The 107,500-nt window shown below is 40.1% G+C and overlaps 1 protein-coding gene and 1 pseudogene across 3 annotated transcripts; one reads left to right on the top strand and one right to left on the bottom strand.

The window, feature by feature from the left end:
- The first annotated feature begins 3,925 nt into the window (after positions 1-3,925).
- LOC133655898 (ras/Rap GTPase-activating protein SynGAP-like) lies at positions 3,926-76,845 on the top strand. 3 transcript variants are annotated; one of them, XM_062056503.1, is made up of 20 exons: positions 3,926-4,602; positions 10,767-10,870; positions 27,547-27,635; positions 30,978-31,099; positions 38,836-38,989; positions 39,083-39,181; positions 39,622-39,861; positions 42,574-42,909; positions 42,992-43,136; positions 43,211-43,355; positions 43,428-43,664; positions 43,783-43,984; positions 46,164-46,354; positions 47,167-47,371; positions 49,277-49,846; positions 65,250-65,744; positions 65,828-65,974; positions 68,540-68,751; positions 75,699-75,771; positions 76,243-76,845. In XM_062056503.1, the coding sequence occupies exons 2-20, from the start codon at positions 10,771-10,773 to the stop codon at positions 76,267-76,269; spliced, it is 3,789 nt and encodes a 1,262-aa protein (XP_061912487.1). In that variant the 5' UTR covers positions 3,926-4,602; positions 10,767-10,770; the 3' UTR covers positions 76,270-76,845. The 3 variants fall into 3 exon arrangements, with proteins under 3 accessions (XP_061912487.1, XP_061912490.1, XP_061912491.1); XM_062056506.1 differs by lacking the exon at positions 75,699-75,771; XM_062056507.1 differs by lacking the exon at positions 10,767-10,870.
- Positions 76,846-98,337: 21,492 nt separating this feature from the next.
- Positions 98,338-107,500, bottom strand: part of LOC133655900 (relaxin-3 receptor 1-like) — a 79,026-nt pseudogene continuing 69,863 nt past the window's right edge.

Raw genomic sequence — 107,500 nt, forward strand, 5'->3', positions numbered from 1 at the left:
ATAGAGTCGGTTTATGAGCAGCAAACGTTAGAAAAATCTATCATCTGCTTTTGATTTTTGTGACGCCATGAAGAAAAATCCTCCCCCCTAGCTCGATGGAGGATAGCTTTGAGAAACAAAAGCAGGCTTAGCTACACATCTTAAAATAAAGCCTTCATTGGGCTCTGCTAACTATCGTCAGCTACAAAAGTGTGAGTTGATGTTTTTCTTAAGCAAATAGGCTAACCAAGCATGATGTGCAGATATAATGTGTAATGTTAGCACTATAGTTCACATAGCTATGCTAGTGTTGCTAACATTTGCATCCGCAGCTACCCCATCCGATGTCACCCCCACTTGACCTGGCGAAAAGAAGAGAAACGCGACACAGGGTGAGTTACATACCTTAAAGGCCTACTGAAACCCACTACTACCGACCACGCAGTCTGATAGTTTATATATCAATGATGAAATCTTAACATTGCAACACATGCCAATACGGCCAGGTTAACTTATAAAGTGCAATTTTAAATTTCCTGCTAAACTTCCGGTTGAAAACTTATTTGGATGATGACGTATGCGCGTGACATAGCCAGTGAAACAGAGGTATGGCTCCCCCATTGAAGCCAATACAAAATAGCTCTGTTTTCATCTCATTATTCCACAGTATTCTGGACATCTGTGTAGGTGAATCTGTTGCAATTTGTTCATTGCATTATGGAGAAAGAAGCTGACCAAGCAAAGAAGAAAGTTGTCGGTGCGAAGCGGAGTATTTTGCGAGGGAAGTCAGTAACACAACACAGCCGGCGTTTCATTGTTTACATTCCCGAAAGATGCAGTCAAGATCGAAGAACTCGGACAACAGAGACTCTTACCAGGATTACTTTGATTTGGATACACAGACGCAGACGCGGTACCGTGAGTACGCAGCTGCGCTTCCAAACATTTGATCGCTTGCCCGTACGTGCGTGTCACGTACGTAACTTTGGTTAAATATATAAGCTTTATGAACCTTGGGTTAGGTGAACGGTCCTTTGGGCTGAGTGATTGTGTGTGTTGTGCAGGTGTTTGAATTGTATTGGCGGGTTATATGGACGGGAGCTAGGAGCTAGGAGCTAGCATAACAAACACCTAGGTGTTTTTATGCGGGATTCATTTGTGGCATATTAAATATAAGCCTGGTTGTGTTGTGGCTAATAGAGTATATATATGTCTCGTGTTTATTTACTGTTGTAGTCATTCCCAGCTGAATATCAGGTCACCCCCGGCTCTCACAGCATCTTCCCTATCTGAATCGCTTCCACTCCCCACTAGTCCTTCACTTGCACTTTCCTCATCCACAAATCTTTCATCCTCGCTCAAATTAATGGGGAAATCGTCGCTTTCTCGGTCCGAATCGCTCTCACTTCTGGCTGCCATCACTGTAAACAATAGGGAACTTTGCGGAAATGTTCAACTGACTACGTCACGCTACTTCCGGTAGGGGCAAGGCTTTTTTTTTTATCAGAGACCAAAAGTTTAAATACATTTTTTTTTTTAAATTTAAATGGGGATAGCAGATCTATTCTATGTGTCATACTTGGTCATTTCGCGATATTGCCATATTTTTGCTGAAAGGATTTAGTATAGAACAACGACGATAAAGTTTGCAACTTTTGGTCTCTGATAAAAAAAAAGCCTTGCCCCTACCGGAAGTAGCGTGACGACACCGGAGGAAGGGCTGCTCACATCTGCATATTGTTTACACCAGCAGCGAGAGAGTTTCGGACCGAGAAAGCGACGATTACCCCATTAATTTGAGCGAGGATGAAAGATTCGTGGATGAGGAACGTGAAAGTGAAGGACTAGCGTGCAGTGCAGAACATATCTTTTTTCGCTCTGACCGTAACTTAGGTACAAGGGTTCATTGGATTCCACACTCTCTCCTTTTTCTATTGTGGATCACGGATTTGTATTTTAAACCACCTCGGATACTATATCCTCTTGAAAATGAGAGTCGAGAACGCGAAATGGACATTCACAGTGACTTTTATCTCCACGACAATACATCGGCGAAGCTCTTTAGCTACTGAGCTAACGTGATAGCATCGGGCTTTACTGCATATAGAAACAAAACAAATAAGTCCCTGACTGGAAGGATAGACAGAAGATCAACAATACTCTGGACATGTTACTACACGGTTAATGCTTTCCAGCTTGGCGAAGCCTAGCAATGCTGTTGCTAACGACGCCATTGAAGCTAACTTAGCTACGGAACCTCGACAGAGCTATGCTAACAACATTAGCTCTGCACCTACGCCAGCTCTCATCTGCTGATCACGACCTGTGCTCACTTGCGTTCCAGCGATCGACGATACGACGAAGGACTTCACCCGACCACCGATGCGGTTGGTGGCCCGGAGACGGAGGAAGTCAAGGTGAGGTGTTCGGCTAGCGCGTCTGCTATCCTCAAAGTCCTCCTGGTTGTGTTGCTGTAGTCCGCCGCTAATACACCGATCCCACCTACAACTTTCTTCTTTGCAGTCTCCATTGTTCATTAAACAAATTGCAAAAGATTCACCAACACAGATGTCCAGAATACTGTAGAATTTTGAGATGAAAACAGAGCTTTTTTGTATTGGATTCAATGGGCTCCGAATACTTCCGCTTCAACCGTTGACGTCACGCGCAAACGTCATCATATCGAAACGTTTTCAGCCGGAAGTTTGCCGGGAAATTTAAAATTGCACTTTATAAGTTAACCAGGCCGTATTGGCATGTGTTGCAATGTTAAGATTTCATCATTGATATATAAACTATCAGACTGCGTGGTCGGTAGTAGTGGGTTTCAGTAGGCCTTTAAGGGGTCAAAATTAAGCTGACAAAATTGGCACTTCATTGTTCTGCACCGAAAAACAATGTCTACACATATAATTCCCTACATTATAGATGCAGTAGTAATTTTGGGATTGTTTACTGGTGAGTTGCAGCACATTTTTTATCTCCAAAATGGGGGCGGATCTGCATGAAAAAAGGTAAGGTAATTTTGTAATATGCGTCCTCTTCTATTGATGTTTTATTTAATTGTGCCTAAGAAAATGCTGAAAGAACATAAATATTATTAAGGTATTTATTTATTAAATACATACCTTATTTGCCTTCAAGATGAATTCAGCTTTACAAGGGCGGGGACACAGCGGTGTGCAAGGTTTAAAAATTATAATGAAAATTATTAAAATGTTATAGTAAGCTTATGCAAATAATCATGACAGGCATACACTGACGATAAGAAAACACAGACTTTGGTGTCAATACATTGTCATATTTATATTTTGCTCAAAATGTTGACCACAAACAAAGTCCTGCTTTCAGACCAATGTCATATACTTAAACAAAGCAGAAGTAAACCAAATAAAAATATTAGCCTGGCATTGTTTCTTTAAAAGCAAAGCTCGACTTTTATTTTGGTAAAATTAGTATTTTCGCACAAGCACGACCTGAAATTACGACAATCTGGTAAACTTAAACAATTTTTGATGGTTAATTACTTGTTAATACAATTAAATATTTCATAAAATGTTAAACAAAAGTCAAAAAGTTGTTGGTCAAATTTGCAATTTGCAATAGTTTTGACCTTTCTCGGCCACCGTAGCGCATACAGGAAAAACTGCATACAAAAAAATTCTGGATTTTCCAGAGAGCGTGAAAACATTTCTCTCTCACACAAATATTCGTCAGTAATACGTTCTACGTGCTTGTTGGAATCATCGTGGGGGATTAAACACACTCGGTGTGTAATTTGAGTTTTATCACGCCGTCCAATCTCCTTCCAATTAAGCGGCGCAGTGGGGTTCCTGCAGCAGGAATATAGCACTCGCGGAGGCGGTGCTTGCTCCCTCCCCACTTCCGTGCCATCTATCGCCCTTTCTCCGCCCTCCGGGGAGAAGCGCATCCATTCAGCGAGCGCCTCTTCCTCCTGCCTCCGCCGCCGCTGTGTTCAATCACAATTAGGTGTGACTGATACTGCTCATGCCGCACGGACGCCGGCTCGTTTTGCTTAGACGTCGGACTTTACTGGACGTGCTTGTGGATTTTTAGTCGACTGGCTGCTTTTTAAGGACGGGGCGGAACTGAGCGAGTGAAAGGAAGTGGAAAAAATGTACAGGCGGCACACTGGCTTGCGATGTGGACCGACTGGACTCAACCTCGATGTTTACTTTTGGATGTCCCTCTGAATGAATGAATGAGTGTGTGTGTGTGTGTGTGTGAGTGGGTGTGTGTGTGGTTTTAGGGTCACCTGCTCTGGATGTGGCGCCGGTCCACCAACCATCTCATCTCGGTGGGGGGAAAAGTGCTTGGGTTTGCTGATTCCAGGTGCCTTGAACGCATCATGAGCAAAGATAGTTAAAGAAGAGTGATGGAAGTGATGCTGCTTGTATAGGGACATTTTAAAACACACGCACGCACACACACACACACACACACCTGCTATAGAGGAGAAGGTGAGGGGTCACAGAAGGGAGACATCAACGACACTGGCCTGGACTTGTTGGAAGCCATCGTCGTGGCAACCCACTGAGAGGCTACAGACATTAATGCCACTGAGCTCTTTTCATCACCAAGAAGCACCCCCATTTTTACAGGGTGAGTACTGTACGCACACACACACTCACACACACACACACACACACACATGTCAAAACACTAGGCACCTCTTCAAAGATGACAAAGTTCAGTTGATTGACAGCTATCAATTCAACAAGCTAAGAGTGCAAGCAAAGTATTCATATCTCTTCCTGTGTATTATTAATTGTGATTGTATCGCATGGTCGGGAGACTTTTTCTTTTTCTTTAAAATACATTTCACAAATGAAGTTGTACAGCAGGCCTATACTCACCTGGCAGTACAGCGCTCCTGTCCTATAGAGCAGGGTCCCCAACCACCGGTCCGGGCACCGGTACCGGTCCGTGACTCATTTGCTACCGGGCCGCACAGAGACATTTAATAATTTATAACCGACCGCATTTTCTCCTACTTAGTTTTCGCCAGTCCCACCAGACACACCAATAAGCTTGTTCATAGATGTTTTATAAAACTCCTGATAGGAAGTCGCCATTTGCTATATTTGTACATCTTCGTTACATGGGACAATGCACATTAACAAACATATACAATGTAAACGTGGCGAATTGTAGCCAAAAGCTTGGTTCTATCTGCAGTCTGCGGCAGGTTGATGACCTAAGATCAGGGCGGATCAGGAACAAAGTGACCATAGTAGTTAAAGTGCATAAGGCAGATGGAGAAGTGTTAAATTGTTGCATATAATACTTGTGCTGAAGGAAGGAAATACACATCTCCTTTGGCCTAGTAAGTTACAGTGCTGGTAGTATTGCACATAGTATTACACAAGTAGTTAGCAGTAACAGATGTATTTACACGTGGAAAATTGGACCAAAAAAAGCTAACAGTGTATCTACGTATGTCATATTGCACAAAATAAAAATAAAGTAACTTTTAGAATGGAAATAGAAATCCACAGAAATCTATTGGATCAAATGGCAAGTATTTCTAGCTTTATTATATATATCCATGCTCTTGTCCTTAAATGTGATGTATCACCTATAACCCATTAGATACTAAAGCCAAAAAAAACTACTACTACTACTACTAGCAAAAATGAGTGGAGAGCTTTTTTGCAAAGGGAAAAGGCCAGGGGCTCCCACTAATTCAACGTTATGGTGAATTTTTTTATGTATTAATTTTTCATGCACTTATTTGCTATACTTATCTGGCACACGTGGAAGGCCGGTCCGTGAAAATAATGCCTACATTAAACCGGTCCCCGGTGCAAAAAAGGTTGGGAACCCCTGCTATAGAGCACATTTGTCAAACTCAAGGCCCAGGGACCAAATCTGGCCCGGCACATTGTTTTTTGCGGCCCGCAAAAGCCTGGAAATGATGTGCAATAATGAAGCACTTCATCTTTCTTACTTAAACTTATTTGTTCTTTCAATTTAGACCAAAAAAGTGCATGTATTTTAAATTTGAGAACCTTCTGACCATGCAAAAAACATTACATTAACACAGGGGTGTTCAAAATGCGGCCCGCAGCTCCAGTGTTGTTGGTTCGAAGCATATCGTTGAATAAAAAAATTAACAGTAAAAATGTAAAAAAAAAAAAAACAGCAAAAATTAGTGATGGAAAAAAAAGCAAAATTAAAAAGAATGGTAAACTGAGGCGTGTCCAAACTTCTTCCACCAATATTGAAAAGTGAAAATTTGCGGGATCCATTTATAGGATGTTTGTTTTGGTTTTTTTCATAAAAGAGAAAAAGGACATTGTATATCCAGTAGAGATGTCCGATAATATCGTCAGTCCGATATTATAGGCTGATAAATGCTTTAAAATGTAATATCGGAAATTATCGGTATCGGTTTCAGAAAGTAAAATGTATAACTTTTTAAAACGGCGCTGTGTACATGGACGTAGGGAGAAGTACAGAGGGCCAATAAACCTTAAAGGCACTGCCTTTGCATGCTGGCCCAATCACATAATATATACAGCTTTTCACACACACAAGTGAATGCAAGGCATACTTGGTCAACAGCCAGACAGTTCACACTGAGGGTGTCCGTATAAACAACTTTAACACTGTTACAAATATGAGCCACACTGTGAACCCACACCAAACAAGAATGACAAACACCTTTCGGGAGAACATCCGCACCGTAACACAACATAAACACAACAGAACAAATACCCAGAACCCCTTGCAGCACTAACTCTTCCGGGACGCTACAATATACACCCCCCGGCTACCACCTACCCTCCCCCCAACTCAACCCCGCCCACCTCAACCTCCTCATGCTCTCTCGGTGAGATCATGTCCCAAATTCCAAGCTGCTGTTTTGAGGCATGTTAAAAAAAATAATGCACTTTGTGACTTCAATAATAAATATGGCAGTGCCATGTTGGCATTTTTTTCCATGACTTGAGTTGATTTATTTTGGAAAACCTTGTGACATGGTTTAATGCATCCAGCGGGGCATCACAACAAAACTAGGCATAATGTGTTAATTCCACGACTGTATATATCGGTATCGGTTGATATCAGAATCGGTAATTAAGAGTGATATCGGATATCGGCAAAAAAGCCATTATCGGACATCTCTAATATCCAGTATTTAAAGAAAACAGTTAGGGTCAGCTTTGATGTATTTGACAGTGTATTTTTAGTTATTAATATCAAAATGTCAGCGTTTTCTCATAAGGTTTTTTTTCTTTTTCACGTTTTAACTGTAGTTTTATTTTTCCTGTGTAATAATTGATAATAGTACACTTCGTGTGGTTTTTAAATATATGTAATGTCTGTTTTCAACATTTTCTTTACAAAATACAAAAATATATCAAAATGGCCCCCGTATACTTTGACTTTTTAGCATGTTGGAAAAAGTTGCAGCACCCCTACATTAACATATATTCCAAACAGTTTTTGTTACAATAAAATGTTTGTTACTCTGACTTATGATTTCAAAAGCAAGTATGTTATCCATCAATTGTACGTACGAAAAAAAAAATCTAATCCATTGGGAATTTTGCAATAACATAGTGAGGCGATTATACACTATAATTCTTATATATTCACTGTAACAAGCGGCCCTCTGAGGGCAGCCATAACTGCAATGTGGCTCCTAATGAACACGAGTTTGACACCCCTGCTATAGAGGATCTTTGACTAGCTTCAACATATCCCTAATGTTTTAATTTACATCTTTATATTTTCCAATTTCACAAGGGAAAACATGTAGATGGCTACATTAAACACGCGGATAAGGAAAACACATGCTTTAGCCACTAAATGTATTTTCCTCTCTTAAAATATCTCTAACAGGTTTTACTTTACAGTGATTAAAAATTTGAAGACCACACTCTTATTTAGTTTTCTGTAAATGTCCTGTCTTTGAACTTTCATAAAAACATAACATTTTTTTCCTGTATTGTAGGAACAGGTGTTTTTTTTTTTATTGCGTTGGATAGTGTACTGGTGGAAAGAACAGAAAGCCTATCCTAAGTTAGTTGCACTTTACTGTACTGACTTCAAAGCTTAAAGCTTCTGTAAAAAGTCACTATTGCAGGTATTTTGTGATAGAGGGTGTTTGGAAAAAAAACGTTCTCTTGTGGAAAAACTTGAGTAATAATTTCAGTTTCCTACAACCAAATTGTTTGTGTAATCACAAATGTCAGTGTTCATTAGGGGGAAAACATCTCACAATTAGAAGTTGCACTTTTTAAGCTATTTCTTGCCATGCCAATTTCCGCATGTGCGTTTTAAATTGTTACCCAAGCCAAACGTGAGTCAAATAGTTCTCTTTGATACCCTGAGTTTCATTTTGCTCAATTAATAATTCATGCAAGGAAATGCCATGTTTGGTGAGAGATGAGAGCGTTCAAAATACTTTGGAATATTTAAATCCCCCCTCCTTACAAATATGAATAACAAAACAGAAAGGCTCCTTTAGGATTACTCTGGCATTTCCACATGAACTTGAATGTCTCACTATTAAAATACATCATTATTATTAGTTAGTGGCGCTAAAATATGAGTTAGGTATTCACGTTCTTTCACATCACAATTATTGAGAGATAAATGCTCCTGCATGAACAAGATAAACCACATGAACCTTATTGCTCCTCATCAATATCTTCTGTCTTTCAAACTGTCAAGTGCATGCCAAAGCAACAGATGGCGCTGTGACCTCTTACCATAAAAACGTTTGAAGCCAACCACCAGCCGGAATAAATCTATTCATCCATCCCAAAATATTTGGACAATTTGATTAGTTTGTACAACGTAGAACTAATACAAGTTAAAGCTAGCATGATACTGCCTGGTTTGTTAGAAATGGACTTGTGGTGGCATTCTTGTAAATTAAGTTTTTATTGTAAAATTTTAACTTTTTTGCTCATGAATTATGACCTTTTTGGTATTCAAATGTTGTTAAATTATGCCTTATTTTTCTTTTAAAATTGGGACATCGTCATGTAAAAGTTTGACTTTTTTCATTGTAAAAATTGACTTTCATCGTGAAATTGCAGCATTTTTCTTGTAGAATAGCAGCATTTCTTCTTGTAAAATTGCAGATTTTTTCTTGTAAAATTATGATTTTTTTCTGTAAAACCGCACATTTATTTTCAAAAATAATTATTTTTTTAAAATTTTCAATTAGGCCTTTTTTTCTTATAAAATATATTTGTTTTCTGGTAAAATTATGACCTTCAGTATCAAAATTGCTAATTAGTTTTCCAATTACAATTCTTTTCTTGTAAGATTACGACTTTTCTTTATATAGTTGCGACTTTTTTGTCATAAAGTTGAACCTTTTTTTTTTTTTCTTGTAAGTTAATTCTATTGTAAAAATTCAAAAATGTTCTACGTCTACTTCTTTTCATAATTTTTTACCTGTGTCATTGTTACCTTTGTCTATTTTGGTTCCCAAAATTCCGTTTTTAGTGATCTAAAACTAATTTTACATGTCGACTAAAGAGTAAAGCCCATAAAAGAATGAACAGTAATGAAAAAAGAAGTCAATTCTACTCAGGCACTGTAATTGGATGCTAGATTGTGCCGCTCCTCGTGTAGTCAGCTTACGTTCTCCGACAAAAACATTTTTCAGCCTTTGAGAATGTTCTAAAACAAAAGAAAGATGTTATAGTATATCGTCAGTGAGCCATGATTTATTATGCCACCATTGCTTAATGTTTTTACCACGGGAAAACAATATATTTTATGTGCCCAAACTGTAATTGACGGCAACACAATCTGACCTCTTGCCGTCCCCAGTTGACTTCCAACTTGAATGCACTCCAATCAGGAAATAACACGTGGGATCTAAAATATTATATGCAAAAAAAAGTCCCATCAATTAATCATTGTAACAGCTTGTGGCTGAGCAGCATCCATGCTGACATTTAGGGCAGCAAAGGGCAACCGTGATGAGATGTGCGCTTTTCATTTGTCACATAGGATGATGGCATTAAAAATATGAGATGTTTGACGCAGAAAATTGCTTTAAAGTCCCCCCAAAAAGTCAAGTATAAATAAAATTATCATTAATCAATTAGTGCACCAATGATTTATAGTGTAAAATCGATTTTACAGTTCAAAATATAATATATGATCTAAAGCTAATACTTAAGAATGAAACAAAAACTAAAGAGTATAAGAACATATAATACATTGATTGCATCTAGACATAGGCATTAGTAAAAAATTATATTTTTATGTATTTTATATATTTTAACATGTTTTATATGTTCATGCATTGAATTTATTATATTCAATTTATAACCTAAAAAATAAAATATCATTAAACATCATAACCAAAACTTTATTTTTTCAATTACATTAATGTATCAAAAAGAGTTTGACAAAGTTTAATTACTGTATTTTCTTTTTGATTTATCAGAAAAAATTTGAGATATTTTTTAACTTTTTCTTCAAAATAATTTTCTTAAAAAATGGTGTGCATGTGGAAATGAGTGAATGAAGTTGGATTTTCATTTGATCAACATTAATTATTTTTTACATGAAGTATTGTAGTATTTTGTCACAATGGTTTCCTTCAATTGTGGAGTTTAGTTGTTACTCACAATGCAACTAATACCAGGGTTTTCTTTGAGCTAATGATTGCTAGCAAGCAGCTTTGTGTTACATTGCATTAAAACCATAGACCTACAGCATAAATGATATTGTAATATATTAATATAGTATAATAGTGTACTTGTATGACTTTGTGTGCCTCGTAGCTGCATGGACACATCGTCAAAGTCGTGGCTCCCACATCAGGGTCAGTTTGGGTTGGGTGGTCAAGTGGAGGTGTGCTGTAGTGGACCTGGCGTTTTGACCCCAAGTGAGTGTGTTCCAGCCAGCACACACACACACACACACACACATCGATACTCACACAGCTCCACGTGGACCTGACCTCCCTTCTCTGTTCAGTCTTGTACCTCGGCCAATATACAATATACATCTATATATATTTTAGTGTGGGCTTGTCTGTGTTTTCGTGTGTTTGTGTGTGTGCTGCTACTTGTCTACAGTTTTTGCTTCATCAGGATTTTTGTATGCAATGTTTGTTTTAGATTTTGGTGAGCATCCCCACACTAACGAATCCATAGAAATAATATCCACATTAAATTTATCATAATAAAGAAAATAATGTTTCAGTTTCAGTGCATCCAGAAAGTACTTGCAGCGCTTTACTCTTTCCACATTTTATGTTATAGCCTTATTCCAAAATGTAATAAATTCAACAGAATCAACCCACCCACTAATTTAATCAGAAAAGGCATTTTTTTATATCAATATTTTTAATCAGACTTTTTTTTGTCTGCAAAGATTTCACTCCTCTGATATAGCCTGTACTAAAAAAATGTGCTCCAGCTGTTTGAGTAACCAGCACAATAGTACCAGTATACCGATATTAAAAAGAAAAACTCTACAGACTGACACTTTGTTCTTTTTGTTTGTGTCTAAAAAAACATGTTGTTCCTGACATAATCATTAAACTTCTTTTGTGTTGGTACACATCATTTAACAGTACTTCAAATTCAAACTGCACATTAATGTATTTTCCTTCAATATAAGAAACAAAATTAGTGTTTTAAAACTCCACAATGTGGGTTGCCGTTTGCCAAAGCACAGGTGAGAAGCACTGATGTACACAATTAAAGAATACAAATAATTTACCATTTGAAAGTGTTGCTAAATTACTAAATGTTAACTTGAAATAAAAGTCTTACAGTATTCACTACACCAATTATACTTTGTTTACTGCAGAATGTTTGTGACGACAAGCAAATAAACAAAATAGCTTTGAGAGGAAAACAAACCTACTGAAAAAGAAGCAAAATCGTGGGCCTAAAACCATGTACAAACCATAGCGTGGGTTACCTGTACGTCTAGTAAAACACACACACATTATTAATTAGGGCTGGGCGATATGGACGAAAAAGTATATCTGGATATATTTTTAATTAAACTCTATATTCGATATATATCTCGATATATTTTTTGGTGTAAGTATACATATAAAGATATTCATTTTTGAGTGATATTCACTGGAATTTAACTGAATGACAACTGTACTTTAAACAGTCAGTGGCACTTATATTTACTCAGTCAAGATGGGTAGTAACAGCAGAGAAAAGAAACTGTTTAAGTAGTACAGAATTACATAACATAAATACAATTGAAAAATATTATTTCTACATAAAATAACATAGCTGTGCAAATAATACAACATGTATCAAACTCAGATAAAAAATACATTTGCAGACAGGCACTTTGTGATTTCCCTTCCTCGTTCAATGACCCGCCCTATCTTGCCTCTGATTGGCCTGTCCCTAACCAATCGTGACTCATCATAGTAAACAACCAACCAATCATGGATGTTCTTATACATGCAAGCACGTCTTGGAAGTAGGAAGGGGAGGGGTTCAGTAGCCCATGGAGGGGGAGCGGGGGAGAACAAGGAAAAAAAAAAAAAGTGGCGTTAGGTAATTTTAACGTGAAATAAATTATATCGATATTCCGATATTTTCTTAATTCATATCTTTTTTAAAAATATATCGATATCTCTTACAAACTCTATTTATCGCCCAGCCCTAATATAATATATATATATATATATATATATATATATATATATATATATATATATATATATATATAATCAACAAAATAAGAGTTGTCAGCTGTTAGCACATATTACCTTGATCAAACATGGTGGAAATGTCTGTTACAAGATGCTGAAGTTGTAAACAGTAGGAATGTGGTACTCTGGATAATCCTGCGTGGGACAATCTGCTTCAATAAAAAAAAGTGATATTAATCGAGGTTGGATGATCTGATAAAAATAATAGTGATCTTTTTTTTCTTTTTTTACCATATAGTCCAGCCCTCATTTTGTACAATACATTTTTGATGTGCCTTAGGTAGTAATTACAGCCTCAAGTCTTTTTGAATATGATGACACAAGCTTGGCACACCTATCTTTGGGCAGTTTCGCCTATTCCTCTTTGGCCATTCCTTTTTGCAGAACCTCTCAAGCTTCATCAGGTTGGATGAAAAGCATTGGTTTTCATCCAGGATGTCTGCACATTGCTGCATTCATCTTTCCCTCTATCCTGACTAGTCTCCCAGTTCCTGCCGCTGAAAAACATCCCCACAGCATGATGCTGCCACCACCATGCTTCACTGTAGGGATGGTATTGACCTGGTGATGAGCGGTGCCTGGTTTCTGACAAACATGACGGCTGCCATTCACGCCATAGAGTTCAATCTTTGTCTAATCAGACCAGAGAATTTTGTTTCTCATGGTCTGAAAGTATTTCAGGTGCATTTTGGCAAACCTTTTACGAATAAATGGCTTCTGTGTGGCCACTATACCATACAGGTCTGATTGATGGATTGCTGCAAATATGATTGTTCTTCCTGAAGGTTCTCCTCTCTCCACAGAGAAATGCTGGAGCTCTGACAGAGTGACCATCGGGTTCTTGGTCAATTCCCTGGCTAGACTAAGATGAATGTAGCAATGTACAGACAGCCTAGATAAAAACCAACACTTCCCATCCAATCTGATGAAGCTTAAAGGCCTACTGAAATGAAATTTTCTTATTTAAACGGGGATAGCAGATCCATTCTATGTGTCATACTTGATCATTTCGCGATATTGCCATATTTTTGCTGAAAGGATTTAGTAGAGAACATCGACGATAAAGTTCGCAACTTTTGGTCGCTGATAAAAAAAGCCTTGCCTGTACCGGAAGTAGCGTGACGTCGCAGGTTGAAGGGCTCCTCACATTCCCCCATTGTTTACACCAGCAGCGAGAGCGATTCGGATAGAGAAAGCGACGATTACCCCATTAATTTGAGCGAGGATGAAAGATTTGTGGATGAGGAACGTAAGAGTGAAGGACTACAGTGCAGTGCAGGACTTTCTTTTTTCGCTCTGACCGTAACTTAGGTAAAAGGGCTCATTGGATTCCACACTTTCTCCTTTTCCTATTGTGGATCACGGATTTGTATTTTAAACCACCTCGGATACTATATCCTCTTGAAAATGAGAGTCGAGAACGCAAAATGGACATTCACAGTGACTTTTATCTCCACGACAATACATCGGTGAAGCACTTTAGCTACGGAGCTAACATGATAGCATCGGGCTTAACTGCAGATAGAAACAAAAGAAATAAGCCCCTGACTGGAAGGATAGACAGAAGATCAACAATACTATTAAACCCTGGACCTGTAACTACACGGTTAAAGGCCTACTGAAACCCACTACTACCGACCACGCAGTCTGATAGTTTATATATCAATGATGAAATCTTAACATTGCAACACATGCCAATACGGCCGGGTTAACTTATAAAGTGCAATTTTAAATTTCCCGCTAAACTTCCGGTTCAAAGCGCCTTTGGAGGATGACGTATGCGCGTGACGTCGAGAGATCCACGGAAGTGTTTGGACCATATTGGACACAATACACAGAGCTCTGTTTTCTTCGACAAAATTCCACAGTATTCTGGACATCTGTGTTGGTGAATCTTTTGCAATGGAGGCTGCATAGAAGAACGTTGTTGGTGGGATCGCATAGAAGAACGTTGTAGGTGGGATCGGTGTATGCGGCTGGCTGTAGCAACACAACAAGGAGGACTTTGACTTGGATAGCAGACGCGCTAGCGGCAAACTCACCTTGACTTCCTACGTCTCCGGGCCGCCCACCGCATCGTCAAACGCTGGAACGCAGGTGAGCACGGGTGTTGATGAGCTGAAGAGGGCTGGCTGGCGTAGGTGGAGCGCTAATATTTTTATCATAGCTCTGACGAGGTCCCGTTAAGTTAGCGTCGTTAGCAACAGCATTGCTAGGCTTCGACAGGCGTCGAATACACATTAACCGTGTATTTACATGTCCAGTGTTTGGTTCGGTGTCTCCTGATAGTAGTAGTATTGATCTTCTGTCTATCCTTCCAGTCAGGGGTTTATTTCTTTTGTTTCTATCTGCATTTGAGAACGATGCTATCACGTTAGCTCAGTAGCTAAGTGTGTCACCGATGTATTGTCGTGGAGATAAAAGTCACTCTGAATGTCCATTTCGCGTGCTCGACTCATTTTCAAGAGGATATAGTATCCGAGGTGGTTTAAAATACAAATCCGTGATCCACAATAGAAAAAGGAGAGAGTGTGGAATCCAATGAGCCAGCTTGTACCTATGTTACGGTCAGAGCGAAAAAAGATACGTCCGGCACTGCCTCTAGTTCTTCACTCTAACGTGCCTCATCCACGAATCGTTCATCCTCGCTCAAATTAATGGGGTAATCGTCACTTTCTCGCTCCTAATATCTCTCGCTCCATTGTAAACAACGGGGAATTGTGAGCAGCACTACCGCTTGTGACGTCATGCTACTTCCGGTAGGGGCAAGGTTTTTTTTATCAGTGAGCAAAAGTTGCAAACTTTATTGTCGATTTTCTCTACTAAATCCTTTCAGCAAAAATATGGCAATATCGCAAAATGAACAAATATGACACATAGAATGGATCTGATATTCCCGTTTAAACAAAAAAAAATCATTTCAGTAGGCCTTTAATGCTTTCCAGCCTGGCGAAGCTTAACAATGCTGTTGCTAACGACGCCATTGAAGCTAACTTAGCTACGGGACCTCACAGAGCTATGCTAAAAACATTAGCTATCCACCTACGCCAGCCCTCATCTGCTCATCAACACCCGTGCTCACCTGCGTTCCAGCGATCGACGGCGCGACGAAGGACTTCACCCGATCATCGATGCGGTCGGCGGCTAGCGTCGGATAGCGCGTCTGCTATCCAACTCAGTCCTCCTGGTTGTGTTGCTGCAGCCAGCCGCTAATACACTGATCCCATCCATCCATCCATCCATTTTCTACCGCTTGTCCCTTTTTGGGGTCGCGGGGGGTCGCTGGAGCCTATCTCAGCTGCATTCGAGCGGAAGGCGGGGTACACCCTGGACAAGTCGCCACCTCATCACAGGGCCAACACAGATAGACAGACAACATTCACACTCACATTCACACACTAGGGCCAATTTAGTGTTGCCAATCAACCTATCCCCAGGTGCATGTCTTTGGATCACACCGATCTCACCTACAGCTTTCTTCTTTGCAGTCTCCATTGTTCATTAAACAAATTGCAAAAGATTCACCAACACAGATGTCCAGAATACTGTGGAATTTTGCGATGAAAACAGAGCTGTTTGTATTGAGATACGATGTGTCCCAATACTTCCGCTTCAACCATTGACGTCACGCGCAAACGTCATCATATCTATACGTTTTCAACTGGAAGTTTCCCGGGAAATTTAAAATTGCACTTTATAAGTTAACCCGGCCGTAATGGCATGTGTTGCAATGTTAAGATGTCATCATTGATATATAAACTATCAGACTGCATGGACGGTAGTAGTGGGTTTCAGTAGGCCTTTAAAGGAACTGCACTTTTTTAAAATTGTATTTTACATTTCATTCACAATCCTTATGGGAGACAAGAAGACAAAAGTTAGGTTTTTTTGCATTCTAACTTGTATGAATCAGCTTGTTCTATAGCAATGCAGCTAATTAGAGCAATTCATCGTGCTTTTAAATCACTTTAAAAATGCATCCAAATACCGCCAACAATACTTAATTTATGTTCCGTAACCTGTGTAATAACAATAGGCAACATTGTTATTGTAAGAGCGAACACTGAGGAACTGTTCTGCTAGCATAGAAACACATCACCGTGCTACGGCATTAGTCGTAAGCTAGCTTCTGCGTCAACAGCTGAATGGCTTTTGAAATTATAATGGACAACACACTGCGATAGGACAACAATCTGTACTGACTGAAAAACATGAACAATCATATTACAGTATTATATATAAGTATTAGCCCACATTTCATATTTTGTTTGTACACAGCTAGCCCTGACAGTGGATGAACTGTAGTTGTACGGTAATGTGCTGCATGTATCAAGATCAATAATATAGTGACTTACTTGATGGACAATTGTCTGTTTGGTCAAGCTGGCTGGGTATGTTTCCAGTTGATTTGGGTAAGCAAAACTAATTTATTTCAAATGTGGAACTTTGCCAAAGTTCCACATTTGCAGCATGACCAAGTCAAGCCGACCTTACTCTCTCAGGCATGTGATTTTTCCGTCTAAAGTCGGAATTCCGTCTTTTTTAATCTCGGGGAAAAAAAAAAAAAAGATCTCCCGTTTTTCCGTTTTTTTTTCCGACCCTAAATCAAGATTCGAGACATTTATATTACGCCGTAGTTTATTGGTCGATATGTTCCTTGTGACCAATCAGGACATCTGTTATGAATGATGACGTTAACAACATCATTCATAATGGTTATTACCGCCATTTTCCATATGTAAACGATGTCGGTTCTCGAGAGAAAGGACGCTTTACGAGTAAAAGAAATTGATAAACATGTCAAAAATAATTTTCGATGGGACTTGATGGAAAGGGAAATCATTGATATTGTTGGGAAGAAGGAAGTTACGACTTTGTTCGGTGATTTTATTCGGAAAATCGATCGTCCCGGAAAGGTTTTGTGCATGTGGTGTCATGATAATATTGACTATGGATCACGAGGTTTCAAAGCTTTGGAAGTACATGCGAAACGCCAAAAACATATGAAACAACTTGAAGCAAGGAAAACAAACTTTTCACTAGCTGGTACTTTTGGATGTCAACCGAAAGTGAGCAAACCTTACGGACTTCATCCTTTGTTTACATCGACAACTGCCGTAGACAGGAAAGATCCACCCAAACAACCCACTTCCGTTGCAGACAGGGTTGTTAATAATGAGGTAAGCTAAAAAATATTTGCTTGCGAAATACGCATGTTTGTTTTAAATATTAACCAATTATTGCTTTGCGAAATATAAATGGGTTTTTCTAAAAATAAAAAGCCGTGTGAAAATATATTATGAAATTACAGAAATTCAAAGAGTCACATTATTGATTCCAGTTAACAATTTATTTGAAATAAATTTGCATATAATACTATTTTGTAATATTAAGTTCTAATGTAGTCTCTTGAAACTATTGTCAGTGGTGTAACAATCTTGAAGGTAAATATTTTCACACTTGTTTCATGCAATATGTCTGTCCTCACATTATTATTATTTCCTATTTTCAAATATGAGTAAACAATATACATTATACATTGACAATATTTTGTAATGTTAAAGGACCACTGCTTTTTGGGGGGAAATTTTGTCTATCATTCACAATTCTTACGTAATACAAGGACACTTATGCCTTTCTTTTCTTTATGCATTCTAACTCGAAGAAAATGCTAGCAAAGGTCAGCCCACAATGGAGGAAATGGGATTCGCTCTATTACGCCTATACAGTGCTCAAAAAAACACCCAAAATACTTTTTTTTAATACATGTAAGTACATACTGTGCGTCCGGAAAGTTTTCACAGCGCTTCACTTTTTCCACATTTTGTTATTCCAAAATGGAATAAATTCATTTTGAAAATTAATTTTCTTCTCAACGTTCTACGCACAAAACCCCATAAAGACAGTGTGAAAAAAATATTTTTTGAGATTTGTGCACATTTGTTAAAAATAAAAAACTAAGAAATCCCATCTACATAAGTATTCACAGCCTTTGCCATGAAGCTCCAAAGTGAGATCAGGTGCATCCTGTTTTGACAGATCATCCACAGTTTAATTGGAGTCCACCTGTGGTAAATTCAGTTGATTGGACATGATTTTGAAAGGCATACACCTGTCTATAAATAAGGTCCCGCATTTGCATGGCAGAGCACAAACCAAGAATGAAGTCAAAGTTGTTTGTAGACGTCCGAGACAGGCTTGTCTCGAGGCACACATCTGGAGAAAGATGCATAAACATATCTGCTGCCATTAAGGTCCCAATGAGCACAGTGGCCTCCATCATCTGTAATTGGAAGAAGTTTGGAACCCCCACCAGGACTTTTCCTAGTGGTGGCTGGCCATCTAAACTGAGCAATGGGGGAGAAGGGCCCAAGCCAGGGAGGTGACCAAGAACCCGATGGTCACTTTGTCAGAGCTACAGCATTCCTCTGTGGAGAGAGGAGAACCTTACAGAAGGACAACCATCTCTGCAGCAATCCACCAGTCAAGCCTGTATGGTGAAGTGGCCAGATGGGAGTCATTTTTTAGTATAAAGTTTGCCAAAATGCACCTGAAGAACTCTCAGACCATGAACAACAAAATTATATGGTCTGATGAACTTTTTGGCGTAAAGGCCAGGCATCATGTTTGTAGGAAACCAGGCACCGCTCATCACCAGGCCAATACCATCCCTACAGTGAAGCATGGTGGTGGCAGCATCATGCTGTGGGGATGTTTTTCAGTGACAGAAACTGGGAGACTCATCAGGATAGGGGGAAAGATGGATGCAGCAATGTACAGAAACATCCTGCATGAAAACCTGCTCCAGAGCGCTCTTGAACTCAGACTGGGGCGACGGTTCATTTTTGAGCAGGACAACAACCCTAAGCACTCAGCCAAGATATCAAAGGAATGACTTCATGATAACTAAATGTAAATGTCCTGGAGTGGCTCAGTTGGAGCACAGATTTTAATCCCATTAAACATATCTGGGGAGATCTGAAAATGGCTGTGTACCTACGTTTCCTATTCAAGCTGATGGAGCTAGAGAGGTGAAAAGGAAAGAGTGAAACTGCCCAAAGATAGCTGTGCATTGTATTAAAAAAGACTTGAGGCTGTAATTGCTGCCAAAGGTGCATCAACAAACTATTGAGCAAAAGGTGTGAATACTTGTGTACATATAATTTCTTAGTTTTTTGTTTTTAAAATAAAATACTGTCATCATAGGGTATTGTGTGTAGAACCTTCAGGACAAAAATGTATTTATTCAATTTTGGAATAAGATGACAAAATGTGGAAAATGTGAAGCACTGTGAATACTTTCCGGATGCACTGTATGTAATATAGTAACAGGCACATTCATAATACCATGTAATATTTAAATATTTTGCTCATTTTAAGCATACAGCGGCACAAGCCTGAGATTGGTAGGTTGTGAGTTCAAACCCCGGTCAAGTCTTACCAAAGACTGTAAAAATGGGACCTATTACCTCCCTGCTTGGCACTTAGCATCAAGGGTTGTAATTGGGGGTTAAATCGCCAAAAATAATTTGCGGGTGCTGCCACCACTGCTGCTCACTGCTCCCCTCACCTCCCAGGGGGTGATCACGGGTGATGGGTCAAATGCAGAGAATAATTTCGCCACACCTAGTGTGTGTGACAATCATTGGTACGTTAACTTAATTAATTTCATTGATGCATCACGTTTGCTCTTCCCTTCAACAATAACGACATTTGCTAATCATGGCGTGCTTCATGAGCGATGACGACTACTTTGGGACAAATTATGATCCAGCACCTTACATTTTTCAGCCTACATATACGGAGGATGAGCTACAAGTTTTAGAAGCCAAGTGACAAGCAGATTGCGCCAGTAGCAGTATTGCTAAGTGCTAACATGCTATAACCTAATTTAGAGTGTCCGCCCTGAGATCGGTAGGTCATATCAAAGACTATAAAATGGGACCCATTACCTCCCTGCTTGGCACTCAGCATCAAGGGTTGGGATTGGGGGTTAAATGGCCAAAATGATTCCCGAGCGTGGCCACCGCTGCTGCTCACTGCTCCCCTCACCTCCCAGGGGGTGATCAAGGGTGATGGGTCAAATGCAGAGGGTAATTTCACCACACCTAGTGTGTGTGTGAGACTATCAGTGGTACTTAAACTTTAACTTTAAAGAAGAAATATAAACTACGAACATAATAAACCAATCTCTTACTGTACAAATTCGGCTCTCACTGGAATGCTAACTGATGGGATGTTTGTATCTTCCTCTTTAGTAATAGAATGAACCATAATCCTCACACAGGTAAAAAACAAAAAAACAAACAAGCGCCTTTTCGAGTTTTTCTCGACTTCTCCGTGTCTAAGTTGAATGTTAAAGTTGACCAAGTTGTCAGTATACATTCTACTATACAAATCAGTCATTTATGATCTAGAATTAACTTTCACCAACTTAGAGGCGATTCATCAGCTCACCGACTCAATAGCTGTGTCAATAGCTGCATAAGCTAGTTATCGCTAAAATAGTTTGTCTGCTATAGTGCTTATAATAACCATATCGCTAATACTTGATTAATATCCAGGTCACGACATGTAAATGGAGTATTGTTGGCATTTTTTTGGATGTTTTTTTAGAGAGCTTTATGGGCGAAATAGATGACTCCCATCAGCTTCATTGTTAGCCACCTTGTACTTGCTGTACATTACAAATTATAATGCATATACATACAAATAAAAACACGTTTTCAATGTGTTCTTGTCTTACATATAGGGATTGTGAATGATAGGCAAAAAATAAAAAAGTGCAGTTCCCCTATAAAATCCACAGGCGTGGTGTATAACATTCTAAAAACTATCACTTCATGACATTTGTTGGCTCTTATTTGATAGTTTGGAGGAAACTTGAGCTCCTTTTTTGCTCGTTAAGGTTCTAGAAGGTAGACATAGATTTCACTTCACTCCTTCATGCTTTATTTCTAACGTGTCTTCCTGGAGTTGTCACTCTCTCTCAACTTGCTGTCAAAGCCTTCAGTTGAAGGAAGCTTTATTTAACAAGCTCTGCTGCTCTTGTTCCGCCGCTCAGCTTTGCAGTTATTTTATTTCAAGTGCTTTCGTGTTTTATTGGCTGCTCTGAAGATTTACACGAGTGCTTCAGACTTTCTTGAAGCTTTTTCCCTTCGGCTTCCGGGGAAGCGAGGAGGGAAGGAATCGTCTGCTTGCCTTTTTAGTCATGGGACTATATTAGGAAAAAGGAAAGAAACCCGCCGTTAAACGGATGCTGTCATCAGTCTGCTTATTTGCAAGCTTGCCTCTCAGTCAGTTGTTTAAAACTGTGGTAGGAGTGAGCCATGATGAGAATGTTCCCATGGCAACCATGCCACAGTCCTCTTGGCTATAGCGATGGCTGCTGGAACGCACACAAGGACACATGATTGTTGGTATAGATCATGTTAGAATCACATTTTTTGCTATTTTGGCATTTCACAGCCAATGAGATCTTGTCTTTGACGCTTCCTCACACCCACACTGGACTTTTGCTACCTCCACCCCTACACCCACCTCCGCTGTTCAAACCCTGCAGCTCTTCCTCATCCTTTTTCTTCTTTTTCTTCTTCCGTGCGTTGTATATTTACGTGATTGCAGCCTCCGGGCTAAAAATAGCTGCAGCACAGTCAGAAGTGTCACTTGTCTTTCTTAACATAAAAAAAGGAGCCTGCGAGCATCATTTTCTTTAAACGTCCGTGTTTTATTTTGCATTTCTTTTGCATACAATAGCAGAGGTCGTCAAGGGAGCGCTTTTCTTTATGCGGCGCATACATTACTGCCACACTGACCAAGAAAGGAAAAAGATAAGTTCTAATATGACAATAAAGTAATATGTGTGCATATGTTTTGATAGTCACCCCTTAGTTCTCATAATGCAGCTTTATTCTCATAGAATTACAACTTTTGGCAGTACTGCGTTATTCTTATATAGGAATAAAAAAATAAATACATCTTAAAACGGCAAGAATAACAAAAAAAATAAGATAAATGAGTCTTAATAGTCACCAACGATTAAGTTAGTCGTTCCTCGCCACATCGCGCTTCAAAGTTTGCGGCTTCACTACGTCGCAAATTTTCTTTTTCTTTTTTCTTTTAACATACTCTGTATTTTTGGCCTAAACTAAGCATTTCCAAGCATAAAAATGGCAAAGAACTAATAAAATCAAATCAATACAACAGTAGTATTGGCCAAAAGATGAGACCAAACCAATCAGAATCCTTAATTTGCCTTTACGAGTGTGAAGGTGAACATGTGGGTGTTATTTCGTGTCTAGAGGGCTTTCTTAATGTTAAATCGATTTAGATTTTTTTTGCTGGAGCTTTGAAAATATTTCATTTGTAATTGATAATTCCTACTTTGCAGAAATCATTTAACATGGTCAGGCCCGCAACTAATTACCTGATAAACAAAGGTGTCTGTATCTGTGTAAAATTATGTTTCTTCTAATAAGACAAAAATGGAAAATAAACTGTACGATAATAAAGTGCTACTTTTTTCACAGGAATTTAGCTTTTTTTTTTTTTTCAAAGCACTTATTGTTAAGATGCAACATTATCCTTCTAATATTAGCAATTGGCTGTTATAATATAAAAATCTGAATTGAAAGTCTAATAATGATGATAATAATAATAAATTACTGTTTTTCAGATAATTATTTTGACTTAAAATTGCTATTATAAAAAAAACATTATACATTAGCGTTCTTGTAAAAAGTATTGTCTCATACAATTTCAACTTTTTCCTTGTGATTTCGAATTCAGTCTCGTAGTTATTGTCGTAGCAGGCAAAGCAGGTTAATTTATTGAGCACATTTCGTATGCAAGGCAGTTCAAAGTCAAAAATCACAACAATGCAAAATAAAATCATAGATAAAAGTAAAGTCATTATTAAATAATACTGCATTTATTTAAATTAGAAGCAAAGAGTATAAATACAATAGTTTCACTTGTCATATGCAGCGCTAAATAGAAGTGTTTTCAGCCAGAAATTTTAACATTGTCAAAGTTAATACAGTAGTAGTGTTATCCCACTGTGGTCCTAATGTGTACAGTACAGTACAGTATTTTTAAAGTACTAGAAAGTAACATTTGTTTTGGCTTCAGGGCTCCCTCGGCTGTTATGACATGTAATTTACTTTCTAAAATTCCAAAGTTTATCCGAGTAAGTAGGACTGGGCGATACATCAAATATACTCGACATATCGCGGGTTTGTCTCTGTGCGATGTAGAAAATGACTATATCGTGAGTATTCGAGTATACATTCTCACGCAGTTGCTTTTAGCTGCGGGCATTACACTGCAGGCTTTTCTCAGTCTTTCTTGTCTCTTTCTCACAGAGACATAAAACAAGCGCACATTCTTACATACGTCATATACTGTCGCGCGTGTAACGTCATGCGCTCTCGCGGAGCAGAGAGGTAGCGGCATGGGTAAGGTTAGCTGTGGCAGGTGGTGCAAGCGGAGCCGTGCGAGTAGTAATACGAGAGAGAGAAGGTGCCAATCCGGTAACAAATGGAGGAAGAAGAATTAATTCCCAAGAAAAACAGCACGGGGTCCATCGTCTGGCGGTGGTTTGGCTTCAAGCGGGAATATGTTGAACAAAGAACCATAATATGTCAAGTATAAGGCAAAAGCGTTGCTACAAAAAATAGTCGCACTACTAATTTGTAGCATCATTTGAAAAGTCACCCGCTAGAGAATGAAGAGTGCTTGAAACTCCGCATGTCAATCAATCAATCAATCAATCAATGTTTATTTATATAGCCCTAAATCACAAAAGTCTCAAAGGGCTGCACAGCCACAACGACATCCTCGGTACAGAGCCCACATAAGGGACGTCGATGTGAATGACTATGAGAAACCTTGGAGAGGACCGCATATGTGGGTAACCCCTCCTCTAAGTACAGTCCTTAGTGGATCTAACACAATAGTGAGAGTCCAGTCCATAGTGGGGCCAGCAGGAGACCATCCCGAGCGGAGACAGGTCAGCAGTGCAGAGACGTCCCCAACCGATGCACAGGCGAGCGGTCCACCCCGGGTCCCAACTCTGGACAGCCAGCACTTCATCCATGGTCACCGGAACCGGAATAACCCGGCGAGGGGGCAGAGGAGAAAAGAAAACGGCAGATCAACTGGTCTAGAAAAAGGGGGTCTATTTAAAGGCTAGAGTATACAAATGACTTTTAAGATGGGACTTAAATGCTTCTACTGAGGTAGCATCTCTAACTGTTACTGGGAGGGCATTCCATAGTACTGGAGCCCGAATAGAAAACGCTTTATAGCCCGCAGACTTTTTTTGGGCTCTGGGAATCACTAATAAGCCGGAGTTCTTTGAACGCAGATTTCTTGTCGGGACATATGGTACAATACAGTCAGCAAGATAGGATGGAGCTAGACCGTGTAGTATTTTATACGTAAGTAGTAAAACCTTAAAGTCGCATCTTAAGTGCACAGGAAGCCAGTTTAGGTGAGCCAGTATAGGCGTAATATGATCAAACTTTCTTGTTCTTGTCAAGAGTCTAGCAGCCGCATTTTGTACCAACTGTAATCTTTTAATGCTAGACATAGGGTGACCCGGAAATAATATGAACGCATGAATAATAATCTCAGCGTCGCTAGTGGAAAAAATGGAACGCATTTTAGCGATATTACGGAGATGAAAGAAGGCCGTTTTAGTAACACCCTTAATGTGTGACTCAAACGAGAGAGTTGGGTCGAAGATAATACCCAGATTCTTTACCGAGTCGGCTTGTGTAATTGTTTGGTTGTCAAATGTTAAGGTGGTATTATTAAATAGGTGTCGGTGTTGAGCAGGACCGATAATCAGCATTTCCGTTTTCTTAGTGTTGAGTTGCAAAAAGTTAGCGGACATCCATTGTTTAATTTCATTAAGACACGCCTCCAGCTGACTACAATCCGGCGTGTTGGTCAGCTTTAGGGGCATGTAGAGTTGGGTGTCATCAGCATAACAGTGAAAGCTAACACCGTATATGTCAACATCTCGGCCAGTGCCACACCAACAAAATGCCCCTCTTCTCCGGGCATATCAGCACAACAGAGTCCAATAAGCACTCCTTAATAAACACTCCATCAGAAAACGCCTTACTTTTTTTGGTGATTTTGTGAGAAATGACGAAACTTGTCCTGACTGCTGAATCTCTGGGGCTGTCAAATATGGCAAAAAGTCCTTGTTGGGTTTGCAGTTTTACCATCAACGCATCAGCCTCCCTTGCGCACTCTTCATCAGACAGATTACGGTATTTTTCCTCGTGCTTCGTCGTGTAGTGGCGATTCAAATGATATTCTTTAAACACAGCAACCTGTGTACCACAAATTAAGCACACGGCTTTACCTTTAAATTCTGTAAAGAAATACTTGGCAGTCCATGGCTTGTTGAAAACACGGCATTCGTCATCAACTTTTCTTTTTTTAGCGTGAGCTAACATCTCGGGGGTAACTGGGCATCACTTGTCGCTGTGCACCTTCACTCACAGGTTACACACGGACATACGTCCATAAATAACAATTTTCAAAATAAAAGCAGCACAGTTGTATTGCACGCACGACATCGATGTTTTTTTAAATTTATTTTGTAATTTGTGATTGCCGCTGTTCACATTCACCCACAATCACACATGCGGATGCGTCCACACGGAAGTAATACAAATAACGCTTTTCAAAACAAAAGCAGCACCGTTGTATTGCACACTCGACATAGATACTTTTTAAAATGTATTTTGTAATTTATGATTGGCCTCACGCGGGCCGGACAGGGAAGCACAAAGGGCCGGATGTGGCCCGCGGGCCGCCAAATGCCCAGGTCTGGTTTAGGGGGAAAACGTTGTAATTTCATTCACAGTGTATGCATGCTAAGAGTCAAACATGGCTCTCCAACGCCCACTCCACAGTTTTCTTCCTCAGCATCACAGCTAGCTAGAGGCTGTAGCCGCCCACACGCACGCACGCACGCACGCACGCACGCACGCACGCACGCACGCACACATTCCTCTCTTCTGATAGCAATTTACATCCACAATGGAGCAAGTCAACGCACACACACACACACACGTTGTACATCACGTTTGCTTTGCAGCGTTCTTTAGCAGGAAAATGTCTCAAGAAAGGACGCTTCCTGATTTCTTTGCAGAGTCGTGCACCGCTTGTCGATGCCGGCACCTTGAACAGTTCAAATAGTACCCCTCTGAGTTGTTGCCATGGATACCAAACAATTAGCCGGGGTTTGAGAATAGAAACTGGAGAGCAGCCCGTGCAGGCTTTGGGAGGAAATCAGATGATGCTTTTCTCACGTTAGTCATTAAAGTCGAGGGCAAAGAAAGACCAAAATAGACGAAAGAGGAGGGAATTTGGATTGTTTTAGCTTTGGGGCAACCCTGCACAGAATTGTGTTAAAATAAATCTATACCACAATGAGCAGTTTGTAGAAAAGACCACAAATGATTGTTGTACAGTATATGATCATAAAAAAATAAGTGTTGTGTCAGCGCTGAACCACTTTTTATGTCATATTTTCATTTTACTGCCTCAAATCTAAGTGTTAAGTAACATTTAAAATATTGTTGACAATCCCCGAGCACTCTAGTACACGCCTTTCTAAAGGCAAAATAAATAATATTTTTCACCCAAAAAATGTCTGTCGCTTTAAATGCAGCATTACAATTGTGCTGTTCTGTTGTCTGTCCTCGTTCTTATTGCGAATGTTGTCCAACGCTGACTTGTCAACGACTTGCCTGTGCTCTCAACTTCTAACAACACCAACAATTGACCATGACTCTTAATATTGTGTTTTTAAAACTTGTCTTTTTGATGCATTTTCCGCTCAGACCAATCACGCAGGGCAAGTTTTGCCTCTGTGAGACAGTCAAGCATGGAAACTCCCCCAAATGCCACGCCGCAGTCCTTCAGGCAACCGGTGAGTACAGTAAACGTGCTGAAGTCGATATCAATGTGTTTTTTCTTTTCTTTTAACAGAATTCTAGTAATTAGACTTCCAAATTGCATGTGCATATGAGGGGTGTCACTATCCGATACTGATATCGGATAGCAGTCTAATATCGGCAAATACAAGTATCAGATGATAACTGCTTGGATCTAAGACAGGGGTTTCAAATGTACGGCCGGCCCGCGAACAGGTTTTATCCGGCCTGCATGATGAGTTTGCCAAGTATATAAATGAGCTGCTTTTTTTTCTTCTTTCGAACGAAAGAAACTGCTGTTCTAAATGTGTCCACTGGATGTCACAACAGCAATCTGTTAAGCAAGCAAACAGTTTATACCGGGGCCAAGCAAGAGCTACACAGTAAAGGGGGACTGTGGCTCTTCCTCCTCGACCCACATGAAACTTTAAAACCCTGCTGTTTTATGTCTTCTGCTTCGAACACATCGTCATTTGGCACCCTCGTTGCCCAAACACGAAAAGTGAACTTAAACCTTTTGAATAGTTTTTACCTCCGTTTCTTACAGTTTGTTGAGTTAGTTCTGGATTGGTACGTGGACATGACAAAAGAGGTATTTGATACATAGAAGAGTTTACATGTTGTGTTTTTGTTCAATCCCAGAAAGACTGTGATTTAAAGTTTGATCCTGGCTTTGTAGATACACTGAGACGAAGTCTAAGCTCATTGTGTTTTTGAAACTGCACCAATTTCCTCAGAATTTGAACAATTCTGAAGTGTTTTGTCCAGAGGATTATTTGTGATTTGTACGTTTTCAGAATGTGCTTGTTCTATTTTTGGCCAAAGTAAAACGAAGAAAACAACCTGAAGTTGTCTTTATTTTTAAGTTATCATGCCATGATTTTACCATTCCGACCCATTTGGGAATAGATTTTTCGCCATCATTATTCAGCAATTGAAAAATAAATGCTTAATTTCAGGTAAAAAAACGAACATTAATGTTAGTGTGAAATTTACTTATTGATATATTCATGGAGTGCTGGTCTTGTTGTGAATTTAGTTTTTGAGATGCTCTGTAATAACCTTAATAAACGACAACTACAAATAGGAGTTATACTTTATACTTTAGTCAACAAAATTTACTGTAATTTTAGTTGACTAAAACTAAATAAATTTAGATCACTAAAATATGAATAAAACTATAATACATTTTCGTCAAGACTCGTATGTGTACGTTGCAGCGTTTTTGCTTACATGTTACGTACATGGCGTAAGTTATTTACGTAAGTGAGTTGAAAAATAAAGCTAACGTAGATCCAGGCTGATGGCCGTGTCTCTACTTCACAGCCATTAAAAGATTAGAACCTTCTTAAATATATTACACTATATACATTCATTCATACATTATATTACTTTTATTTACTTTCACGTAAAAGAATCCCTACTATTTTTTTTCCAAGGTGTTGCAAATTATATATTATTTTGTAGTAGTAGTAGCGACTTCCGGTCAACTTCCTTTGTTTGCACTTTATAAAACTGCGCATGCAAGTGACGTCGAGGCCTCATTGGGGCCACATTGGGGCTTGTGCGCGTTTATACTGGAGACTGATGAATATCACATTTTACTTGCAGTGTAAACATTCAGCTGAAAAAATCTGATTTAATCCGCTTTGGCCTGCAGTGTAAACACAGTCTTAGAGCCATATGCTTAATGTAATTAATTATTGTGACCCTTACTAAAAAACAAATGACCACTTCAATTTAATTAAAGACTTTAGTCCATTCCAGACAGATAATAATAAATAGGTTAGTGTTTTTCACACCTACCAGTTGTTCTGAGTAATTACACTTGGTCTAGCCTTTTCTAACATTCCACACTACAAAATAGTACAAGTATGTATGATTTGTGCTGATATTGTATCGGAATAATATTGGTATCCGCCAATACTCAAGGCTCCAATATTAGTTTCATATCAGAAGTGAACAAGTTGTATCGGGTCACCCCTAATGCTTATAGCCGTCAAGATCTAAGCGTGCTATCTTTTATTTTATTTTAGTCACCTAGATGAAGTGTGTAAGGTCTATTTTAATCATTTTAGACTAGCAAGGTAGTTAAGACCTTAATATCGCTTTCCATCAAATTGGGCATACTTGCTCTTTTGTCCGGGTTTGTCTGTGTTGATGGGCTCATCTTGCTCACTCGTTTGAAGCCGGAATATTCTAACACTGGATATTTGGCTTTGCAATGATAATTTTTCCCTTCCTAATTTGTGTTACCTTGCGGTGCTTCACACCAGCGACTAGCGAGGCTCCTATGTCAGTGCGTCCTTAGTTAGTGGTGCCGCACCGATCCACCAAGACAAAGATTGTGGACGAATGACAAATAAATTCACTCCATTAATTTAATTCTGCTATTGAATAAACGCGTTCAGGTGCTGAGTGAACCCTCTTGCACCCTGTTTGAAAGCAAGAGATGAAGAAAACACACACACACGAACATGGCAATTTATCGATACCATTAAAGTTATCAAGTTAATTTACATTTATCGTTTGATTAATTGATTTATTGATCAGGCCTAGTTAGTTCAAACCCCGGCCGAGGCATGCCAAAGACTATGAAATTGGGACCCATTTCCACCCTGCTTGGCACTCAGCATCAAGGGTTGGAATTGGGGGTTAAATCACCAAAAATAATTCCCGGGCACGGCCACCGCTGCTGCTCACTGCTCCCCTCACCTCCTAGGGGGTGAACAAGGGGATGGGTCAAATGTAGAGGACACATTTCACCACACCTAGTGTGTGTATGACAATCCTTGGTACTTTAACTTTAACTTTACAGCATTGAAACATGCACACAGCAACTTCCTGTTCAGTGCAAAGTAAGCTTCAAAATAAAAGCATGTCCGTATTACCCCGGATTCTACCTCAGAAATACATTTTTAAAAAAGCATTAATTTATAAAAAAATTTTTTTTTTATTGCAAGCCATACAATATTTTTTGTCATTTAAAAAAATAAATAAAATAAAAAATACACAAATGGAAGAAAATGGTGTCAATGAACACTTCCTTTACGCTTATCACCCATTATTCTTGCGTCTTTGGGCAAAGTCACAAGTTAATGTGCAATAATAGCTGGTATCCATTTCAGCTTTGATTATGTTAACTGCTTATGTCGACAGCACAGAGTTTTATGTGTTACTGTGTGTCATTAGAGAGAATTGTACTCTTCTATGTGCATGCTACAATATGTGCAACAATCCACACAGACCATCTCTTTTTGATCCAGTTCCTCGTCGCAGTTATCAGTGTACCCTGTTTGTCAGCCAATAACTCATTGTTGTGTGGACTTTTTCTTCAGAGTTTTCTCAATCGGAAGCTAAAGGGCTCCATCAAAAGGGCCAAAAGTCAGCCCAAACTGGACCGGACCAGCAGCTTCAGACAAATGATCTTGCCTCGGTTTCGTAGCGCCGACCAAGAAAGGTTAGTTTTCCAGAATCTCTTCAAAATGTCTGAATTGGGGACGACGTGGCTCGGTTGGTAGAGCGACTTCAGTGTTCCTGGTTCAATCCCCACCTTCCGCCATCCGAGTCACGTCCATTGTGTCCTTGAGCAAGACACTTCACCTTTGCTCCTAATGGGTTGTGGTTAGGGCCTTGCATGGCAGCTCCCGCCACCAGTGTGTGAATGTGTGTGTGAATGGGTGATTTTGAAAATAATGTCAAAGTTCTTTGAGTACCTTGAAGGTAGAAAAACGCTATAAGAGTATAACTCATTTACCATTGTTTTGTGTTATTGTGGAATGCTGTGTGTTGTTACTGAGGGCCAATTGAGCACACAGCAATTTTCACTTCCCTGGATCATTTTGTGCGACAAGTGTTAAAATTTCAGCAATTGTTTCTTACTAAAACTGCTCACATATTATGTTTAATAGCATTCACTTCCTTTGGCTGTGATTGTTGTTGTTTTGCATTGGAAGGCAAGGTCATCTCTCAGAGGAATTTGTCCTTGCATTGTTGTCAGAATTTTATGCAGAACCATCAGAATCCAGTCACGGAGTGAAGACAACGAAAGCACAAAGAGGGGAGAAAAATTCTGCTGACGCTCCACTTCTCTCGCAGTCTCGGGAGAAGTACATACTAGACATTTTGGAGGCAGGTGTGGGTGTCCGGCATTGTTAAATGATAATTACAATGCAAGGGTATGGAGATGTTTAAAGAAAACACACGTTTAAACAGTTGCTGGTGTTGAAATGTGGAGGTGGTCAGGTCAAGAAGGGGTCCTGCTTACTTCCTGCCACAGTTTGTTACAGCCGCTCCTGACACACCACTGCCCCGACAGCTGCCTTCACAGCCGGCTTTCCGTGTCTGCCCACACAGGCGCGTTAATTTTCTCTGTGGAATTAAGTTGACAATGCCGTGTCCGACTTCACACTCTCGCTTTCCATCGCAGCTGTTGCAACGCGGCTGCCAAGCGCGCTTCATCTCCTGCCTCGACGTCGTCCAACTGACAGCATTAAATCTAGTGCCGAGTTACTGATCCTTAATTCCTGCATAATTAATTTCTCTTCAAAGCTGCTGCTTTAATTTGTCTATTCACTCCTTTTTCTATTCCCTTGTTTATGTTCAAAGACGACAACAAACGTATCAGGTTGTCAGCGTGGCACAACATCACATTCAGTTGAACACCGTATTATACGAACAATGTTGCTAGGCTATAGTTTGCGTGTCACTGTAAAAAAAACAATGCTCCCCATTTAAAATAGTCAATATATAACGTTATCTCCTAAAACCTTTTTATAAAGTTACATGGTCCATGTCATAAAATGTAACCTAATCATATATAGTGGTACCTCGGGATACAAGTTAAATTGGCTCTATGGAATGGATTTAAATACATTGATAACAGTACAATTTTGACATGTGACATGCCTTTTAAAAATTAAACCCTTTTTGATAAGAAATAGTGTCCAAAACAATACAATTTAATGTACTGCAAATTACTACAATAGTTTTATGAAGTAATGTAATGATAATGTACAGCAGTTACCTTGGAGAGTGGACTTTGTGTGTGTATGTGTACATGTGTATGTTTATGTGTATGTATATATATATGTATGTATATTTCTGGGGGTACGTTCTGGGCCTGCCTGTCGGGTGGGGGTCGGCGCCTTAGGCTACTGCATCCGGACTGCGTGTCTGGAGCTCCTGGGTCCCACCGTCCATCCCTTCCGGGTGCCCGTCTTGGTTGGGGCCTGCTGGGTCTGGTCCCTGCGTCTACTGTGGTAGCTTGGTGCTGCAGGGTATTCCGAGGTGCTGCAAGTCGGCCAGTTATTGGGGTAGCGACCTTGTGTGTCAGCATGTCTGTGATCTTCTTTTTTTTAATTTTTTTATAAATAGATTTAATTATTTATTTATTCTTATTTTTCAATATATTTTATTAATATTATTATTATTATGTATTTATTTATTTTATTTATTTATTTCCCCTACCTCGGGGGGGGACTCGGCGGGGCGGTTGCTGGTTGTTCCATCTCCATCGTTGGGGTCCCTGCGGGTGGGGTGGGTGGTTCCCGTGGCCCCGTGGCCCCGTGCTGGGTGGTCCTGTGGCGGCCGGCTTGGGTGGGGTGGCCGTGGGCTGGCCTCGCCGCGCTCTCCGGGGGTGGGTGGGGGGGGGCGGTCTTCCCGTCCAGTTGCGGGGGGTCTCCGGGCCCCTCGGGCGGGGCGTCCCGCCTTTCTGTCTGTGTGGGGTGTGGTCTCTCGCTGGCTTGGGGTCTGGCTTCCCCCTGCTTTTCTCGTGCCTTGTCCTCTGCCGGGTGCGTCTGTCTGCGGCCTGCTGCTGGCCCTTGTGGGCGGCGCGGTGGGCCAGGCTCTGGGGTTCCTGTCGCTGTCCGGCGTGGCTGCGTGGGGGCGGTGGCCCCTGGTTCCCTGGGCACCACACCTACTGTTTGTGGGATGGGCTTTCGGGGAGGCTGGGGCCGTACTCTGGCTCCCGCACACACTGGGAGTCAAATGTATTCCACATGCAAATTCACATATACTCACACACATACATACAGACATACATAGGTACCTACGCTCCCACATACATATACAAATAAATACAGTACATATTTACACACTCAAAGTTCGTACATCCACACGCACATTCATTATACAAACATACTGTATACACATACTGTACATATACCTGTACATTCACTGTAAAAACATACATATACACATACTGTACATCAGGGGTCACCAACGCGGTGCCCGCGGGCACCAGGTCGCCCGTAAGGACCAGATGAGTCGCCCGCGGGCCTGTTCTAAAAAAAAAAAAAAACATTATTTTTTTTTTTTTTTTAAATTACATCTACATAGAAAAAACACAAGATACAATTTCAATCAGTGCATCAACCCAAACAACCTCCCCCATACACACTCATCCACACCCACTCACACAAAAGGGGTTATTTCTTTCTGCTACCAATATTCTGGTTCCCACAACATAGACAACACATCTGCAAGGGACACAGTCCCTGAACACAACATAGACAACACATCTGCAAGGGACACAGTCCCTGAAGCACACATGATTGTATAGGCTGCTGGTCCACTAACATTTTCATTAATTACTATTTTTTATGTAATTATTTTTATATTGTTTTACTTTCTTTTTTATCCAAGAAAATGTTTTTTATTTATTTATCTTATTTTATTTAAATTTTTTTTTAAAAAGGGCCTTATCTTCAACAGACCAGGTTGTCAATGAAATTCGATTTGTTTAAAGGGTTTTTTAAACCAGGCCCAGTCCAGATAATGTCCAAGTCGGACTCAGCAACACACACCTTCATTCATGTACACAGAAAAAAATTAGGGAACACAACAGATTGCATATAATTTATAAACAAAATTACATTTTCAAAATAAGCATTTATGTACAGTCCAGATTATGTCCAGGTCACTCAAATGAGTGAACACAACAACAGATATCATATAATCTATAAACATAATTATACTTTCAAAATAAGCCTTCGAGGACTTCTCATCTTTTTTTTAAATGTTTTTTGGCATCATTATCGTTTCAACCATGTAACTTTCTAAAGTTAGAAAATACTGAATAAATGTTTTAAAGAAAGTAATACTAAGTGAATATCTGTTTTTGGCCTTAAAAATAAACATTTTACCGAGTACTATAATTAAATTGACTAAATCATGATTGTCAATGAACTGTCCTAAAATAACAGAAACCACATTAAGCTTCATAAACAAACCAATCCTTAAACACATTTTTTCAACTTCCACCCAAAACAAAGACACAATATGACAATACCAAAAAAAATGCAGGGTGGATTCAGGCTCCTGACAACAAAATCGGCAATCATCTGACTCTCTCATATTCCATCATTTTAACATTTTCCCTGTGGGTAAGAAGTTATAAATAATTTTAATTTGAAAATAACGATTTTGCACATCGATAGTGGTTTTATAGATTAGTTTGAATATGGCATCCCATGGCAACGGGCAGTCAAACAAGTCCTCCCATTTTCCATTTGTGTTGTATGAGGCAGCCTTCAAAGATTTCTTTATTAAATAAAAATTATATATTTTTCTATTTATTTTAGTTCCTTTTTGCCAACTAGAATTTCTTATTAGAGGTTTACAAACTAATAATTTAGTAGTTCCATAATTAATTACTTGTTTCCATCTTTTCCCAATTACTCCAGTTAGTTGATAAAATGAAAAGCTTGAGCAAGCATCACCATACATAGCTCTAAATTCATCATACTTCATAATTTGACCATTCTCATTGATAATATCATTGACAAAAATGATTCCTCTTTCAAACATATTTTTCCAAAAGAAAGGCTTTCCATCTATTACAATATTAGAGTTCATCCATATTAACTGCTGCAAAATATCGTCTCTTTTTTCTGGCACATAAAATTGAAAACACCACTATGAGTGGATTGTTTCCTTTGTTTCCCAGCAGACTCTCTGGGAGGGGATCACTTGTAAAAAAGGATACAATTTCTTTTGATACAGTACATGTTTTTTGTCCAACAGGACATTTGTGTACCACTCAATGTTTAAATACATCTTTGGAACAATGGATGCTTTTAAAGACAGACACATAGCTTCAAGGTTGAGAAGTTTCAGGCCTCCATATTCATACTCTTTGTACAAAACCTTTCTTTTAATCTTTTCTGGTTTGCCGTTCCAGACAAAATCGAAGACCCTCCGCTCATAAATCTTAAAAAAGTTTTGTGATGGAGCTGGTAATAACAAAAACAAATAAATAAATTGAGGAATAATTAACGAGTTGGCAATAGACATTTTACCATATAAGGTTAGGGATTTCCCTTTCTATATTTGCATAATTTTGTCCAGCTTTCTTAGTCGATTATCATAATTTACTGAGCCTAGATCTTCCAGATTTTCTGGGACAACAACACCAAGTAAGTTAACTGGTCCATCTGTCCACAAAACAGGCACTTTGCATTCCATTCGAAAGGACGTTCCCTTTAGATTTCCGATCCTTAACATTTTACGTTTATCATAATTAAGCTTAAGGCCAGATTGCTGTGAAAATATGTCCAAAAGATTAAGAAGGTTCCGCAAACAATGAGGAAAATTCTTATCTTTGTGAATCAGCCTTTTCTGACATGAACTTCATCAAGAACAAACACAGAACACGCCTCACTGATGCACATCTGCAAGACTCACTCAGAGTTGCAGTGTCAAGTTACACACCAGAGTACAACACACTAGTTAACAGCATGCAATGCCAGGCTTCCCACTAACTGACAAAGAAACAGATAACAGATTTGGTGTCCAGTTCAAAGTGTGACATGATTTAAAAATTTGAGAGTTTACTTTTGTATTTTACATGAGTTATTATTTGTACAAACATGGTGCAAAGTAATTCATGATTTGTTCAAAAATGTTGGTGGCTAGCTAGTTAAAATGGGATATTGTGATTTCACAAGACTGTCTTAGAAGTGATCATTTGAAAATGTTCAATTTGAAAAATGTGCACTTAGAGAAAATATAAAAATAAAGTGTTGCATATTGATATGTATCTGTTTCTATATATATTTATTGTGAGAAATCATTAAGATGATCAGTGTTTCCACAAAGATAAATATCATTAATTATTAATAATAACAGAGTTAAAGGTAAATTGAGCAAATTGGCTACTTCTGGCAATTTATTTAAGTGTGTATCTAACTGGTAGCCCTTCGCATTAATCAGTACCCAAGAAGTAGCCCTTGGTTTCAAAAAGGTTGGTGACCCCTGCTGTACATATACACTCACTGTACAGACACACACATACACATTCTACACATATACATTCACTGTACAAACACACACATACATATACTGTACATATACATTCACTGTACAAACACACATATACACATACTGTACATATACATTCACTGTTCAAACACACATACTGTATACACATACTGTACATATACATTCGCTGTACACACATATACACATACTGTACATATACATTCACTGTACAAGCACACATATACACATACTGTACATATACAGGTACATATGCACACATACACTCATGCACATAATCACGTTTCATCAAACATATATTAACGTTGTTGCCCTAGGGTAAACTGGGTATAACACATGGCACACTGACAAAGCTTAACCTATTGTTACTATAACAATCTACAAGGTTAATGTAGGTTGCTTCTCTTTCTTCCCCTCCATTTTTCTGCATTCTTTCGTATCTCAATTTATCATTACGTATATGTATTGTTGCATTTGAACAATTGTATTGTTGATAACAAAGGTAAAGTATTGGTATTGTTTATTATCAATAGCACTATTTCTATTGGTATTCATATTGCTCCATTTTTAGTGTAATAATGCTCATTGTAATTTCTGTATTATTTTTTCATTTTCGCTAACTGCTTATTTGCTATTACTTTTACCATCATATTTGTACATGTCGTATTTGCTGATGTTGCTCTGTTGTTGTTGTTGTTGTGTTTGCTGTTGTTGTTTTTGTCTCTGTCTAATCCCCCTCTTGTCCCCACAATTCCCCCCTCTGTCTTCCTTTTTCTCTCTTTCTATCCCCTCCTGCTCTGGCCCGGCTGCACCAAATGATTATATAAATACATTTAATAAAGTCAAAATACAAGTAAGGCAACAAGAGAAGTATCCTACACTTCTCTTTTGTAAAGTAAATCTGAACAGCCGATATGGGCATCTACATCTGCTATATGATTTGCCCGAGAAGCTGGGCAGGACATTATAAAAAAAAAAAAAAAAAGGAGAGTGGACTTTGACTGTATCTTCCAGCTGCTCCTTCATCAAACACACCATCAGAAGCTTCTCCATATTTTCAAGAATAAATGTCCGCCGTTTAGATGTTATTTTAACTTCCCCGGCAGGTGTTAGCATGGTGCAGACTGCTTCACCAAGTCGTTGACACGTTTTTAAGGATTTCTTTATTTTAACAAAAAAATGATCCTTTACTTCTTCTTCTCAGCACTGTCCTTCAGACTTACTGTCTTGTGTCCTATGGTTGGAAAAACGTGTTGGTCTCCAGCTTTTAAGCTAATGCTAGCGAGTAAGACACAGAATGTTTGGCTCAGATCTCACGGCATTCACACTCAGTAAACAGCATACAGAGAATAAAAGTACAATTCTAATAAACAGAATATATATGTTTGGTACCTATAGTGTTAATTAGGTACTTTGCAATTTTTTGTGCCTCTGGCACAAGCATTTTTTGTGCTTATGCTAAAACTACCTAGCAACTTCTTATTGATTTTATTTTCTTAGCAAATTCTGCAACATTTTTACTAAACCGAGCAAATGAAAATGTCTTTGTTGTAGCGTTTCCTCCTATCTTTTCTTCACTTGCTGTACATTAGAAATTAAAGTTTTTTCTTCTCTTACGGAGTGTATATTTCACGCCGCTAACAAATGACGCAGACCAGCCCAGTCAACAACAAATGAAATGAAAGAAATCTGGTGGTCTTGCCTTTGCTCACAAAAACGCATTATGAAAGGATTATCTCAAAAATGTATTTAGATTGTCAGGTGTGATGCCTGCCGAGTCGCAGTGACTCACTGTGTATCATAAAATTACAGCAGCAGCATTTCCTGGTAAGTTTATTTAAGGATGGGTATGATAATACTTATAGCAGGAGGGCTGTGAAAGTCAAAGCATTGTTTGTTTGTTTTTTCTCTCACCAGGACACGCTTGATGCAGAGTTTCAAAGAATCCCACTCCCACGAGTCCTTGCTCTCTCCCAGCAGTGCTGCCGAGGCTTTGGACTTGGTTCTGGATGAAGACGCCGTCATAAAACCAGTTCATTCCAGCATTTTAGGACAAGAGTATTGCTTTGAGGTGCGCATATTGTACTTGAGTACACTAGAATTTTTTTAAATTTTTTTTTTTTAGAAAAGTGTAAGCTCTTATAGCTTTTTCAAATGTGTTCAGGTGACCACCAATTCCGGAACAAAATGCTTTGCCTGCCGGTCTGCATCAGAGAGAGACAAGTGGATTGAAAACCTGCAACGAGCTGTCAAACCCAACAAGGTGAAGCTAATACTGAAAAACATTCAAATTTAGGCACTGTGAACAATGAAATGATCTTTTACTCGATTGATTGATTTGATTGAAACTTTTATTAGTAGATTGCACAGTACAGTACATATTCCGCACAATTGACCACTAAATGGTAACACCCGAATAAGTTTTTCAACTTTAAGTCGCGGTCCACGTTAATCAATTCATGGTACATATATATACTATCAGCATAATACAGTCCTCACACAAGTTAATCATCAGAATATATACATTGAATTATTTACATTATTTACAATCCGATGGCAGAAGACATGTGATTTCCCACCTGTTGCCATTTTTGTTTGCTAGTGTCCCTTGAGATTTTTGTATAATGAAATATGTGCAATGACTTAAAGGTTGCGTAACTCTGGACTAAGGTTTCAGCACTATAATGAAACCTTCCTTTCCAGGACAACAGCCGACGAGTTGACAATGTACTCAAGTTGTGGATCATCGAAGCGCGAGACCTCCCGACGAAGAAACGCTACTACTGTGAGCTGTGTCTGGACGACATGCTGTACGCCCGCACCACCAGCAAACCTCGCACAGACACCATCTTCTGGGGCGAGCACTTTGAGTTCAACAACCTACCCACCATTCGTAGCCTTCGCTTGCACCTCTACAAGGAGACGGACAAAAAGAGACGCAAGGTCGGTTCAGTCTAGAACAGGCCTGGGCAATTATTTTGACTCGGGGGGGCCACATTTAGAGAAAAAAATGTCTGGGGGCCGGTATATCTATTTTTAGGAACACTAATACAAAACCTCACAATAATGTGTGATTGAATGCTAAAAACGTTATGACAGACCGCCTTAAAAAACTTAATGGAATTTTAATTTTTTTTATGAACGATAAAACACTGAATATTGACAAAATATGAACGTCACACGCCCTTTCAATCGACATATTTTACAATCGAGTGAAACGCGACAAAAATGCAACAAACACAGTGAAATATGAACGCAAAGGGTACAAAATAAACCCACCTACAATCTGATATATCACTAAGCTTTAGAACTTTGTTGTGAAAATCTCCTTCCGCGTCTGTGGAAACGCTTCCCACCCACACTGCTTGGTGCCTTGTCTGAGCTGCTCTGACGTAGATTACCATAGTTACTAATTAGATGACCATAGTAACTAATTACATTACCATAGTAACTAATTAGATTACCATAGTAACTGGTATATCATCCAAAAGCGCAGATTCCAACCATTGAAATACATTGTATAGTTCAAGACTTACGGTCATTAGAAAACTTCACTGCACATCATAATGGCAGCTACATTTCCATCTTAACGATCTAAAAAAAAAAATTTGGTAATGTCCGGCGGGCCAGATTGAAAAGCTTACCGGGCCGCATGTGGCCCTCGGGCATTAATTTGCCCAGGTCTGGTTTAGAAGTATGTTTGAACCAGATATGGTTCTTTGCCCTGTAAAGGCCAAGATACCAAATATGGTTTTCACCTGATAAGTGCTGAGTTACCAAATGTTTCTTTGCTTTAACCTAATGTGCTTCCTTTCCCTAGATGACTAAATATGGTAACTTACCCATCAAAAGCTAAATTTCCAAATGCTAAGTGACCAAATATAGTCCCTTACCCACCAAAAGCTAAATCACCAAATAGGGTTCCTTACCCAACAAAAGCTATTTTTATCAAAAATTAGTTTGCCGTGAGATACAGTCTGGTGTGCCGTGAGAGATGATCTAATTTCACCTATATGGGTCAAAAATATTTTTTGAAAACCAGTAATTATAGTCTGAAAATGATGTGTTGTTGTTGAGTGTTGGTGCTGTCTACAGTTCGGCAGAGTAACCGTGTAATACTCTTCCATATCAGTAGGTGCCATCCGGTAGCTAATTGCTTTGTAGATGTCGGAAACAGCGGGAGGCAGCATGCAGGTAAAAAGGTGTGTAATGCTTAAACCAAAAATATACAAAAGGTGAGTACCACTAAGAAAAGGCATTGAAGTTTAGGGATGGCTATTCAGAACAAAACTAAAACTGATCTGGCTACAAAGTCAACAAAAACAGAATGCTGGACGACAGCAAAGACTTACTTTGGAGCAAAGACGGCGTCCACAATGTGCATCTGAACATGACATGACAATCAACAATGTCCCCACAAAGAAGAATAAAAACAACTGAAATATTCTTGATTGCTAAAACAAAGTAGATGTGGGAAATATCGCTCAAAGGAAGACAGGAAACTGCTACAGGAAAATACCAAAAAAAGAGAAAAAGCCACCAAAATAGGAGCGCAAGACAAGAACTAAAACACTACTCACAGGAAAACAGCAAAAAAAATTAAAATAAGTCATGGCGTGATGTGACAGGTCATAACAGTACACCTACTTTGAGACAAGAGCTATATTGATGCATGGTTGGTTATGGTTTGAAGTCATACCCAACAATTGCGACAACAACTTTTAACTTTCAACTGATTTTAGTTTTTTATTGATTTCTGCTGGTGGTGTGCCTACAGATTTTTTCAACGCAAAAAATGTGCCTTAGCTCAAAAAAGGTTGAAAAACACTGCCTTACCCAATAAAAGATAAATGACAAAATATGGTTCCTTACCTGACAAAAGCTAAGTTACCAAAGAAGTTTCCTTACCCGATAAAAGATTCATGACAAAAAATAGTTCCTTATCCGACAAAAGCTAATTTATCAAATGCTAAGTGACCAAATCTGGACCCTAAACCATCAAAAGCTAATTTACCAAACATGGTTCCTCACCTAACGAAAGCCAAGTTACCAAATAAGTTTCCTTACCCAATAAAAGATAAATGACAACATATGGTCCTTCACCTGACAAAAGCTAAGTTAGCAAATACGGTTCCTTACTCTAAAAAACTAAGTTGCCAAATATGGTTCTTTACCCGAAAAAAGCTAAGTTACAAAATACAGTTCCTGACCTGACAAAAGCTAAGTTACCAAATATGGTTCCTTACCCGACAAAAGTTAAGGTACCAAATACGGTTTCTTACCTCTCAAAAGATAAGGTATCGACTAGGTTTCTTTGCTTTCTTTTCCTTATAAAAGTTAACAAAAAGTTTTATTTGCTGGTACAAAATAAGGTTCCTTACCATATGTAGTCTTAGTAGCCAAATATGGTTCCTTGCTGATAGTATGACAATATTGGACAGACTACCATATTGGGAAACTTTATTAAACATCTTATGTACTAGCTTGTGGTCAGATCACCACACAGAAGGAAATGACAAAGGTCTTGATTTATGACAATGTTGACCTTTGGCTAAATATGAAGGGAACTTACTGCTTAATGTGTTTTCATTGGCCTGACAAAAACTAAGTTAGTTCCTGATAAAGCTTTACCAGGTGTTGTTACTGTCGTTCTAGGAAAAAAGCACTTACCTCGGCCTCGTCAGCATCCCCATCTCTAGCATCACGGGTCGGCAGTTCGTGGAGCAGTGGTACCCCGTCATCCAGTCCAGTGTTTTGGCCAAGAGCGGCGGCGTTGGTAGCGGCAAAATCATCAACGCCTCGCTCCGCGTCAAATCTCGCTACCAGACCATGAACATTCTCCCTATGGAGCTGTACAAGGAATTCGCCGAGTACATCACCAACAACTACCGAACACTGTGTGCAGTACTGGAGCCGCTGTTGAGCGTGAAGAGCAAAGAGGAGGTGGCGTTTGCGCTGGTGCACATACTCCAAAGCACTGGGAAAACTAAGGTAAACAAACAGGACCTCCGCCAAGGTTTTAACAGGTCAAATTCTGATGACACCTGATTTGACAACAATGTTGACCTTTCAGGAGTTTTTGTCTGACATGGCGATGTGTGAGGTGGATAGATTCATGGACCGCGAGCACATGATCTTCCGAGAAAACACGCTTGCGACGAAGGCTGTGGAGGAGTACCTCAAGTTGATAGGTCACAGATACCTCAAGGAGGGGATAGGTGAGTTACAGCCTGACTTAAGGAGACATTTTGTCTGTTACGTATCCAACCTAAGTGTGATGTCCTCTTCTCAGGTGACTTCATTCGAGCATTGTATGAATCTGAGGAGAACTGTGAGGTGGACCCCATGCGAGTCCCGCCTTCGGTCCTGGCTGACCATCAAGCAAACCTTCGCATGTGCTGCGAGCTCCTACTCTGCAAGATCATCAACTCTCTATGGTGCATGTGCGACCTCAGCGCACTCTTTCCCTATTCATCTTCTTGACGCAGAGTCTTGTTGTGAACCTTCAGCATTTTCCCCCGCGAGCTGAAAGAGGTGTTTGCGTCATGGAGGGCGAGATGTGCCGAGCGTGGGAGGGAGGACCTCGCCGACAGCCTCATTAGCTCGTCGTTGTTTCTTCGCTTCATGTGCCCGGCCATCATGTCCCCATCGCTCTTCAACCTGACGCAGGAGTACCCTGCCGAACGCACCTCGCGGACGCTCACGCTCATCGCCAAAGTCATGCAGAACCTGGCTAGCTTCAGCAAGTGAGTCCTACGCTATGACCTCTTTCACTAAGAACCCCAGGCCTGTAGGTGGCAGTAATGTGTTCCGTGAAATAGCTTTTTTGACATATGTGCCGTATTTCTGCATTACACCCCAAAGGTTTGGGCCTAAGGAGGAGTTCATGTACTTCATGAATGAGTTCTTGGAGATGGAATGGGGTTCCATGCAGCAGTTCCTCTACGAGATCTCCAACATGGATGCCGGAGGAAACGCCGGCGGCTTCGAGGGCTACATCGACCTCGGCAGAGAGCTGTCTATGTTGCACAGCCTACTTTGGGAAGTCATGGGCCAACTAAGCAAGGTTGGTGGACCCCAATCAACCATGCATATACAGTGCCTTGATAAAGTTTTTGCCCCCTTTTCAAATTAAATTTTTTTTATATATTCCCCACTTAAATGTTTAGGACCATCAAACAAATGTAAATGCAAACACAAATAATCAAAGTAAACACAAAATGCAGTTTGTAAATGATGATTTAATGTTTTAAGGGAAAAAAGCTATCCAAAGCTACTTGGCCCAATGTGGAAAAAGTAGTTGCCCCCCTTGTTAAATCATAAACTAACTGTGGCCAATTGCATTTTTTGGAAATCTGATTTCAATTTCACTGACCACACCCAAACCTGATTACCTCCAAACATGTTCAATCAGGAAATCATCTAAATAAATCCTGTCTGAAAAATTATGTCAGTCAAAAGATCTGAAAAAACTGCAACAAAATGCCACTGTCCAAATAAATTCAAGAAAAGTTAGGCTCCACCACCCCCCGCGACTCCGAGAGAGACAAGGGGTAGAAAATGGATGAATGAAAAATAAAGTAATTGACATTTATCTGTCTGGAAAAGGATTACGGAGCCATTTATAAAGCTTTAGGGCTCCAGCAAATCACAGTGAGAGCCATTATCCACAAATGGAGAAAACATGGAACAGTGGTAAACCCACCTAGAAGTGGCTGGCCTATAAAAATTACCCCGAGAGCACAGGGGCCACTAACTGCATGCCCTCTTGCCTCAGTTAAGGTCAGTCTTCATGACTCAACCATTAGAAAGAGACTGGGCAAAAATGGCATTCATGGCAGTGTTCCAAGGTGAAAACCACTTCTGACCAAAAAGAACATAAAGGCTGTAGCAAAGAAAACATCTGAATGATTATCAAACATTTTGGAAGAATATTCTATTGACTGATGAGACAAAAGTTTAACTTTTTTGTAATGTGTGTCCCTCGTTACATTTGGCGTAAATGTAACACAGCATTTCAAAAAATAACATCATACCAATTGTCAAACATGGTGCTGGTAGTGTGATTATCTGGGGCTGCTTCAGGACCTGGAAGACTTGCCGTACTTGACGAAAACATGACCAAACATGACTGCTCTTGACCAGAAAATTCTGAAGGACAATGTTTGGCCATCAGTTTGTGACCTCAAGCTGAAGCGCACTTGGGTTCTGCAGCAAGACAACAATCCAAAACACACCAGCAAGTCAACTTCTGAATGGCAAAAAAAAAACAAATGAAGGTATTGAAGTGGCTTAGTCAAAGTCAGCACTTGAATCCAATGTAAAAGCTGTGGCATCACCTTAAAAATGCCGTTCATGTTCAAAAACCATCCCAGTGTTTTCGAATTAAAACAATTATGCAAGAAAGAGTGAGCCAACATATCTCTACAGAGATGTGACAGGCTCATTGCCAGTTATAGAAAACGTTTGATTTCAGTTGTTGCTGCCGAGGGTGGCCCAAGCACTAATGAGGTTTAGGGGGCAATTACTTTCTCACACTGGTCTGGGTTTCTTTTAATAGTTTTTAAATAATCTTTACAAATCACCATTTAAAATTTTTATTTTATCTTTACTTAGATTATCTTTGTCTGATATGTACATTTGTTTGATGATCTTAAACATAAAATGGGAAAACTATGCCAAAAATTAAGAATTTGAGAAGGGAGGGGGGCAAATTCATCTATTTGTATTTTTAGCTATCTGATGCACTCGTAATTCACTAGAGTAAATTATTGTTCCTAAAATCAGGATAATGCAGTGGAACCCGATTACGCCAACCCTGTTTGTCGACAACCTGTCTAAATCGACCAACTTAAGTCACATGATCTGTTCAGCCCGTTCTGAGTTGGCTGGAAGTTTGACTTGATGAAGTGTCCTCTGGTCAAGAGTTAGTAGCCGCATGCTGTTCTGCTTTTAGCTGTGGCAAATAGCATAAAATATGGGTTTGGGTACTTGAAGTGTTCCCAAAGTAGATGTTTATTTCCTATGTGCAGCTCTGCTTATCGGACAAGTTGTAATGAGAAACTGTACATATGTGATTTACTGTATTGTAACAGTATGCATGGTTGAAATAAACACGACAGGATTATAAAGTTTTATTTCTGTATTAAAACATGCTCAGATTGATCATAAGAGCATGTTGCAAAAACCCATTAAAGCGTACAACAATTTTTACCTTTCCGTTACATTTCCAACCTCTGTTGCAGGACGCTATTCTCAAACTGGGGCCTCTGCCTCGGCTCCTGAATGACATCAGCGTGGCCCTGAGGAACCCTCAGCTACACACCACCACTAATCACCAGCCCGAGCGGCCCAAGGACAGACTCTTCTCTCGGCCCACGTTCAATCGCCTCATGTCCTCTGACTTCCAGAGCCTGATGATGCGCGACTTAAACAGGTAAGTGTTACCCTCCTCCTCATCCCATGTAAAAATAGATTGTTGCGTCCTTTGGGAGGCTGCGGCGTGACGGGTAATTGTAATGGAAACGCCGTCCGACACTGCAGCGTCGTATGGGTGTAATTAACAGCGCAACGCACATCAAGATACTAACAGAATGGGGATTCAGTGGTTCAAAACACAATGCCAGCTTATTTCTGAGCCTAGCTAACATTACCTAATTTATCTCTGAAGGCTTTGTAAGTATTTTATCAATCTGTAATTGCCAGCACCATCTGATCCCAGACCTTCTTACCCAAACCTCTTTTCTCCGCCTAACGCTTCCTTTCAACATCAAGAGACATTGGCTGTTATTACAACCTAACAGTTTAGATGAGAACTCTTTACGTGAGAGCAATAATAGCTGTTATAGCGAGACCCTCTTGCTGCACTTGCTCTCATAAAGCATTCCACTGGCGTTTTGGGTGCAGTATGGTACAAAAAAAACCCTTGTATTTATTAGTATTTTTGTAGCAAAGTCCCCTATGTACACAATTTTATTAAAACACATTAATTGTAGATAAGCAGATTAGTGCATGTGCCTCACAATACGAAGGTCCTGAGTAGTCCTGAGTTCAATCCCGGGCTCGGGATCTTTCTGTGTGGAGTTTACATGTTCTCCCTGTGACTGCGTTAACCTAATGCGTTTAATGCGTTAGCATTAAAAATGTTAACTCTTTGATATCATGGGACAAAGTGCTCTACTGCCACACACAGGCAAAGAAAAGACAGGGACTTTTTATTCACAATGAAACATTTTGTCTTGTGTCCAGTTCGATTGATATCTCCCGCCTGCCGTCGCCCGCCCCCGGCGTGTCTGCTGTGGAGTCTCTCTCGTCCAACCTCAACATGAGGCGTCAGGCGGAACGAGATTTGCGCTCGTCCAGGGAAGTTTTCTACGTCACACGCCCGCCGCTGGCCCGATCCAGCCCGGCGTACTGCACGAGCAGCTCTGACATCACGGAACCAGACCCTAAGGTGAGGCCTTGTTTGGAGAGGCGCTGACTCCTTAGGGGTCAGATTTACACATTACACATACAGGTAAGCAGAGGACTGTCTGCGTTACTTTTATACATTTTTCTGCAGTTTGTCCCATTGGGTAGATTAGTAATGTCAAAAGACTTCCATTAAATATATTATCCAGGCTGTATAATAAATCTTTAATCTGTATTTCATTGGGAAATGCGAAAATTCAGCGATTTTTACTTAAATGGTACGTATGATGAATCCACATTTAACAGACTTCCTTGTTGGCTTGATAATGTATTGGATATGCTTTGGTGTAAATTTTGCTCCACAGTCACATTTACAACCCACTTTTTTGAGTGTCTGCAAAAAGGTTCATGTTTGGAGGCGTTTCCAGATTGCAAATTAAACCACGACCCACATCTCCAAAAGTATCAGAATGTATATTTTTCAAATGTGCATTGTCTATATTGTTTAAAGACGAACATCAACCGTATTTTTATTTTTATTTTTTTAAAGTCACGGTAAAAAAAAAAAACCAAGAATACAATCGTCCCTTGTTTATCCCGAATTGACTGTGATAAATTAATATCAGCGAAGTAGGAATCAATAATTATAAATCAAATCATTTCATCGCTAGAACATAAACTGTTTGAAATAATTTGTTCGACAGTATGAGAGAGTTTTATCTAGTTAAGTTTATTTAGCCATTTTAGGCTTGAAAATGCCTAATTTAGGACCATTTAAAAATAAAAAATAAAAATTATAAAAATAAAATGATCCCCAAAAATCTGGTGGTGAGGCGTGATGTGGCAGGGGACAGTATATAGCGTCGCTGGTCACCATAGGTACACTTGCCCACTCTCAGAGCAATACCGAGCTGCCTTAATGGGTACCTATTATGCAAAACCAACTTGTCTTACCTATTGGCCCCTTTTTTCGTGTATTTGGGATCTGCATAATTCCCGAAAATTTTAAATCAAACCATGGAGGCATGGCAGAGATCTTCAATCTTGCCTTACTTCCTACTTCCTCCAAACATGCCATTTGGAATTTTCCCCAATTGTGACATTTTTCCCAATTGTGACGTCAGTGGATTATCCATGTATGATAAATGTATGATGTACCCAAAGTGCTTTGTGTGAATCTGCAGTTGTAGTCTGACAATGTAGTTAAATTTTCTTTATCCTATACCTCTTGTTGTGGGGCAGATTGACTCGTACTTGCACATGCATCCTACGCTGTTGTAATTTCTAATACAAATGAGCGTTTAGTTCAACCTTATAAATTTGTCAGTATACTTGTTATGGAAGCACTAAAAACTACAACAAAGATGACAGAGAGAAGCCACAGTCCAAGTGGAGGCACGTAAATAAGACCGACCACAAAACGGGACAGTCGGTAAGCGACCTGAAAACTGCCTGTAAAACATATTCTATGCAAAATGTTGACCAAAGAACCACCATTACGAGCTATTTACACCACAAGGAAGTGTTTTAAATGTAGAAAAAAATCATTATATGACACCTTTTAAAAGAAGACAGAATGTATCAATATGTGTTGCACGTCAGTAAAATTTTGCCCATGCCACAATTACATGAAAAAACTAATACTTGATTCTACATTTTTCTTGTTTCCTCAAACCAAGTAGTAATGTCGGTGTCTATTTCGCCTGGTTAGTGGATAATCCAACTTGTACTTACGGGTCCAAATGCATTAACCTTCTGATTGTTTAATCTTTGTTTAGCCTTTGGCATTGTTTAACAGAAGTATCCAACAGTGGAACAATATTTATAATTCATCATTGGTTCCCTTTCAGAAAGTATTAATCTAACACAGATCAGTGGACTGTATTATAGTTAATTTATGGTAGCATGTTAGCACGTGACTTATAATAATAGTTGTCTATGTACTCAGGTACACAGCGTTAACAAGAGTGTGTCCATGATGGACCTTCAAGACTCACGCATGAACAGCATTTCCAACCTGAACTCTGTGGGAGACATGCTCACCTCCTCCCAGGCCTCCATAGCCGGCCTGGGCCACAGCTTCGGCAACCTGGGCGGCCCTCTCCGCATGGGAGGGCACCTTCCCAGCGGCTCGGCGGGGTCCGGTTTGAGGCTGAGCCAGATGGGCCACATTGGCGGCCCCACCGAATCCATCTCCCAGCAGCAGCAGCAGGCGGCCGCGGCCATGCACTTCCCCCTGTCTTTCCAGAACCCTCTCTTCCATCTGGCCGCCCAGAACTCGCCGGCACATCCTCCTCCACCGCCGCTCCTCCTCGCTCCAGAGCCGGAGAACGGCCACCATGACTACGCGCCGGCGTTCGGCAACAACGCTTTCTCCCGCAGCGAGGATTTGTCGGCCCTTCGCTCCCAAAACAGCCTGGTGCAGCCCAGCATCGTCCACTCGCACAGTTACAGCGACGACTTCACCCGGCAGAACCAGAACGACTTTGTTTGGCATCAGCTGTCACTGCAAGTGCAGGTAAGGCTGCTTCCCTTTAAATATAAAGAAATGAGTGTTTGTTAGTTTAAACCAGGGGTCACCAACGCAGTGCCCGCGGGCACCAGGTAGCCCGTAATGACCAAATGAGTAGCCCGCTGGCCTGTTCTAAAAATAACTCAAATAGCAGCACTTACCAGTGAGCTGCCTCTATTTTTTAGATTGTATTTATTTACTAGCAAGCTGGTCTCGCTTTGCTCGACATTTTTAATTCTAAGAGAGACAAAACTCAAATAGAATTTGAAAATCCAAGAAATATTTAAAGACTTGGTCTTCACTTGTTTAAATAAATTCATTTATTTTTTTACTTTGCTTCTTATAACTTTCAGGAAAGACAATTTTAGAGAAAAAATACAACCTTAAAAAGGATTTTAGGATATTTAAACACATATACCTATGCAATGCCAGACTTCCCACTAACTGACAAAGAAACAGATAACAGATTTGGTGTCCAGTTCAAAAGTGTGACATGATTTATTTAAAAATTTGAGAGTTGACTTTTGTATTTACATGAGTTATTATTTGTACAAACATGGTGCAAAGTAATTCATGATTTGTTAAAAAATGTTAGTGGCTAGCTAGTTAAAATGGGATATTGTGATTTCATAAGACTGTCTTAGAAGTGATCATTTGAAAATGTTCAATTTGAAAAATGTGCACTTAGAGAAAATATAAAATAAAGTGTTGCATATTGATATTTATCTGTTTCTATATATATTTATTGTGAGAAATCATAAGATGATCAGTGTTTCCACAAGATAAATATCATTAATTATTAATAATAACATAGAGTTAAAGGTAAATTGAGCAAATTGGCTATTTCTGGCAATTTATTTAAGTGTGTATCAAACTGGTAGCCCTTTGCATTAATCAGTACCCAAGAAGTAGCTCTTGGTTTCAAAAAGGTTGGTGACCCCTGGTTTAAACAGTAAATAAATTACCTGGACATTTTATGAGATCCAGGGCCTTACTTAAAATATTGCATTGCATTTTAGTAGTAGTATTAGTAGTACTACTATTGTACTGTGCAAACAACAACCCCAATATTAATTTTGTCAAATATATAGCTTTCTGACCATGCCAGTCAGAACTGAACACTATATTATACTGGTTGTGTAGGCAGGATTTTGGATCCTGCGTTTGTATTGGAGCTCATTAGAATGTGTAGGTGTTGACTATGCGTTGCCAGCTGCTGTACTTGTTGTACTTTTAGGAACCAATGTCAGGGTACAAATTTAAGTGTTTTTTTTTCTAAAGAGAGCAGAGTCAAGGTTCTTGGCCTCCATCCTTTTGTGCTCGCACTTGCAGTCATGCTGCAAAACGTTCCATCATTTCAGGTATTCGAAGCCACATGTAGTCTATAGTTTGTGAGTTGTACTCTTAACTAGTCACTCACAGCGTGTAAATTGCTATAGATAACACTGTGTTCTGTTGTCCTGCGCTATTTCTGTCCCTCCGCGTAGGCTGTGAGGAACAAACATCTCAATCTTGTTGTGCTTTTTAACACAGTCAACATTATGGCTATTGTTCTTCATTAATTAATTACCAAATGGTCCTTTTTATTGCACCATATTAAGGCATTACACCTACTGGAAGTAGTAACGAGGAAAAGATAGTCGGTCCGTCTTCTGTGAAGACTAACAAGTGAATAGTCTCATTTACCTATATCATATTCTCAGGGCTAATGTTGTCAAAAGTATCAATAGTTCGATACCAGGTCGATAACTACAAAAATACATCAACACCTGCTTTTTAGGATCGGCAGTACAATAGTTTTTTCCTTGGCGAGCCGCATCAATTCTCTCAGCATGTGAGCACTGAGTCAGCACAGACGAAGAACGCCCGCGGTCTTGAAAAAATTGATCCAGTGTTTGCCATGTTATTTGTGGAAGCCTGTCACCAATGCAGAGTTGGTGCTTCCAGTTCGCTCTCACTCATATTGCTGTACAGTGTGAGCATTTTACTGGAACTATTGTTCATGCGAGTATTATAAAAAAAAAAAAAAAAAAGAAAAAAAGATTTTAACCCTTTCATTTGCATTTTGCTCCTAGAATAAATCCATCCAAAGTTGATCTAACAAGTGTAAAATTTTTGCGCATCTGTGTAGCATGTTCGAACTAAACTAAATAAACTACTTTGGCGGCTTCCTTTGCCCCATGGAAACGACAATGCCAGAGTTTTCAGATTTTCCCACTCTGGAGACTGTTCTCAAAACTGTAGTTTCAGACCACCAAAAACGCAGTTTGCGTGGGGGTAAAAGGCTGAAACATCATACATATAGTCACAGTTTCAACCTAAAAATGGTTCTGTCTGGGATAGGCCTTTAAACCATAACCAATGGACAAGTGATTGACAAGGAAGTGTCTGTCACTACGTTTTCATACACTAAATTAGTCTGATTCCTCAAATTGTTAATTTTGTATTTTCACACCTACATTTTAAGTCCAAATGTCCATGCACTTGCTCTAATGCGACTATTGGTCATACGCCATGTGCCTCCCGTACACTGTGGGGTGCTTATTTTATTTTAGCGCGGTTAAATTAGTTCCTTTTCCGGTGACCTATGACGTCACACTAGCCATCTGCGGATCCCTACAACTTCTTTTAACTGATGTCCACTGTAATATTGGCACAGGTTACAAATATTATGTCAGTAATGGATATGTTGATGTTAAATAGCAGACATTATCAAGAAATGATCTTGGATTGCTTTACTACATGACTCTACTACCAAGGTTGTATCGGGGCAGATGCAGGTCCGAAGCAAAGACAGACCGGCGGAAGAGTTTTTTTGAAGGATTTTTCATGAAAACAAAAACTTTAGAATGAGTTCATTCATAAGGCTCTGTCGTTTGATAGTTTTAAATCCGAAGGAAAAGACCGTTCGTGCCATGGTCGATACTGTTCTAGATAAAGTTTGCTATGTTCTGGACTATCTTGCCAGTTGTGCATAGAGAGTGTTTGCTAATCAGTTTGGAGTGCAAAAATGCAGCAAGAAGAGGTTTGTGGACACTTTATTATTTGCCTTAATATACCTGCTTCATTATCTTTCATCATTTGTATTTTGTTCGAGAGTCCGAATTAAGACGACATTTCCCTAGCTACCGTCTTAAATAAATTTACAATCTGTTCTTTTAATTTGTGAAGCAAATAAAAAGTATCCTCTTCATAACAATTGTTATGTTTTTATTGAATGGTATCAGCTTCCGGGTTGTAATCCCGCACGTTAAAACTGGCGCATGCGCGATACATAGGGTTTTCTCCGGCTGCACACAGCCAGTCGTGCAGCCGGAGAAGACCCTATGTATCGCGCATGCGCCAGTTTCAACGATGATTCAATGATAACGCTGTGTTCTGTTGTACTGCGCTATTTCTGCCCCTCCGCGTAGGCTGTGAGATCTGGTTTCCAATCGCATAATCCTGGTGTGTTAGTTCGACTTTTCAAAAACCGAACACGATCCGATTAAGGTGTTTCCATGGGCTGTAGGAGGCTTATTAGGAGCCAAACTATTTGAGAAATCGGGGTAATTTAGTGCATGGACACGTACAGACTGATCACTCTGTGTGCCCCTCCTTGCACAGAGGGCGGCGGGGCTGTAATCCGGCTACTAGCTCACACATTCAGTCATCAAACATGGTAGAGGGCGGGCAACGTCTTAGTTGGAGAACCTGGGCTCTCATGTATCAAGTGTCTTTTTTTTAGCCAAACTGCTGGGTAACGGTTCACATGAAGTGCCAACTTTTACTCATCAGACTGATTGATGTGTTGATAGTTCTCAGAGACGCTAGCACTGACAGGCTGACAATCGCTCTGCCGTTCACTCGAAACGCGAGAAAGAAGCACCTCCTACTGACCTTTGATTGGTCAGACCGTGCCGAGCTCAAGCACATGGCTATTTTTAATATGATTTGCATATGCATAGCTTCTTTTTCCTGTTGAATTCCACATGGAAGGAAAAGTGGTGCGCTATTAGTAACGTGGTGTCCCATGACATTGCTAAGGATTTTTTCCCAGTTTCAACCGTAGAAAAAAGCTGTTAGAAATAATTGACATGCTAGACGAGCTTCCCAGTCACAACTACTTTGCACAAAAATCTTGACACAAACATACACAATCTAAAAAGTATTTAGCTGCAAAGGCAAAATTACCACCTGTCACACAGTTCATGAAGCAGTTGGCAGGTTGGTGTTTGTGTGTCTTATAATAATGTTGAAGGGGAACTGCACTTTTTTGAAATGTTACCTATCCTTCACAATCCCTATGAGACAAGAAGACCGCTTTCTAGCATATACAAATCTGCTCGTTCTTGGTGGCCTGAAATACAGCTGATAGGGTTGATTGATTGATTGAAACTTTTATTAGTAGATTGTACAGTACAGTACATATTCCGTACAATTGACCACTAAATGGTAACACCCGAATAAGTTTTTCAACTTGTTTAAGTCGGGGTCCACGTAAATCAATTCATGGTAGGAGCAATCAATTCTACCACAAAATAACTTTAAAAATGCATTAAACCAAAAACAATACTTAATTTAGGTTCCGTAACCTGTTTAATAACCAAACTGTAGCAACATTGTTATTGTAAGGGCAAACACTGAGGAACTCTTTTTCTAGTGCACTAACCATACTTGCCAACCCTCCCGTTTTTAGCGGGAGACTCCCGGTATTCAGCGCCTCTCCCGATAACCTCCCGGCAGAAATTTTCTCCTGACAAACTCCCGGTATTCAGCTGGAGCTGGAGGCCACGCCCCCTCCAGCTCAATGCGGACCTGAGTGGGCACAGCCTGTTCTCACGTCCGCTTTCCCACAATATAAACAGCTTGCCTGCCCAATGACGTCATAACATCTATGGCTTTTAGAGAGTAGAGTGCACAACTGCGCACACAACAAGGAGACGAAGCAGAAGAACGAGGAAGTTACAGACGTGGTGACGCCGTCGACGAGCAAGATGAAGAAATACGCTTGCAAGTTCCAAAACGAATGGAAACAAGAATTTCAGTTCATCCAGGACAGTTCGAAGGGGAAGGGGTATGTATGTTGCCTGTACATTTTGTAGAACAGACATCTCCATTGAACACGGTGGCCGAAATGATATACTCATTCATGAACGGAGAAGTTAAACAGGACAATGCTGCCATCTACTGGATAGCCTCCGGAACACTGAAATTCAAGTATTTATTTTATTTATATGTATAATAAAATAATAAAAAAAAAAAAATATATATATATATATATATATATATATATAGCTAGAATTCATTGAACGTAACGAACGCATGAATAATGATCTCAGCGTCGCTAGTGGACAAAATGGAACAAATTTTAGCGATATTACGGAGATGAAAGAAGGCCGTTTTAGTAACACTCTTAATGTGTGACTCAAACGAGAGAGTTAGGTCGAAGATAATACCCAGATTCTTTACCGAGTCGCCTTGTGTAATTGTTTGGTTGTCAAATGTTAAGGTGGTATTATTAAATAGGTGTCTGTGTTGAGCAGGACCGATAATCAGCATTTCCGTTTTCTTAGCGTTGAGTTGCAAAAAGTTAGCGGACATCCATTGTTTGATTTCATTAAGACACGCCTCCAGCTGACTGCAATCCGGCGTGTTGGTCAGCTTTAGGGGCATGTAGAGTTGGGTGTCATCAGCATAACAGTGAAAGCTAACACCGTATTTGCGTATGATGTCACCTAGCGGCAGCATGTAAATACTAAAGAGTGCAGGGCCAAGAACCGAACCCTGTATATATATGAAATACTTGAGTTGGTGAATTCTAGCTGTAAATATACTCTCCTCTTAACCACGCCCTTAACCCCCCCCACCCCCCACCCCACCCCACCCCCCGATGTCGGAGGTCTCAAGGTTGGCAAGTATGGCACTAACACATTGGCGTGCTACGGTATTAGCCGTAAAAGCTAAATACCGCAAGAGATAAGCTAGCTTCTATGTCAGCACAAAACGCGTTTCAGTTTGTAATTCACAACACAATGCGATAAGACACCAATCTGTACTGACTAAAAACATTGACAATCATATTACAGTGTGTGTAAAGTATTAGCCTACATTTCATGTTTTGTTTGTACACAGCTAGCCAGACAGCGTAGGCTGGCCGTCATGATACACACATTGTGTCCCCCGTAATTAATCACACTGCACAGGTCAAAAAAATAAGTCTTGCTATCCCCTTTGACCCAGTCTATTTAAAGTCCGCTGTATGTTCTAAGACATTTGTCAGTCACTGTCGTCAGGAACCTCCTCTCTGAGCTGCCACCTTACCGTGGTAGAGGAGTTTGCGTGTCCCAATGATCCTAGGAGCTATGTTGTCCGGGGGCTTTATGCCCCCTGGTAGGGTCTCCCAAGACAAACTGGTCCTAGGTGAGGGATCAGACAAAGAGCAGCTCGAAGACCTCAATGAAAAATAAAACCTGTGGACCCAGATTTTCCTCACCCGGACGCGGGTCACCGGGGCCCCCCTCTGGAGCCAGGCCCGGAGGTGGGGCACGATGGCGAGCGCCTGGTGGCCGGGCCTGTCCTCATGGGGCCCGGCCGGGCACAGCCCGAAGAGGCAACGTGGGTTCCCCCTCCAATGGGCTCACCACCCATAGCAGGGGATATAGAGGTCGGGTGCGATGTGAGCTGGGCGGAAGCCAAAGGCAGGGCACTTGGCGGTCCGATCCTCGGCTACAGAAGCTAGCTCTTGGGACGTGGAACGTCACCTCGCTGGGTGGGAAGGAGCCTGAGCTAGTGCACGAGGTGGAGAAGTTCCGACTAGACATAGTCGGACTCACTTCGACGCACAGCAAGGGCTCTGGAACCAGTTCTCTCGAGAGGGGCTGGACTCTCTTCTACTCTGGCGTTGCCGGCAGTGAGAGGCGACGGGCTGGGGTGGAAATTCTTGTTGCCCCCCGGCTCAGAGCCTGCATGTTGGAGTTCAACCCGGTGGACGAGAGGGTAGCTTCCCTCCGCCTTCGTGTGGGGGAACGTGTCCTGACTGTGGTTTGCGCTTACGCGCCAAACCGCAGCTCAGAGTACCCACCCATTTTGGATTCACTCGAGGGAGTACTTGAGAGTGCTCCCCCGGGTGATTCCCTCGTTCTACTGGGGGACTTTAATGCTCATGTTGGCAGCGACAGTGAAACCTGGAGAGGCGTGATTGGGAAGAATGGCCGCCCGGATCTGAACCCGAGCGGTGTTTTGTTATTGGACTTTTGTGCCCGTCACAGATTGTCCATAACGAACACCATGTTCAAACATAAGGGTGTCCATATGTGCACTTGGCACCAGGACACCCTAGGCCGCAGTTCCATGATCGACTTTGTAGTTGTGTCGTCGGATTTGCGGCCTCATGTTTTGGACATTCGGGTGAAGAGAGGGGCGGAGCTTTCTACCGATCACCACCTGGTGGTGAGTTGGCTGCGATGGTGGGGGAGGATGCCGGACAGACCTGGCAGGCCCAAACGCATTGTGAGGGTTTGCTGGGAACGTCTGGCAGAGTCTCCTGTCAGAGAGAGTTTCAATTCCCACCTCCGGAAGAACTTTGAACATGTCACGAGGGAGGTGCTGGACATTGAGTCCGAATGGACCATGTTCCGCACCTCTATTGTCGAGGCGGATGATTGGAGCTGTGGCCGCAAGGTAGTTGGTGCCTGTCGTGGCGGTAATCCTAGAACCCGTTGGTGGACACCGGCGGTGAGGGATGCCGTCAAGCTGAAGAAGGAGTCCTATCGGGTTCTTTTGGCTCATAGGACTCCGGAGGCAGCGGACAGGTACCGACAGGCCAAGCGGTGTGCGGCTTCGGCGGTCGCGGAGGCAAAAACTCGGACATGGGAGGAGCTCGGGGAAGCCATGGAAAACGACTTCCGGACGGCTTCGAAGCGATTCTGGACCACCATCCGCCGCCTCAGGAAGGGGAAGCAGTGCACTATCAACACCGTGTATGGTGAGGATGGTGTTCTGCTGACCTCGACTGCGGATGTTGTGGATCGGTGGAGGGAATACTTCGAAGACCTCCTCAATCCCACCAACACGTCTTCCTATGAGGAAGTAGTGCCTGGGGAATCTGTGGTGGGCTCTCCTATTTCTGGGGCTGAGGTTGCTGAGGTAGTTAAAAAGCTCCTTGGTGGCAAGGCCCCGGGGGTGGATGAGATCCGCCCAGAGTTCCTTAAGGCTCTGGATGCTGTGGGGCTGTCTTGGTTGACAAGACTCTGCAGCATCGCGTGGACATCGGGGGCGGTACCTCTGGATTGGCAGACCGGGGTGGTGGTTCCTCTCTTTAAGAAGGGGAACCGGAGGGTGTGTTCTAACTATCGTGGGATCACGCTCCTCAGCCTTCCCGGTAAGGTCTATTCAGGTGTGCTGGAGAGGAGGCTACGCCGGATAGTCGAACCTCGGATTCAGGAGGAACAGTGTGGTTTTCGTCCTGGTCGTGGAACTGTGGACCAGCTCTATACTCTCGGCAGGGTCCTTGAGGGTGCATGGGAGTTTGCCCAACCTGTCTACATGTGTTTTGTGGACTTGGAGAAGGCATTCGACCGTGTCCCTCGGGAAGTCCTGTGGGGAGTGCTCAGAGAGTATGGGGTATCCGACTGTCTGATTGTGGCGGTCCGCTCCCTGTATGATCAGTGCCAGAGTTTGGTCTGCATTGCCGGCAGTAAGTCGGACACGTTTCCAGTGAGAGTTGGACTCCGCCAAGGCTGCCCTTTGTCACCGATTCTGTTCATAACTTTTATGGACAGAATTTCTAGGCGCAGTCAAGGCGTTGAGGGGATCTGGTTTGGTGGCTGCAGGATTAGGTCTCTGATTTTTGCAGATGATGTGGTCCTGATGGCTTCATCTGGCCAGGATCTTCAGCTCTCGCTGGATCGGTTCGCAGCTGAGTGTGAAGCGACTGGGATGAGAATCAGCACCTCCAAGTCCGAATCCATGGTTCTCGCCCGGAAAAGGGTGGAGTGCCATCTCCGGGTTGCGGAGGAGACCCTGCCCCAAGTGGAGGAGTTCAAGTACCTCGGAGTCTTGTTCACGAGTGAGGGAAGAGTGGATCGTGAGATCGGCAGGCGGATCGGTGCGGCGTCTTCAGTAATGCGGACGCTGTATCGATCCGTTGTGGTGAAGAAGGAGCTGAGCCGGAAGGCAAAGCTCTCAATTTACCGGTCGATCTACGTTCCCATCCTCACCTATGGTCATGAGCTTTGGGTTATGACCGAAAGGACAAGATCACGGGTACAAGCGGCCCAAATGAGTTTCCTCCGCCGGGTGGCGGGGCTCTCCCTTAGAGATAGGGTGAGAAGCTCTGCCATCCGGGGGGAGCTCAAAGTAAAGCCACTGCTCCTCCACATCGAGAGGAGCCAGATGAGGTGGTTCGGGCATCTGGTCAGGATGCCACCCGAACGCCTCCCTAGGGAGGTGTTTAGGGCACGTCCGACCGGTAGGAGGACACGAGGAAGACCCAGGACACGTTGGGAAGACTATGTCTCCCGGCTGGCCTGGGAACGCCTCGGGATCCCCCGGGAGGAGCTGGACGAAGTGGCTGGGGAGAGGGAAGTCTGGGCTTCCCTGCTTAAGCTGCTGCCCCCGCGACCCGACCTCGGATAAGCGGAAGAAGATGGATGGATGGATGGATGGATGTCGTCAGGAAGGAAGAACTGAGACACAAAGACAGTAGAACAAGCCCAATCAGCAGTCTGTCAGGGAATACTAGTCGGGTGTAACATCCTGCCTTTCGTCTATCAAAATCAGAGTAATTTAGGTAACAAAACGGGGATAAACATCAAACTTTTCACTTAGTGTAACGACACAGATAGTTATGCTGCAAACAAGCAAGAGAAATTGGATAACTTCGAGTATAAAGGCTGGTCTCAAATAAGGATATACAATATAGAAGTTAAAAAGAGTAATATAGGTAGAAAATCTCTCTCTCAGCGTCGTCTTCTGGGCTGTAGGATTGTGTGTGTAATTAAAGCCTCGCTCTTCTATGACCTAGAGGGGGAGAGGTTACTAGCACAATCACCCCTTATGTGTGTTACCTCGTTAACACACACACTAAAAATGAGTCGTTTTCTGCTCCCGTTCTTCTTCAGATGCCTCAGGCTCAAAAGGCGCCGCTAGGGGGTCGAGTGGGGCAGATGTTGTGGCGATGTCAGCAATGACATCCGCTGGTGATCTGTCAGGTTCTTCAGCAGGAGTGCAGAGGGAGAGGTGGTACCAGGTGTCCCTTTAACCAGCCAATCGAAGGGCGTGGGACGTACGTTCCACGACCTTGAAGGGACCAGTCCACCTGGGCTCCGTTCACTTGCGTTTGATGACCTAGATCTTGACCCTCTCAGCGGGCGGAAGGGAATCTGGAGTGGCGGGCTGTCATCCTCGTATCTGTACAGAAGAACTGGCACATAAATTCTGCATTTTTTGTGTAAAATACCATTTTGGTTTTACGCTGAGTCCTCCTTCCATGGGGGGCTGCTGGTCCTGTGAATGGCTGACCTGTATGCAGCTCATAGGGTGAAAAACTCAAAGGGCGGTAAAACAGTTTTATTCACGGACCTTCGAATGATCATTAACGCTAATTGCAACATGTCAATCCAATTAAATTTGGTCTGTGCACAGATTTTAGCCAATTAGTTTTTAATGTTCTGGTCCATCCTTTCAACCTTACCTTGGGACTCAGGATGGTACCCCAAACCTGTGTTCTAGTCCGAAAGCCTTTTCGACCAAGGCTAAGTGAGTATTTTTTTTTTTTTAAATGGTTGCCGTTGTCTGACCTAATCTTTTTGGGGAAACCATGTCGGGGTACTAGGTCATTCACAAGTCATTTAATTACTGATATTGCATCCTCTTTTGAGGTTGTTGTTGCTTCCGGCCAACCACTGTGATTGTCAACACAAGTTAGTACGTACCTTTTCCCTTGTACCGTATTGATCATATCAGTGAAATCAAAGACTATACCTGGTTCACCCTCACCTCCTCCATATTCTAAATTTGATCTACTAAACTACTATCGATGTATAAAATCGTTATTTTCAAATTAAAATTAGTTATAACTTCTTACCCACGGGAAAAATGTTAAAACTGTGGAATGTGTCAGAGTCGGATGATTGTCGATTTTGTTCCAAGGAGTCTGTATCCACCCTCACTCACCCCCTTCTGTTTCTGAAAAAAGGACTGTGTTAGTCATACTATCACTTTCAGAAACATCTAAGAAAAAGGTCAGCTAATAGTCAAGTAGCGGAGGACAGGTCATGTTTGAGGTCAATGATTGTCTCATTAGCCTCTATGGTCCACTGGGGGGTGTTGTTAGGGTAGGGGACCCCTTAGCGATATCACAAATAACTCAAACTCAACTAAACCCTAACTTTTATGTAACTTATTCAATATGGTGAAAGTAACAACATATGCTCATATTTATATTGTCACAAATACAAGAAAAATACTACCCTTATGGTGGATGCTTTATCAATCAATCAATCAATCAATCAATGTTTATTTATATAGCCCTAAATCACAAGTGTCTCAAAGGGCTGTACAAGCCACAACGACATCCTCTGTACAGAGCCCACATACGGGCAAGGAAAACTCACCCCTGTGGGACGTCAATGTGAATGACTATGAGAAACCTCGGAGAGGACCGCATATGTGGGTAACCCCCCCCCCCCCCCCCCCCCCCCCTCTAGGGGAGACCGAAAGCAATGGATGTCGAGTGGGTCTGACATATTATTGTGAAAGTCCAACACATCAGCGAAAGTCCAGTCCATGATGGGGCCAGCAGGAACCATCCCGAGCGGAGACGGGTCAGCAGCGTAGAGATGTCCCCATCCGATGGACAGGCTAGCGGTCCACCCCGGAGCAGAGTAGAAAAGAAAAGAAAAGAAACGGCAGATCAACTGGTCTAAAAAGGGAGTCTATTTAAAGGCTGGAGTATACAAATGAGTTTTAAGATGAGACTTAAATGCTTCTACTGAGGTAGCATCTCTAACTTTTACCGGGAGGGCATTCCATAATATTGGAGCCCGAATAGAAAAACGCTCTATAGCCCGCAGACTTTTTTTGGGCTCTGGGAATCAGTAATAAGCCGGAGTTCTTTGAACGCAGATTTCTTGCCGGGACATATGGTACAATACAATCGGCAAGATAGGCAGGAGCTTGACCGTGTAGTATTTTTTACGTAAGTAGTAAAACCTTAAAGTCGCATCTTAGGTGCACAGGAAGCCAGTGCAAGTGAGCCAGTATAGGCGTAATATGATCAAACTTTCTTGTTTTTGTCAAAAGTCTAGCAGCCGCATTTTGTACCATCTGTAATCTTTTAATGCTAGACATAGGGAGGCCCCAAAATAAAACGTTACAGTAATCGAGACGAGATGTAACGAACGCATGGATAATGATCTCAGCATCGCTTGTGGACAAAAGGAACGAATTTTAGCGATATTACGGAGATGAAAGAAGGCCGTTTTAGTAACACTCTTAATGTGTGACTCAAACGAGAGAGTTTGGTCGAAGATAATACCTAGATTCTTTACCGAGTCGCCTTGTTTAATTGTTTGGTTGTCAAATGTTAAGGTGGTATTATTAAATAGATGTCGGTGTTGAGCAGGACCGATAATCAGCATTTCCGTTTTCTTAGCGTTGAGTTGCAAAAAGTTAGCGGACATCCATTGTTTGATTTCATTAAGACACGCCTCCAGCTGACTACAATCCGGCGTGTTGGTCAGCTTTAGGGGCATGTAGAGTTGGGTGTCATCCGCATAACAGTGAAAGCTAACACCGTATTTGCGTATGATGTCACCTAGCGGCAGCATGTAAATACTAAAGAGTGCAGGACCAAGAACCGAACCCTGGGGAACTCCGCACGTTACCTTAACATAGTCCGAGGTCACATTGTTATGGGAGACACACTGCATCCTGTCAGTAAGATAAGAGTTAAACCAAGACAAGGCTAAGTCTGACATCCCGATACGCTCTAATAAAATATTATGATCAACAGTATCGAAAGCGGCGCTAAGATCAAGAAGCAGCAACATAGATGACGCATCAGAATGCATCGTTAGCAATAGATCATTAGTCATTTTTGCGAGGGCTGTCTCCGTAGAGTGATTTGCCCTGAAACCGGATTGAAAAGGTTCACAGAGATTGTTAGACGCCAAGTGTTCATTTAGCTGCTGTGCGACAATTTTTTCGAGGATTTTCGAGATAAACGGAAGGTGGGACACCGGCCGGTAGTTCACCATGAGGTCAGGATTGAGGTTAGGTCTTTTGAGTAGAGGATGGATAACCGCTTTTTTGAATGCTTTAGCAATAGTATTTTGAAATTTTACCACCTGGTGCCCCCAATAATTCATTAAGTCAAGCTCATGTTGTAGAAAGTCGAATGATGCGGACACGTTTGTTACTGAATACTTTCTATCAGACTTCTGCCATGGCAACTTTGTGTATGTAATGAGCAACTATAATTATTTGATATGCTTAAATGTGTAATGTCGTTTTAGCTCAGCTGTTGTGTAGCTGCTACCTCCTCGTAGCCTACAGGTGTCTAAAGTGCAGCCCATAGTTATGTGTTTAACACAACTATGTGCTAAACCTAAACAATTGAAAATGTGGTATTTGGGTGTCGGTGTAATGTTTGGCAGCTACGCCGTGTCTTATCATTGCACCTAAGTTCTTTGGTTTTGTAGGCGAGACAGAGAGCAAGTGAACAATGCGGGACACAATTGTGTCCATCTTATACCATGCTAGCTGTTGCAAAGATAGGTCAACATGAGCAGCCACACCTTGAGTTCCAACATATATAAATAATCATAACATATGGCGAGTCGGGTGGCAGAACACACGGAAGCATCTCAGTCAGCCAGGGTTTTCACTGTTAGAGCAGTTGGATGTCAGCCATTCCCGTTGTTTCAGGCTGTGGTATGAGCTCATGGAGGAGCCTTGGTAGTGGTGTCGCAGCTTGGTGGTTGAGCCGTCAGGTAACACCAGGAAGGTTCCTTCTGTGCGATTTGAATGTCAAGGTACAGTCTGTAAAGGAGGTCCAGCAATCTGAACCGGAAGTGGTTTGGTGACAGGTAACCTTCTTGTGACCCCAGCGAGGCCTTCGACCTTTAAAGAGGAAGCACACAGTCTCTTTGGTACCTCTGCATTCAGAATCGAATGGGCGGCACCAGTGTCAATCACAAACTGATAACATTTTCCGTTGATACTCATGTCCAGCAGGGGGCCAGTCTGTATTTCCTGCTGGGGCTCCTGCTGTGGGCGTCCTTTGCCACGCCTTTGTGTTTGTTTGTTGGCACGACGGCACCTTTCCTGTTCGGACAGTCACGACTCCAGTGACCAGGCTGGTCACAGCCGAAACAGTTTCTTCCCCGGATTGACTTTGAAGCACATACATACATATGTATGTATGTATGTATGTATGTATGTATATATATATATATATATATATGTATGTATGTATGTATGTATGTATGTATGTATGTATGTATGTATGTATGTATGTATGTATGTATGTATGTATGTATGTATGTATGTATGTATGAGGTGCCACACTTTGCAATTCTGGTGCAATAAGTAAACTAGTTGTGTTCAAAGTGTTGCCAGACGAGTGTCACTAAGTTATATTTTCTTAGCACTTATAAATGTGATAAAGGTTGGGTTGGACGCTTGTGTGTATATATATATATATATATTTATATATATATATATATATATATTTGAAATAGCCTCTGTTTTTTTCCTGACTGAAGGTGTATTCCGCTCTACCCCGGTATTGAGTACTGTATAACGGAACCACAGAAACCTCGACTATATATATATATATATATATATATATATATATATGTATATATATATATATATGTATATATATATATATATATATGTATATATATATATATATATATAGGCAGAGTAATCTTAAATACTTTAAAGTTGTAAATAAAGTAGTGAATTTAAAAGTACATGCGTTAGTTTTTTAACATTTTTATCATGGTATCGAATAAATATTTAAAATTGTGGATATTCATTGCTATCTTTGACTACTAAAATTCTGGTATCCTGACATTGGACATTGAATTGTCCCCTCTTGTACTGTAAAGGATAAATACTTTGGATCCTGCAACAGGCCTTTAGACTGGAGCTGTCCTATATAAGTGAAATGAAATGATGAAGCCTGCTCATGTGAGAGGCTTTGGCTTCTAAGAAAATAAAAACACTCCACTTGTGATCTATGAAATACCCTGAAAAGACTTTGGGATGTGTCAGTGGGATTTTAGTTTTTCAGGTCCTGGTTCTGATAGGGTTGAGGTCTGACTTACAGCATCTATCCACCAGCCTTCTTTGGTTCTACCACTAGTGGACACTAACATAAAAATGTGGTCATCTTTCCTAATTCCTCTGCCATCAGGAGTCCCTCCAGCAGCAGCACCTGATGGGCATCACTTCTCAGACAGGCACCGGCACAGGTACGCCTGCCTCCTTGGCCACGCCCCCTACAACTGTTCACCCCGTGCGCCAGTCCTCCATAGCACCCCACCTCCTGAAGTCCCAGCGGTCCATCAACACTTCAGCCACCGCCACGCCCCCGAAGGCCCGACCACAGAGCAGGAATCTGCTCCTGGACTCTTCTGACGGCAACTTCAGCGGCAGTCAGCCGAAGCAACGGCAGCAGTCGCAGCAGCAACAAACGCAACAACCACCGCAGACGCAACAACAGGAGACACAGATGTCTTTGACTGACAGTCCGGCTCCTGGGCTGCCGTTTCAAACGAGCTCCGCCAAGGAGAACCAGGTGCCATCTGCAGCCGCCGAAGACTCCACGGACACGCCCACAAAAAGCAACAAAAAGTCTCAACAGCTGCAGCCACCACAGCAGCATCTGCTCAAGCCGGTCGTCAATAAGGTTAGTGGATTTTTCTAACCCAAGACCAGACAATCCTCACTTCCAGTTCTTGTTTTTTTGCAATAGAATTGTTGTTGTTTCAGGGTTCTCAATCTAACTTGAATGAGCGCACTGTGGCCTGGGTGTCCAACATGCCGCACCTCTCGGCCGATATCGAGAGTCTGCGGCCCGACCGTGAAGGTCAGCTGAAGGAGTACTCCAAAAGCATGGATGAATCCCGCCTGGAAAGGGTCAGCACACTTCCTGTCCTCTCTTGAAAAGGAACTTGAGGTTAAACTAACCTTTTCAGTTAGTAGTAAGGGTAAATAATTCAGGGTCATGGTTATGGATTAAAACTAGAGATGTCCGATAATGGCTTTTTTGCCGACATCCGATATTCCGATATTGTCCAACTCTTAATTACCGATTCCGATATCAACCGATATATACAGTTGTGGAATTAACACATAATTATGCCTAATTTTGTTGTGATGCCCCGCTGTATGCATTAAACAAAGTAACAAGGTTTTCCAAAATAAGAGAATAACTTCAACTCAAGTTATCGAAAAAAGTGCCAACATGGCACTGCCATATTTATTATTGAAGTCACAAAGTGCATTATTTTTTTTAACATGCCTCAAAACAGCAGCTTGGAATTTGGGGCATGCTCTCCCTGAGATAATCCTAATACCCACTACAACTTTGGGAAATACTATACTTTGACTTTCACAAAGTGCATTATTTTTTATTTTTTTTAAACATGCCTCAAAACAACAGCTACAAAAACAATGAAGGCACACAGCTTCAGTCCAGAGTATACTAGAGTAATAAAGTAAACTATAACATAGTCCTCCTTTAGTAGACTGCCTGGCATACTGTATAACAGGAAATTATAAACTGGGCTCAATCTGCCCTGCTTTAACGTATTCGTATGAGTAACACAAATGTGCTGCAAGCTAGTGGTGAGTGCTTGAAGTGGCCTACCAGTCAGCTAGAGCTTCTGAAATGCTGCGTTGAGACAGGGCACCTCCGTTCACTGCAAGCTGCTTTCGGTGTTTGCTTTTCATCCATCTTCCACTTGTATTCATCGTGTATCTCCTTATGATTCTTGAAGAGGTGGGAGATCAAATTGCTCGTATTAAAGGAAGACGTCTTGGTTCCTCCTCGCATAACCAACTTTTTGCAGTCATTGCAAATTGCCAGTTTTTTATCCGTCAGACACACTTTAAAATAATCCCAAACCATAGACATGGTGTCATTAGTTAGTCACCGAGCGAGCTCGCTTGTTAGCCAGACTACAGCACCGGCAACAACACACTCTTGTCGTTGTTATGCTACGCTCGCTGCGGTTTGATGAGGTCATCAAGCGTCGCCAGTAAACCTCTCATGCTGCAGTCGTCAACTCCTGTGTTGTGTGTGGGAGAGGGAAGAGGGGAGGGGCTGCTGACTGGAAGACGCCACTGCTCTGTACTGCTCCCTACGCCCGTGTTTTATCGGATATGTATCGCTCCGTACAGCGGCGTTTTAAAAAGTCATTAATTTTACTTTTTGAAACCGATACCGATAATTTCCGATATTACATTATAAATCATTTATCGGACATCTCTAATTAAAACTATTATTTAATAAATACATACAGAGATGCTTGAACGTTTGTGAACCCCTTCAGAAGTTTAGATATGTTCCTCCCAGCTTGTTTGTCGATCGCATCGCAAGTGAGATAATTAAAGATTAAAGATTAATGGTTCAAGTTGATGACTCCTGGTGCAGACGGTAAACTGGTAATGTTGAATAAGAGCTCTTTCTTGAATTTCAAGATTGACAGCTTTTTCTCTGTGAGTGAAGCTTGTTGTAGTTTTGTCAACTTTCTCGCAACTCTACTCAAAACATTTGTATTACAAATCAGCCCCGCCCATTGAAATTCATTGAAATTAATTTAATTTGTGCTTGACCCTCCCAAAACACCACAATTATAACATGCAAAATGCATTTTAAAAATTCCCCCAAAGATTTTAAGATAGGAAAGATTGTTTATATATTAGAATGTACTTTAACAACTAAAGTGGTTTTATGTAATGCATTTACCTTTGGAATCAGCCTAACAATCGGAATTAGGAAATGGCTGTTTATGTTGCACACGGATGTATTTGAGTGACGGAAAGGATGAAGTTGATAACAAGTGATATGTATGTCTGTGTACCAAAAGTACCGTTTGTTGAGTCAGGACTAGGTGCAACAAATTGAAACGCATCAAACACAGCATCTGCAGCTTGTAAATATTTTTTGGGGATACAAGTTTGTTTCCGGTGGCTGGAGGGCATGATTGTGTCGATCTCTGAGTGGCGCACCTAAACTGTCTAACTAAAACTTATGTTTGTATTTTGTGTAAACAAAGCAGGAACAGCAACGTGTAACAACATATTAACTCTTTATTGCTCAAACGGTGAAACCCTGTTACAAATATTACTTCGAGAGATAAAATGCTCGTAACTCAAATTATGCCTGCAATTTATAGCATAATAAAAAGCCGGGAGGCAGCTCAGATCTCAAATCTCTTAAGGTACTCCTAAATTGAGGTACCACTGCACTGTACTGATAATAAATACTTTATCACATAGTTGTAAAATATTACTGACTTAGGGTAAATGAGATGGGTTTCCTGTATAAATAAACACTCCATTGTAGGAAATAAAAAAATTAGAAATGGCTGGGTTTTCCCACAAATAAAATGTTTTGATCAATAATACGCAAGTGTGCTGAATTGTGATAAACAGGGATCCTCTGCATTAATAATCCAGAGCAGCTTCCCTTCGCAGGTGAGGGAGTACGAGGAGGAGATCCATTCTTTGAAGGAGCGTCTGAAGATGTCTCATCGCAAGCTGGAGGAGTACGAGCAGCGGCTCGTGTCGCAGGAGCAGCAGACGAGCAAGATCCTGCAGCAGTATCAGTGCCGCCTGGATGACAGCGAGCGGCGCCTCAAGCATCAGCAGGTGGAGAAGGATTCTCAAATCAAAGGCATCATCAACAGGTGACGCTTGAGCTTGGGGGGAAAAATGTCTATTACCTTTTATTTCTTTTTTCTTTAAAAAAATACAAAAATAAACCTGGCATCAATCCTAACACTCCAGGGGGTTGTCAGCACTGCCAGATATCCAACAAAACACACAAGAGGAGATTAATAGTGAAAAGGTGCTATGAATCACAAACAAAGCAAAGGTGCCATTATACATTCACCGGACACAACATTAGGTACACCTACATCTATGTATCCAATACAAAAAGCAGTCATTGTTTTGACATTAATACATTTAACAATACACATAAATTTAAAGGGGAACTGCACTTTTCTGGGAATTTTGTCTATCATTCAAAATCTGTTTATAAAATAAGAACACACGTTTTTCCCTTTACTAAATTTTAAATAGTAAAAAACTGCGAGCAAGCGGCAACTAACAATACAGGTAATGGGAATAGAATTAAATGCTTTATTGTCATCAAACATGAGAGCATGACCAAAATACAGGTGGCTTCTCTGTTAAGTTAGGTGCAGTTTAAATACAATAAAACAAGAAATAACATGTCAAGAACAAATGCATAAATATCAGTACGAACAGTAGTGCAAATGTGGAAAACAGTGTAAGCTATTGGGACAGATTCAGTATCCTAGACATTTTTTATTCTGTTTGCCCTACTCTTGTATAAGCGAAAACTCTTCCCAAATGGCAGCTTGAAAAAGTTCTGACCAGGGTAAGAACTTTCTGCCCGGATTTTCTTTTCTCTGCCGAGGCAGCGAGAGCAAGCAATGCCCTCTAGGGCATGCAGAGGGTGGCCGAAAATCTCATCTGCTGTCCTGGTCATCCTCTGCAGGGCCTTCCTGTCTGCAGCAGGGAAGGCAGCAAACCAAACAGTTACGCAGTACATCAGCACTGGCTCTATGGTTGATCGATGAAAAGATACCTCCAGTTTCTCAATGTTGGTTCCTTCGCAGCACACAAATGAAGTGGAGTCTCTGCTGTGCCTTTTTGACCAGTGCTGAAGTGTTGACAGTCCATGTGCTCAATAAATTAGAATATAACCAAAACGCTGCTTTATTTCAGTAATTTCATTAAAAAAGTGAAACTAAATACATTTATTACATATTTTTCAAATGTTTTTTTATTTTAATTTTGATCATTATAACTGAAAAGTAATGAAAATACCAAATTCAGTATCTCAAAAATGTGAATATTACCTATGACCAATTTAAAAAATGGATTTTAGAAATGTTGGCCAACTGAAAGGTATGAACATGTACAGCACTCAATATTTAGTCAGGGCTCCTTATGTGGTTTACTGCAGCAATATTGCGTGGCATGGAGTCCATCAGTCTATGGCACTCCTCAGGTGTTAGCCCAGGTTGCTCTGATCGTGGCCTTCAGCTCTTACATCTTCCTCTTGACAATACTCCATAGATTTTCTATGGGGTTGAGGTCAGACGAGTTTACAGTACAGTTTCCACAGTCAGGAATGGTTTGGTGTGCCATGTCATCTGCTGGTGTTGGTCCACTGTGTTCTCTGAGGTCCAGGGTCACTGCAGCAGTCTACCAGGAAGTTTTGGAGCCCTTCATGCTTCCTGCTGCTGTGCAACTTTCTGGAGATGCAATTTTAGTTTTCCAACAGGACTTGGCACCTGCAAACAGTGCCAGAACTACCAGTACCTTGTTTAACGACCATGGTATCCCCGTCCTTAATTGGCCAGCAAACTCGCCTGACCTCAACCCCATAGAAAATGTATGGTGTATTGTCAAGAGTAAAATGTGATACGCCAAACCCAACAATGCAGAAGAGCTGAAGGCTTTATCAGAGCAACCTGGGCTCTCATAACACCTGAGTGCCACAGACTGATGGACTCCATGCCACACATATTGCTGCAGTAATTCAGGCAAAAAGAGCCCCAACCAAGTATTGAATGCTGTACATGTAAATACATTTCATGTTCATACTTCTCAGTTGGTTGGACCCCGCCTTCCGCCCGAATGCAGCTGAGATAGGCTCCAGCACCCCCCGCGATCCCAAAAGGGACAAGCGGTAGGAAATGGATGGATGGATGGACTTCTCAGTTGGCCAACATTTCTAAAATTAGTTTTTTTATTGGTCATAATGTTCTAGTTTTCTAAAATACTTAATTTGGGGTTTTCATTAGTTCTCAGTTATAATCAACAATAAAATAAACCTTTGGACTATAACCGTCTGTGTGTAATGGATGTATAAAAATATACAAGTTTAACTTATTGAATGAAATTACTGAAAACTTTTGTCATTCTAATTTATTGAACAGCACCTGTAGGCAAACTGGTGTGGCTCAAAGTTCTGGGGGTAGGCAGGTTTTGATATATTGGTGAACAAGTCTTTCAAAACCCAGCATAACCACAGACGTCAGTCCCACTGGTAGTAATTTAAGTTTTTTATGGCTGTCCTCTTGGGGACACGGGTATATAACCTTCAGTGCCCGCCTCACCTGTTGTTCTTGGAGGACGAGCAGTCGAGGTCTATAGGGCAGGAGGGGCATATGAGGTCTGGTTGGTTTGGATATCTTGAAACAGGAAAATAAGTGATTGAGTTTCTCTGTGTTGGTGGCGGCCAATTAGTTACTTTTGTAGTTCATCAGGTGTTGGATGCGGTGCCGCACCCACCATGAGTCTTTGTTGTCCAGGTGCACCTACACGTTCTTTCCGCCCATACTCCACTTGATGCCTTTGAGGTCAGTTTTAGCATTGCTGTATTGCTCTCTGTCCCCTGAGTGGAAGGCAGAGTTTTGGGCCCTCAAATGTAGTTTGACCTCTAAGGTCATTCATGTTCCACAGTGTCTTTTTGACCTCGGGGCCCAACTTTTCACATTAGAGGGCTCAAATATTAACACTGTATCAGTAATCTTACTCTTGATTTAAATGGTATTCAATAATTATAACTAGCCTACTTACAGTGTACAACCTTGTCAAATGATATGTAACCATGTGTTGATCACAGAGTATTATTTATTTAAAACATAAACCTTCGGCTTAGGCAGTGATGGGCAAGCTACTTGGAAAATGTAGTAAGCTAAGCTACTAGTTACTCTTGATTAAATGAGCTACAGGGGAAGCTATCCCCAAATAATTGTAGCAAGCTATGCTGCAAGCTACACGGCAAAAGTAGCTTGCTACATATGTATAAATATATATCTCAACTTAATGTGCAGCTTTCCACCAAACAAAAAGGCAGAGAATAAATGGTCAGTTTGACTGTTTATTATAATAAACGGCAAACTGGAAACATGCCCCCTGTCTGGCTTTTTACCAAGTTAAAAGCGGGGGAAGACACTGGAAACAAATTAAATTAAAGGCAGTTAAAGGCCTACTGAAACCCACTACTACCGACCACGCAGTCTGATAGTTTATATATCAATGATGAAATCTTAACATTATAACACATGTCAATACGGCCGGGTTAACTTATAAAGTGACATTTTAAATTTGCCGCTAAACTTCCGGTTCGAAACGCCTCTGAGGATGACGTATGCGTGTGACGTAGACCGGGGAACACGGGTATGCCTTCCACATTGAAGCCAATACGAAAAAGCTCTGTTTTCATTTCATAATTCCACAGTATTCTGGACATCTGTGTTCGTGAATCTGTTTCAATCATGTTCATTGCATTATGGAGAAGGAAGCTGAGCAAGCAAAGAAGAAAGTTGTCGGTGAGAAATGGACGTATTTTTCGAACGTAGTCAGCCTCAACAGTACACAGCCGGCGCTTCTTTGTTTACATTCCCGAAAGATGCAGTCAAGATGGAAGAACTCGGATAACAGAGACTCTAACCAGGAGGACTTTTGACTTCGATACACAGACGCCTGTTGAGAACTGGGACAACACAGACTCTTACCAGGATTACTTTGATTTGGATGACAAAGACGCAGACGTGCTACTGTGAGTATGCAGCTTTGGCTTCTAAACATTTGATCGCTTGACCGTATGTGCGCCACTTTTTTTTGCGTATGTACGTAACTTTTTTAAAATATATAAGCTTTATGAACCTTGGGTTAGGTGAACGGTCTTTTGGGCTGAGTGATTGTGTGTGTTGATCAGGTGTTTGAATTGTATTGGCGTGTTCTATGGAGCTAGGAGCTAGCATAGGAGCTAGGAGCTAGCATAACACGTACCGTACCGTACGTGCGCGTCACGTACGTAACTTTTTAAAAATATATAAGCTTTATGAACCTTGGGTTAGGTGAACGGTCTTTTGGGCTGAGTGATTGTGTGTTGATCAGGTGTTTGAATTGTATTGGCGTGTTCTATGGAGCTAGGAGCTAGCATAGGAGCTAGGAGCTAGCATAACACGTACCGTACGTGCGCGTCACGTACGTAACTTTTTTAAAATATATAAGCTTTATGAACCTTGGGTTAGGTGAATGGTCTTTTGGGCTGAGTGATTGTGTGTGTTGATCAGGTGTTTGAATTGTATTGGCGTGTTCTATGGAGCTAGGAGCTAGCAGAGGAGCTAGGAGCTAGCATAACAAACACGCAGGTGTTATTATGCAGGATTAATTTGTGGCATATTAAATATAAGCCTGGTTGTGTTGTGGCTAATAGAGTATATATATGTCTTGTGTTTATTTACTGTTGTAGTCATTCCCAGCTGAATATCAGGTACCGTGAGTATGCAGCCTTGGCTGCTAAACATTTGATAACTTGACCGTATGTGCGCGTCACGTACGTAACTTTTTAAAAATATATAAGCTTTATGAACCTTGGGTTAGGTGAACGGTCTTTTGGGCTGAGTGATTGTGTGTGTTGATCAGGTGTTTGAATTGTATTGGCGTGTTCTGTGGAGCTAGGAGCTAGCAGAGGAGCTAGGAGCTAGCATAACAAACACGCAGGTGTTTTTATGCAGGATTAATTTGTGGCATGTTAAATATAAGCCTGGTTGTGTTGTGGCTAATAGAGTATATATATGTCTTGTTTATTTACTGTTGTAGTCATTCCCAGCTGAATATCAGGTCACCCCCGGCTCTCACAGCATCTTCCCTATCTGAATAGCTTCAACTCCCCACTAGTCCTTCACTTGCACTTTACTCATCCACAAATCTTTCATCCTCGCTCAAATTAATGGGGAAATTGTCGCTTTCTCGGTCCGAATCTCTCTCACTTCATGCGGCCATCATTGTAAACAATAGGGAACTTTGCGTATATGTTCAACTGACTACGTCACGCTACTTCCGGTAGGGGCAAGCCTTTTTTTTTATCAGATACCAAAAGTTGCAATCTTTATCGTCGTTGTTCTATACTAAATCCTTTCAGCAAAAATATGGCACTATCGCGAAATGATCAAGTATGACACATAGAATAGATCTGCTATCCCCGTTTAAATAAAAAAAATTCATTTCAGTAGGCCTTTAAACAATAATAATAATATCAAATAAACACCAAAAGATATGCAGCAGTCTTTTATTGAAATGGGGACTTTTTACTACAGAACACATGACTGTTTCAACAGAAACCACAGTGGCCAAATGACAATAACATTGCCAAAGAACAAGTGCAAAACATTTGTCTCACAAAACAGACACCAACAAACTCCATTTTTACATGAACAGAAATGAATACAATTGAACATATGTTTGTGCTAGGACTGGAATCCTATGTAACTGTTATACTAGTGTTAACTAAGCAGCATGGGGTAATCGGCACTGACACTTTCCCAGTGCCCCCCTACCCCCAAGTGGTTTGCACACACAGCTGTTAGTCAGCAAGAGCAAAACAGAACATTTATAAAATGTTGAAAAGGATGTCAATTAAATAAAAGTACAGATAAATGGTCTATTGATGCACTCTGAAAGAAACATATTTATTTAAACAAGCCCCTCGCTTCATGTGGTTTCCGCCACCACTGCGAGCACTGCATTTAGATGTTGCTTCCTGATGCTGCGTCATGACTCGCCCTATCTTGCCTCTTATTGGCCCTGACCTAAACCACTCGTGACTCACCTTATGTAAACCAGCCAATCATCATGGATTTTTTCTGTATTTTTTTGTTTTTGTCCATTTGTTGAGAGCCATATACCGTATTTTCCTGACTATAAGCCGCTACTTGTTGCCCACGCTTTAAACCCTGCGGCTTGTAAAACAGTGCAGCTAATTTATGGATTTTTCTTCGCTAACGGCCATATTTTTGTATTGAATAGATTTCATAGAACACTGAAAAGGTGTTTTGTGTGTGCTATGGCGCCATCTTTTGGATGACTTTGCTCACTGCAGGTGCTTAGGGTTGAAAATGTACCTCCTGTTTTGTTCCTTGACCCGGAAGTATTTGTCCATAGCGTTTTTGCACAAAGGATTCTCCATTCATCACTCCAAGCAACGTTTGTAAGTTTTACAATATAACTTAAACAATTCATACTTTTTAAACCGTAGTAGCTGGCGTCTTGGAGGACCAGTGTGAGGAAGGGGATATGTCACGATGCATGAAAAGTAGTTCAACTTAAAATAATGTTGCTATAACTTGGTTAATATGCCGGTCATGGCATGTAAATGGAATGTTGTTGGCAGTTTGTTTACGTTGTATAGGCACAGTAGATGAATCCCATATACCTGCGTTATTAGCTGCCTCTTACTAGCAGTTTTTTAATACTTGGAACACACATAAGAGAAAGATGTTTGTTCTTGTCTCACGTAAGGATTATGGATGATGGGCAACATTTCCCTCCAAAATGTGCAATTCCTCTTTAAAGCGTTGTGCAGCTTTTGTATCGGATGTCATTACATTGTGCAGGTGTGCCTAATGAAACGGCCGGCAAGTGTACCATCATTCCAGAAAGAATATTGCTTGTACAAACAAAACAGGGCATGCAAAGACCGTAACCTCATCACACGGCCACACGCACTCACTTATACAGAAAAAAATGGCGTCTTCGTCATTCTATTTTTGTCAAGCGTTTGTTTCTATTTCCCTGTTGTCAGACTCATGGCTGTGGAAGATGAGCTGAGAGGGGGCGCCATTCCTGATATTAAGCCTCGAATCCTCACAGACCAGGTTTGTGCCTGAGTCTACACGCACATATTTTTATATTTACTTCTCTTACCATCGCCACTTGTTCAAAAGCACTGCATCATTCTCCGTGTCAGTCAGTGCAGGACACACTTCACCTGTTCCATCTATCAACACCAAATGTCACTTCCTCAGTAGGAGCTGTTTGGAGGGTAAAACACTTGTTTCTTTTGAAGGAATATCAAGCCCTCAACACCCACACTCTGTTCTATCATAGTCTCACAAGTGCCGCCATGAAGGGGAAAAACTCAGAACTAGCCCGCAAGGCCACTGTGTCTTGGCTCTTAGGCGGCTCACGTCCTTTCTGGGTTGAGCGTTGAGATATTCCTTCAAGACGGGAAGAGTCCTGTCATGTGCCTGCGATTTATAATTTTTTTTTAAAAAAGCCATATTTTAACATTTAGGTGATCCTCTTGAGAATGTTGAGCAACAATTGAATAGCTTCTTTCCTTGCAGGGCTATGGCGGCCTCCCAGGATCCTGACTGCCAGTTCGAAAGCGACAAGGATCCGTGATGGTCATCCAAGTGTAAGCGGAACCAGAAGATCTACGGTACCTCACAAAAGATTCTTGTCGCAAGAAAAACTTTCAAAAGAACTTGACAATCACTTTTACGACTGAGACCAATTTGTACAAAGTATGTCGAGTTAACGCCTTGTTAGGAGTTTCTTCATCTGTCAAAAATGCTGACTAGAGGATTCTTGCGGGCACAATGCAACACCTTGGGGCTGCCGACTAAAATGTAGAACAAGCACAAAATCCGCCCTGATTAGTTACATTTTTTTTTTTTTGCACCTATTAATCTTTTTTTTTTTAAATCAAATTATAGCTGCTTTCTACTCAATTTCAAGCCTTTTCATTTTCTATTCTAATTAATTTTTATGATGAAAAGGCTGAAGTTGACTACAGAGTATTAAAATGTGTTTTTTAGGATAAATACTATTATAATTCTGTTTTATGAAAAAAGTTCTCATAAAAGTTCATAAACAAATCCTAATCTACAGTTTAAAAAATCAGCTGTCTTTAAAGAGGTGCAATAAAAAAAGTTACCTACCCTTTACATTCCTAAACAGGGTCATTCTTATGGAAGTATTGTTGTAGTAAAACAATTTGAAAGTGCGTGTTTCAATCTTTTTGTGTGTAATCAGATCTGCGTGTCTGTGTTCTAATTTGTGTGTCTGTGTTTAGATTGTGTAAATACAATCTGTGGGTCCATGTTTAAGTCCTAGCACCCAGTGATAACGAGGCGGAAGTTAGCATCTGATTCGAATGGTGTGCGATACTGATACCAGACTGATACTTTTTACTTGAAATGTCATTATTGAATAATTATGTCACTACTGCAATACAAAAATACATTGTTTTAATTTGTTGACAAGCCAATATTTCTATTCAATATATTTAATATCTTCTATCCATAATAACCTGTTCAATTATATGTCTATTTCATTAGGGGTGTAACGGTACGTGTATTTGTATTGAATCGTTTCGGTACGAGGGTTCCGGTTCGGTTCAGAGGTGTACCGAACGAGTTTCCACACGGACATATTAAGTAGCGTGACGCACGTTGTTTACTCAAAATGCCGGACATTTGAGGCATTTAAGAAACTCCGCCCTGACAGCTCCGCAAAAGAGCACATGTCCGGTGAAAAGAGGACGTGTGGTCAGTCTATCGTAGCCCGTTAGCGGCATGCTAGCAGCTAACAGGCTACGATAGACTGACCATACGTCCTCTTTTCACCGGACATGTCCTCTTTTGCGGAGCTGTCAGGGTGGAGTTTCTTAAATGCCTCAAATGTCCGGCATTTTGAGTTAGGGTTGCGTGTATTTTCAATGTACGTTCAGGGTTAAGAAGGGGTTAAAAACAAAACAAATTGCGCGCGCAGCAGCATTCATGAGGGAGGGGCAGAGACAGAGAGAGCGAGAGAGTTATGATAAATGCGCATGCGTCGCCAGGCTCTGCTTTTTATCCATAGATTTATCAGATTACATTTTTATTATCTATAACAGGGGTGTCAAAAGTGTACCCTGGAGGCCATTTGCGGCCCACAGCTAATGTTTTAAAGGCCCACGGCACATTCTAAAAATACTATTAAAATAAACAAAAACATAACAAAAGTAACAAAGCTGTTTTTTTTTCTTTCAAACTGTCATTGCTCAAAACATAATATTGAATCAAAATCAATGTTTTTATGAATTATTGACCTATCCAAGGTTCCGATTACTTCACATCAAATATTCTACTAAGAAAAATATTTTTGGTGGAAGATTTAGCAAATTTGGTAAATAAATAACCCAAAAATGTATATTTTGTTGTTTTTTTACTGTACCGAAAATGAACCGAACCGTGACCTCTAAACCGAGGTACGTACCCAACCGAAATTTTTGTGTACCGTTACACCCCTACTTTTCATGCAATGGTTGTTGCATGAAATTTTTATATCACACATTCCAAGTTATTCACTGCTAAAATGCATTCCAGAGCTCTAGTTATTACCAATAATTTCAAAGATAGACTAAAGGTTTCACAAATCATGTTTTTTTAAATTTTCTGTGTCTGTGGAATAGTCTTGTCCAGGTTTGAGAACTTTGAGTACAGTTGTTTTTAATCTGGACCTAAATTAATGTTGTCTACATCGCAAGTGTCAAACTCATGGCCCGGGGGCCTAATCTGGACTGCCACGTTAGTTTATGTGGCCTGGGAAAGCCTGAAAATAATGTTCGTCAATTGCTTGATTTTTCTCACTAAATGTATTAATTATTTCTGTTTCAACATCATACAAATTAATCTACTGCATGAAATTGCATATATTTTAAACTTTGATGTATATTACACAAAAAAATGCATTATTTATTTTATTTTTTTTAAATATAAATACCTTAATTTCTGCATGACACCTTGGCTGATTTCAAAACAAATTATCCATCAATTTGTACATGAATCTTATAAGTAAATGCATATACAATTGTATAATAATAATAACATAAGGTGATTATACATTTATATTCATAAGTATTCACTTTTGCAAACAGCCCTCTGAAGGCAGCCGTAACTGCGATGTGGCCCTCAATGGAAACGAGTTTGACACCCATGGTCTACATCATGTAAAGAAGGTTAAATATATGAGAAATCTAAAAACAAATACAGTAGTACCTCAACTTACAAGTTGAGGTACTACTGTATTTGTTGGCTCTGTGACATAACTCTTAAGTCAAAACACTTATATCTCAAGTCAACGCCGCCCATTGAAATGAATTAACATCGATTTAATTGTTGCTTGGCCCCCAAAAACAGCACAATTTTCAAATGTGACATGCTTTTTAAGAAGAGAAACACACTTTTAGATTAAAAAAATATTGTATTAAAACAATAGTGTTATTATCAGTATGAATGTAGTACCAACGACTACAATAGTTTTACAAACTAATGTAATGTACAGCATTTACCTTGCAGAGTGGATGGACGGTATCTCCTTCCAACGGTTTCTCCGATAAACCCATCATAAGCAACTTTTCTATATTTTCATGGATACATGTCTGCCATTTACACATTATTTTAACATCCCTGGCTGGCATTCGACTCATTTTGCTTCATTAGGGTGCAGACGAGCAGTGAGTGATACGCTCCAACTGTTTCGCCAAGTTAGTGACACGCTCTGTCCTGTTTGTAATTATTTCTTTCTTTAATTTAATGAAAAGAATCCACTCTCTCCTTCTCAGCACTGTCCGTGATTGATTGATTAATTGAAACTTTTATTAGTAGATTGCACAGTACAGTACATATTCTGTACAATTGACCACTAAATGGTAACTCCCAAATAAGTTTTTCAACTTGTTTAAGTCGGGGTCCACGTTAATCAATTCATGGTAACGCTCAATTCCTTCATTCTCATGGTTGGAAAAACAAAGTTCTGTCCATCTCTAGCTATAAGCTAATACTAGTGAATAAAACATAATACCACTTTGGCATTCCACTTACTGTAAAAAGTACATTTGTTTTCAGTACAGTTCGTCCAAGAACAGACATACAGTATCCAGGGGTTGACGGAACAGGAAGACTGATGGAGGGGTAGGAAGGAAAGGTGAACATGTGGGGAAGACGAGGCAAAAGAAACCTAATCTCCTATGGGGGGGATTCTGAGACCAGAAAAAAAACCTCAAGCAACATAAGCACATACTACTAAAAAAAAACTTGAGACTTGCAACGAGGGAGGTGCAGCCATCAGGGTGCTGCTCCGTTGAAGCGGTGAAGGCATAGGATAAATGATAAATGATAAATGGGTTATACTTGTATAGCGCTTTTCTACCTTCAAGGTACTCAAAGCGCTTTGACAGTATTTCCACATTTACCCATTCACACACACATTCACACACTGATGGCGGGAGCTGCCATGCAAGGCGCTAACCAGCAGTCATCAGAGGCAAAGGGTGAAATGTCTTGCCCAAGGACACAACGGACGTGACTAGGAAGGTAGAAGGTGGGAATTGAACCCCAGTAACCAGCAACACTCCGATTGCTGGCACAGCCACTCTACCAACTTCGCCACGCCGTCCCTGGATGGGGTGTATGTGTTCATAGTAGTAATTCATGTGTGTGTGTGTGTGTGTGTGTGTGTGTGTGTGTGTCCATAAGCCTGGTTCCGTTAGGCGTCACAGCCTTTTGCCTCATTCCGCAGAGTGATAGTGTTTACACCAGGGGGGTCAAACTCATTTTAGCTCAGGGGCCACGTTAAGGAACATCTATTCCCAAGTGGGTCGGACTGGTAAAATCATGTCATGATAACTTCAAAATAAAGACAACTTCAGATTGTTTTCTTTGTTTAAAAATAGAACAAGCACAATCTGAAAACATATCAAAATGTTGTTTTTTTTACACTTGCATGTTGGTGTTCATAGTAGTCTATCTTCATTTGTCGTGATCAATCATTTCTGAATAAATTATGTGATAATGTGCATCAGTGAAAAAGGTTTGAGTCTGGCAGAGTTTTAAATTGCTCTCATTGGTGTAAAATTGTAATCTGTTAGAAGATGTAATAAATAGTCATATCAAAATCAAATTACAGCATGTTAATGTAATGTACCCATTTTCCTCAACTGATGTACTAACATCGTGTGGTTTATTCTGTACACATGCAGCATCATCTACAACATCCATCCAACCGCTTGCAACCTGTGAATTTGGACTCATTTCATTAATCACACATGAAGTTAGAAGGGAATACATGTTATTTCAGCATATTTATGTGCGCCCATATAATGTGTCCCCAGTCCTCTATCTTAACCAGGCACATAGCTCCGCCCCCTCTGAAGTCGTGCGCACTCCTGTGGTAGGGGATACAAATAATTGCTATTGCGACATCCAGTGGACACATTTGGAAGAGCAGTTTCTTTCATTCAAAAATTTCAGCTAATTTTTGTACAAACCAAAATCATCTCGCGGGCCGGATAAAATCTGTTCGTACGTTTGACATCCCTGGTTTACACGGCTGGTTGCTATGGATGTACAAGCTATAGTAAGACCAGATGTTTTGGTCGGATCTTACGTGGTTCACAGTGATATTTGCTCACCCAATTAATGGCTTATAACTTAAACATTTAAAACATAGCAATAGACTTATCTCAAAACACTCTTAAGTTGAGGTACCACATGTAGATGAAAGCTTTCACAAACCTCTAAATTTGTTATATTTTTGTTATTGTTGTCATTATTTTGCACAAGAGTAGTGACAAATGTATTCAATGATCATTACAGGTAAAAAGTGTCAAACGGCCAACCAAGGGTTCCTGATTCACACGGAGTTGAACACAGATGCACACACATGACAACATTGATACTCAAATCTGACTACGTGCACACAGATTGAGATCCACATTTGGGAATGGTTTTTCCACAATGATACTTCCATACCTTCTACCTGCTTCCCGGACGCTAGCATACTTCGTCTTATACAAGAAAAGCAATGTCCAGCGGATTTCCTATTTTAAAGCCTTATAGGGTGTAAAAGTGACATAAACAAGTTTATGACAGCAATTTAGCAAGTTCTCACACTCTGTTGTGTTTGCATGTGCTTTTAAAAACACCACATTATAATCTGTTGTATATTTAAAAAAAACAAAAAACATTTTCTATAACAAAACTGCAAATTTTGACTCTCGCCATGAAAAGAAGTGGAAGAAAGAAGATGGCGTCCAAGTGCAGGGTTAACACTGCCAAATATTGAATACCAACGCCAGGTGTAACATTTGTACATGAAATGTCTTTTTTTGTAGTTAGGTGATGACTTCATTAATGCTGAGTTAGTTGATGCTTATTACGTATGAGATTTAAACCTCTTGCCTTCAAGATAACTTGACAAAAAGTTTTATTTATGTTTGTTACCAGAAATGTATAGCGCGGTTTCAACCCACTGGCCAATTTATTATGCACACCTAGATGAACTCAATAATGTGGGCAGAAACATAACAGGGTCATTTATTTTCAAAACGGTTGTCTAATAAACTGGTGAGTGTATATCTATTCTTATATGTCAAATGTATTCTAATAATAATCAGAAAGTACGCCGTCAGGCATGGACTTGTAAACAGATTCTTTACTGTACATTATCAATATTATTATGATGAACACTTCAGAGTCTATATGGTGCAGTGATGGGACAAGGCCTAAATAAGTTGAATGTTAGTTTATTTTAATTTAATATTCATTGTTATGTTGGGGAAGTTGTAGTAATGTGAAAAGAGTATATTAACCTTATGAGAAGAGAAATTGTACAATATTTTAACACATTTTGCCCCACAGATTTAGTTTGCGCTATTAATCTATCATTATTTAATTTTTCCAGTATTGTATTTTAGTGTTGTTACCCTCACATAACTATGAGATTTACAGTATTTATCACTCTCAGGTGTCCCCCCCCTTCCCTCCCTGAGGAACACAGAGGTAATTTAAGTAGTTTGTTGGTGTCAAAAGCACAAAATATTTGAAAAAAACACAAACCACACCTTTTGGTTATGAATGATATAATTTGCACTTTGCCTTGTTCAAAATAACAAATTGATGACATACAATATCTTGTATAGTTTGAATAATCCTATCAATGGATGGGTGCAGCATATATTTATGGTTCTATAATGGATGTATTAGAATAAAACCTAGTATTTTCTTTCTCGGCAGCTATTAATATCTGCACAAATTTCACACAAACGATGGATTTAAAATTTGACCGACTTGGATGTAATTATTTCCATGAAACAAGCCATGCCCCATCGAGAAGCCATATCCTGATGTTGTGTGGTGGATCTTTTTTCCTCTTTGGTTTCATAATGCTATATTTATTGTAGGAATGATTGCGCCTGTAATTATGATAGTCGGTGTACGTGGATCAATATGAGTTATGTTTGAACTTAAGGAATGTAACCTTTTTTCTTGAGTGAGTTCAATAAAGTAATACATTTCAAGATATGTTTTTGTCACTCCGTGTGTGACCGTTGGTTCCCTCTTAAAACATGTTTTCTTTTAGTCACTGTTTCAACAAACCTGATGATGATGCAACAAACTTGGGTTAAGTGTTGCAATTATAAGAAATACTAGTTGAGAATCTGGATGTTTACATGTTTACATCTTGCCTATTAGTATTACTAATACAGGAAAATCAAGAACAACAGCACCACCATGTGGCATATTCAAAACACAATGCAACAAGAATTTTGCAGTATACTGTATGTACAATAAATGCTCAAATATTTGTATTAGTATATTTTTTAACTATTATATAAAAAATAAAATAAAAACTTTACTATTACAAGGAATAGTAAGACCCTGTTTTGCTTCCCACATATAGTGGACCTGCACTTTTGTTTTGGAATTTTAACTATCATTCTTCATTTATGGCTCTTTTGAAAGGAAGGGCTCTTTGTTTCATAAGATGTGCTTTTTTTTTTTTTGGCTTTGTTTTTTTAGCAGTTAGTGTTACTCGTTTTTACCAAGGTAACACTGACTAAGTGGCAGTTATGAGAGACTATTTGGATTTGAATAACTCAAATGTATACCAATTATACTGTATTTGTGGGAAACTGATTTCATACCTTATTTAGATGTTTTGCTAGTCAGATCCCTATTTTGACATTTTCCCCACTTAAAAAAACCCTTTGTGGCACAATAAAAACTACACCGGTAATTTCATTTAAAAATAACTTCACTGTAAAAAATTTTACATGAGCATTTTAACAATACAGCAAAAATCACAGCCTTCAATGAACACAATGTGTATAAAATATGTCAAAGTTAAAGTACCACTGATAGTCACACACACACTAGGTGTGGTGAAATTAACCTCTGCATTTGACTCATCCCCTTGTTCACCCCCTGGGAGGTGAGGGGAGCAGCGAGCATCAGAAGTGGCCACGCTCTGGAATCATTTTGGTGATTTAACCCCCAATTCCAACCCTTGATGCTGAGTGCCAAGCAGGGAGGTAATGGGTCCCATTTTTATAGTCTTTGGTATGACTCAGCCGGGGTTTGAACTCACGACCTACCGATCTCAGGGTGGACACTAACCACAAGGCCACTCAGCAGGTGAAAGAAAAATAAATTAGGACACAACATATATGTGAATGCAAAATTGCACTCACAGAAGTATAAACCCACTACTACCGACCACACAGTCTGATAGTTTATATATCAATGATGAAATCTTAACATTGCAACACATGCCAATACGGCCGGGTTAACTTATAAAGTGCAATTTTAAATTTCCCGCTAAACTTCCGGTTGAAAACGTCTATTTATGATGACGTATGCGCGTGACGTCACAGAGTGAACGGAAATATTGGCACACCATTGTGTCCCAATACAAATAGCTCTGTTTTCATCGCAAAATTCCACAGTATTCTGGACATCTGTATTGGTGAATCTTTTGCAATTTGTTTAATGAACAATGAAGACTGCAAAGAAGAAAGTTGTAGGTGGGATCGGTGTATTAGCGGCGGACTACAGCAACACAACCAGGAGGACTTTGAGATGGATAGCAGACGCGCTACCGTGAGTACAGCTTTGGCTTCCAAACATTTGATCGCTTGCCCGTACGTGCATGGCGCTATGTGCATGTCGCGTACGTAACTTTGGGGAAATATGTTTCTTGCCGACTCTGATGGCGGCCGGGGTGTCGTTGAAAGCTACAACGCCCGCCGCCGCACCGCTGTCCTCACCTTGACTTCCTCCGTCTCAGGGCCACCGACCGCATCGGTGATCGGGTGAAGTCCTTTGTCGCGCTGTCGATCGCTGGAACGCAGGTGAGCACGCGTCGTGATGAGCAGATAAGAGCTGGCGTAGGTGCAGAGATAATGTTTTTAGCATAGCTCTGTCGAGGTCCCGTAGCTAAGTTAGCTTCAATGGCGTCGTTAGCAACAGCATTGTTAAGCTTTGCCAGGCTGGAAAGCATTAACCGTGTAGTTACAGGTCCAGGGTTTAATAGTATTGTTGATTTTCTGTCTATCCTTCCAGTCAGGGGTTTATTTCTTTTGTTTCTATCTGCATTTAAGCCTGATGCTATCACGTTAGCTCCGTAGCTAAAGTGTTTCGCCGATGTATTGTCGTGGAGATAAAAGTCACTGTGAATGTCCATTTCGCGTTCTCGGCTCTCATTTTCAAGAGGATATAGTATCCGAGGTGGTTTAAAATACAAATCCGTGATCCACAATAGAAAAAAGAGAAAGTGTGGTATCCAATGAGCCCTTGTACCTAAGTTACAGTCAGAGCTAAAAAAGATGCGTCCTGCACTGCACTGTAATCCTTCACTCTCACGTTCCTCATCCACGAATCTTTCATCCTCGCTCAAATTAATGGGGTAATCGTCGCTTTCTTGGTCCGAATCGCTCTCGCTGCTGGTGTAAACAATGGGGAAATGTGAGGAGCCCTTCAACCTGCGACGTCACGCTACTTCCGGTACAGGCAAGGCTTTTTTTTTATCAGCGACCAAAAGTTGCGAACTTTATCGTCGATGTTCTCTACTAAATCCTTTCAGCAAAAATATGGCAATATCGCGAAATGATCAAGTATGACACATAGAATGGATCTGCTATCCCCGTTTAAATAAAAACATTTCATTTCAGTAGGCCTTTAAAATGTATCATTACGTTGCTAAGTTTCCTTTTAGTTTGTCTCAATTTGTGTTTTTCTTTTACATTGTTGTGGCTCTAGTCCAGTTAGGTGGCGCGAACATGGGCAAATTTGCAAAAATAAAATGGCTTCTCATCATTCACTTAAAGAGACACTCAAGGCTCGACACGTTCACGAACGTAACATCTCCAGTGCATTCTAAATAGTTAAAAATGCTAGTAAGTATATGAGGTTAAATTTACAAAAATAAAATGGCTTCTACTCATTCACTTAAAGAGACACTCAAAAGGCTCGACTCGTTCACGAACGTCACATCTCTAGTGCATTCTGAATAGTCAAAAACTGTTAGTAAGAGGCGGCAGGGCCGGCCCGTGGCATAGGCCGTATAGGCAAATGCTAAGGGCGCCGTCCATCAGGGGGCGCCACGCCAGTGCCACAAATGTTGGAGGAAAAAAAAAAAAAAAAGTTGGTACTATTATTTCTAAATACATAAAATAATCCCACGTTAATTAAAATGCAAAGTAAAGCCTATTTAATGGAAATATTATTTGTTACAACATTACGCCCCCCCTCCCCCGGCATGGTGCGCCCCCTCCCTTCCCGTATCACAGTGGTTCTCAAACTTTTTTTGTCATCCCCCACTTTGGACAAGGGGGAGTTTTCAAGCCCCACCTGCCCCCATCGCCCCAACAGAACGCTAATGCCAAGCTTAACATTTTCAAATTTATCGAACATCAAGTAACATCAAGTTTTATACATTCAAACTCAATAACATAAAATAAAATCAAGTTCAATAATAAATAAAATAACTGTGCAGCTGTGGTATAACTTGCATCAAGTTCAATATCAAATAAAATAACTTGCATCAATTCAATAATAAATAAAACAAAAGTGTTATAACTTGCATCAAGTTCAATAATAAATCAAAAAAAGTGTTATAACTTGCATCAAGTTCAATAATAAATCAAATAAAAGTGTTGTAACTTGCATCAAGTTCAATAATAAATCAAATAACTTGCATCAAGTTCAATAATAAATAAAACAAAAGTGTTATAACTTGCATCAAGTTCAATAATAAATAAAACAAGTGTTATAACATGCATCAAGTTCAATAATAAATAAAACAAAAGTGTTATAACTTGCATCAAGTTCAATAATAAATCAAAAAAAGTGTTATAACTTGCATTAAGTTCAATAATAAATCAAATAAAAGTGTTATAACTTGCATCAAGTTCAATAATAAATCAAATAACTTGCATCAAGTTCAATAATAAATGAAAATAAAAGTGCCACTTTGCAATCTTTGCCAAAAAAAGGAGGACAGGGCAAGTGAACATGAGTTTTACAGTACTCCAGCATTAGTGGCTGCAATGAGCCTGTTTTGCACTGCACAGCTTTTCAAATCGGGGTTGCAGACTTGACACTGCCACTGTTAAAACCTCATTGAATTCGGGGCTGAGCTGCCTTGACGCGAGTGTTTCCCGGTGAATGACACATTGTGTCCAATGCGCATTTGGCGCAACCCTCTTTATTAGAGCCTGCAGCCCGTTTCTTGACTTTGCCATGCGCGCCATCAGAGCAAAAGCCCACACAGTTTTCCCATTTAAGGTCGTGTTCGTTGAGGAAACAGTCCATTATCTTGAACAGCTCATCAGCAGTGGCTCTATTTTTTATGTATTTGCAAAACAGCAAATCCTCGCACAGTGACTCGCCATTCACAAAGCTTCCGCTTAGCCCCGCCCCCATTAGTTACTGTTGCTGTCTGTCAAACTTTTGCTCCTACCTAGAAATGTAAAGCATACAGGAAAAATAAGTAATTTACATTTATCTATATAGCGGATTTCACAGACAGAATCACAAAGGGATTTCCAGTGTGTATAGAAAATGAAAGCATAGTAAAAAAAAAAATCAAAGAATATAATAATAAAAAAATTAAAAAAACAAAAGTGAAATTTCCTCCCGTTCCTCGCGCCCCACCTGTCATGTCTCTATTCCCCACCAGTGGGGCGCGCCCCACACTTTGAGAAACGCTGCCGTATCATGACTCTTTTTGGACGTCACCACATCAAAAAATCAACACAAGATGTCAAAACGGCCAAAACTGTCAGGTGCCCAGGGAAGAAAAAAGAGAAAAGAAGAGGAGAAGAAACGAGAAAAAGACAGAGGTAGCAGGTAGGTAACGTTAGCCTATATGAAATTATTTGTCTGTTACAGAATGTGATAGTAACCTGGCTTTTTAGCATTAAGCTAATGTTACATGATTCGGCAATTGCTAATCAATAAATAGCTAGTTCTGTTTTAACGTCGGGTTAATATTGTGGAGGGGGCTAAATTGTTATGGAAAAAAATAATGTAACGTTAGGTAATTACAGTACTCCCTGGTGTACAGTAAATTGTTATGTCATTCTAGTTAATGCAATATTAAAAAGCACAAAAAGAGAACTCTGTAGGATCCCCTTTTTTTGTAATATAGTTGTTAGTCATACTGGGTTTGATATCTTGTTTTCTGCAGTGCCTTATTTATATTGCATTTTTAATTTATTTTATGCAACTTGTTGACACGTTTTATTTTGTGTTTATGTATGTAAAAAATATTGTATTTCATATATATATATTTTTTTTTTTTTATTCATTTATTTATCCATATTTTTTTTAATCTTGTTAACTATTCTGATTTTTAATTTGCTTTCTTTAAGTAAAAAAAAAGGTCAAAGACAAAGCTATTCGGTTTCTTGTGAGTATATACACTTCACTGCCGATGTGGGGGGTGCCACCTAAAATCTTGCCTTGGGCGCCAGATTGGTTAGGGCCGGGCCTGAGAGGCGGCGAGTAATGCAAGTAATGGCGATAGGATTTATTGCACCTTTTAAAGCCCTCTAATTACCTCCGCCATTTTATTTCCATGTGGTATGTAGAGTATGTAATGTAATAGACACCTTCATGATAACGTAATATTTACATTATTTTGGTCATTTTAAGCGTGATCGTAACTTTTCTGGGTGCAACGACTTCACATGAGCGCATAGCAACAAACACTTCCTATGTTAGCAACACCACTAGGGTGCCTTATGCTTTTGGAACTAGTATTTTCATATTTATTTTATATTATTGTTTGTATTGTGTTTCAACTGCACCTAACAGAGTGGCCGCCTGTATTTTCATCATGCTCATGTTTGATGACAATGTCTTCTCTTCCATTCTAAACATTGCTGGCTACTCACTAGTGGTAAGAGGAGCAAGGTAAGGACGTGAGCTGGGCTTAGACAGTCGTGACACAGGTTAGTTTTACCTTACTAGTGATGTGTTGACAGAAAAGTAGTTCCTCAGTGTTAGCTCTTACAATAACAATTTCGCTACAATTCGGTTAATATGCTGTAAATGGTGTTTTTAAAAAGGTGTTTTTAAAGCGCTTTATAGGAGTTTGATTGATTGATTGATTGATTGAAACGTGTATTAGTAGATTGCACAGTACAGTACATATTCTGTACAATTGACCACTAAATGGTAACACCCGAATAAGTTAATCAATTCATGATAAAGGAGGAGGAACAGATGAATGCCACATACAGTACCTGCTCAGTGGCCTAGTGGTTAGAGCATGGGTGTCCAAACTTTTCCTGCTGAGGGCCGCACACTGAAATATCAAAGCAAGCGGGGGCCATTTTGATATTTTTTATGTTAAAAACCAATACAATATATGTATAAAAAATATACATTTAGGCCTCCACTCAGGCTTGATCCTGGGGACCCCAAAGGGTTTAGGTAAAAAAAAATATTTAAAATGTGTCATTATTTAGTATTATTATTATTATCCAAGGTTTAAATCTCCAGATCAACATTAGGTCTATCTGTCAATATAAAGTTGTTGTTTTTTGAAGATTTGGGCTGTATGCTCTTTTTGTCAAAGAAAACCCTGTTTTTTTATGGAAAAAACACAAAATATGCAATATTTTCCCTCAATAACATTTTAAAGTGGAATATTTGAGGTTATATAATAATTTGCGCTCATAGCATAACTCATAACATTGATTCATTATTATTTTTTGAGCAAAGACACTAAAAAAAAAAAAAAAAAAAAAAAAAGTCCCACTAATATTATTGGGGATCCAAAAGGGTCCTGCTCAGTAGTATATTAAAAAAAAAAAAAATCATACTTTTTTTTTAAACTTTTAACACAATAGTCTCAAGATCAACTTCAGATCCATCCGTAAATTATAACTTTTATTGTTGTTTATGTTTTTTGTTTGTTTGTTTTAGGCCCTTGTTTGAAAAAAAAACAGCTTAGTTTTTTATATGGCAACATTTTACCCAAAAAATGTCTGAAAGTGGAATATTTAATGTGATGTAATTGGAGCCTTGAATAAGTCAATAATTCATAATGACATTGATTTTGATTCATTATTATTTTTTAAAGAAAGAAACATTTTGTTACATTTCACCTGTTTGCTCTTTTATTCCACTTTTTATGTTTTTAATTTTTTTTTAATCGTATTTTTAGAATGTGCCACAGGGCCGTTAAAATATTACCTGCGGGCCGCACTTTGGACACCCCTGGATTAGAGGGTCCGCCCTGAGATGGGTAGGTTGTGAGTTCAAACCCCGGCCGAGTCATAACAAAGACTAAAAAAATGCAACCCATTACCTCCCTGCTTGGCACTCAGCATCAAGGGTTGGAATTGGGGGTTAAATCACCAAAAATGATTCCCGGGCGCAGCCACCGCTGCTGCTCACTGCTCCCCTCACCTCCCAGGGGGTGATCAAGGGTAATGGGTCAAATGCAGAGAATAATTTCTCCACATCTAGTGTGTGTGTGACAATCATTGTAAGCCGCCTCCTATTAGCAGCTTTTTACTATTCAGAACACACATAAAAGTGAGATTTTTTTTTGGTCTTACATAAATTGTGGATGATCAGCAAAATTCCAAAAATTGCAGTTCAAAAGTACAATGAAAACAATGCAATTTTGGACCAATTTTATTCATCCATCCAAATAAAAGCACATAGAAAAAATACAACCAAGAGGCATGTATATCTGTTACTGTCATATGAACAGGAAGGAACAGGAACAGAATGCAGAGCGAAAGCTTTTTATGTTTGTTTAAACTGTAATTCACCAACTTATCCACTAGGTTGGCGAAGTTGGTAGAGTGGCCGTGTCAGCAATCGGAGTGTTGCTGGTTACTGGGGTTCAATCCCCATCTTCTACCATCCTAGTCACGTCCGTTGTGTCCTTGGGCAAGACACTTCACCCTTGCTCCTGATGGCTGCTGGTTAGCGCCTTGCATGGCAGCTCCCGCCATCAGTGTGTGAATGTGTGTGTGAATGGGTGAATGTGGAAATACTGTCAAAGCGCTTTGAGTACCTTGAAGGTAGAAAAGCGCTATACAAGTATAACCCATTTATCATTTATCAAGCTTCTTGTGTGCTGGAACGTCTTCCCCAACACCCCCACAGCAAAACTGCATGACGGGTAAGTGATGTACCTTCTGTATGGAAATGTCACTATTATTATTATGCATCGCCAGCAGTGAACATCATTTAACTTCATGAGAAGCAGTGTCCACTGCAGTGGATATTTGGGGTTTGTCCCCCTAAATGTTTAACTTTGACAGAAGAAATGTATAAAAAAGGAATGTGTGAGCTTTGCATAACAGAACTATCCCCTCCCGGCCCCCAAAACATGTGACACAGGAATTAGACCAAAGACTAATGGTCAAAACTAGGCATTTCCGATAATGGCTTTTTGCCGATATTCCGATATTGTCCAACTCTTTAGTTACCGATACAGATATCAACCGATACCGATATCAACCATACCGATAACAACCGATACTTATATATACAGTCGTGGAATTAACACATTATTATGCCTAATTTGGACAACCAGGTATGGTAAAGATAAGGTCCTTTTTTTAAAATATTAATAAAATAAAATAAGATAAATTAAAAACATTTTCTTGAATAAAAAAGAAAGTAAAACAATATGAAAACAGTTACATAGAAACTAGTAATTAATGAAAATGAGTAAAATTAACTGTTAAAGGTTAGTACTATTAGTGGACCAGCAGCACGCACAATCATGTGTATCCCTTGCAGACTGTATTGATATATATTGATATATAATGTAGGAACCAGAATATTAATAACAGAAAGAAACAACCCTTTTGTTTGAATGAGTGTGAATGGGGGAGGGAGGTTTTTTGGGTTGGTGCACTAATTGTAAGTGTATCTTGTGTTTTTTATGTTGATTTAATAAAACAAAAAAAATAAAATAAAAACCGATACCGATAATAAAAAAAACAATACCGATAATTTTAATATAACATTTTAAAGCATTTATTGGCTGATAATATCGGCAGGCCGATATTATCGGACATCTCTAGTCAAAACACAAATGTCTAAAACATAGGAGGGCTACTTTTTCCACACATAATGTGCAATTTTGACAAAAGAAGTAACCAAATACAAAGTTCCACTTACATATTGCACTTACACATTTTTAAACACAGTGTACACTGGTTCTCACAAATTACACTACAGTGGAAATTTGCGTTGTCATAACATGGCTGTTTCTTTCCTCAAATATGTGTAATCCTGACTAGGGTTGTATTGGTATAGTACCGCGATACTAATGAATCCTATTCGGTGCTATACCGCCTCTAAAACGTACCGGTCCTCCACCCTGTCGTCGTCACGTCATGACATTTGCCTGTTGGGCAGCGCACAATAACAGAGTACTTACAAACAGACACAGTGTGTAGACAGAAAAAGGAGAACCAACACATTTTGGCTTAAAAACTAACGATAAAAATGAAGTTATATCACTGAAACGCCCTCAAGAAGAGGTGCTTTAAGACATGGTTAGTTAGCTAGAGGCTAAAGTCCATCCGCAGTCGGCAGTGTTGTAGCTACTTCTAAATCACTAATCCTTGTCTCCATGGCGACAAATAAAGTGGGTTTCTTACAAGTATCATCCCTGCAGGACGAGGAATAGCTAAACATGCTTCACTACACACCGTAGATCACCGGCATCAAAATGTAAACAAACGCCATTGATGGATCTACACCTAACATCCACTGTAATGATACCAAGTACAGGAGCGTATATAGTCGATACTACTATGATTACATCAATATTTTTAGCATCACAAAATCGTTTTTTGTTTAAAAAAAATTTATATTATGTTTATAAACTCAGGAAATATGTCTCTGGACACATGAGGACTTTGAATATGACCAATGTATGATCCTGTAACTACTTGGTATCGGATTGATACCTAAATTTGTGGTATCATCCAAAACTAATGTAAAGTATCAAACAGAAGAATAAGTGATTATTACATTTTAACAGAAGTGTCGATGACACAATATGTTACTGCATATGTCAGCAGCTAAATTAGGAGCCTTTGTTTATTTACTTACTACTAAAAGACAAGTTGTCTTGTATGTTCACTATTTTATTTAAGGACAAACATGCAATAAGAAACATATGTTTAATGTACCGCAAGATTTTTAGCTAAAATAAAGCAGATAAAGACATTTTTTGTGGTGCCCTTTATTTAGAAAAGTATCGAAATACATTTTGGTACCGGTACCAAAATATTGGTATCGGGACAACACTAATTCTGACAAAAGAAATGCACCAAAAACAGATAGCCACTCTTACATTGTTACACTGAAAACACAAATGTCCAAATTGCAGAAATATATAGCCGTGTTATTCAAAACACAAACGTCCATTGCAATGGACATTACATGCACTACACTACAGAGGTGTCAATAAGAGGGCTGGTTCTTTCTCCAAAAATTGGTAATTCTGACAAAAGGAATGGACCAAAAACAAATGATCACTCTTATAAATTGTCTTATTCAAAACACTGCGGTGGACATTTAAATGTCCACCGCTGGACGCTGGTTCTCAGCAGCTAATACATGCAGTTGAAGTTTTTAATAACAAGGCTGTTTCTTTCCCCAAACATTGAATTCTGACAAAAGAAATGAACCAAAAACACAAATGTCCACGGTTATAAATTGTGGAAAAAAAGCTGTTGTTCAAAAGACACATTTTGAGAACTTTACATATACTACACTACAGTGGACATTTAAATTGTCATTTATTTCCCCAAAAATGTGTAATTCTGACAAAAGGAATGGTCCAAAAACAAATGGTCACTATTTCAAATGGTGTTATTCAAAACACAAATGTCCACTGTAGTGGACACTGGTTCTCGAAAGGATACATACATAAAGTTGACATTTGAGTTTTCAATAACAGGGCAGTTTCTTTCCCCAAACGTGTAATTCTGACCAAAGAAATGTACCAAAACACAAATGTCTACGGTTACAAATTGTATTATTGAAAACACAAATAAATGTCCACGGTTATAAATTGCTGAAAAATAGCTGTGTTGTTGGAAACACGAATGTCCACTGCAATGGACATTACATATAGTACACAACAGTGGACATTTGAGTTTTAAATAACAGGGCTGTTTCTTTCCCAAAAATGAGTTATTCTGACAAAACAAATAGATCATAAAACACATTTCCACAGTTACAAATTGTTTTATTGAAAACACAATAAAGGGATAAAATGCCGATTGTTTCCCCTAAAATATGTAGCTCTAACACAAATAAACCAACAACTATTGTCCACTGTTACAAAGTGTGCTATTGAAAACTCAAATATCCAAATAGTGGACATTTGAGTTTTGCATAGCGGTGATATTCAAAACACAAATGTCCACTACAGTGGACGCTGGTCCTCTGCATTAATGCGACTTTGTTGGCTACACTTGCCTGGTAACAAAATGGCAACATTTTAAACACAAGAACACATGTTTATCCTAGTTACTGCAATACCACGTATACCACGCCATATTCATATTTAATAGTATTTTAGCTGTCGGTGGAAAGAGAAAACCTGGATATGTTACATATTGTATGTCTAAAAGGCACAAATTGTCATAACCACACTAAAACTGTAAGGCTGTAACAAACAATCTCCTCCTGGGATCTCGTGTCCACTTGAGTGGACATTTGAGTTTTGCAGGGCTAGACTGTCCCCCAAAGGAAAATGACCAAGAAATTGTTACAAATTGTTATTGAAAACACAAATGTCCACCTCACAAGACAGTTACATTTTGCACAAAAGTGTTATTTTCCTACCAAAAAATGTAACTTACAAAAAAAAGCGGACTAAGAAAATTATTAAAAATAGTATTTTTAAAAGTCAAATGTCCCCTATGTATATTTAACATGGGGGTGTCCACCCCAAATAAATGTTATTCACAACACATGTCCACTGCTGTGGACATTTGAATTTTGCATAACAGGGCTACTTCCCCAGTTGTTGACCACTTCTTACGCAACACTTGAGTCTTAGTTTTGTTTATAGCTTTAAAGTTGTTTTTGTTAACCTTGGATGGGCTGTGGGGAAGAAGAGCTTTTTTTGAGAAACCTAAGTTGTAGTCGGAAGTGCGTATGAAAGTGCACCACCTGTCCTGGCTCAGCCCACGGCCTTTGGTTTAGAACCTGGGACATCTTGGAAAGGCCGATACATTTAAACCTCACAGGAAATTTGACTTTTGCATGAAAGGGCTATTTTCCTACCAAAACATGTAACTAGTGGACATGTTTTAGTCCATGTCTTTTGTCAGAGTTACACATGACAAAATTATATTTGTTTTTTGAATAAAATTACAATTTTTCCCACAATTTGTAACCGTACACATTTGTTTTGGCCTATTCAATGCGTCAGAGTTACACATTTTTGTGGAGGGGGGAGAAATAGCATCTAGTATACCGCAGATGTCCACTGCAGTGGACATTTGCGTTTTCAACAACACACAATGTGTGTCATTAAAAACACATAATTCCACTGTTACAAATTGCGGAAAAAATAGCTGTTATTTAAAACACGTGTCCACTGCAGTTGATATTTAAGTCTTGCATAACAGGGCTATTTCCCCCCCAAAATGTGGAACTCTGACAAAAAAATGGACCAAAAACAAATTTACACCGTTAGAACTTGTGTTATTAAAAATACGAATTTAACAGGGCTCTATCTTTTTCTGCAAAATGTGAAACTCTGACTAAAGAAATGTACCAAAAACTAATGTCTACTGTTATTCAAAACACAAATGTCCATCACAGAGGACATCTGCGTTTCATTTAACAAAAAAAGCATAACTCTGACAAAAGAAATATTAAAAAAACCAAATGTCTACGGTTACAAATTGCGGAAAAAATAGCTGTTATTTAAAACACATGTCCACTGCAATAGACATCTAAGTTTTGGGATATTTTCAGGGATATTTTCCACCCAGAATGTGGAACTGTGACAAAAAAATAGACCAAAAACAAATTTACACTATTAGAACTTGTGTTATTGAAAATATGAATGTTGCATAACAAGGCTCTATCTTTTTTTGCCAAATGTGAGACTCTGACAAAATAAATGGACTAAAAACCGCTACAAATTGCGGAACAAACCGTTACAAATTGCGGAAAAAATAGCTATGTTATTCAAAACACAAGTCCACTGCAGTGGACATCTGCTTTTTATATAACAATGCAATTTCCCCCCCAAAATGACTGAATAAATGGAGATTAAAAACAAATGTCTACGTTTACAAATTGCGGAAAAAATAGCTATGTTATTCAAAACACAAATGTCCACTGCACAACATCAATGTTTTACAATCCAATTGTATTTTCCCCAAAAATGTGCAACCCTAACTAAAGAAATGGACTAAAAACACATTTCTACTGTTATTTTTCAAAACACAAAAATCCTCTGCAGTGGACATCTGCCTTTTATAAAACAATGCTATTTTCCCCCCAAAATGCGTAACCCTAACTAGAGAAATGGACTAAAAACAAATATTTACGGTTACAAATAGCGGAAAAAATAGCCATGTTATTCAAAACACAGAAGTCCACTGCAGTGGACATCATCAACGTTTTCCAATCCTATGCTATTTTCCCCAAAAATGTGCAACCCTGACTAAAGAAATGGACTAAAAACACATTTCTGCTGTTATTCAAAACACAAAAGTCCACTGCAGTGGACATCTGCCTTTTATATAACAATGCTATTTTCCCCCCAAAATGCGTAACCCTAACTAAAGAAATGGACTAAAAACAAATGTCTACGGTTACAAATAGCGGAAAAAATAGCCATGTTATTCAAAACACAGAAGTCCACTGCAGTGGACATCATCAACGTTTTCCAATCCAATTCTATTTTCCCCAAAAATGTGCAACCCTGACTAAAGAAATGGACTAAAAACAAATTTCTGCTGTTGTTATTCAAAACACAAATGTCCACTGCAGTGGACATCTGCCTTTTATATAACAATGCAATTTCCCCCCCAAAATGACTAAATAAATGGTCTTAAAACAAATGTTTACGGTTACAAATTGCGGAAAAAATAGCCATGTTATTCAAAACACAAAAGTCCACTGCAGTGGACATCAAAGTTTTACAATCCAATTCTATTTTCCACTAAAATGTGCAACCCTGACTAAAGAAATGGACTAAGAACACATTTCTACTGTTATTCAAAACACTAAAGTCCACTGCAGTGGACATCTGCATTTTATATAACAATGCAAGTTTCCCCCAAAAACGCGTAACCCTGACTAAAGAAATGGACTAAAAACAAATGTCTACGGTTACAAATTGCGGAAAAAATAGCCATGTTATTCAAAACACAAATGTCCACTGCAGTGGACATCTGCCTTTTATATAACAATGCAATTTCCCCCCCAAAATGACTTAAGAAATGGACTAAAAACAAATGTATACGGTTACAAATTGCAGAAAAAATAGCCATGTTATTCACAACACAAATGTCCACTGCACAACATCAATGTTTTACAATGTAATTCTATTTTCCACTAAAATGTGCAACCCTGACTAAAGAAATGGACTAAAAACACATTTCTACTGTTATTCAAAACACAAAAGTCCACTGCAGAGGACATCTGCATTTCATATAATAATGCAAGTTTCCCCCCAAAATGTGTAACCCTAAATAAAGAAATGGACTAAAAACAAATGTCTACGGTTACAAATTGCGGAAATAATAGCCATGTTATTCAAAATACAAAGTCCACTGCAGTGGACATCAAAGTTTTACAATCCAATGCTATTTTCCACTAAAATATGCAACCCTGACTAAAGAAATGGACTAAAAACACATGTCTACTGTTATTCAAAACACAAAAGTCCACTGCAGTGGACGTCTGCGTTTCATATAACAAAGCTACCCCCCCAACCCCCCAAAAAAATCATAACTCTGACAAAAGAAATATACAAAAAACAAATGTCTATGGTTACACATTGCGGGAAAAATAGCTATGTTGTTCAAAACTTTGATGACCACTGCAGTGGACATCAAAGTTTTACAATCCAATGCTATTTTACCCAAAAATGTGCAACCCTGACTAAAGAAATGGACTAAAAACAAACGTCTACTGTTGTTATTCAAAACACAAAAGTCCACTGCAGTGGACGTCTGCGTTTTATATAACAAATGACTAATGAAATGGACTAAAAACAAATGTTTACGGTTACAAATTGTGGAAAAACTAGCCATGTTATTCAAAACACAAATGTCCACTGTGGTGGACATCTAAGTTTCACAATTCAATGCTATTTTCCCCCAAAACGCACAACCCTGATTAAAGAAATGGACTAAAAACAAATGTCTACGGTTACAAATTGCGGAAAAAATAGCCATGATATTCAAAACACAAATGTCCACTGTGGTGGACGATGGCTCTCAGGGGGCTAAAGTAAATCATGATTACATGACCAATTAAGTGAACACCTGATTGTGTTGCGGCACAGTGGTTGGAATTAGTGCGTTTGTGTTAAATGTCTTAAAGAACTCGTTTTAAAACATTTTTATACGTTTGAGACGACCGTGGGGAGCGTTGACAGCGGCGCGTATCTCTGGAGTCCGACTGGCTGGTCCGACTTGGCACGTTGTTGAGAGGAATGGACAGTTGTCCGGCTGGTTCCGACCCCTCGTTGGCGGCGTAGGGCATCTTGGACACGACGGCCAGACTCAGCTTGAAGAAGACGTTGCGAAGAGCCGCCCGGTACTCCTTGCGCACCAGGCAGTAGATGACGGGGTTGAAGCAGCTGCTGGTGAACGCCAAGCAGTTGGCCAGCGGGAAGAAGTAGGTCTGCGCCGCGTAGAAGGAGGGGCTGATGTCCACCACGTCCAGATGGATGAGGACGCTCCACAGCGTCAGGATGTTGTACGGGAACCAGCAGGCGCAGAAGGACAGGACCACCACCGCCACCGACTTTGAGACGTCGGCCTTCCGGCGAGAGTTGCCGCCCTTCAGTTTGTGGCGGCACAGGAAGCGCAGCAGGAGCAGGTAGGAGAGGATGATGGTGGCGTAGGGCAGCAGGAACCCCAGGACCAAGCGGAGGAGCTGGTTTATCCCCAGCCAGGACGTACCGTCTGGGAAACGGAGCAGGCAGGCGGTGTCGTTGCTAATGTCCACGCGGCCCAGGTCCGCAAACATGCCTCTTGGCGCCGCCGCGATGAGAGCCCCGGCCCAGATGAAGGCGGTGACCACGGGGGAGGTGCAGGGGCGGGTGCACAGGGACGCGCCGGGCTTGAGCGCCGTGGCCACGTAGCAGTAGCGGGTCAAGCTCATGGCGGTCAGGAAAAAGCAAGTGGCGAACACGTTGAGGCCGGTGAGCAAGGACACCGCCTTGCACGCGCCCTTGCCGAAGGGCCAGCTGTAGTCCAGCGCCGTGTCCACGGCCCAGAAGGGCAAGGCCAGCGAGAAGAGCAGGTGGGCCAGAGCCAGGTTGAAGACAAAGAAATTGACGGTGCCGCTGGTGACGGTGCGGGTGGAGTAGAGCAGGAACATCACCAACACGTTGCCCACCACGCCGGCTGTGGCCACCAGGAAGTAGACCACAGAGATCAGGACCCTCAGCCAGGGGGACCCGTCGCCCGCCAGCTGCAGTCCCGGGTGGGAGCTGATGTTGTGCAGCAGCAGCAGCTGTGAGGCGTTGCAGGACGGCTCCTCGCTGCAAACATTCAGGATATGTCGCAGCAGCTCCAGTCTCTCGAAGTCGCCGTTGGACATGTCGTGCCTGCCATGGATCAAAGAAGGGAGTTGGTGACGGCCATCGGTCCTCGCCAGGACAAGAGGAAATTGTGATTGCGTAATAGGCAGTGGAGTTGAGGTGTAATTACATTAGTCTTGTCAGATAAACAAATTAGAGCCAAGTGTCGGCCGCAGAGTCTGATAATCAAATTACATCTTGAAAGAAGATTCGTCACGTCGTAGGGCGCTGAAATATCCATCCTGGTGAACCGCAAAATCACGTACTTCAACACGTCATGTTCATGCTCTACAGCGGAAAAAGAAAACCTGGACATGTAACCAAGTGTCACAACCAGGCTTAACCCGTCTTACCCCTAACCCCTTTGGAGCCACGGTGTGGCTCAGATGGTAGAGCTGCCGTGCCAGCAACTCAAGTTGGTTCCAGGTTCGATTCCAACCTCCGCCATCCTAGTCACGGCCATTGTGTCCTTGGCAAGACACAATGGCCGTTCTCTGTGAAGCGCTTTGTTTTCAGACAAACGCTACATAAATCTAATCAAATATTTAATGGCAAAAGGTTCCACTATATATCGAGTGTTTCAGTCCACCTTACTTGCTATCGACAGACGTTATGCCAGTAGGTTATTTTCAGCACAACTTGCGCGGGACAAAAACACGCCACCTATGTGTGTATATGTACTGTATATATGTACATGTATATGTATACAGTATATGTGTATATATGTACATGTATATGTATACAGTATATGTGTATATATGTACGTGTATATGTATATGTGTACGTGTGTATGTATATATGTACGTGCATAGTAATTGTGTATTTGTATACAGTATATGTATATATGTATAAAGTATATGTATACAGTATATGTGTATATGTATACAGTATGTGTATATTTATACAGTATATGTGTTTATGTATGCAGTATGTACATGTGTATGTATATGTACGTATGGATATGTATATTTGTATGGCCACATGTGTACATGTATATATGTACGTGTGTGTACATGCATGTACGTGTATATATGTACATGCATGTACGTGTATATATGTACATGCATGTACGTGTATATATGTACATGTACGTGTATATATGTACATGTACGTGTATATATGTACATGCATTTATGTATGTGTACATGCATGTGCATGTATACATGTACATGCATGTGCATGCATGTGCATGTATACATGTACATGCATGTGCATGCATGTACAGTATATATGCACATGCATGTGCATGTATACATGCACATGCATGTATATATATATACATGCACATATGTACACATACATATATTCATGTATGTATATATGTACATGCATGTACGTATATACATGCATGTATAGATGTACATATATACATGCATGTGTACACGTACATATATTCATGTATGTATATATGTACATGCATGTACGTTCATGTTTACATGTACATGCATGTATACATGTACATGCATGTATACATGTACATGCATGTATACATGTACATGCATGTATACATGTACATGCATGTATACATGTACATGCATGTCCATGCATGTATGCATGTACATGCATGTATACATGTACATGCATGTCCATGTATACATGAACATGCATGTACATGTATACATGTACATGCATGTACATATATAAAGGCATGTACATGCATGTACATATATAAAGGCATGTACATGCATGTACATGCACGTACATATATACATGGGATGTATATGTATATATGTACATGTATGTATATATGTACATGCATGCATGTATGTATATATGTACATGCATGCATGTATGTATATATGTACATGCATGCATGTATGTATATATGTACATGCATGCATGTATGTACATGCATGCATGTATGTACATGCATGCATGTATGTATAAACATACATGCATGCATGTACATATGTACATACATGTACATGCATGTATGTATGTATGTATGCATGCATGTATGCATGCACATGCATGCATGCTTGTATGTATGCATGCACATGCATGCATGTATGTATGCATGCACATGCATGCATGTATGTATGCATGCACATGTATGTATGCATGCACATGCATGCACATGTATGTATGCATGCACATGCATGCACATGTATGTATGCATGCACATGCATGCATGTATGTATGCATGCACATGTATGTATGCATGCACATGCATGCACATGTATGTATGCATGCACATGCATGCACATGTATGTATGCATGCACATGCATGCATGTATGTATGCATGCACATGCATGCATGTATGTATGCATGCACATGTATGTATGCATGCACATGCATGCACATGTATGTATGCATGCACATGCATGCATGTATGTATGCATGCACATGCATGCATGTATGTATGCATGCACATGCATGCATGTATGTATGCATGCACGTATGCATGCATGTATGTATGCATGCACGTATGCATGCATGTATGTATGCATGCACGTATGCATGCATGTATGTATGCATGCACGTATGCATGCATGTATGTATGCATGCACACACATGCATGTATGTATGCATGCACACGCATGCATGCATGTATGTATGTACGTGCATGTACATGCATTTTCACGTACGTGCATGTACATGCATGTACACGTACGTGCATGTACATGCATGTACACGTACGTGCATGTACATGCATGTACACGTACGTGCATGTACATGCATGTACACGTACGTGCATGTACATGCATGTACACGTACGTGCATGTACATGCATGTACACGTACGTGCATGTACATGCATGTACACGTACGTGTGCATGTACATGCATGTACACGTACGTGTGCATGTACATGCATGTACACGTACGTGTGCATGTACATGCATGTACACGTACGTGCGTGTACATGCATGTACACGTACGTGCGTGTACATGCATGTACACGTACGTGCGTGTACATGCATGTACACGTACGTGCGTGTACATGCATGTACACGTACGTGCGTGTACATATATAAAGGCATGTGCATATATACACGCATGTATATATGTACATGCATGCATGCATGTATATATGTACATGCATGCATGCATGTATACATGTACATGCATGCATGCATGTATACATGTACATGCATGCATGCATGTATACATGTACATGCATGCATGCATGTATACATGTACATGCATGCATGCATGTATACATGTACATGCATGCATGCATGTATACATGTACATGCATGCATGTATGTATACATGTACATGCATGCATGTAGTATGTATATATGTACATGCATGCATGTAGTATGTATATATGTACATGCATGCATGTATGTATGCATGCACGTATGCATGCATGTATGTATGCATGCACGTATGCATGCATGTATGTATGCATGCGCATGCAGGCATGTATGTATGCATGCGCATGTACATGTATGTACACGTACGTGCATGTACATGTATGTACACGTACGTGCATGTACATGCATGTACACGTACGTGCATGTACATGCATGTACACGTACGTGCATGTACATGCATGTACACGTACGTGCATGTACATGCATGTACACGTACGTGCATGTACATGCATGTACACGTACGTGCATGTACATGCATGTACACGTACGTGCATGTACATGCATGTACACGTACGTGCATGTACATGCATGTACACGTACGTGCATGTACATGCATGTACACGTACGTGCATGTACATGCATATACACGTACGTGCATGTACATGCATGTACACGTACGTGCATGTACATGCATGTACACGTACGTGCATGTACATGCATGTACACGTACGTGCATGTACATATATAAAGGCATGTGCATATATACACGCATGTATATATGTACATGCATGCATGCATGTATATATGTACATGCATGCATGCATGTATATATGTACATGCATGCATGCATGTATATATGTACATGCATGCATGCATGTATATATGTACATGCATGCATGCATGTATATATGTACATGCATGCATGCATGTATATATGTACATGCATGCATGCATGTATACATGTACATGCATGCATGCATGTATACATGTACATGCATGCATGTATGTATACATGTACATGCATGCATGTATGTATACATGTACATGCATGTAGTATGTATATATGTACATGCATGCATGTAGTATGTATATATGTACATGCATGCATGTAGTATGTATATATGTACATGCATGCATGTACACTACCGTTCAAAAGTTTGGGGTCACCCAAACAATTTTGTGGAATAGCCTTCATTTCTAAGAACAAGAATAGACTGTCGAGTTTCAGATGAAAGTTCTCTTTTTCTGGCCATTTTGAGCGTTTAATTGACCCCACAAATGTGATGCTCCAGAAAAGGAAAAGGAAGGTTAGTTTTGTAGCTTCTGTAACGAGCTAAACTGTTTTCAGATGTGTGAACATGATTGCACAAGGGTTTTCTAATCATCAATTAGCTTTCTGAGCCAATGAGCACATTGTACCATTAGAACACTGGAGTGATAGTTGCTGGAAATGGGCCTCTATACACCTATGTAGATATTGCACCAAAAACCAGACATTTGCAGCTAGAATAGTCATTTACCACATTAGCAATGTATAGAGTGTATTTCTTTAAAGTTAAGGCTAGTTTAATGTTATCTTTATTGAAAAGTACAGTGCTTTTCCTTAAAGAATAAGGACATTTCAATGTGACCCCAAATTTTTGAACTGTAGTGTATATATATACATACATGCATGCATGTATGTATATATGTACATGCATGCATGTATGTATGTATATACGTACATGCATGCATGTATATATGTACGTGCATGCATGTACGTACGTACGTACATGCATGCACGTACGTACATGCATGTATGTATATATGTACGTGCATGCATGCATGTATGTATATATGTACGTGCATGCATGTACGTGCGTGCATGCATGTATGTATATGCATGTATGTGCATGCATGTGCATGCATGCGTGCATGTATGTGCATGCATGTATGTGCATGCATGTATGTATGTGCATGCATGTATGTGCATGCATGTATGTATGTGCATGCATGCATGTATGTATGTGTACATGTATATATGTACATGCACATATAAACATATATGTTTATATGTACATTATATTTCACGGTGTATTATTTTATAATACACAGTGAGGTGTATTATAAAACATTTCTAGTATGGCATCGCCATTGACTTCCAGGAAGAGGCTGGATGACAACCCCGAAAGAGTGGTGACAACTGGAGAGACAGTTGACAGCCTGGAAAGACGGCAACCGGGGCAGGGAGAGGTAGCATCCCAAGCTGCAGCTCTCGCAAGGGAGCACCCATACAGCGCTACGAAAAACCCTGAAGATACATCAGACCAAGATAGGCTGCCTAGGGAAACCCGTGGTGCAACGCACAGTGCCAGTACCTCGTACGGCACCTGATGAGACGGAGGAGGATCCAGGCCCAGACACTCCCCACAGTGCCCAGAACCTCCAAGCACTACCGGCGCAGCCCCAGGGCAGACCGTCGGAGGGGGGACGCGTGGCGTAGAGCGCTACCTGGACACAAGTCGAGGGACTGATCAACCTCAGCTGGGTCGCCCGGGTGAGGGTGTTTGATTAAGTCCCGAAACACCCTATGACCCCGGGAGAATCACCGATGATGTGTCCAGGTTGCACCGTGAGGTGTATTATAAAACTATATATGTACATGTATGTATGTGCATGCATTTATGCATGTATATATGTACATGCATGTATATGTACATGCATGTACATGTATACATGTACATGCATGTATATGTAAATGCATGTACATGCATGTACATGTATATATGTACATGCATGTACATATATACATGTACATGTAAATGCATGTACATGTATATATGTACATGATATGTACATATATAAAGGCATGTACATATACATGCATGTACATGCATGTATATGTACATGCATGTATACATGTACATGCATAAATCCATGTACATGTATATATTTACATGCATGTATAAGTACATGTATAGATTTACATTTATGTATATATGTATATTGTATGTATGTATTTATGTATGTATGTGTATGTATGTATGTATGTATGCATGTACATGTATGTATGTATGTATGTACATGCATGTATATATGTACATGTACATATCTATATGTGTACATGCATGTATATATGTACATGTACATATCTATAAGTGTACATGTACCTATGTATATGTATATATGTGCATGTATATACTATGTACCGTATTTTTCGGACTATAAGTCGCAGTTTTTTTCATAGTTTGGCCGGGGGTGCGACTTATACTCAGGAGCGACTTATGTGTGAAATTATTAACACATTACCGTAAAATATCAAATAGTATTATTCATTCACTCACACTCACTCACATTCACTACAGCACTTATTCAGGTAAGAGACTAGACGTATAAGATTTCATGGGATTTAGCGATTAGGAGTGACATATTGTTGTGTAAACGTATAGCATGTTCTATATGTTATAGTTATTTGAATGATTCTTAGCATAATATGTTACGTTAACATACCAGGCACGTTCTCAGTTGGTTATTTATGTGTCATATAACGTACACTTATTCAGCCTGTTGTTCACTACTCTTAATTTATTTTAAATTGCCTTTCAAATGTCTATTCTTGGTGTTGGGTTTTATCAAATACATTTCCCCAGAAAATGTGACTTATACTCCAGTGCGACTTATATACGTTTTTTCCCTTCTTTATTGTGCATTTTCGGCCGGTGCGACTTATACTCCGGAGCGACTTATACTCCGAAAAATACGGTATATATGTATATGTATATACTATGTATATAAGTGCATGTATATATGTTAGTTTAAAATGTTCAGCTTTTTCTCATTACGTTATGATTTTTTGCTCTTACTTTTTTCTTACATTTTGGTTTTAGGCAAATATGGTATAATTTGAAAATACACAACTTCTATATCTAACGTGTCTTTCCATAAAGTATGTGTTTCGGATCGGTATCAGCGATACCAGCCTCAATTTTACCTGGTTTCGGATCGGAAAGAAAATCAGTGGTATCGCACATCGCTATACGTTAATGGCAAGTTATTTCATGAAGAATTGAGTTGAATATAAAGGTGTCACTTATAATCAGTAGCGTTGAGTCAGTTCACACTAAACAAAAAGTAACATGCACTCCTGTCAGTGGCTTTCTTTTAGTGACCATTTAACGTTAGATTTTGGCCTAAATCTTGCAAGTTTCCTACAGCAAGGTGTAAAATACTAACATAACTTCAGAAGCTATACCATAATTAGATGGAATTATGTGCATTCAAATTATTTTTTATTTTGTTATTTGATTAAGGTACATTTATTTCCAACATTAATAAATAACACATCACACTCTTTAGATAATGTCTTATGTGATTTTATACATTGTTAGTTTTGAAATTAATCAATGCATGATAATCATGAAACTGTTTATTACTCAGGCTATAATCATGCAGTCAAAATGTATAGTTGTTGCATC

This window comes from Entelurus aequoreus, linkage group LG08, assembly GCF_033978785.1.
Source record: "Entelurus aequoreus isolate RoL-2023_Sb linkage group LG08, RoL_Eaeq_v1.1, whole genome shotgun sequence".
Taxonomy (NCBI): domain Eukaryota; kingdom Metazoa; phylum Chordata; class Actinopteri; order Syngnathiformes; family Syngnathidae; genus Entelurus; species Entelurus aequoreus.

What these genes read in the sequence shown, in the direction of transcription:
- LOC133655898 (XM_062056503.1), top strand. Translation starts at nt 10,771, where the DNA reads ATGGACACATCGTCAAAGTCGTGGCTCCCACATCAGGGTCAGTTTGGG. An exon ending in CGCAGTCCTTCAGGCAACCG is followed by an intron (nt 27,636 to 30,977) that starts GTGAGTACAGTA and finishes CTTTTTCTTCAG; the next exon opens with AGTTTTCTCAATCGGAAGCT. An exon ending in CGTAGCGCCGACCAAGAAAG is followed by an intron (nt 31,100 to 38,835) that starts GTTAGTTTTCCA and finishes TTCTCTCACCAG; the next exon opens with GACACGCTTGATGCAGAGTT.